Here is a 142,097-nt window from a genome sequence, read left to right on the forward strand (position 1 = left end):
TGAAGAGATCCAAGGTGTTTTGAGAAATGGGCTCCAAAAGACAGGATGCTCTTCAACAAAGGTCAAATAAACGGACAAACGGGCCCTGTGTCCATAGAAGGGACAGGATAGGTGAGAGATTGGCAGGCAGTGAGGGAGAGTCTGGTGACACAAGTATAAGGAGGGAAACATCCAGATGGGACCTCCCCTGGGGGTTTCTGTCCCCCTCTGAGTGAGATGGCTCCATTCTCACACTGCCTCTGACCGGATGGACAACCTTGAGTAGATTCCTCTGTCTCTCTGCCTCAGTTTCTTCTGCTGGGAGGTGAGACGAATGATACCTGCCCGGTGAGATTGTTACATTAATTTAGTGAGGTGGGACATGTGAGGTGCTTTGCACACGAAACAACAAATATTGCTTTTATTGGAACACACACAGATTTGAAAGGAGAACCTGCTTCTTAGTCTCCTTGAGTCAAGAGAATGAAATTTGGTACTGCCCAGGAATATTCTTTGAGATTGTATTGAATGCAGGCAGATGGCAAATGAATGTCAACTCAAGTTGATTTAAGAGTGTGTATATATATATATATATATATATATATATATAAGATAGGTAGATATAGATATAGACACACACACACACACCCCATGGGAAACTTTGCTTATATTTTTACATCTTACTTTTAACCAATTAAAACTATTCTAGATGAGAATAAACATTTTTTAATAAAAAAAGTTATGATAGTCTTTTCAAAGTCAATTAAAAGTCTCCTTCAGAGTCTGATAAAGCATGCTAACTTTCATGAGTTGTTCAATAATATATTAGCAAATTTTTTTTTCAGAATTTCATTTAAAATAATTCAAAAGCTTAGTTGTCTAATTTCAATGTTTATGTAATTAACTCAGTGTATTAATTGACTACCTGCTATATGTCCAACTTTCTGTTTAGATCTTGGATAATAGCTTAATCAAAGAAGAGGCTATTTAACTCATTGATTTTATACTCAGTGACAGACATATTAATAACAGGAATTCACACATTTCTGTGATCTATTAATAAAAATGCATATTCTGTCTAAAATGAAAGAATGTAAACAGACGGCAATCTCTCCATGTCTCTCTTTTTTTAAAAAAAAAATTATATATTTATTTTTGGCTGTGCTGGGTCTTCACTGCTGCTTGGGCTTTTCTCTATTGTGGAGAGCCGGGCCTGTTCTTTAGTTGCAGTGAGCGAGCTTCTCATTGCAGTGCCTTCTCTTGCTGCAGAGCTCAAGCTCTAGAACATGGGTATGCGGGTTTATTTACCCTGAGGCATGAGGGATTTTCCTGGACCAGGGATCAAATCCATGTCCCCTGCATTGGCAGGCAGATTTTCAACCACTGGACTCCAGGGAAGTCTTCTCCGTGTCTCCCTTGCCCTTAGTCTTCTCTTTCCTTCTCTGAACAATCTGAGGGGGCTGGCTAGACATTGCGGAAGTGGAACCCCCAAGTTCTTGCTTTATTTTCTTGCTCAGCCAGCATCCTGAATGACAATGGAAGTGTGCTGCCACCTGCTGGTCATTGCTGCACATAGCGTCCCAACAGGGACACAAGAATTAAAAAGCCTCTATCCACTGAGACTCCTGCAGTTGGAACACCTCCTCATTTCCTAAGTGCCTAGAACCTGGAACAAACAGTTAGCTGAACCCTTCTCAGATTCTCCACTAGAGCCCAGAGAACTTCTGACACACTCAGTAGGGGTGGGTGGGACGTAGGCGCCAGGAACAGTTCTCCTTGGCTGGGCAGGATTTCCTGTTGCTCAGAGTGAAGGAACCTTGACCTCTCTCCTCCCCTCTCACACTGGCTCTATGTGAGCCTCCTGAACTCAGACTCCAGGGAGTCCCTGGCTCCTTGGTCATAACTGAAGCCCTAATAGGAAGCATCCAGGGGATAGTGGCTTCAAATAAGCCCAGTCTCCACCCTCTGGCTTAACTGAGAGGCAGAGAAGCGAGGGGGGCCTGGGAGAAGGGGGTAGTAAGGGCTGGCCACCGTCCTGGGGTGACTCTGAGCACTCGTTCTTTCTAAGCCTCGGCTGTTGGCTCGCAAGCATCAAGCTCTGTAAAATTATAGGGCTTTGGGGAAGTGGCAATGGGGCCAAGAGGAAGTGAGCAAGGTGGTTTTGTGCAGCTCCGCAGGCAGCGGTGGAGTCAGTGAGAGCAGGCCCCGGGCAGAAGCCGCCACCTTCTGCCGCCTGACATCCTGTGTCAGCGCCACCTGTACTAGCCCTGCAGCTCCAGAGCGCTGTCTCTGGTGCCTCCTAACACTGCACTTTGTGGTTAATGCAGGCTGGTTGCTGGGGTTTCCCAGGCTTTTCTGAGAAGCTGCAGAGGATCCGATGAATCATCTCTGGCCAGGCTCTTAGGATTTTAAGCAGAACTCCAGCATCGTGGCTGACATAAGTCCAGCTGCATCAGCCCAAGGTGGCGCCAGGGCAGGCTTTGGGACACTCGAGCCCTTTCCTAGAAGTCTGTTGCTGTTTCCCCCATTCAGGCTCATGGCTCCTCCCAGAGTCTTCTCTCCTCCAGAGTTTTCAGGTTTCTTTCAGTAGATCTGAAACAGACATGGGCCTTCTTTTAGATGGGAAAACGACCTGAGCCATGTTTCATTTATAATTTATCTTATTATTAAATTTTTTGTGTATGGGACCTCAGTCCAACAAAAGGTTTTCTTCCTGGAACAGAGCTCCCCTGGGAACCCAGGCTGTTCTAGCGGTCTCTGCTTCCTCCATCTCTTTCTCACTCAGATTTGGTGCTTGGCCTATGTTACTCTTGTTCTGTGTTTTGGTGATCTTGGTCGCCACTTTCTTTTCCAGACGTGAGTGTAGACCCTCTAGTTGACAATATGGCAACGGTAAATCCAGGGACAGCTTATACTTGTGAAAGCTTGTTCACTTGCTTATTGATTTACTGAAGCCAGGAGCCTGGGTTTGCCACCAGCTCTGCCACTTTCTAGCTCAGTATCCTGGGGCAAGTTACTTCACACTTCTGAGCCTCAACGGTAATGACAGCATATATTTCATCAGATAACACTGCAAGAGATTAGGTGTATAAAAACATCAACACACACACACACGCACACACACATCAACATAGCAGCTGTAGAATAGAAAGTGCTTCACAGGTCCTAGCTGGCTTCCTGGTGTTCTATACCTAGTGCCGAGTTTATTATGCCCCTGGTTCACTGAGGTGCTTTCCTATCCATTTGTCAGTATCCTGAGCACCTAGTAGTTGCCAGGCGCTGTGGTACGTGGTTGAAAGAAATGAAAAGAGGAGATTCCTGCCCTCCAAGAGCTCACAGGGATTGTATAGACCCAGCCATGGGAGGAGGGGTGGTGTCTGCAAAGTTTTCTTCAAAGTTCTGTTTGAGAAGAGGCTGGAAGGAGAGGGGCTTGTTTTCTGGGTAGATGCAAGGGAGAAGGGTCTTCCTGGACAGAAAGAGCAGTGCGCGGGGCAGAGGAAGTGAAAGAGCACGCCCCGAGCCCCCAAGGCACTTAGGTTTCCCCGGGAACCAGGCAACAGGAGGCTGAAGGGGCTGGGAGAGCCCGCAGCAGAGTCTGGACGCCATTATGAGCAGTCTGCGCTTGATCCCGAGGGCAACACGGAGGCTGTGGAGGGACTCGAATCTGGGGCTGGGTTAGGCAGCTCAGCGGTGATGAGGCCGGTTCCCTGACTAAGAATGGCTGTGGGCAGGGGTGGGGAATGCGGGAAGGTGACCATTCCTCCTGGTTTCTCTGTCCTCTCCCTGGCTGCTCTTTGATATTTAATCTAGAATGAAAAGGACACTCAGTGCCCCTTCCTGGGGGGCTAAGTCACTGTGAAAGCCTTTCGGCACCACCCCTCAGCTCAGCCCCCCTGAGCAGAGATGAGCTCTATCTACTCAGAAAATACAAAGGAAGGGCTTCTGTTATTCACAGAGAGGGAATTCCCCAGATCTGTGCAGAGGGTTCAAGGAACAGTTCCTAAGGGGTGAGGTGGCCGAGTTGGTGGCTGCAAGTTTGTTCCCTGCTTCCCCTTTTTCCTGGGGGTTATTCTCCTACAGGCCACCCTGTCCCCACCACACTGCCCTTGCAACTGGTCCTTGGGCAAACCCTCCTGTCCTTGGTTTCTCAAACCCAGAAGGACTCAGCTGGGTCTTAAAGGAGAGGAAATGGGCTGGAACCTGAAAACACACACCAGTCCGGGTTTCCAGCTGTCACATCCATCCCTCAGGGCTCAGCCCACTTCTCTTGTGATGGACCCGTGGTTCAGGGACTTTCTCTGGCCTCTACTACCTTTCCCTACCACAGCTTCTGGCCCACAACCATACAAGGGCCACAACCTTTTTCTTTCTAAATGCAGAAGCTGGCCACTCTCTGACCAGTCGCAAGATGGAGCAGAGTTCTGTGCTCCGCTCTGCCATGAGCCAATTCCCTCTGTCCTTGGTCACCCTAGGTAACCCCAGGGGTTACCAAGTCCTCCAGGAAAAGTACTCCTTAGCTATCCCATCACCACAACCAGTTAGCGTCTCATACCTTCCCCAGAGGGTCTTTCTCTTATATAAGGTTATTTGGTGCTACTGGGTGGCCAAGGGCCAAGAGCCGGGGTTTCTTTTATTGCAGTGAGTTACCAAGATGCAGCAGACTTCCCACATGGCTCAGTGGTAAAGAATCCACCTGCTAAGGCAGGAGACACAGGAGACGCGGGTTCGATCCCTAGAGAAGGAAAAGGCAACCTACTCCAGTATTCTTGCCTGGTGGGCAAAGAGTCAGACACCACTGAGTGACTAAACAACAACAAACCAAGATTCAACAACTGCTTTATAGTGGACTTACAGAAAGGCTTGTTTTGGGAGCATGCAGCCTCCTAGAAATCGCTGTCTATGACTTCCTTCTGAGCACAGAGATAGAGAGAGCAGCCGCAGTAGAGACATTCACCATGTTGGAGGTTAGGGCTTCCTTGATAGCTCAGTTGGTAAAGAATCCGCCTGCAAGGCAGGAGACCCCAGTTCGATTCCTGGGTCGGTAAGATCCACTGGAGAAGGGATAGGCTACCCACTGCAATATCCTTGGGCTTCCCTGGTGGCTCAGGTGGTAAAGATTCTGCCTGCAATGCAGGAGAGCTGGGTTCGATCCCCAGGATGGGAAGATCCCCTGGAGAAGGGAAAGGCTACCCACCCCAGTACTGTGGCCTGGAGAATTCCTTGGACTGTATAGTCCATGGGGTGGCAAAGAATCAGACGCGACCGAGTGGCTTACTTACTTACTTACTTATGTTGGAGGCTGGCGACACCGTTCGCATTCCCAAAGTGCAGGGGTGGAGGCACAGCTAATGCTGGAAAATGCTGGGGTGACAGAAATGCAGTTGAAGAGGGCTGCCCCTTATTACCTGGGGTGTCTGCTCAGGGATATGTGGCAAGTCTAGCAGGAATGAGCAAGGCATGCCAGACAGACTTGGTAGGGTATCAATGGATGATACAGAAACAGAACAACTTAAGAAGACCCTGGCAGGCCCCATGCCGAGGCATCTCGCCCGTGCCCCAGTGAGAGGTGTTTGTTAGTAAACACCAGAACAGCATTCCTGTGATGGTCGAATTTTATTTGTGGCTCTCCATAGATTGGTGCTTAAAGGTAAATGTTATAAAATCCTTCAGTCCACAGTGTGGACTTAGGTTCAACTGTTCCTTTTGCTGGCTCTCTAAATAACCCTTTTGGGCAGCATGGAGAAATCCCTGAACCAGTAAGTGTTAGTTGCTCAGTCATGTCTGACTCTTTGTGACCCCGGGTACTGGAGCCCGCCAGGCTCCTCTGTGCATGGAATTCTCAAGGCAAGAATACTGGAGTGGGTTGCCATTTCTTTCTCCAGGGGATCTTCCCAACCCAGGGATCAAACCCAGGTCTCCCGTATTGCAGGAAGATTCTTTACAGTTTGAGCCATCAGGGTGGACTCCAAATCACAATTGCATTTCAAGTGTCTGATTCCCAGGAGTTGAAACCAGGTGAGCAACTTCAGCTTTCGTGTTTGGCATATCAGCCCAAATTACTAAGACAGTGCACAACATAGGTACAGAGAATTCATAGCTATTTCTGCAGGGTGGGGGCAGGGCTTGGGGCAGGAGGTCCGCCATGTAATTATGTGCACATGCCGCTCTTTCCCTCTTTCTGCGTCGCTGGTCATCCCTGTTGTCCTTCAAATAGATTTGATACAGGCTGGTTGCTAGAGTGAGCGAGCCCACAGTGTGGGCTGAAAAGGGGAGTTGAGGGTCAGCAGATGTGATGTTTTAGGGGCTTATGGGAGGTGCTGAAGTTTTGTTCATCTGAACAGAGAATCTTAGTTTGTCCCTTTGGCAAAAGATCTTCAATACAAAGGCTTGCCATGTATTGCCATGTTCAGCCATGCCCAACAGGGTCAACTCATGTGACTGAATTCTCCGTATTAACTGTTATACACTGTCTTAGTCAGTTGGGTTGATATGCCAAATACTAAAGTCTAAGGGACTTAGAAACAAGATAAATTTATTTCTCACAGTTCTGGAGGGCTCTTAAGTCCTAGGTCAGCATGTCGGTAGAACCTGTGTCTGATGAGAGCCTTCTTCCTGGTGCATAGATGGTGGAAGGGGCAAGAGACCTCTGTGGGGTATCTGTCATAAGGACCCTAATCCTATTAATGAAACCTCTGCCCTCATGACCTAATAACCTCCCAAAGCCTCCCCCTCCAAATGCCTTGACTTTGAAGGTCAGAATTCAACCTGTGAGTTTGGGGTGACACAGTCAGTCAGTCTATGGCATGTACTCAGATGGAGTAAATTCTGTCTAAGTTTAAGAACCTGCCACCAGAGATCAAATTGCCAACATCTGTTGGATCATAGAAAAAGTAAGAGAATTCCAGGAAAACATCTGCTTCATTGACTATGCTAAAGCCTTTGACTATGTGGATCACAACAAACTGCAAAAATTCTTAAAGAGATGGGAATACCAGACCACCTTACCTGTCTCCTGAGAAACCTGTATGCAGGTCAAGAAGTAGCAATTAGAACCAGACATGGAACAACAGACTGGTTCAAAATTGGGAAAGGAGTACATCTGGCTGTATATTGTAACCCTGACTAACTTCTATGCAGAGTACATCATGCAAATGTGGGGCTGGATGAATCACAAGCCGGAATCAAGATTGCCAGGAGAAATATCAATAACCTCAGATATGCAGATGACACTGCCTTAATGGCAGAAAGTGAAGAGAAACTAAAGAGCCTCTTGATGAAAGCGAAAGAGAAGAGTGAAAAAGTTGGCTCAAAGCTCAACACTCAGAAAACTAAGATCATGGCATCCAGTCCCATTACTTCATGGCAAATAGATAGGAAAAAATGGCAACAATGACAGATTTTATTTTCTTGGGCTCCAAAATCATTGTGGATGGTGACTGCAACCACGAAATTAAAAGGCATTTGCTCCTTGGAAGAAAAATTATGACAAACCTAGATATTAAAAAGCAGAGAAATCACTTTGCCTATAAAGGTCCATCTAGTCGAACCCATGGTTTTTCCAGTAGTCATGTACAGATGTGAGTGTTGGACCATAAACAAGGCTGAGCACCAAAAAATTGATGATTTGAACTGTGGTGTTGGAGAAGACTCTTGAGAGTCCCTTGGACAGCAAGGAGATCAAACAGGTCAATCCTAAAGGAAATCAACCTTGAATATTCACTGGAAGTATTGATGCTGAAGCTGAAGCTCCAGTACTTTGATCACCTGATGTGAAGAGCTGACTCACTGGAAAAGATCCTGATTCTGGGAAAGATTGAGGGCAGGAGGAGGAGAAGGGGACGACCAAAGATGAGATGGTTGGATGGCATCATTGACTCAGTGGACATGAGTTTGAGCAAACTCTGGGAGATAGAGAAGGACAGGAAAGACTGGTGTGTTGCAGTCCATGGGATTGCAAAGAGTCGGATACAACGTAGTGACTGAACAACAACAAAACCAGAGTCTACTTCTTTTCTTCTGTGTTTTTTTTTTAGCCTCTGCTAAGTCAGCAGAAAGCCAGAATATTATTACATAGTCAGTGCTCCCAGTTCCTTTTCCACCCAGTGTGACATTCTTATCTAGTCCCTGAGTAAATAAACGCTGAGGATTCTTCATGCTGCAAACATCCTTCCACCCCTACTTTCCATCTTCTTGCTGAGTGTTCCTAGCTCTGTGCTTCCTCTTGGCCCATCTCACTTCCTGAAACACCACTAAAGAGCGTTGCTTATCTCGATGGAGTGTGGGTAGCCCTCCAGGGGCAGGGGAACTAAGAGCAGCTGCACTTTCACATTCTATCACAGAGAACTGTCCTCCCCAGACTTCTGCAAGCTTGGAGATGTGTCGCCTGTGTCAGGGCTGGAAATGATGGCCGTGTGATGAAATCTCTCTAAGGAGGCAGGGTGCCACCAGAGAAGAGAAGGAATGGGTGAGTTGTGAGTTCTGGACTGTGGCTGCTACACCTGGACCTCTGGCAGGATGTGTGGCAAGAGCTAGGTGGACTGGCCCACACAGATCTTGTTGGGACACTACTCACCTGGGAGTTTCGTCTTGGAAAACGAGATGCCTGTCAACAGTACTGCCGTGTCCTTGGCCAGCGTCACCTACATCTCTGTGGAGATTCTCATCGGGCTCTGCGCCATAGTGGGCAATGTTCTGGTCATCTGGGTGGTCAAACTGAACCCCAGCCTACAGACCACCACCTTCTATTTCATTGTCTCCCTAGCTCTGGCTGACATTGCTGTTGGGGTGCTGGTTATGCCTTTGGCCATTGTCATCAGCCTGGGTGTCACAATCCACTTTTATAGCTGCCTTCTCATGACCTGCTTGCTGATGATCTTCACCCACGCATCCATCATGTCCTTGCTAGCCATTGCCGTGGACCGATACCTGCGGGTCAAGCTCACAGTCAGGTAACTTGCCTAAAGAGGAGTGGTGTCAGTGGTGATATAAGTGTCTGGGAAATGGAGCTACAAGTCCAGATCCAAGACTTTAAGTGGAAACAAATCCAAATTGGCCTCTGAGCTTGAAAGTGGTTCTTTTCACCATTTGATGTGTGAAGGGTTTAGCAATGATAAGCAGAGACTTGGGAACAAGGAATGAGGAATCCTCCAGTCCCCCCTACCCCACTGATAGGGAGTACCTGCTCCATATCCCCTGGGGCAGAGGCTAAAGATGATAAAAACTTGATCCATCTTTAATTAGTGAAAAATGCTCTTGATTATTAGAAATGATAGAAACATGCTGGATGATAAGCTGAGAGAAAAAAAGAGATACACTGATGGTTCTGTCATTTACAAATGTAGGCTATTTTAAAGTTATTGTAATTTTGCTTCCTCTTCCATGATGCGAAGGGGACCAAAAAAGTTCTCCATTGCAGAAAGTAGTAACAACTTTTCGTGTGACCATGTGAACAGAACAGAGTGCCAAATGACTAATTCCCCAGGTGTCCTGAATCACACTGCTCCCTTGTTGCTCCTCTCTTCTCTTGGGGAAAGAGCATGGTGAGGGAGCTATAGACGACTTCGGATACAAACAAGCATTAGTTCAAATCTCAGATCTTGAGGTCTGATCTTGGGCAAGTTATTTAACTTTCTGTGTCTTAGTTCTTCAGCATGGTGTTGCAATGCTCTGAACTCAGACTGTCCTCCATTCAATTTTAGTTCCATCACTTTAAGCTTCTACAAGTTGCTTGTCTGCTTCATTTTTTTTGCCCATAGAATGGGGATCATAATTGCACCTTCCTGGTAAGGTCAAGTGAGTTAATAAATGTAAAGCTCTTTGAAAAATGTCAACAAAGAGTCTGTGCTCAGTAAATCGTAGCTGTCACTACTCTCATCTGCAGCATTACCGACAATGAAATGGAGATTGTCATAAGAATATCCCGGGTTTGTCATGAGATTTCATTGAGAGAAAGTCTACTGAGTACATAGCCAGTACTTAATAAAATCCACTTTCTTCTTGTAGTCTGTGTAGAATGTTATCAGGATGAATAGTTTAAGGAGAAATGGTGACTTCTGATTGGGTGAGTCTTTTAAGGTCCTGGAAGAACTTCAACACAACTTTTGCAGCTCCATAGACTCTAACTCCGGAGAAGGCAATGGCACCCCACTCCAGTACTCTTGCCTGGAAAATCCCATGGACGGAGGAGCCTGGCAGGCTGCAGTCCATGGGGTCGCTAAGAGTTGGACACGACTGAGCAACTTCACTTTCACTTTTTACTTTCCTGCATTGGAGAAGGAAATAGCAACCCACTCCAATGTTCTTGCCTGGAGAATCCCAGGGACGGGGGAGCCTGGTGGGCTGCCGTCTATGGGGTTGCACAGAGTTGGACATGACTGAAGTGACGCTGCAGCAGCAGCAGCAGACTCTAATTCAAACATCAAGTGTTTGAAAAACATAGAGAAGCAGGGACAGACACAGGTAGAGGGGAAGTGTGGGAGAGGCAGAGTCTGAATGATGGATGTCAGCATGACAGCCAAAAAAAATAGTGCTGAACGCAGCAGGAAAACATGCTTTGAGCAGATTACTTCTTCTCAGGTAGGTGATCCTAGGAGACTTCAAGAACTCTTACCTCCCAGGAATTGAAGAATTCTTGGGCTGGAAATGGCGCTGTGAGAGGGACATGCAAACCCCAATTGCCGGCAACATATTGTTGCTGTTCTTTAGTCACTAAGTCGTGTCTGACTCTTTTGCAACCCTATAGGTTATAGCCCACCAGGCTTCTCTGTCCATGGGATTCCCCAGGCAAGAATACTGGAATGGGTTGCTATTTCCTCCTCCAGGGGATCTTCCCAACCCAGGGATCGAACCTGCATTTCCTACATGGCAGGTGAATTCTTTACCACTGAGCCAGTAGGGAAGCCCTTGGCAACATACTCCTGATGTATTGTAGATTGTACTTCTTTAGAAAAGTGCCCAGAAAACTTTGCTGGATTTTTCTCTTCTCATCTTGTCTTCATATCCAGTAGAGTTTAGTTGAAACCATAGAATCCCAACAGTCCAGCTCCATCTCCCCCCACCCGTTAGCAATTTCTGCTGTGAACTCACTGACTCTCTTCCATGCAAACAGATACAGGAGAGTCACCACGCAAAGAAGAATATGGTTGGCTCTGGGCCTTTGCTGGCTGGTGTCATTCCTGGTGGGATTGACCCCCATGTTTGGCTGGAACATGAAACTGAGCTCAGCAGACAAAAATCTTACCTTCCTACCCTGCCAATTCCGTTCGGTCATGAGGATGGATTACATGGTCTACTTCAGTTTCTTCACGTGGATTCTCATTCCCCTGGTTGTCATGTGTGCCATCTACTTCGATATCTTCTATGTCATCCGGAACCGACTCAGTCAGAACTTTTCTGGCTCCAAAGAGACAGGTGCATTCTATGGACGGGAGTTCAAGACAGCCAAGTCTCTGTCACTGGTTCTTTTCTTGTTTGCTTTGTCCTGGCTGCCTTTGTCCATCATCAACTGTATCATCTACTTTAACGGTGAAGTGCCACAAATTGTGCTGTACTTGGGCATCCTGCTCTCCCACGCCAACTCCATGATGAACCCTATCGTCTATGCTTATAAAATAAAGAAGTTCAAGGAAACCTATCTCTTGATCCTCAAAGCCTGTGTGATCTGCCAGCCCTCTAAGTCCATGGACCCAAGCATTGAGCAGACTTCTGAGTAGCTATCCACGAAAGATGGCTGTCCATCTCATTGACCTTCAGATTCGGCATCAACACTTGAGGGCCTTTCTACCTGGGATGTCTCCCGCTCATGTCTTTGATTCCTCCTACTGATGCGGAAAGCATTTGGCTGGTTGCCTCTATGTCCTTCCCAATGTCTTCTTTCTCTAATTCATTTTTTTCTTTTTTTCATGTCCTTCTTTTCTGGGTATCTGACTTGAGGACAGTGCTCCATTGTTACTGCTACGTGTCTTCTCCTCTAACAGAAGTTATGGAATCTGAAGGATCCTTCATTGACTTACTGACAAAAGGGGACTGATCGGGCTTGATATGTACATGATGGTGACTCAGTTCCGCTTCACTGTGGAACTAAGCAGAGAACCCTGCTCTCAGCAGTTGCCTGGAAGATGATGGAATGCAAGGACTGAATTACGTTTAAGGGGAACTTAACTTTCTGGATTCAGCTGTAAATGTATGGAATGAATAAAACATGATAACTAACTTTTTTATAACTCTCTGCTGAGGGTCAGGGTCACTTGGGGCTGGAAAACCCAGCTGGCTGCTCCTGGCACTCAGCCTGCTTGCTATGTGATGCCATGTGACACCTTCTCCTATAAATTCTGTGTAAATTCTGAGACCCTCACCCCTGGCCCCAGCACACTCTGCACCTTTTTCCTGGACTGATCAGAGTATTTGTCAGCTTTCTGAACCATTCATCAAGGGTTAGAGAAGAAATAATTCTCTCTTAGACATGAGTCTTAAATTATTTCCTCTGGTATTTTATTTTAATAGGAATAGTGGGAGAGGGGCAAAAAGAGACACCAGACAGCTATTAATATTATTTGTTGAGCATGTTGTATATACTTTCCTAGTGGCTCAGACAGTAAAGAGTCTGCTTGCAAAGTGGGAGACTCGGGTTCGATTCCTGGGTCAGGAAGATCCCCTGGAGAAGGAAATAGCAACCCACTCCAGTATTCTTGCCTGGAAAACCCCATGGACAGAGGAACCTGGTGGGCTACAGCCTAAGGGGTCACAAAAAGTCGGACACAACTAAGCGACTAACATTTTCACTTGCTATGTACTGTTTTACATGTGTTCTCTCTTTTGGTCCTGATAGTCTTTGAGGTCCCATCCTCACTACCATCTCTATTTTGCAGAAGAAAAAACTGAGGTACAGAGAGTTTAAGTAACTTGTCCACAATCACATAATTAATCAGTATGAGCACCAGGATTTCAAGGCAGCCCTGCTTTATGGGAGAACCCAACATTCTTGCTACCTATCCTTAGACATGCAGCGGGACTTGCAACTTCTACAAAGCCCAAACTCTTAAGTTCACCTTATGTACAATTATCAGAATCGCGAGTACAAGCTATGGTTTGTATACTTGAGTACTGCTGGGTTTTTTTATTTTTTTTTTGTTTGTTTGTTTTTGCCTTAGTTGCTGTTTCCTGTTGACACACCAGACAGGAATAGAATGCTAGTCATGTCATTTGGGCATTGTGTGTGGCCCTGGAATTTGGAGGTGGCATCTCTGATTAGGCAGTCTAAATTTGCATCTGTGGATGCTCAGTCCCAAGTCAATACAGTACGTATGTTAACGTGATGAGAACAGCAAGCTGGGGATTTCAGTTAAACCACATCAGAGAGGATACGTGTACTGAAAATGTGCTTCTTATTAATTCTCAACTAGTCCTGAGAGATTATCCTGACCCTAATCTTAGGCCAGAGCCTGATAACCATATTTATCTTGTTAACATTTCACTTCAGGGAAATGTTCTTGCGTCTCCTTTTGTCAGCCCAGGCAGAATCAGCACTATCTGGGATGTTTAAAGTTTGCATGTTCTTTTCTACTAATGCCAAACCCACTTGGTCACCCCACCCACCCACTTCCTGGTACCATTCACACTCCTGCATTAGAGGAAGAAGACTGGAATGCCCACCCCCATTCCTGAGGGTCCCTGGATATATAGAAGGGGACTTTGTTCCCGACAAGCTCCCCATCAAATGTTTTGGGGGATCTTTTTTGTTTCAAAAAAGCAAGTCTCTGCTACCTCCAATTTTTTCTTAATGGTATCCCTTTGTTTGATTTCAGCCTTTTCCCCCTGAATTAATTTTTATGGTTTAGTGAAGATGTTCCTCCAGGATGAGGCCCTGGGTTTACTCGGGGGTGATGGGTATTCCTGGCACACTGGTCTGCCAACAACTCACCTGAGTCTCACTCAATTTGAGACTTGAGGGACATGCTAGTTAGATCTCAGCCTCTAACCCAGTTGCTGTAGCAACATTGACCTGTGCCTTTTTTGGAAGACTTAAAGGAACTGTTTCTCTCAAAATAAGGCAGCAGTCTGTCCTGAGTCATTTGGTGTCATCAGACAAGCTGCAGCTCCTGAGTTTCAGAAAAACTTTTATTTCCCTTTTTCCTCCTCCCCTCCTTCTCTCTCTTTTCCTTTCTGATATTCACTGCTTAGCAAACCCACTGAAGCCTTGTAGGAAGTCATATCTTGGGAGTCAGTGAGAATCTCTTGAGCTCAGGGGCTCTCCCAGCTCAGAAGAAGCCTTTCAGTGAAGTATCTTTAGGCGTGAACTCAAAAAGGATGAAGCAAGACTCACTGGTGAGGAGTTGGCCTAGAGGTAGTGAGAACCACCCTGGTTTCAGGTTTAAAGATTAGCGCCACAGAAGTTTCCCTGTGTCTGTCTCCTGGCTCCTCCCTTCAGCTGCTGCTAAGTCGCTTCAGTCGTGTCCGACTCTGTGTGACCCCATAGATGGCAGCCTACCAGGCTCCCCCGTCCCTGAGATTTCTCCAGGCAAGAACACTGGAGTGGGTTGCCATTTCCTTCTCCAATGCATGAAAGTAAAAAGTCAAAGTGAAGTCGCTCAGTCGTGTCCGACTCTTCGAGACCCCATGGACTGCAGCCTACCAGGCTCCTCCGTCCATGGGATTTTCTAGGCAAGAGTACTGGAGTGGGGTGCCATATTGTCAAAGGTGGCTGTTGGGCTTTCATTTTAAAGGAATAAGGTAAAGAGACCACCCAGACAAAATCAAGGTTTTCCTCCTCCTCCTCTTCCACACAGATTCACTGGACCAAAGGTAGATGTTGAGTAGCTGGCTTATTTACCCGATTTTTTTCTCTTTATTAACAATAGAAAATAGTGAAGGCCAACAAAATGAGAACAAATGAAGGCTACTTATTCTGAGCTTTCTAGAGAGAAGGAGTCAGCCACTAAGATTTAGTCACTAAGCCGTGTCTGACTCTTTGTGACCCCATAAACAAGAATACTAGAGTGGGTAGCTATTCCCTTTTCCAGGGAATCTTCCCAATCCAGGGATTGAATCCAGGTCCCCTGTGTTGCAGGCAGATCCCTTAGCCTCTGAGCCACCAGGAAACTACTGCCCGTTGCTCTCTGACAGAGTCTCAAAGGCAGGAGAAGAGTGGGATGGTTTTATGGTGGAAGAAAGAAGGCTTCAGATGCACCCTGACTGGAGACCATTGGTCTGGGGAGACTGCAGTGGGCTGACTAAAAGTGGGGCATCCTGCATGGTGAGTTAGGGCTGGTCTTTAGTTGGAAGCAGGACAAAAATTAGGGATGGTGTCAGTTATTCATCTAGCCCTGGCCATGCGGAGCCAATTGTTACAGGGATTATTGTTTGGCTTTCTGGATTGTTACTAGAAATAATGGTCTGACTTCCGATCCGTCTGGTTTATATCAGGCTGGCTTCCTGGGCCAGTTACTATAGATAAGGGGCTGGTTTCCTGGGCTGGTTGTGGGCCAGACTTCTATTTTTATATATGGTTTGGCCATGGTCCATTTGTACCTTCTGTTTCTTAGAACTAGATGCACATTTTCTACAGCAACTCTGCCCTTAGTTACTATAATGGGTAAGATGGAAATGAGAAAAGTCGGGTTGCATCGGGTTGCATCTTGCCCCGGCCACTCGGTGGGCGTGGCGTATGTAAAGTCTCTGTAATCTCTGAAGTGCTCTACAGTTTTGCAGTCTTGTTACTACTGGGGAAGCACAATCAAGAGATGGACAGCAGTTTTTTCTTTCAGATTTAGCATTAGCTCATGGTGGCTATAGAAGCTGTATGAATTTAAACTTAGCCTTATTTAAACTAAGCCTCAATTTTTCTTATTTTTAAAGTGAGACTAGTAATATCTGTGTCAATGTTTTGCTTGTCTTCTTGCTTCTTACTTTTTATTATGAAAAATTCCAAACACGCAACAGTGGAGAGACTATAATAACAAAGGCTCATATAACTATTATCTTGCTTTAATAATGATCAGCTCACAGCCAACCTTGTTTCATTAATGGCCCCTCCCCTGGTTATTTTGAAATTTTGGACATCAGATTATTTCATCTGTAAGCATTTTGGTTTGTATTTTTAAAAAGTATTTTTAAAATGTAGCTTATTCTTATTACCTGTTTACTTTCTTATTTACATATCAAATAGAGTGAAAATTAACTCTCCCCCTAAGAGGGAGCAATAGAACTAATTATACCAAATAATAGAATGCTAATAGATGCATCTGTTTATTCTCTGCACTCTGAGCCTGGCATTTGCTTTAGAATGTTACTTTTTCATGTCTTAGGTATTTTCCTGATACTGTGCACAATCTTTGGTTAGCACTTTCTTTGGTTTCACGGTACAAGCTCTGAGCAATTCTGAATGTTTTACATGTGGGTTTTCTCAGAGATAAGGGCCTACTTAAAAAAAAAAAAAAAAAAAACCCACAATATCAATTACTGATTGTGATTTAATGAAATACCCCCAAACTTAGAGGCTTAAAATGATAATTCTTTATTATCTCTTGTGGTTTTGATGGGTCAGGAATTCAGGAGCATCTTGGTTGGGCAGGTCATGCTTGAGGTCTCTCACAAAGTTGCTGGGTCTGCATTCATCTGGAGGTTCGATGGTGCTGGAGGATTTACTTTCAAGGTGGGTCGTCCATGTCTAGCAAGCTGGTTCCTCTCCTCATGGCCTTTCCACAGTTCCACTTGAAAGTCCCCACAACGTGGCAGCTGACTTCTGAAAGAAAGAAAGAAAGCAGTACAACCTCTGAGATGGAAGTTGCACATCTTTTATGATCTAGCCTTGGAAGCCGTATGCCATCACTTCTGCCGTATTTTATTGATCACCTGGGCCAGCCCTGATTCAAGTCTAGGGAATTACACAGTGGCACGTATATCAGGAGCCATCTTAGAGGCTGGCTATGACAATGTCATTATCACATCTGGAAAAAGAGTAACAGTGTTTCCTTTTCTTTTATTCTCACTTAAAAAAAAATTCTTTCTTAATTGGAGGAAAATTGCTTTACAGTGTTGTGTTGGTTTCTGCCATACAGCAGTGAAAATCAGCCATAATTATACATCTATCACCTTCCTCTTGAGCTGCGTGTCCCTCTCCCCATCCCACCTCTCTAGGTCACCACAGAGTACAGGCTGGCCCCGTGTTATCCAGCTATCTATTTTACACACGGTAGTGAGCATATGTCGGTGCTACCTTCTCCATTTGTCCCACTCTTTCCTTCCCCCAGTGTCCACAACAATGATTTCTTAATATCATCATCTATCTAGTCACTGTCCACATTTTCTCAATTGTTTGCTTCTGCCAGGATCCAAAATCCAGAATTTTCTCCTATTACTAAGTTCCATATATTACTATTTGTTAGTATGTTTCTCTTGCATGTGTGCTCAGTTGCTTCAGTCATGTCTGACTCTTTGCTATCCTATGGACTGTAGCCCACTAGGCTCCTCTGTTCATGGGATTCTCCAGGCAAGAACACTGGAGTGGGCTGCTGTGCCCTCCTCCAGGGAGTATGCCTCTCAAGCCCCTTTGAATCTACAGAGTGCTGCTTCATTTTGTCCCCCTGGCAGTTTAATTGTTGACCTCACAAAGGTTTCTTGAAGAATAAATGAGGCAATATAAGCAAAACCCCTCCCTTGATGCAGGCCTGCTGCTGGCCCAGTGCTGACTTGGTGTGAATAGAGAAAGGCTCTCCTTGCTCAGGAGCGGACATTATTGAAAACCTGGACAATCACCACGTCCAACCCTTGAGGAGAAGTGCTAGCTCTGGGTGTGATACATAAGCATTCAGCTTAAATTCACCTGAGCGTGGTTCCATAATTCCAACTTTAAAAATCAGTAGCCAGACCATATGGGTCCCATCACGGGAAGCATCTATCGCACGGACAGCCTTGATGTGTCCCAAGAAGGCTTTCAGGATGTCTGTAGGTGCAGCCTGGCTATTGATGCCCCAGAACCCACACTTTCACCTGCTCACATGCTCCGGCCACCAGCATGTCTGCTTCAGGCTCTACCCTCTAGCCACTCTCCCTGGATGAGGCTGAAGTGTTCTCCTGGAAGGCAGGATAGTTATGAATCTCCTTATTGGTCTTCCTCTCAGCTAAATAGGAATTGGGCCTCCAAGAGTGGTGAACAAGAGGCCTGACCTTGGATGGTGCCTGGACCACTGTGCAGGACAGTGCACAGTTGCACAGACGAAGGCGTGCCGGGGATGGTTTGGATTCAGGAGTGTGCCTGGTGTGCCAGAGCAGACGTATCCAGGAGCGAGAGCTCTTCTGTGTTTTGGGCTTTACCAGGAAGCCCAGAATTTTATCATTTTACTCTGTAAGTTTATGTCTGCAAATGGCTTCCCTCTGCTGAAGAGCCCTTGTGCAGTGCACAACGGGGATACCTGTACGTAGCAGCACTTCTTGGATTAACTGGTTGGTCCTTCTTTTTCCTGGTCTCTCCAAACAGGATAAAAGCATCTTCAACTCAAAGATATCTGTTTCCTTTAAACAGATCCAGGATTCCTAAGGCCCCTGGGTCCATCTGGTCATCCCAGTTGAAGATTCACTTCTTTCCAGTCATGAGGCTCTTCATTCTGCTCTCTTTGACTGTCTTTTCAGGTAAGAGATGGGGAAGGATCATCTCCAGGCCTCCAAACTTCCCAGAGGCTGTGCATCCTAACCCTAAACTTAGTGCTTTTCCTTTCCTACCTGGAGTTCCTGCTTATTAATAAGTGCAAGCCACCAAAGGAGCCGGATGAGAAAATAAAAGGTGGTGAAATAATAAATCTTGTCCAAATTAGTCCTTGTTCTTCAATCCGATAAAAGGGTTGTGGGGAATTTGAAACCCTCAGCTAAAATGAAGGCCCTGTATTCTCAGTGTAAGTTCCCCTTCCCTCTCCCCTTCTTCCTTTAAAAACATTTGTGCTGATATATGAGGACAGGACTTCCCTCTTTCTGCACATACCTGCCCCCAAAGATGAGAAGGTCAGAGGACCAGGCTGACCCCAGCTCTGCCCTCCTCCAGCCTTGTGATCTCTGAATTTACTGCACCTCTCTCTGGGTCAGCATCGAGGCTGGTGAACTGATTATCACATGATCTTTCTCACGGGGTCCATATGAGAACAAAATATCATAGCCTGTCAAGTGACATCAAGACACGAGTCTGCTTTGTGGGCTGGTAACACCCGCTGCAGGCTACTCTGGAGGCAGCACTGAGGGGCCCCATTGCACATCTGGAAGGCTAAGGGAGGGCTGGGCTCTCTCAGCCATCTCATCTCCTTGGTCAAACACTTCCCCAGCCACCGTCAAGCTGGATGAGGCCTGCATGACTTCCTTTTTATGCAACATCTTGAGATGACAGAGGTGCCCACACCGGTCTAGCACAGAGGAAACATGAAGTTCTTAGCCCCTGAGGATAGAGCAGAACCGGACGCCTCTGTCTTCAGTCCTGTACAGCCGGCAGAAGCCTCAAAACTGCCTTACTTTTTCTTTTTCTAAATTAAAAAAAAATTTTTTATTGAAGTATAGTTGATCTGGGGCCCCCCTGGTGGCTCAGCAGTAAAGAATCTGCATGCAATTCAGGAGCTGCAGGTTCCATCCCTGGGTTGGGAAGATCGCCTGGAAGAGGGCATGGCAACCCACTCCAGTATTCTTGCCTGGAGAATCCCATGGACAGAGAAGCCTGGCAGGCTACAGTCCATGGGGTTGCAAAGAGCTGGACACAACTGAGCAACTAAGTGAACACACACACACACATATATATATTTTTCAGATCCTTTTTCATTATAGGTTATTACAAGATACTGAATATAATTCCTTGTACCATGCAATAGGTCTTTGTTGTTTAGCTGTTTATATATAGTAGTGTGTATCTGTTAGTTCCAAACTCCTAATTTTCTTCTCCCCCTGTCCTTTCCCCTTTGGTAACTGTAGTGTTTCCTATGTCTGTGGGTTTGTTTCTGTCTCAAACCTCCTTACTTTCCTTTCAAGGGTGCCAAGGTGAAGCGGGGCAGGGAGTGGGAGCTAGGGGCAGAGAATCTACTAACAGTAGGCCTCAGGCTCTTCCACCCTCCCTGCAAACCACAGGAGAGGCCTCCTGAAGTCTTTCAGAGGGGCATAGGTATTCTCCCTGCTCTTAGAGCAGGGAAAATCCTTCTCCAGGCTTGCTGTGTTAGTCTGCTAGGCCTCCTGTAACAAACTCAGACTGTGTGGCTGCAACAACAGACGTTTGTTTCCTTACGGTGGTGGAGGCTGGAAGTCCAAGATCAAGCTGTCAGCAGGTTTGCTTCCTCCTGAGATCTCTCTCCTTGGCCTGAAGGGGACCCCCTTCTCACTGTGCTCATAGTCATCCCTCTGTTGTCTGTGTCCTGATCTCCTTTTCTATTAGGACACCAGTCAGATTGGACTGGGGCCTATTCTAATGACCCTACTTTAACTTCATTACCTCTTTAAAGGTTCTAAGTCCAAATACAGTCACATTCTAAAGTCCCGAGTGGGGCTTCCATGGTGGCTCAGTGGTCAAGAATCCACCCGTGAATGCAGGAGACATGGGTTCAATCCCCCATCTGGGAAGGTCCCAAACGCTGTGAAGCAATGAAGCCCGTGGGCCACAGCTATTGAGCCTGTGCTCTAGAGCCTGGGAGCTGAAACTACTGAAGCCTGCGTGCCCTAGAGCCCGTGCTCCACGACAAGAGAAGCCGCCACAGTGAGAAGCCCGAGTACCGCAGCTAGAGAGTAGTCCCCGCTCCCTGCAGCTAGAGAAAGTCCACGTGCCACAGTGAAGACCCAGCACAGCCAAAAATAAATAAATAAGATTATTTTTAAAAAGCACTGGGTGGTTACCACTTCAACACATAAATTTTAGGGGAACACTGTTCAACCTCTAATAGCTGGTTGCCAACCCCAAAACAGGCAAAAATCTGCCTCCAATGCTTTCATTAATTTTCCTCCAGGGTACAGGGGCTGAGATGTGTTTAAAAGAACGATGGTGTTTGTCCGTGTGTTTTCACAGATGCCATGGTCATGGACGAGAAGGTCAAGGAAAGCTTTGTGCTGGACACAGCTTCCGCCATCTGCAACTACGACACCCACTATAAGGACCACCCCAAGTACTGGTGTCGAGGCTATTTCCGGGACTACTGCAACATCATCGCCTTCACACCCAACAGCACCGACCGCGTGGCCCTGAGGGACACAGGAAACCAACTCATTGTCACTGTGTCCTGCCTGACCAAGGAGGATACGGGCTGGTACTGGTGTGGCATCCAGCGTGACTTTGCCAGAGATGACATGGACTTTACAGAGCTGGTTGTGACCGATGACAGAAGAGCCATCACCAACAATTTCTGGTCTGGGCAAGGTAAGGAAGCTATGTGGGTCTAGCTGGGGGTGACCCATGGCGGTGGGTGGCAGCTGCTGAGGTAAATACTCATTGTGCGCCAACTCTGTTCTCTGGGTTAACCTGGTCCCTCCCTCCCTCCAGAGTTGGGTGGCTGCTGATGCTGCTGCTGATTAACTGGGAATTTGGGGGAAGGGAAGGGTGCCTGGGCCCCAGCGTGCTCTTAAGGACCTCTCTCCCCTCACAGCCATCTGATTTGGGCGGCTCACCAGTGTGAGAGCTTTGCCTTGTGGACTAGAATCTTGAATATTCGCTTCTTGAGAGGTGGCTGAGGCTGTAAAAAGTGGTCTAGGCACCTGGCCGGGCTTCCCAGGTGGCACTAGTGGTAAAGAACCTGCCTGCCGATGCAGGAGGCATAACAACCGCAGGCTCGATCCCTGGGTCTGGAAGATCCCCTGGAGAAGGGAATGGAACCCACTCCAGTATTCTTGCCTGGAGGATCCCATGGACAGAGGAGCCTGGTAGGCTATAGTCCATAGGGTCACAGAGAGTTGGACATGACTGAAGCGACTTTGCAAGCACACAGGCACCCGGGCAAGCACCCTCAAAAATTGTGCACTTAAATAATTTTATAATATACAGAGAAATATTGTCCAAGAGGTCAATGGTTTCTTTTAAGGGGTACACTTTTCTCCTGAAGGCAGCTGGAAGGGCATGGGTGGAGCAGCCTGGAGGGGCAAGTCTGTCTAAGCTAGTATGTTGCTCCTTTGGGCCAGGCAGAAGGGATAGGGGCTCCATTTGTTCCCCAAAGTCCTTCTGTCCAATGTTGAAAACCTCCCTTTACACCAGAAAACCTCTCTCAGGCGCATTACTCTACCTTTTTTTATTTCCTTTCCTCCCTCCCCGCCCCCGCCCCCCTGTGGCTTCTCCTTATTTCCATTTCTAGAAGGGATGTCTTGGGCTCCCTGGTGGCTCAGTGAATAAGAATCTGCCTGCCAATGCAGGAGACACGGGTTCAATCCCTGGTCTAGGAAGATCCCACAAACCGTGGATCTGGAATTGCAGCTACTTAAGCTCACGAGCCCTGAAACCAGTGCTCTGCAACAACAGAAGCCACTGCCATGAGAGGCCCATGCACCTCAAATAAGAGTAGCCCCCGCTTGCCGCAATTAGAGAAAAGCCCTCACAGCAGTGAAGACCCAGCACAGCCAAAAATAAATAAATAAATAAAAATTAGAAGGGAGATCTTTTTCTAGCTTCATCAGAGGACAATGCCAGTAGGAAAACATAGCAAAGGGCATAAGGGAGGCTTGGGGAAGCCTCCTCCTGATACTGGAGAGCCCTGCTCACATTTGACCAGCTGGTAATTTCTTCAGCACACATCTTACCGAAAATGTGACATCCTTCACACCTACCGTGTTTCTACTTTGTGTGGTTCTGCTTTTATTAAATAAATTATTTATTAATATTTATTTAATTAATAATTTATTATTAAATTAATTATTTAATTATTAGATGTTATTATTAAATGTGTAGTCTGTCCTGAGTTTTAGACTCAGGATGAGAGAAGTCCCACCTAAATGAGCTCTTCAGTTTAAATGAAACACACACACACCCCATCCCCAGATCTTCTCATAGGGGCAAGGCGGGTGACCATGGTGGCCTTCTCTTGCTGGGTTTTGATAGGTGTCAGAAACACAATGTGGCAATTACGTTACCTACTGGTCAGCTCCTTAAGGACAGGACTGGCACTCTGGTGCCTCTGACAGTCCCCTCTCACAGCTGTCAGCCTCTCTAACCAAGGGCCATATTTAGTCAACATAGAACCTTTGTGCAAATCTGGAAAAGGTGCCCTTCCTCCCAGTGCATGGAACTCAATGGCAGGGTATATAGTTTGGCAAACTCTATGGGCTGGGTTTCAGCCCTTGGCTTGTTCCATCCGCCTTCTGCGGGCTTTCCTGATAGCTCAGTTGGTAAAGAATCTGCCCGCAATGCAAGAGACCCCGGTTTGATTCCTGGGTCAGAAAGATCCTCTGGAGGAGGGATAGGCTACCCACTGGGCTTCCCTGGTGGCTCAGCTGTAAAAGAATCCACCTGCAATGTGGGAGACTTGCGTTCGATCCCTGGGTTGGGAAGATCTCCTGGAAAAGGGAACAGCTACCCACTCCAGTATTCTGGCCTGGAGAATTCCATGGACTGTATAGTCCACGAGGTTGCAAAGAGTCGGACATGACTGAGTGCCTTTCACTCACTCCGCCCTGTGCAGGTGAACGTGACCCAGTACTCCCCCAGGGCACTCACTCTCTGGAGACTGAGAGAAGGGTAGGCAGAGGTGCAGAGATGCAGAAGGCAAAGGAAGGGCCTGAGCTTGGGCCTTATTTGACTCTCAACAAATCCTTTCTGACACAGACCTGTCGGGCAATAAGAACAGAAGCTGCAGGGCTTCCAAGGTTGTCCACAAGGCAGATCACTCCAGGTGAGCAACTTTAGGGGACAAGTGGGCTTTGGGTGGGCAGTAACAATGCAACACGGCCCTGGGTTTGCACCCTCTACTTTCCAGCTGTGTATCGTTTCTCCTCTTGAGCTATCCGTCTTCAGTGTGACTGTTTGCTTTCTTTCAAAAGAATACAGTTTAGGGCTCTTGGTCGCAAGCAGCAAAAATGCCCTCTGGCTACTTTGATTAAAGCGGAGATTTCATCATAAGGAGAAAGCAGTGTCTGAAGAAATGCAGGGGCAGAGATCTGGCCACGCTCAGAAATGGGGAGCATCATCAGGATTTATCTCTGTCTTCAATCTGCTTCACTTTTGCGTGTTTGCTTCTTCTCTCTCCCCACTGCCCTCTTATATTTCTTTTTTTTTTTTTTTTTCCCTGCCCTGGGAGAAGATAGTCCACTTGTAGCTGCTGAGTTTCTTTTCCCCCTGTTCCCCCAGCCTAAGACCGCATCCTCACACTCCCATGTTAGTCTCCGAGGAGGGGGCTGGGCCTGGCTTGGTGTCAGATAGCCAACCCAGGTCCAGTCATGCGTGATCATGTGTGATCTGGAGGAGATGGGTGCTCTAAAAGAATCTGGTTTCTAGGGGCTGCTGGAACTGAATGGGAGCACGGTCTGGGAGAGGGGATAGGTCCCAGGAAAGGGGATCCTGAGCAGAGAACCTAAACGTGGTTTCTTCCAAGAGCTATGGATACTGTCTGTGATTCCTTCCAGGATGTCCATTCTCATCATTTGCATACTGATCACGGGCTTAGGGATCATCTCCATATTCAGCCGTTTGTCCCGAAGGAGGAGAAACCAAAGAAACAGAAGGGGTAGGTAGAAGTTTGGGGCAGGGGCGGTGGAAATTGGGGAAAATGAAAGGGGTCAAGGAACAGTTCTCATATGGGTGAATGTGACCCTCCTCCTATTGCCCGGACCCCCGGATTCCCACACAGCCTGTCCACGGGCTGAGGGCAGTTCTGTTTCATGGTCACAAAGGCACCCTGAGAGGTGGCCGAGAGCACTGTGGAGGCATGTGCAGACCAGGGAGGAGGGGGGACTAAGCCACTGGGGAGCTTCTGCAGCACCTGGGCAAGCAGGCGTAGAGAGGTCTCCCTGAGAAGGGCTGGGAGTGGTTGGCAGTGGAAAAGGACAAGCCCAAGGGCCTCAGGCCTGGCCTCGCACCAAGGGAGGGGTGGCCCTTAAGCTTTGTGCCTCCTTCTTCCCTTGGGCGATTGCAGGTAAAGGCCTAACGAGAAACCAGAAAACCAGCCAAGCTTCTGCGAGCCCCACGCCGCTGGTAAGTTCCCTCCTCGATTCTTCTGTCCTGGGTTCCGTACCCACTGCTCCCTGACCTGTAGGGCTCCCTGTTCCTAAACACAGGAACTGTGTTCAGAAGAGGGTGTGTAGATATGCCCATCTTTCCTGTGGGGCCGCTTCAGAGAAGCCAGAATCCCCAAGGCCACCATGTGGGGAATCGGCTAACTTCTCAAGTGGATGCAGGGTAGAGACAGCATCAGACCCAAGCGCCACTAGTTGGCTAATAGGTTTTTGTTTGTTTTTATGCTCAGAAGCCAAAGAAATACCTTGGGTGATGGAGAGACTGTGGGCATAACTATAAAACAGACTCCACTCTCCTCTGGGTATGGAAATGTAGAAAACAGCATTTTAGAGAATGAGAGAACACGAACAAACCAGAAACATCTGTTAATGAAACACAAGGGTCTACAGACAGATGAATCTGAAACCCAAAGCTTGGTGATAATTTGGCTCCGGGGCCAGAGCAGGAGCTCTAAGAACTCAAAGCAGTGGCTTCCATGGCATTGCTGGCTTTTTGCCATCTAAGAGCTGTGGAGGTGTGGGATATAGACAAAGCAACATCTTGCTTGGTTTTGCCCAAGATCACACCCTTTGGGGGGCTTCCCAGGGGTCTTAGTAAAGAATCCGCCTGCAATGCAGGAGACCTGGGTTTTAATCCCTGGGTTGGGAAGATCCCCTGGAGAAGGAAATGGCTACCCACTTCAGTATTCTTCCTGGAGAATCCCATGGGCGGAGGAGCCTGGTGGGCTACAGTCCAGTTCAGTTCAGTTGCTCTGTCGTGTATTGCGACCCCGTGGACCGCAGCACACCAGGCCTCCCTGTCCATCACCAACTCCCAGAATTTACTCAAACTCATGTCCATTGAGTCGGTGATGCCATCCAACCATCTCATCCTCTGTCATCCCCTTCTCCTCCCACCTTCAATCTTTCCCAGCATCAGGATCTTTTCCAATGAGTCAGTTCTTCACATCAGGTGGCCAAAGTATTGGTGTTGGGCTACAGTCCATGGGGTCAAAAAGAGTTGGACATAATCGAGTGACTAAGCACACACACACTCCCTTTGGGACACAATTGGAGTCTAGGTTTTTGCAAAACCCATTTTCACTTCTTTAAGGCATGACCTAGAGCAACTTATTACTTGTCTATTTACTTCTGTATAAGTTGAGGACCCCGTACTCACCAGGATTTTTTATTCATTCACTCATTCATTCATTCTATAAACAATGACCATACCAGATTCTGAAATACACAGCTGAATCAAAGAAATAGCATTTGTCTTCATGGAGCTTATAATGTAGAGTGGGAGGCAGGCAAAGCGTCTCAGACACACGCTCACACACACACACGTGAAACTGTCAACTCTAAGTACTCTAAAGGAGAGATGCATGGTGCTATGTAAGTTGAAGCAACGGAACCCAGCCCTCATTCTTATCTAGCAGGGCATTGTGCAATCTGGTTTAGCCACGGCCAGCTTTCTCACGCTCAGGCAACGGGAACGTGCAGCCTGAGTCAGGGTCCCTTCTGGGCTCTGAAGGAGTCAGCTGCATTCGTGTCACCAGAGCTCGGTGAGAGCTGAACGCAGGCCCCGTGCACCAAGCTTTGCTGCTAACTAGCTGATGACCTTTCAATCATGACATCTGATTTTCACTCTGAAAACAACCTTTGGTGTTGGGCCCCTGTGAAGCCCCTATGACAGAGTTTGCCATTTTTGCTGCAGAAACACCCAGCAGAGGTAGGCAATAAATCTCAATTCAATTCTCCTTTTCTATTTCCAACAAAGTAGACAATTTGAAGTCCCTTCCACGTGTCCTGACTCCAAAGGCGATGGCTCATACTGAACAGATGGGGCTGCAGATTTCTTTTATTAAGTTCATAAATAAAATGATGCTACAATAGAATCACCATGACAACTGGCCCACAAGTTGCGGACTGATTCTGATCTCAGGTGTTCTGGAGGCCGCTTTAACCTCGCCAATGATCATTTGCAGATAGGTAAGAACAGAGGCAGTCAAGGGGTTGTGCTCGGCCACTCCTGAGCAATGCCACAGTCAGATAACATTTCAAGATCTTAGTTCTCACGCAACCAGCTAGTCAAAAGTGAAGAAGAGGGCCAGATCTCGATTAGGGGGCCAGGAGATCACTTCTGCTGTATTCCTTAGCCAATAAATCTCTGACCCAGTGTTGAATGAACTCCAAGGTATGACTAACTTCTCTCAGGATACCACTGGGAAAGTATTTGCAGAAAAGTTTAAAGCATAATATTCCAGTTTACTTCTGAATTAGTATTCCATGCTGTTCTACCCAAAGAAAGGGAGAGAGGCTACATCAGAGGTTCTCAGAGTCTCTTGACTCAAAGATTTGGAAACTGCCACCCGTTTGGGGAAGTGTATGGGAAACTGCCACCAGACTGAATGGACACTGCTTCTTATCAGTAAGAAACCAAAGTGTGATAAGTTAAGAGACATATTCATTCACATCAGGAAACAAATTGAGACGAGGGCATCAGCAGCTGTGGGTGCAAGTGAGGTGGTGCTGTCACGAATGCCAGGATACCTACACTCTTAGCTTCCACCTGCACGTCTACACCTCTCTCCCCCTAGAGTGTGTCTCCTGCATTTCAGACCCTGGAATCTCCCCACTGCTTCTGCTGCCCTCATAAAAACCCTGCTCTTCCAGTCCCTCCTGAGAGGGTTTTGGCCAGTCTCCATGCTCAGGACACTCAATGGCATCTGGTCTGGGCAGGCCTGGGACAGGGTTCTATATATACCTGCACGTTTAGGTCCAGGCTCTCACAGTCTTTTAAGAACACAGTTCCTTCAGCCCTAAGCCCTCTCTGCATAGGTAGGGAACCCAAAGCTACTCAACAAGCAGGCTGATGGGAAGAGCAGGGAGGGGGACCCCATTCCTGCCATCCTCTGTATGCCCACTCAGCCGGTCCCTTCCCTCCCCAGTCCCAGATCAAACAACATCAAAAGTGCTGTGTTTTCCCTCAGCCACTAAACAATCCTAATCCTTCTCCTGTGGCCATGTGTTGAATTTGTACAAAGAAGCCACTAGTCCACCGGTTTTGCAAACAGCAATCCATTCTTGGGACTTTCCTCGTGGCTCAGATGGTAAAGAGTCTGTCTACAATGCGGGAGACCTGGGTTCGATCCCTGGGTCGGGAAGACTCCCTGTAGAAGGAAATGGCAACCCACTCCAGTACTCTTGCCTAGAAAATCCCATGGACGGAGGAGCCTGGTGCAAGCTACTGTCCATGGGGTCGCAAAGAGTCGGACACGACTGAGTGACTTCACTTTCACTCTCATTTTAATCCATCCTTGGCTGGGTGGGTTAGGATATCCTACTACATAAGTCAAGAGAGCAGACATCAATTTTCCACGACAGATGAAGACATCCATAGACATCTTGGAAGATGCACACTTACCTATCTGGAAAACTATTTCCTTTGGGAATCCTATACCAAAGACTTGCTGAATCTGTGGTCCATTATTTATTCATTTTGTCTTTCAGCAAGGCTAGTTGTGTGCCACTTTTCATGATAGGGAGACAAAAAAATCAAGACTTTGAAAATGCAGGGTTGTGCTGTTAAAATTAGGAAGTTTCAATAAAACAGGGAAGAGGAATTAACCTGATGTTTCATGTATTGGGTGGCCATAGGACGATGGTTATACATCTTCTTGCAAGCTGTTCATAAGGTACTGGCTCTAAACTGGAAAGCTGATATGGCTTCTAACTTCAGAGTTGGTAGAATTGTTTGAAGTCTGCTCGTCGCACAGAGTCGGACACGACTGAAGCGACTTAGCAGAAGCAGAAGCAGCAGCAGCAGCAGCAGCAGCAGAGTTTCAGCTAAAACTGAGTCCTCCTCTACCAACACATCCCACAGCCAGCACGGGGGAGGGCATTCCTGGCGCTCTGCTGCCCTCGTGCGGCCGACCGCGCTGTGGCACTGCCATTTCGTCCCAAGACTACTTCCCCAAACCGGGTCTCCACAGAGGGAGCCCTTCCTTTATCAACTCTCACTTCCTCTGTATTCCCCTCAAAATCCAGCTGTCAAGAGCAGCTGCTCCATCTCAGAGCGAACATACTCTCTCGAATAGATCATCTAACTTGACCTTTCTAGTTTCTCTGCCACTGTATGGGCTCTGGGACAGCTTGCGGTGGAGGCCAGATGCAAGGAATTTGAAGTCAGAGGACTTAAATTTTGTTCTGCCGCTTACTAGCTGGGAGACACTGGGTAAATTATCTCATCTCTTTGAACCTTAATTTTCTTACCTTGATTCTCAAAAATATTACTTAATGTATTTTTAAGAGAGATTTGTAAAAAAAAGCTTTCCTCCCCGTGGACTGAGCTCCGTTGGTGGGCACTCCTTAGTGAGGGACGCCCTGGCAGAGGTGGAGTGATTTGTCTAATGAGTGAGTCTGGGGGTAGGAACCAGAAGTGACTGCGCTGCCCTTCCCCTTCCTTTTTTTAATTCCTTGGGTGCAGATTTCAAGAGCACACGGTGTCTTTCGCAACCCTAAGGGCAGCTGAGCTGCCGTTTGGGGTGTGGGGAGGGGCAGGGACTTGCCTTAGTGCACGAAATTCAGGGTTCTGCAGCTATGGGTTTATGCTTATATTTTCCTATGTTTGTAATAAAGATGCTGCTTTGATTTCTATCTGCCGAGTCCTCTTATTTCTCACTTGGTCTAGAATTCAGGTGGGGAATGGGAACACTAGGTATCAGGCTCGTTGAAAATCCTCAACAAGGTAAATTAAGGACTTCAAAAGTTATAAAAAAAAAAAAAAAAAAAAGGTTTTTAAAGGAAATCATACTTCCTCCCATCTCTGCCCCTCAGTCCCTCAGTTATCAGAGGGACTCCCCTGAAAATAGCAATTACTAAAACCATTAATGATGTTTCTTCCAGAGAGAGACTAAACATATGTAAATACAGGTATGAATTCAGTATTCGTGTGTGACTGTGAGCTCAGGCAAGTTGTTTGACCTTCTTGTGCCTCCATTTCTGTACCAAAAATGAGAATAATAACTGCTGCAACCTCCTGGTGTTTTGTGGGGGTTCCATGAACACATGCCAAGCACTCAGAATAGTGTTTAGAGTAACAAGCCTCAATTTAGTTTTAGTCTATTTGATGAATGGTGCAATTCAAATGACATAGGTGACTTCCACATGTTTAAGTAGGACACATTCTTTGAAATAGAATTTAATATGTTAGCTGTTGCCAAAATGCCTTTCGTAGTAGTTGTATCAACTCACTCTCCCACCAGTAGTATATGTGTGTTTTAGTTCCCCACAATCTTGTCCAGTTTGTTAGCAAACTTTTTGAATTTTGCAGATCTTACTGATGGAACTTATTATCTAATTATAGTTCTAATTATGATTTATCTTAAAGAGTAAAGTTGAGTATCTCTTCGTATGTTTGAAGTCATTTATATTTCCTTTTCTGCTAATAGCCTAACCTTATCCATTCTTTTACTTTTCTATTGAGCTGTTGATTTTTTTCCTTATTGATTTATAGGAACTTATATTTGTTGAGAAAATCAGCCCTTTGTCTATGAGATGCTCTGCAAGTATTTTTCCAGCTTGCCATTTGTCTTTTGAACGGTACTTTGTAAGTCAGGTTAACCAGTCCTTTCTGTTTTATTGACCATGCGTCATGTATTCAGAGGCATACTTCACTGTGTTGTTTTCCAAAGTTCTCCCATATTTACTTCTAGTACTTTTATGATTTTTTTAGTAAAATTTTTGACATATCTGGAATTTTGAAAAAAGGAGTAAGATACAGATCTGATCTTATTTTCACCTTCATGACTACCTAATTTTCTCAACACCATTTATGAATAATTTTCCCCAAATGATTTGATATACCAACTTCATCATACTCTAAATTTCCTCTTGTGGGATTTTTGGTCTATTTCTGGTCTTTATATTTTATCCCTTTATTTTTTCACTCATAAACCATTAACATGTTTTAATTAGCCATTCTTAATAAAACAGTACTCTCAGCTGTTCAGGTCAGCCTTCCCATCTTTTATTTGCTTACTTTTATGAATGATCTTTCTTGTTTATGGCTTACAAAGGAAATTTAGAATCATCTTACCTAGTAAAAAGTAATCTTATTGATATTTTTACTAGGACCACCTATGGGGTTATCCATTGGAATTTGGCAGGGGAGAGGGCTAACATTTAGATCAATTTTTAGTTCCCCTATACTGTTGTTATGCATATCTCTTATGCTATAGCAAGGAGATGGACATCCTCATTTGAATAGTGCTTTATCCAACAGGGACCTTATTTTGTGTAGTGCTCTGGGATGTACAGAGTTCTTAACGATATCTCATTGATTTTTACACTAGGAGATGTGTTATTAGTTCTGTTTTCAAGATGAGGAAATTGAAGCTTCAGAAGTTTAGCATACTTGCCCCAATGACTGAAGGACGTTAGTGGTAGAGTTTGCGACTTGGACCCCAATCGATCCTGAGTTCTGAGTACCACCACTTTCATTCGGCTTTTCTGGCTGTGGATGAGCTCTGCACCTCTAGAGGAGATGGGGAAAGACACAGCAATGATGGAGAAGGAGTCAGCGTTGCAGAGTTTGCTTTTATTTGTAATCCAACCTGGATTGTTCGTTTGGTTGACTCTTCCCAAGTAGATCAATGATGCCAAGGGAACACTCTTGGTGCTGTGAGCTCTGTATCACACTTTTCAGAAGGTGACAGGGGAGGTAGGCTCAGCTCTCAACAGTCTAACAGGCTGTTGGTCCAAGTGGGAGGGCCATAGATCTTTTCTCAGGTCAGGAAAAGATTAACCCTTGGTCTTTAAACTGGTGACTAGCATTGTCCGAGCACACCCAGACAGCTCCAGCTGTGGTTTCTTCTGGCCGTAGTCCAAAATTTGTTAAAATGGAAAGTGATGGATGAAGATGGAGGTGAGACAAAAGGAACTGGACTCAAGCCTCACTGGAGAGGCAAGGTGAGTTTGTCACTTTAACCTGAGCATAGACAACAGGATCCAAGTGTACAGCATTCTGTACACTCTTGGTCAGGTGATTGCTGTTTTCTTCGGGGGCTTTGAAAATCATGCTGGCATAGGTAAGTACCTCCTCTGAGGATGAAAGCTGCAGAGGAGGAAGGAAGAGGAGGAATGAGTCAGTTCGATTTGGAGGAAGGTGTCTCTTATTAGCAAGTGACATTTAAAAGCAACTTGAAAGCTTGGGTGAGAGAAGACCCAAAGAAATCAGAAGACCCTTCAAAGAATCAGGTGCCCAGTGGCATCAGGCCTCCATATCCAGGAAACAGAGTGGCTGTCTTACCTTGGCTGGATGATCTGAAGGAGGATCCAGGGTCTGTGGACTGGAATGACCTGCTGCAAGTGCCAGGAAGAAGAGGAACAAGTCTCACCCATGGGGCCTGGAGGAATTAGAAGCTTCTTTCTTTAATCTTGGGTGAAGGGACAGGGTAGGGGGGGAGGTGCTGGAGGTGGGAAGGGTGGAGGATGAAGAGGGCCGGGAGAGAAGTGAAGGGGTTCAAGTCCTTGATCTGTGGATAGCATGGGCTCTGTCTGATTTACTCCCCTCAAAGCTATTCTCTATTACTGTTCTCGATGGCAGAGAAAGAAGGGCTGTCTCAGCTCTTGGAGACTTACATTTTCTGCAGCTCTTTATGATGAGGAAGACAAAGGCCATCAGCAGCAGTGTCAGTATAACCCCAGCAAAAAAGGCTAAGACCAAATGTTCTTTGCTGTTGTGGAGAAGAAAGGGAACATGACCCAAGGGACTTTTTGAAGGCCTTACGACAAGAGGGTGACCCTTTCCACCTAGGGGTAAACCTCTGGAATAGCTTTCACACTGGTTAGTCATCTTGCAATCTCCACCCCCGGTTTTCAACTTTTGGCTTTCAGGTTCTAGATCCATTTGAGGTGTCAGTAAAAGCTGTGGGCTCTGTTCCCCCTTAAAAATGTTCATAGGACTGCACATAGCAAATTTTATAAGTTTAGGGGCTTCATGAGTCTCTTGAGGCATGGGGGACCCTAGATTAAGAGCCACACTCTGAAGGTAAAATACTGATTTACTACTACTGCTGTTTCTTGTCCCTGCTCCCCAGACCTCCCTCTCCAAGTCCATAAGGCAAAGTGGTCAACTCAGAATCAAATGCCATGTGGTATGAGATGAAATGGGAGGCATTTCTTGCTTACCTGGGGTGGCCAGAGAGGCAAGGTGCGGAGGTCACTGCCAAGGCTGTGCTGGGGTGGGTGCCTGGTCCCTCTGTGAAAGAATACAAAGGGGATTACTGCATCGGCCACATCTTCTCCAGCCCAAGGGTCCCCACGTGCTCCCCCTTATCCAAGCAACCAGTGGAGTTTAACCATGGGGGCTACAGCTCTGTAAGAGAAGGGAACATTGTTTCTTAGAGCCTGTATTTTTTAACATGAAAACTAGATCAGGAGCTTAAACAATAATCAGATACACAAGTGAAAGGAGAGCCTAGTGTTTCTGCAGTTCCCATATGTCCCTGTAATAACATTTCAGGGCTCTCTCTCAAAGATTTTAATGAGACCTAGAGACATATGCTCCCTGGGACTTAAGCAGAGAATCTCAAGGCCAGGGGTTAAAGACCAAAAGTGATACCTAGAACTAGCATTTCCTGAAGTCCTAGGGCATATGACCTTAGAAATCGCTGCCTTTTTTTGGTTCATTTGTTTTTTAGGGCAGCTATTAACAGTGACTAGGGGAAGGAAATGGCAACCCACTCCAGTGTTCTTGCCTGGAGAATCCCAGGGATGGGGGAGCCTGGTGGGCTGCCGTCTATGGGGTCACATAGAGTCGGACATGACTGAAGCGACTTAGCAGCAGCAGCTGCAGCAGCAGCCAAAGGCAGCCTTGGTGAAGGAACTTTTCTGGTGGCTCAATGCTAAAGAATTTTACTGCCAAAGCAGGAGACACTGCTTCAGTCCCTAGGTCAGGAAGATTCCCCTGGAGGAAGAAATGGCACCCCACTCCAGAATTCTTGCCTGGAGAATCCCATGGACAGAGGAGCCTGGCGGGCTACAGTCCATGGGGTTGCAAAGAGTCAGACATTACTGAATGACTGAGCATGCTCACACTCAAGGGAAGTGAGCCAGGCTCTCAAACTACCAAGACAGTCTAATGTTGAGCACAGAGACTCCCTTTACTCATATTTGGAGGATCAGATAGTTCTCCCTGGTTCCCATTTCCACTCTTCTTGGCATTAGAGCCTGCATCTGATTCTTCCAACTTCAGAAATACCATCCCCTGACAACCCTTCAGCACAGTGTCCGTGATTCCAGTCCATCTGAACTCAGCATCGAGGCAAGTAATGGGTTCTGTTGCAGACTTACTATCGTTTGGTTCAGGTTTGGACATTTGAGTTCCCATGTTGCCTTCCCCTGAGAATTAAAAAAAAAGGTAGGTCTTAGAAAGCTTGGAAAAGAGAGGAGGCAGAGGGGCCAATTCTGAGATTGTGATCTTAATCAAAGAGGCAAATGGTCGGAGGGTGTTCTTGTGAGGTCAGTGATCCCAAACTTCACAGTGTGAGGACAGCAGTTCAGCAGGCAGGCCTCAGCTCTGTAGGTCCATACATTTGATCTCATCAGGGCATCAAGAATTGACTGAATGTTCCAGAACAGACTCATACCAACCAGCTCATAGGAGACTAGTGTATGAACTAGAATAACATAAGAAACATGTTTGTATAGCTAGTGCATTTCATCAAAATGTATGAGAAAGCCAATTAAAACCATAATTTTTATTGATAAACATCAAATTGAAGCATGAAAGAAGCAGAATCAATGATTTTGAGTGTCATGTAGGTCTGATGCATTGGCTTCGGTCTTCCCTAGCAGTGCTGGGCAAACTAACTTGCTCTTGGAGGTCCTGCATCAGACGCTTCTATTTTGTTCATATATTATCTTTTCAAGCGTGACAACGTCTTTATATAAGCTATGGTTCTTTCATGTTAAACTTTCTGTATTTCCCCTCTTTTATTTATTTGTACAAAAAAGTATAGAGTACCTAAAAGCAGAAAAGTAAAATCACTCAAACTTCCACTATCCATTGTTAATATTTTAGTGTATTTCCTTTTTGTTGTACTTCCATGCATCTTTTAAAAGCTAGTTGAGATACTTCTTCATATCTCTTTTTCTTTTCTAACTAAGTGTTTCATCATAAACATTTTCCTATTTCACGGAAAATTTCTATAAGCCTCTGAGTGGTGATAGGTCTTTCTGTTGTAACTATGTACTATAGCTTGCTTTTCTAGTTTCCTGCCTGTTGATAAAAATTATTTCTACTTTAAACAAAATAAAATAACAAACAATTTTAGGAGGCCACAATTTTACTACATACTTAGACAAACCCATGAGAAGGATTTTTAATTCTGCTATAACTACTGTATTTTAAGGTTATTTATTTAGATAATAAATGACATCAATTATTTGTACTTAATTATTCAGCTGTCAAAAGTAAATTAATTTCTGAGTCCTTGGATATAGGGAAAGACTGGGAGAAGGACACCTCATTGCTATGTACCAGTTACAACAGCAAAATAATCAAATGCCTTACAATCAAACAAACTTTTAAAGATCATGTAATCTAGGATAACAAGAAAGATGCCATAGGGAAATTTGGTGAGAATTCTGAGCCATAGGGATAGAAAGACCATCATCCATAGCAGAATCCATAGGGGTAACAAATTTTCCAGCACTTTTTGCTCCTTTTCTAATTTAAAAGTCAGTTACCAAGAAGGAGGGGATGTATGTGTACATATTGCCGATTCACCATGTTGTACAGCAGATACCATCACAATATTGTAAAGCAATTATATTCCAATAAAAAATAAAAGGCAACATAATTAAACATAATGAAAATAAACAAAAAGTCAACAGTATTCTTTGTAGAGTACTGTAAAATTTATGTAGTGTTTTTTAAATATTGAAATATGTGTTTGCATAGTATGAATTTATCCTATGAATTTGTACTAGACCGTATAACTGGGGAGGATCATAGGTTTCCATAAAATCTTAACCTTCCCACGACTGGTTCTGAATTTACAACCACCCCAAAGAAATGTTAGCACAGTCACCTAAAACAAAAGCTGGGTCCCCCCATCCTGAAAGACAAAGCTTCACACGTTGCCACAGGGAAATAGTTAATGAATCCACGCTAGTTATGAATCCATGCTGAAAAAAACAGGAAGCATATACCCTTTGAAAACAACACTCCAAACATTTGACAGAAACATAAATTAAAATAGAAACAGTACTCTATATACATACTTTTTCACGTTTTGTCCAGCATTGGAGAATCTTACTGATTACCATAAAATCCACCAACTAAATGCAGCCATTCACGTACAACATTTCCCCGACCAGATAAGGTTAAAAAAAGTAACTGAAACCAGTAAAAATTAGATTAACATTTTGTTTTGGTGATTATTTCATCTATATTAAAAGATGGGGTAAATGCGTTTACCTTTTAAGACAAAGTCCAGTTGTAAGATGTCATTGTCTAAGACGGAGCTTTTCACTTGCTGCTTCTGTTATCATTCCTATTTCTCAGAATGATGAAACAGTGATTACTGCCACTGCTACCATCAAGCTGTGTGTCGCAAAGATCTTGTCTATACTCAAGGGCCAACTTCCTGTTTGTGGCAAACTGTATTTTTTTTCATTCCACAAGCAGAGAATTTTATATCTTTTGACACATGAATGCCAGAGCATTGGGGGGATAAGACAAGTTTATTTCTAATTAAGTATTAATTGAATATGGAACTACCACGTCAGATGTTGTGGGGATCACAGTGGTGTGACATTACAATTGTCATCAAGCATGTCATAATCTCGTTTATTCCAGCCAAGGAAGTAAGGTTGATAGAGAAAAATGAAAAGCAAATGGTGTGAAGTGCAGACTAGACAGATTTTTAAGTGTTTTGAAACCATGGAAATCGCCAGCTTCCCCAGTGGCTTAGTGACAAAGAATCTGCCAGCCAAAACAGGAGACATGGGTTCAATCCTTGGGTTGGGAAAATCCCACATGCTGCGTGGCAACTAAGCTTGTGGATCGCAACTCCTGAGCCTGCACTCTAGAGCCTGGGAACTGCAACTACTGAGCCCAGGTGCTACAACTACTGAAGCTCACACAGACTAGAGCCTCACGCTCTGTAACAAGAGAAGCCACCACAATGAGAAGTACACACACCACAAGGAAGTGTAGCCCCTGCTCAACACAACTGTGTGCAACAGTGAAAATCCAGTACAGGCCAAAATAAATAAATAAGTAAAATTTATGTATTTATTTATATGGCATGGAGATTGCTTCAAAGGGAAGGTGGATCATTTACTTGTAAACATTTACCCATAAAATAATAAGTATACACATTAAATAGACACAATGGGCCATGTGCTCTGGGTGTTTTAGAGAGAAGGCAGGAAAGCTCATGAGGCCTACTGTCTAACTGAGAAGAGTAACAATAGAAAAGGAAATAACAGATTGATTATGGATTGTGTTCAGGGACATGAGGGAAACAAACAGAGTGCCATGCTGGGGAGTCAGTGATGGGAGGATGTCTTTGGATAAAATGGATGACCCAGGAATTCCTGTCCAAGGAGTGATATTTACCCTGAGAACCAGAGGATGGGAACAAGCTGGTTGGGCAGAGAGCCTGGGGAAGACAGTTCCAGGAGAGGGCTGAGTAACTCGCAGGCGTGGGAGAAGGGAAGAGCTGGCAGGGCAGGCGGGATCAGGCAAGGCTGCGAGCAGGGAGATCTGGAACATGATTGGGAGAGAAGAAATGGACGGTGTGAGGAAGTTCCCAACCCAAGGACTGCTTGCTGGGCTTTGAGTGATGAATTTCTGGGCCATCAGCAAGGTTTAAGAGAGAGGAGAGACAGAAAATAGTTGTGTAGATAGACTTGAGATATACTGTGGAGGTCTTTAAATCCAAGCAAAAAGTATATTTTAAGTATTAATAAAGAATAACTAAAGATTTTGGAATTCTTGTGTGAATTCCAAACATGACCTATAAGGAAGATTGTATCACATTAAATAAACTGTGGGTAAAGAAAGAGACAAGGAAATAAGCTGTGTCAGACATACAGGATGGAGTGGGACTCAAGAGAAAAGGCTCAGGTCACACAATAAGGAGGGGAAGTGGGTGTCAAGAAAAGCATCATAGAGATGATGTTTGAGTTGCTTCTTGAAAGATGAATCACATTTTCTAGGCAGACAGAGGAAGGAAGCGTATTCCAGGCAGAGGGAACATGTGAGCAAAGACATGCTTTGTCATGTTTGTGATGTTCCGCAAAATGCAAGTATTTCATCATTGCTGATGTTACAGAGATTGAGAGTGGGTGGAATCTTTTTCCAGTGGGGGAATGTTAAAAGAAAGACTGTAGAGGAAGCACAAGGCCCCATGATAGAGGGTCTTAAACAGATTTTCCTTGGAGACAATGGAGAGACTGCTGAAGGATGAAACATGATCACATTCTGGTTTGGGCAATAGAGTGTAGGAGGGACTTGTGCGGGCCAGACAGGGGGCAGGGAGTCCTTTAGTATGGCAGAGTTCCAGGTGAGAAACAAGGATGATCTAATCGGAGACACTGGCCTTGGGGAAGAGGAGGCAGGGCAGAAAGGTGATGAATCTAATCTTTTTCTAGTTGTGAGAGAAAGGTAAGGGGGAGAGAGCTCAAGATAACTTCCAGGTTTCTGTCTTGAATCACCAATTAATGGTGAGAATATAGAAGGTGAGTGTAGGACTGGACATATACAATGAGCTTACCTTTGAACACATTGAGCTAGGGTGCTTGTGGATTGTACTACTGAGCCATGTCAAGAGGGTAGTTGGATGCACAGGTCAGGGGCTCACAAAAGATCCAGAGCTGTGTGGTAGAGAGTGCTAGTTCTCACCCCAAACCAGATCTCTCCTGGCACAGACCCTCTTATGGTTTAGTAGTACCATGTGATAAGCTCTGGTCACGCAATAAGGAGGGGAAGTGGGTGTCAAGAAAAGCATCATAGAGGAGATGATGTTTGAGTTACTTCTTGGAAGATGAATCACATTTTCTAGGCAGACAGAGGAAAGAAGTGTATTCCAGGCAGAGGGACCATGTGAGCAAAGACATGCTTTATCATGTTTGTGATGTTCAGCGAAATGCAAGTATTTCACTTGCATTTGGACCAATGAAACTGCAACGCAATTGCAATTGCAATGGACTGATGAAAGTGACGTAGTTCCCTTTTAGTTGAAGCGTTTAATTACTGAAGGAAGACCTCCTCTGATCCCTTCCCCTTCAGGGTGATCACAGAGATTTTGTGATGAGAAGATAAGGTTGAAAGCTCTAAAGTGGATCACCGAGTCACTATAAGGAGGATAGTTTCTCCGGTGGGTCACCTGGACCTAGAGTGGATTCTGTGTGAGCAAGAAGTAAACTTTTCCACATTACACTACTGAGATTTTGGGGCAGTTTCTTACCTCAGTTGACTTATCCTGGCTAATACAACTTGGGATATAGATTAGGAAGCCATCAGCATACACGTGACAGTAGAAGCCATGGGGGTGGATAAGATTATCCAGGAACAGTTTGTAGAATGAGAATAAAACATTCCAAGAACTCTGAGGAACACCACCACTTAAGAGGGAGTCAGAAAAAGTGGAGGGGCTTCCTTAGTGACTTGCTGGTAAAGAGTCTACCTGCCAATGCAGGAGACACAGGTTCAGTCCCTGATTTGGGAGGATCCCACGTGCTGTGGAGCAACTAAGCCCGTATGCCACTACTATTAAGTCTGTGCACTAGAGCCCACGTGCTGCAACTGCTGAAGCCCACACTCGCGAGCGCCCCTGCTCCACAACAGAAGCCACCGAAATGAGAAACCCGAGCACAACTAGAGAGTAGCCCCCACTCCCTGAAACTAGAGAAAAGCCAGCACAGCAACAAAGACCCAGCATAGCCAAAAATGTAAAAGTAAATTAACAAAAAAAATCTTTTAAGAAAAAAAAACCTGGAGTCAGTTACGGAAATTGAGAGGACACAGTGACAGCAGTAATAGCAAATGTAGGGACCAGGGAGGAAAAGAAGGAAAAGCTGTGAGCACCGAAGAATTGATGCTTTTGAACTGTGGTGTTGGAGGAGACCCTTGAGAGTCCCTTGGACTGCAAGGAGATCCAACCAGTCCATCTAAAGGATATCAGTACTGAATATTCACTGGAAGGACTGACGCTAAAACTCCAATACTTTGGCCACCTAATGCTAAGAACTGACTCATTTAAAAAGACCTTGATGCTGGGAATGACTGAAGGCAGAAGGGAACGACAGAGGATGAGATAGTTGTATGGCATCACCGACTCTATTGATACGAGTTTCAGTAAGCTCCTGGAGTTGGTGATGGACAGGGAGGCCTGGCGTGCTACAGTCCATGGGGTTGCAAAGAGTCGGACACGACTGAGACTGAACTCAACTGAAGAGTGCCAGATGCTGCAGAGAGAGAGGTTGATTAAGATGAGGACTGGAAAGAGTTGATCGGATTTAGAAATGAAGAGATCCTGATCTCTTTGCTAAAGCAGCTTGGGGTATGACAGTGGTGGAGAGTAAGACTTCAGTGAGTTAAAGAGTAAATGGAAATCCCTAGAAGTACAGCAGATTAGATCTTTAAAGAGATCCTCTTGTTAAAGAACACCAACAAAGGCTGGATAAAACATTTGAAACACCATAGTTTAAGGTGGTGCTAGTGATAAAAAGGGCTCCCCTGGTAGCTCAGCTGGTAAAGAACCCACCTGCCAATACAGGAGACATAAGAGACATGGATTCAATCTCTGGGTTGGGAAGATGCTCTGGAGGAGGGCATGACAACCCACCCAAGTATTCTTGCCTGGAGAATCTCATAGACATAGGAAGCTGGCAGGCTACAGTCCAGAAGGTTGCACAATATTGAAGTGACTTAAAGCACACAATTTAAAAATGCATGACTGATAAGTAAAATAGATAGCCAGTGGGAATTTACTGTGTGACACAGGGAGCTCAATCCAGTGCTCTGTGACAATCTAGAGGGGTGGGAAGGGGTGGAACATGGTAGTGAGGTTCAAGAAGGAAGGAACTTACGTATACATGTGGCTGATTCATGTTGACATATGGCAGAAACCAGTACAATATTATAAAGCAGTTATCCTCCAATTAAAAAATATATATATATATTTTTAAATGCATGGCTGAACTAGATGTTGGAAATCCTCAAAAATCAGAGAGTTGAGACCTGGAGCTGCTGTTTATAGGAAGAGCCAACTTTTGGTGACCTGAAGATTGGGTCTACAGGCCTTGTATGAGGTCAGGAAACCTAAAGCCTGCATCAAGGTAGGAAATTGGATCAGGCCCCCTGAAAGGGAACTCACAGTGAGTGAATCAGAAAAAAGCAAACCAGATTGAAGTGGTAGGGATCCTTAATCTATCAGTTTTCTATTGCAGTATAACAAATATCACAAATATAGAAGCTTAAAACAGTACACATTTCTTCCTTCAGTTTCTGTGGGTTAGAGGCTGCTGTGGTTCAATTGCTCAGTCATGTCTGACTCTTTGTGACCAGATGGATTGCAGCACACCAGGCTTCCCTGTCCTTCACCATCTCCCAGAGTTTGCTCAAACTCATGTCCATTGAGTCAGTGATGCCATCCAACCATCTTATCCTCTGTTGTCCCCTTCTTCTCCTGCCTTCAATCTTTTCCAGCATCAGGGTCTTTTCCAATGAGCTGGATTTTTGCATCGGGTGGCCAAAATATTGGAGCTTCAGTTTTAGCATCAGCCCTTCCAGTGAACATTCAGGATTGATTTTCTTTAGGATTGATTGGTTTGATCTCCTTGCAGTCCAAGGGACTCTTGTTCATCTTGTTCCTCTACCTCCTGCATTTCCTGGAAACTAGAATTTACATCTTAAGTCTTGATAGACTCGGGTGAAATATTTCTGGATAGATTATACCACAAGTGATATTGTCTACTTCATATTTCAGCAAATCAGGAAACTTATCTGGTTATCCCACCAGAGTGATACTAAGAATAACCAGTGAACTAGGTCACTGGCCACTTGATTAGAAAGATCTTGATTTGTATTATCATTGATTATAAATTATTCTTATGGTCATTATAAAACTTACAACAAAAGAATCTAACATTTCCCTTTTTTCACTGACATGCAATCTTTTGCTAACACAAACATATTTCAAATCAATTTGACCTTTTCATATCAAATATTTAAAAAATAATTGGTTTTCCAATGTTTAATTTGAGGTTACACAACCAATTACCACACAACCAATTTGTATGTACTAAACCACAACCATCACAAAGAAATAAAAAAAAATTAACTGGAGGATAAGTGCTTTACAATATTGTGTTGGTTTCTGCCGTACAACATGAATCAGCTGTAAGTATACATATACCCCCGTCTCTGGAACTACCCTCCTGACCCCTCCCCACCCCCCTTCTATGTTGTCACTGAGCACTGGCCTGAGCTCCCTGTTATACAGCAACTTCCCATTATACACATGGTGGTGGTGGTGTAGTCGCTAAGTTGTGTTTGACTCTTGCGACCCCATGGGACTGTAGCCTGCCAGGCTCCTCCGGCCATGGGATTCTCTAGGCAAGAGTACTGGAGTGGGTTGCCATTTCCTTCTCCAGGGGATCTTCCCGACCCAGGAATCGAACTTGGGTCTCCTGCATTGCAGGCAGATTCTTTACTGACTGAGCTATGCACAGTGTATATATAAACTGATATTCAGAAGGTAGAGATTTGGTACTATACTTTGGAGTTTTGCCTCTAAAATCCCTGCTCAGCTTATTACCTCCATCTCACTCCTGACTGGCTTCACTTTGGGTTGTGACACCCCAGTCCTTGCACATAGATAAACAAACTCTTCTAGCACATTCTTGTCCAAAAGGAGCAGCATGTGCTCTACAGCTGGCCACTATAATAATGTCCAGGTGGCAGAACATCGTGTTGCTTACCCACAGCATGTTGCAGTGCTGTGTGAATACAGGATGTCACTGCCTGGTTCTGGAAACTATGGGGCACACTGTCAGTCTCTACTCGGATCCAGTGGCCTTCTAAGGAGTCCCAGGTGAAGCTCTTTTGTCTGAAGTGACTGGCTTGAGGGCTGACTGCCTCATGCCTGGCTGCCTTTGCAGGTGCCAAGCAGGAACTACTTTGTGGCTTATCCACGTTGCTGCTGATCTGTTGATCCAGCAGTATTAGCAGGCAGGGCTCTAACTTCCCAACTTCTCTCCTTGGGTCATCCTTAAGCTTCTCTAACCTTTGAACCAGGATTAGGAAGGGCCTCGGGTTTTGCAGGACCATCATACCATGAAGATCAGAGGTAATAAAAATGGACAAGGGTTTCAGTCTGTGCTTGTAGTTTCCACTTGTTCCTACCCTCTCCCACTTCACATCTATCTTCCCTTCTTAAATGCCCGCTCCATGCATGTCAAGCTCCTTCATTAGAAACAAAGATTAAGAGCTTACAGAGACTGCTTAACCAGCTCCCACGAGAGCATAAAGTCAAATCTCTTAAATATAAACACATGTCCTAGTAGCTGTGCTTCTGACTGATAGTTATACACAAGTAAAGCGATGAGGCTATTTAGACTACCTGAAATGGGACGCTCAAAACATTTTGTACTAAAATCTGTACCGTATCATATATTCTGCCTGTCCAGCAGATTAATACCTTGCGGTAGGAACTTTTTATCTCTGTGTGACCATTGTAGGATAGTGCTTAGCAATTTTTCGTTTAATGAATAATTTGGAATACCTACTGACCCTAGTAAACTCTCCTTTACGCAACATCTTAATAATGATGTCAATCTGATTTCTATAGAAGATGAATATATTAGTCAATACTGACCTAAATGATTGTTTTATCCATTTGTTCACAAGTAAATCCTTATAAAAGTATGAGAATTAAATGCAGACAAAGCTATGGAAAGGCAGAATTTTCTATCTGTTGGATTCTTGAGAGTAATTTTATGACACATTTGAGCCCATAGTATTTTCTACAGAAATACTACTAAAGCAAAAATAAAGTCAATGATATATGATTTCCTTTAGCCATTTTAAGAATATTGAAAAGCTTTAGATTCCCCATAACCTAGCAGCAAGAAATAGCTTACCATTAATAATTATATAAATAAGATTATCAGTTCAGTGACATCTTTAATTTTTACCAATAAATGTTGAAATAGTATTTCAGAAAATTATGCATCTTGAAAAACTTTGTTTCAATTGTCACTTTATTGTTAAGATGGCTGAATTAATTACAAATTTAAACTATAACTTTGACAATTTTTAGCCAGGTACCAAATTTTATTCAAAGAAAATGCTTATTTAAAAGTGGTCACAGGACAACTCAAAATGTACAGCAAGATGAATTAGAGAAAGATCTTACTGGCCAACAGATTGTTTCAATTCTTTCATTGTATCAGACTCAAAACTTTTCATTTATAGGAAAGGTAAACTGTAACTTCAGTAGATAGCAATACAGAAAGATTTTATCACATTGACCGGTTTCCATTTAGTCAGTCAACTGTTTCTAGCTGTCTTAATAGGGATAGATGTGTTTACATAACTGGCTGAGCTTGAGCCTTCTTTGCGAGCAGCTTTAGATCTGCAATGCACTTGGCGATTGTTTCCTTCTCCTGTGATAAGGAAAGAGAAAGCTGGTTAGACCTTGTCTAATCACCTTGTCTAATAACAGTCATTCTAAAAGATACCTCCTATAAGATACTAAGGTTACTAAAGAATCTCAAGATGAATTACTGGCTTAAAGATCATCCTCTGTCGTCCCCTTCACCTCCTGCCTTCAATCTTTCCCAACATCAGGGTCTTTTCTAATGAATCAGGTCTTTGCATCAGGTGGCCAAAATACTGGGGCTTCAGCTTCAGTCCTTACAAGGAATAATCAGGACAGATTTCCTTTAGGATTGACTGGTTTGGTCTCTTTGCAGTCCAAGGGACTCTCGAGAGTTGGATTCTCCAACATCACAGTTCAAAATCATCAATTCTTTGGCGCTCAGCTTCTTTTATAGTCCAACTCTCACATCCATACATAACTACTGGAAAAACAATAGCTTTGACTATACGGACCTTTGTTGGCAAAGTAATGTCTTTGTTTTTTAATATGCTGTCTAGGTTTGTCATTGCTTTTCTTTCAAGGAGCAAACGTCTTTTAATTTCATGGCTATAGTCACCATCTGAGGTGATTTTGGAGCCCAGGAAAATAAAGTCTGTCACTGTTTTCATTGCTTCCCTGTCTATTTGCCATGAAGTGATGGGACCGGATGCCATGATCTTCGTTTTATGAATGTTGAGTTTTAAGCCAACTTTTTCACTCTCCTCTTTCACTTTCATCAAGAGGCTCTTTAGTTCCTTGTTTTCTGCCATAAGGGTGGTGTCATCTGTATATCTGAAGTTACTGATATTTCGCCCAGCAATCTTGATTCCAGCTTTACAAAGGGGATAATCAATTATTTAATAAAGCAAAACCAGGGAGTAGTTAAAGTGCCCTGGCTCATAGCTTTTATGAGTGAAACCTGTCTAGAGGTTGAAGCTAGATAATCCTGTAATCATGTGCCACTGATGTTATATTTTACAGCTAATAGTTGCTTGAAAAGGACCAACCTAACAAACATTAGTAATAAACAATGTTAAGAATAAAAATAATTCTTGTCTCTTTTGTACTTTCCAAATTTCTTAAATAAGTATATCACTTCTATATAAAAACATGTAATTTAAAAAACCAATTCATTAAATATTGATAGACCCTGTTTTTCTCTAGCCCTGCATGGTTATGCTGAAAGTGACCAGAAATGCCTAAGTATACTCTTTATTTGGGAAAGAAGAAATCAAGTGATAAACAAGTAAATAAAAATAAATAAATAGATGAAAATAGAAAACATTCTGTTAAAGTTCAATGAATTTAGCAGCTGAGGAGAGGAAATGGAATGGACATCACAGAATTAGAAAATGGAAGAGGCTCAGAAATAGACTTGCCCAGTTTTTGTTTCACAGAGAAGTATGTTGGTCAGATATGCAGATGACACCACCCTTATGGCAGAAAGTGAAGAAGAACTAAAAAGCCTCTTGATGAAAGTCAAAGAGGAGAATGAAAAAGTTGGCTTAAAGCTCAACATTCAGAAAACTAAGACCATGGCATTTGGTCCCATCACTTCATGGGAAATGGATGGGGAGACAGTGGAAACATTGGCTGACTTTATTTTTTTGGGCTCCAAAATCACTGCAGATGGTGACTGAAGCCATGAAATTAAAAGATGCTTGCTCCTTGGAAGAAAAGTTAAGACCAACCTATATAGCATATTGAAAAGCAGAGATATTACTTCGCCAACAAAGGTCCATCTAGTCAAGGCTATGGTTTTTCCAGTGCTCATGTATGGATGTTGAGAGTTGGACTGTGAAGAAAGCTGAGTGCCGAAAAATTGATGCTTTTGAACTGTGGTGCTGGAGAAGACTCTTGAGAGACCCCTGGACTGCAAGGAGATTCAACCAGTCCATCCTAAAGGAGATCAGTCCTGGGTGTTGATTGGAAGGCCTGATGCTAAAGCTGAAACTCCAGTACTTTGGCCATCTCACTGGAAAAGACTCTGATGCTGGGAGGGATTGGGGGCAGGAGGAGAAAGGGACGACAGAGGATGAGATGGCTGGATGGTATCACCGACTCGATGGATGTGAGTCTGAGTGAACTCCGGGAGTTGGTGACGGACAGGGAGGCCTGGCGTGCTGTGATTCATGGGGTCGCAAAGAGTCGGACATGACTGAGCGATTGAACTGAACTGATGTTGGTTAATGTTTCCCAGATGATGGAACCTGAACATAAGTGGGCCATAACAAGTGTTCTCAATGATCTTTCCACTATGAGTGAGAATTCTTTGGTAACCAAACTCTGAGGAAGGAGGAAACCTACCATGGCAGTTGTGCAGCACTTTCTAGGTTACCACTAACCAGAAAAACGAACCAGGGCTATCCCATTATTGCTAGGCTAAAGACTCCCTGCCAGCTATCCCTATACTATCAGAGTTATCAATACAACTCCAGAAGCTTTGAAACATCATGTACCTGCTGTGCAGAGATGCTCTGCACCACACGCTTCTCCACCCAGTTTATCATGTGCTCTTGTTCCTTCTGACGCATCATATTCTGCACAGAGATGTGATAGTCCAGGCGATTCTTTACCTCCCTGTATACTCTATGCAGCCGTTCCCGGTAAGTAACCTCCAAGGCCATAGCAATGTTATTCTGAAGCAAAATTAAGAAGTGATGAAAAATTGCTTGCACAAAGGATTACTTCCATTCTGAGGATTCTGCCTCTTAGAACAGCTACCACTTAACTGTATTTTATGCAAAGTTCATTTGTTTAATATGAACAGGTAATACATCTATCGGGTTAAAAGAAAATCTAACAGCATATAGTAAAAATATATTTAAAAGTATATACAGTAAAAAATTAAGCCCTCTCCAGCCCCCTCATAGGCTATCATCTTCCTATATTTCTTGTATTTTCTCCCAGAAATACTTAATAAACAAACATACATATTGTACACACATAAACATCACTTTTACTGGTTATGACATATAGACCCATCTCAGTTTTAAAACTTATATTGGATTCTACTATTTTTGTGTCTCACAACACATAATTTATTTAACTAAGCTCTATTAACAGATTAGGTTGCTTCTAATTCTTTCAACTACATATTGCAGTTTACATCTTTGCATTTATGTCTGAATATCTGCTGGGTTAAATAATAGCTAACATCTGTTGAGTATCTACTATCTTCTAAACACTGTGTCCATTCAATTAAATCTTAAAATCACACCATAGGATAGTTACTATATTCATTTTACAGTGAGGAAAACTGAGGCAGAAACCAAGGAATCTGTCTAACGTTACAGGGTCATTGAATTATGAAGCCAAGGCCTGAATATGAGGGGTCAGGCTACAAAACCCATGCTCTTAAAGATCCATTTTAAATTGTGATTAACATTGTCAAATTCTACAGAAAAGTTGTACTGCTCCATTCTTTCATCAGCAACACAAACAGCCTGATCAACAGTGTTTATAAAATCTTTACTTTCTGCTATTCTGATAGGCAGAAAAAAATGATCAATTTTAATTGTTGTTATATAAGGAGAAAATTTATATACTTAGAAGTCATTTACATTTACTTATATCTTTATAAATTGTTCATGTCCTATGCCTAGTTTTCTACTGGAATGTTGGTCTATCCTAAGGTAACTACCCTTTTGTATCACATGGAATGCAAGTGTCCTTTTATCTCTAACTTTGGTTTATGGTAATTTCTACATGCAAAATTTAAATTTTTAAAAATGAGATTAACTTAACAATTTTTCCTCCTATAGTTTCCTGGGTTTTTGAAAACTGAGGTATAATTGATATACAATATTATATTAATTTCAGGTACACAAACACAATGATTTGGTATTTGTATATATTGTGAAAGGATCACCAGAATGAGTTTAGTTAACATCCATCACTACCCAAGTTTCTGGATTTTGTTGTCTTATTGGAAACATCTTGTCTTTCCAAAGGTATTGTATTGTTTTTCATGTTGTCTTTTTCTTAAGGTTTCATTTCTAGTTTTTATACCTCTTATTTCTTTTTCTTCTCTAATATTAGCTACTGTATCCAGAATAATAATCAATAAAGCAACAGGGATATTGTCATTTTCTAGCCTGTAATGAGAATCTTTATACATCTCCCTGTTAAGTATAAAGGTTTGACATATTAAGCTCAAGTAGGCCCTATCTTCTTTCTCCTCAAATCTCAAATACTGCCTTGACTACTTTCCTGTTCAGCAAATGACCTAACTTCCTATTTCACTGAGAAAAAGGAAACAAAGAACTTCACAAACTTGTACCACTCTATCAGCTAATCTACCTCAACCCATACATACTTTGCCTTCCTTTAACTATGGAACTGCTGATGCTCCTGAAGCCAACCCTTCCACCTGCGTACGCCAAGCCCTCTAGCCCTACCGAAGGACACTGCTCTAGCAAATTCCTCCCTATGCATACCCCTTTCTTGCATCAAATTTTCTCTCTACTAATTTCTATCAGATCCTAACATGTAATTATACTTTCTATCGTTTAAAAAATCTTTTGGTTACTAAATCCTCTCCTCCGAGCTACTAATTTCTTTGCCCAACAATATTCTAACTCCTTCACAATTCTGACAGTGATTTACACCCAGACTCCAATTCTCCTCTTCCATTTTTTTCCTTTAATTTATTCCAACCACTTCACTAAAACAGCCCTTAACCAAGGTCTCCAACCTTCATACTGCTAAATCCGATGCCAAATTCTTAGGCCCTTTATTACTTGACCATTAAGCAGGGCAACTACAAATTAATCCTTGTTTCCACCAGTTATTTTCCTTCTTGTTCTGGTCTTACAGCTGTTAAGTGCCACTTGTAAGCTCATGATTTCCAAATTCTCCCCGGTGATTCCAGACTCTTGTATCTAATAACTCTTATTTGGCTAATTCACAGGCATTTCAAACCAACACACGCAAGACTGAAGGCTATTTACAACAAGGCCATCAGAGTGACTCTTTAAAACATCAGTGAGATCATATCACTCCTCTGCCTAAAAGATTCAATGACTTTCTCTCATCCTAAGTACAAGTCAAAGTTCTCACAGAAGCCTATGAGACTTCATATGATCCAGCCCTTGGCCACTCTCTGCCTTGCTTCCTCTTACCTTCATCCTCACCCATTCTACTTCAGCTACGTTGGCCTTCTTACTTTCCTTTGTCTATATCAAGTAAGCTTCCAGGGTTAGGGCCCTTGTGATTGTTCTTCCCTCTGTCTGCAATACTATTTCCTCAGACATCAGGTTCAAATATCACATCAGAAGCTTTTCTAAACTGCTGAACAAAACAGTTAACTCCCTCCTTCTAAAATTTCTTTTCCTTTAACATAAGTTCATTATTCTACAGGTACTTCACACAAGTTGACATTCATATCTGCTTATTATTATTTTTTTCTTTTCCTTCTCTCAACCCTTGGCTAAATAGGCACCAAGAAAGCAGACTTGGTTTTGTTCTCTGCTGTAATCCTAGCACCCTGCCTTGACCAGTGTCCACACTTAAAATATATCTATTAAGTATTTCATGAATAAATAAAAATTTTAATCACTATCATTTGATTCTTACAAAAAGCTACATGTTCAAAAGCCAGGTTTTGTGTGACATATTAGTTATGATGCAGGAAGAATTCTCCGGCTGTAACCTATGCATGAATAGATTTCTGAGGATTTCAAACATAATGTGCCAAGTATCTCTAGGGATCCTATTTTAAGACTTTCTTATAACATGCATGTTTGAAATGCATAGCATGTATTTTACCTACTGTATTTTACAGTGAATGTCATTTTTAAACTGGCTTTCTGTGTGGATTTAAAAATATGTTCTTTTATACTTTTTATTCTCTCTAGTTTTAGAGTAATAATTCTAATTATTTATCCACTTGAGGAGTCGTAGATATCTAAATAGCTTTAACAGTCAATCCCCACCCAAATACTCCTTTTTCCAAGTAAAATATGCTCAAACTATACAACCTTCATATGATTGTAAATTTTTGTTTTAAATATACACAAATGAGTAATTTCACTCCTCTGAGAAAGTTCTGAAACCTACCCTTTGAACATCAAAAAGGTAATGGCGCTTTTGAACCAGTGCCTGCTGTGACTTCTCCATATCAATAGCATCCTGGATTTGTTTGATGGACGCCTGTTTCACCTCTTCCAGTTGGGCAATTTTTTGCTGCAATTATGATATTTACAACAAAGATCAGTGAAGGTATCTAGGGTAATAAAAAGATTCACTTTATACTTCTTCACATGTGAAAACACCCACACACAAGAACTGCACAAATACTTAACAAGAGTTGCTCACAGTAGCTATGCAGTATCTTGCTGAAAGAACAAAACAACGGAAAAGCTGGAGAAAGTCTGGTAGTTTTAAAAAATTTATCTCAAATTAGTAATTAACATTTATATTGAAATCATTATAATTAGATTCATTTTTATATCCTTTGTTCCTATCACTTGATATCTTTGATGTTTCTAGTACTGTCTAAAACAGGAAATAAGATTTATGGGTCTTACCTCATTGAGTTTATCAGCAAATTCCCCAACAGAAGCACCATATTTTTTAACTATATAGACAAGGAACCCTATTGTTGATATGGCAGAGAAGGTCTCTGGAGTTATCACGTATATTTCTTTGGAGAGTAAATATAAGATAAGCCCAGTTCCAAGCACATAGGGTCCTAAAAGGAAGAAAAAGTTATTTTATGATAGATATGCTATAATTTTTTTTCCTATTTTATTCTTTTTTAAAACTTTTTATTTTGTATTGGGGTATAGGAAGAAGCACAAGCTGGAATCAAGATTGCTGGGAGAAATATCAATACCCTCAGATATGCAGATAACACCATCCTTATGGCAGAAAGTGAAGAGGAACTAAAAAGCCTCTTGATGAAAGTGAAAGGAGAGTGAAAAAGTTGGCTTAAACTTAGCTCAACATTCAGAAAACTAAGATCATGGCATCTGGTCCCATCACTTCATGGGAAATGGATGGGGAAACAGTGGAAACAGTGTCAGACTTTATTTTTTTGGGCTCCAAAATCACTGCAGATGGTGACTGAAGCCATGAAATTAAAAGACGCTTACTCCTTGGAAGAAAAGTTATGACCAACCTAGATAGCATATTGAAAAGCAGAGATATTACTTTGCCAACAAAGGTCCATCTAGTCAAGGCTATGGTTTTTCCAGTGGTCATGTATGGATGAGAGTTGGACTGTGAAGAAAACTGAGTGCCGAAGAATTGATGCTTTTGAACTGTGGTGCTGGAGAAGACTCTTGAGAGTCCCTTGGACTGCAAGGAGATCCAACCAGTCCATCCTAAAGGAGATCAGTCCTGGGTGTTCATTGGAAGGCCTGATGCTAAAGCTGAAACTCCAGTACTTTGGCCACCTCATGCGAAGAGTTGACTCACTGGAAAAGACTCTGATGCTGGGAGGGATTGGGGGCAGGAGGAGAAGGGGACGACAGAGGATGAGATGGCTGGATGGCATCACTGACTCAATGGACATGAGTTTGAGTGAACTCCAGGAGCTGGTGATAGACAGGGAGGCCTTGCGTGCTGCGATTCATGGGGTTGCAAAGAGTTGGACACGACTGAGAGACTGAACTGAACTGATTGTCAATTTACAACAGTGTAATAGTTTCAAGTGAACAGAGAAGGGAATAGGCCATATATATACATGTATCCAGTTAAGCAAAGTTAATAATGATTTTAAATAATCAGATTCAAAGATCAAAGCCTATATGAGAACCAGTAAGGTACAACTGAAAGGACGATAATCTGGACTTAGGGAAATCTGACTTTGCAATTTAGCAACGCTGGACAATACAGAAGATCTCTGAGCTTAGTTTCCTGAACTGTCAAGTGGGAATAGTACCTTCTTCACAGAATTGATGTAACTGAAAAACAATGTATATAGTGTCTAGTACAACTGCTTAACAAACGGGAAATAGTTTATAAAAATGTCAAGTTACTTTGAGAATAATTTGTGTAGCAAAATACACTATTTATTAAGTGGGGGACACTGGTCAGAATAAAATTTATCCACTCTTGCCGATTTACTCAATGTGAATCTGACACTGGTAATAAACAATTAAAACAAAAGAGACACAATTATAAAGCAACATATAAGTAAAAGACCTAAGTAACAGGACTTTCACTTCCTGTAGTACCTTATTATAAGGCTTCTATTATGGCCATCTTTTTCTTTAACCAGGTCATGAATTCTGAAAGGATACAAACCATCATGTACCTTTTAGGATTTTCCTCTGTGACTCACAAGATGCTATGCAGGATTTAAGACAGGTCTTTAGGGGAAGCAGTTTACAGTGTTTCTATGCAATACAAGTACCAAAGGATGTTAGGACATACTATAAGAATAAAAGGGTTACATTCTCAAATGTGTTTTACCCAGTTTCCCACACAAAGTTTACACAGTTCACTTAAAAAAAAACACCTGCCTTCAGTGTATACATTTTAAATGTGAATTTATTAAAAAAAAAAAAAGGCCTATCACATGTAGCATTTTTATCACCTATGGAGATCTGATGTTTCTCACAATTTTAATTATGGAAAAGCTATTTTAGGTCATTCCTTGGAGAGATTAAAAAAAAATCTTTGATATCCAGTGTTTCACAGTCATAGCTATATTTGGATACAGCAAGAGAAGCAGCGTGTATAATAAAAGTACACTAAACTGAACTGGAGGACCCATGTTTAAGTACTACTCAGTCACTAAAGAGAGAATAAACCTCAGCAAGTTGTCTTCTAGTTCTTCTGGGTAATAAAAATGTCTTCATAGAACTGTTTTACGGATTAAATAAAGTGAAAGCATATGGCGTTACAAAAATGAAAGATTTCAGGACAGTTTAGACCTTTTTAAAAGGAAAAAACTGGTAAGTCCGGTCCAGTTCTTTTTTCATAATCACACACACAATTATACATACAGTACATAGTCTCTATTGCCTTACCTGGCTTTTTTTATCCATAGTTCTTTCCATCTGAAATGTATATTTTATGGTTATTCTTTTTTTTTGGGGGGGGGCACTCCACATGGCTTGAGGGATCTTAGTTGTCCAATCAGGGATTGAAACTGGGCCCCTGCTGTGAAAGCACGAGTTCTAACCACCGGATTGCCAAAAATTCCCCAGTTACTCTTATTTCTTTATTGTCTATCCTACAAAAGAATGTTCCATGATGGCAGGTACTTTAGTTCACCACTGTATGCCTAGAACAGTGCCTAGGATAGGGCAGGCATTCAATAAATTTGGTGTATCAACAAATAGAGACAATGCTATAAAATCAAGTTAAAATCCCCAACAAAATTACTCCAAAGACAAGTTAAAGCAATCAAATCAATTGTTACACTGAATCACTCCCACACTCTACTTTTGAAAACAGCTGACTTGATTTTTCTGGTGTATGTGGAAAAGGTAAGAAGCCACTAAAATTCTAGATTAACATAAACCAGAGCATCCAAACATACTATCAAACACTGGGCAAATGCTCACCTGTTACACCAGTTTTAGGATAAAGGAACTGGAAGAATTCCTCAGGGATCAGCCCAAAACGAACTTTTCCTCCATGTTCAGGAAGAGGTGGTACAGGGGCAAGACTTGGCTGCCCTGTGTGAAAGATCCTCGTTGCCTGCAATACCCTATAGGTAGGAATTATACAAATTTAAAGCTTATTCTTTAAAGAGAACACAACATATGAACAATTGTAGAAAGAATGGATAGGGATGAGGATTAAGGTAGTTTCCCCCTGTCCTGATGGAGAGAGAACAAACCAAGAACAGGAAGGCCAGGGTCCAATAATTAGCTGTGACAAGGGGAAACAACTTACTTAAAGCTTTATGTAATCTTCTACCTAATACTAGAATTCCTCTGTTAAATCTCATAGATAATCTGTCTAGCACCTTACACATCTATTACCAGCACTAAAATATGTAAGAACACAGACTCTGCAGCCAGGCTATTTGGGTTCAAATTCTAATTTACACTTTTGTAATCTGTGATTTCTCTAAGTAAAGTAAAACAAAGAATATGACCTTAGAAGGTTGTTGTGAGGATTAACTGAGTTAAAAAAGTAAAGTATATTGAATGGTGCTCAGCGTATGTTGTTTTATGTAAATGGTTAGTTATTACATAGCTACCGTGTTGTGAGCTCCCTGATGGCAAGAACTTTGACCATTCTGAATATTCTGTGATGGGGTGCTAAACAACCACTAAGTGAAACAGGCTTTTGCAGTGTTGGATATCTCTATGTTCATCCTTTGAACTGCTACGTACATCCTTAAAACTTCTATTGATTAGTTCTAATTTTATTCATTTATTTTGTAAGATAACACCCATGTATCTGGGTTAAATAAACATCTCAGTTCCTTCACAAACCTGATTGTCCATTACAAGCAGCAATCTGATTTTGTTTAAAAAAATGAAGTATACAGAACTGAACATGATACTCTAAGTACAGCTTGACCAATCCATTCATTCTACAAACACATACTGAGAACTTGCTATTGCTATTATTGGGTTTTAACTACTGTACTGTTATCATGAATTTGCCAACTATTCCGGTCTTAAAGTAACTTAAGATTAACAGTTATAGCATACTGGTGTCTTATTAAGATTCTGATGAAATAATATCCTCCAGTCTTTTCATATCTGCTGTCAAGTTTAGTCTCTTTCAGATTATCAGTATGATTTTGTTCCTCACCTCCCCATTCTATCTCTTGACTCCTTGCAATGTAAGAGTTTATATTATTTCACTGACTATGGTTCATTGCTTGTCTTCCAAATATTATTGCTGCTTCCTAATGTATTATGAGCTACCATACTGACTTTTGGAATCCTAGAGTCATGCTCGAGATTCTTAGGAAAATCAGGGTTTCTCAACCTCAGCATTATCAACATTTTGGACAACTGACAATTCTTTGCGTGGAGAGCTGTTCTGTGCACTGTAATTAGCAGCATCCTTTATATGCCAGGTGCCAGTAGCATCCTTCCTCCTACCCAGTGCTGACAACCAAACACATCCCTAGACACTGTCACAAGTCCCCTGGAGAACAAAACTGCCCCCGGCTGAGTACAGATTTAAATCACAGCACTAAAGAACTTGCTTTATTGTGAATTTTACCTTTTATCATTAAAATATTCATCTTTTGTTTCATTTAAAAATAAATAATTTTTTTAAAAAAGAACTTGCTTTCAATTCAGTTCAGTTCAGTTGCTCAGTCATGTCCGACTCTTTGCGACCCCATGAACCACAAAACATCAGGTCTCCCTGTCCATCACCAGCTCCTGGAGTCTATCCAAACCCATGTCCATCGAGTCGGTTATGCCATCCAAACATCTCATCCTCTGTCGTCCCCTTCTCCTCCTGCTCTCAATCATTCCCAGCATCAGGGTCTTTTCAAATGAGTCAGCTCTTTGCATCAGATGGCCAGAGTACCGGAGCTTCAACTTCAACATTAGTCCTTCCATTGAACACCCAGGACTGATCTCTTTTAGGATGGACTGGTTGGATCTCCTTGCAGTCCAAGGGACTCTCAAGAGTCTTCTCCATCACCACAGTTCAAAAGCATCAATTCTTCGGTGCTCAGCTTTCTTTATAGTTCAACTCTCACATCCATACATGACCACTGGAAAAACCATAGCCTTGACTAGATGGACCTTTGTTGGCAAAGTAATGTCTCTGCTTTTTAATATGCTGTCTAGGTTAGTTATAACTTTTCTTCCAAGGAGTAAGCGTCTTTTAATTTCATGGCTGCAATCACCATCTGCAGTGATTTTGGAGCCCCAAAAAATAAAGTCTGACACTGTTTCCACAGTTTCCCCATCTATCTCCCATGAAGTGATGGGACCAGATGCCATGATCTTCGTTTTCTGAATGTTGAGCTTTAAGCCAACTTTTTCACTGTCCTCTTTCACTTTCATCAAGAGGCTCGTTAGTTCTTCTTCACTTTCTGCCATAAGGGTGGTGTCATCTGCATATCTGAGGTTATTGATATTTCTCCTGGCAATCTTGATTCCAGCTTGTGCTTCTTCCAGCCCAGCGTTTCTCATGATGTACTCTGCATAGAAGTTAAATAAGCAGGGTGACAATATACCACCTTGACGTACTCCTTTTCCTATTTGGAACCAGTCTGTTGTTCCATGTCCAGTTCTAACTGTTGCTTCCTGACCTGCATACAGGTTTCTCAAGAGGCAGGTCAGGTGGTCTGGTATGCCCATCTCTTTCAGAATTTTCCACAGTTTATTGTGATCCACACAGTCAAAGGCTTTAGTCAATAAAGCAGAAACAGATGTTTTTCTGGAACTCTCTTGCTTTTTTGATGATCCACCAATGTTGGCAATTTGATCTCTGGTTCCTCTGCCTTTTCTAAATCCAGCTTGAACATCTGGAAGTTCATGGTTCATGTATTGTTAAAGCCCGGCTTGGAGAATTTTGAGCATTACTTTACTAGCATGTGAGATGAGTGCAATTGTGTGGTAGTTTGAGTGTCTTTGGCATTGCCTTTCTTTGGGACTGGAATGAAAACTGACCTTTTCCAGTCCTGTGGCCACTGCTGAGTATTCCAAATTTGCTGGCATATTGAGTGCAGCACTTTCACAGCGTCATCTTTCAGGATTGGAAATAGCTCAACTGGAATTCCATCATCTCCAGTAGCTTTGTTCATAGTGATGCTTCCTAAGGCCCACTTGACTTCACAATAGTTGGACACAAATCCTCTCCCTAACTGGCTGCCTTAGTTCAAGCCCTCAGCTACTCTTGCCTAAGAAAGCTAACAATCAAAACCTGGTCTCTTGGCTTCTCTTCAAATACCCCTTCAACCCAGTCCCTCACTGCTGCTTTTAAAATTTTTAAAATACAAATGTGACTTTAAAACTCTCCAACAGGCTCTCTTCTGGCCATAGTAAACAAAGTACTTAATACAGTATACATGATTCAGCACCTGTTAAGTTTTATAGCCTCCTCTTCCTTCATTCTCCTACTTTCCAGCCATATGCAACTACTTACAGCTTTCCCACATGTTCAACCTGGTTTTAGAAAAGGAACAAAGATCAAACTGCCAACATCTGCTGGATCGTTGAAAAAGCAAGAGAGTTCCAGAAAAACATCTATTTCTGTTTTATTGACTATGCCAAAGCCTTTGACTGTGTGGATCACCACAAACTGTGGAAAATTTTGAAGGAGATGGGAATACCAGATCACCTGATCTGCCTCTTGAGAAATTTGTATGCAGGTCAGGAAGCAACAGTTAGAACTGGACATGGAACAACAGACTGGTTCCAAATAGGAAAAGGAGTAAGTCAAGGCTGTATATTGTCACCCTGCTTATTTAACTTCTATGCAGAGTACATTATTTGAAACACTGGGCTGGATAAAGCACAAGCTGGACTCAAGATTGCCAGGAGAAATACCAATAACCTCAGATATGCAGATGACACCACATTTATGGCAGAAAGTGAAGAAGAACTAACGAGCCTCTTGATGAAAGTGAAAGAGGAGAGTGAAAAAGTTGGCTTAAAGCTCAACATTCAGAAGGCTGAGATCATGACATCTGGTCCCATCACTTCACAGCAAATAGATGGGGAAACATTGGCTGACTTTATTTTTCTGGGCTCCAAAATCACGCAGATGGTGATTGTAGCCATGAAATTAAAAGATGCTTGCTCCTTGGAAGAAAAGTTATGATCAACCTAGACAGCATATTAAAAAGCAGAGACATTACTTTGCCAACAAAGGTCCATCTAGTCAAGGTTATGGTTTTTCCAGTGGTCATGTAGGGATGTGAGAGTTGGACTATAAAGAAAGCTGAGTGCCAAAGAATTGATGCTTTTAAACTGTGGTGTTGGAGAAGACTCTTGAGAGTCCCTTGGACTGCATGGAGATCCAACCACTCCATCCTAAAGGAAATCAGTCCTGAATATTCAATGGAAGGATTGATGTTGAAGCTGAAACTCCTATACTTTGGCCACCTGATGCAAAGAACTGACTCATTTAAAGACCATGATGCTGGGAAAGATTGAGGGCAGAAGGGAATGACAGAGAACAAGATGGTTGGATGGCACCACCGACTCGAGACATGAGTTTGAGTAAACTCTGGGAGTTGGTGATGGACAGGGAGTCCTGGCGTGCTGCAGTCCATGGCAAAGAGTCGGACATGACTGAGCAACTGAACTGAACTGACAGCTTTCTTTGGTGGCTCAGATGGTAATGAATCTGCCTGCAGTGCAGGAGACCTAGGTGTGATCCCTGGGTCAGGAAGGTCCCCTGAAGGAGGGAACAGCAACCGACTCCAGTATTCTTGCCTGGACAATCCCACGGACAGAGCCTGGTGTGCTACAGTCCATGGGGTTGCAGAGTCAGACACGAATGAAGAGACTTAACGTGCACAGTTTTCAAAATAAAAAAGACTGCCTGATGCTGCTTCTACTTGGTATGCCTTTCCCTTAAGGATTGCCAAGACCCACCAGCCTTTAGAATATCTCAAATATATCCTTTACAAAGGCTTCTCCAACTGTGGGCCAACATTTATTCATTCAACAAAACACTTACAGACTCTCTACTTATGTTAGGCACCAACAGTATAACAATAAGCAAAGTCTCAGCCTTAGACATTCTAGTGGGGGTTTGGAGTGTGAGAATGTATATACACACACACACACAATTTCAGACAACTGTAAATTCCATGTAAATTAGGAAGGGAAAGGGCTAAGGAGCAATGGGTCGTGGGGAGAGAGGCTTTTTTGGGAGAGATTAGGTGACATCTGAGCTAATGACCGGGAAAAGAGAGATCAGCAAGTATAAAGATCCTGAGGCAACAATAAGCTTGGCAGTTTTTGGAAGAATGGCAAGAACATCAGTATGGCTGAGAATGAGCTAAAAACAGAAGGTAAGAAGACAAATCAAGAGGTAGGATGGGGTCAACTCATGTTGAACCTTCTGGGTTATTTTAAGTTTGGATTTTATTTCAAGTGGGACAGGCAGCTCTGGAGGGTCTTGCAAGGGAAGGGTGGGGAAAGGACATAATCCCTGTGACTCCTGTGAGAATGGCCTGTAATGGGAAAAGAATATAAATTCAAGGAGACTAGATAGGAGACAACTGAAATAGCTTAGGTGAAATGTAATGGTGGTTCATACTCCAGTAGTAGTGGTAGTGAAAGAATGGTCAGGGTCTGGATATAAGAAGAAAGAAGTGCCTTATGAATGCATTAGAGAAATGTGAATGAGAAAAAAAGGATGTTCCTCACATCTTATACATGTATTTATTACCTATGCTACAAAGAGTTGTTTGTCTGTATGGAATCTTTCTTCTTTGAAATGTTGGAAGCAACCAATGAGTCTTACTTTATTTAACTACAGATAAACCTAAACCACCTTTTCAAGACACAGGACTGTTATCAAATCTTGCAAGATTTAGGATGAAGTCCGGAAGTAAAAAGAAATTACAAAGAAAACTGACACGTTTTATGACATAATATTAGTAACAGGTTCTAACATTAAGCACATAATAAGCACATATTATGTACCAAGCACTGTTTTTAGAGTTCCCAGGAACGTCCCTTAATTCTCATAATCCATAACGTACTATTATATCTATTTTGCCTATGGAGAAATTAAGGTCCCACAGCTTGTTAAGTAGAGGAGCCAAGTTTACTCTCAGCTTCGGAGTCCTCATTGTAAACTACTCCATAGCTATCTCCTCTGCTATGTGAAGGTAGGTACTTATCCATACTCATTTATTTATCTTTGGTTATGGAGGTGCAAGATAAATATTTGCTGAAACACTGAATAATTTCTCTGATATGACAGTAAAATTTGGAATCTGGGAGACAGATTAAAAACTACACGTTTCATTTTTTTATTTAACAAAACTTGCCCTTGGGTATGCAATCTAGTAACCCCGATACAGGCTGCGGCAGCTCTGTCTAGCTGAAGGTCACAAGGGAGAGGGGCGGGGCTTAGGAGACACCAAAAGCAGTTTCTAAACAGTTTAGTTAGAACACATTACTTTTTCTCTTAACCTCGACTATTAGATGATACAATGGTGTTTCAGGCAGTTACAGGATCACACGTAAACGAGACGTTAAGCGTTCCAATATAACCAAAACAAAGGTAATTACTGGCCTAAAGCTAAAGGCAGATTAACCCAGAAGTGAAATGAGGTGATAAAGCAAGAACCAAAGGAGATATTACATCCCTCACACTTACCCTGGACCGAGGAGGGCTGCGTTCTTCAGAGAGGGGGCTACAAAATTACAAAGCGTAGGTTAGCAAGGTCACGATGAAATCTGGTTTGTCTCTTCCTCGGCCCCAAGTCTCACTGCGCTTTTCTTCACGCCCTTTCCTCCCACCCGCTCCAAGCAACCACAGACGCCTCGTTTTACGATCACTCTGCTATCCAGGACCAGGGTGTGTACCTCTCACCTGCTGCGGCAGCGGCAGAAAGTACCACCCGGGACAGCATTGTCAGGTAGCGTTCACACAGCAATCTTCCCGCCCCAGTGACCCCGACAGAAGAATCTGTCAGGGACAGAAGCAAGATGGACGCTCAGAAGTCTCGCGAGAAGAGAACTTCGTGCCCTTTCCGTCAACTTCCGGTCTTTTCTCCCCCCTCGCGATAAGAAGCAGAGAGCCGGTTGCGGGAGGGTGCTGGCGGGAAAGCCGGCTGGGCTCTTAGAAGCAGATCTCGCGAGATGTAGGGAGGCTATAGCTTGTCTAGAGGGGCGGAGGCCCGAGAGGAACCACGTGGGGACTCCTGGAGCTGAATCTCAGGCGGGCATCCAATTTGGGTCTAGATTGAAGTTGGAACCGTGGAGATGCGGAAGGAAACACCGCCTCCCCTAGTGCCCCCGGCAGCCCGGGAGTGGAACCTTCCCCCTAATGCTCCCGCCTGTATGGAGCGGCAATTGGAGGCTGCGCGGTACCGGTCTGGTGAGCCTGGGTCCTAGGCCGGGGAGTTTCCTTACCCCGCCCCGAAGTGCCCCTTCCCGGGAATAAACCTTCCAGCCCGCATCTCGATTCCCCGCTTGCCAACCTGACCCCTGCTTCGCTTCGCTGAGCTCACCCCAACCGTGCCCCGCGTTCCCGGGCTCGGGTCCAGATCCAGTTAGCGGGCTGCTGGGCTGTTACCAGGGAAACGAGCCTCTCCACTCCTCATGCCGACATCTGGTATCTCCTTTAGATGGGGCGCTCCTGCTCGGGGCTTCTAGCCTGAGTGGCCGCTGCTGGGCTGGCTCTCTCTGGCTTTTCAAGGACCCTTGTGCCGCCCCCAACGAAGGTTTCTGCTCTGCTGGAGTCCAGACGGAGGCCGGAGTGGCTGACCTCACTTGGGTAGGGGACCGAGGTATCCTAGTGGCTTCTGATTCAGGTGAGTCACTTGCTCCTCAGCTGTACAGGTGGAATGGAGGCTTGGGGTATAGGTCGGGCTGGGCTCAACTTTTAATGTCCCATACTCGGTGGAGGAATTCCAGATGAGCTGCTTCAGATCCTAAAAGATGATGTAGTTAAAGTGCTGCACTCAATATGCTGGCAAATTTGGAAAACTCAGCAGTGGCCACAGGACTGAAAAGGTCAATTTTCATTCCAGTCCCAAAGAAGGGCAATGCCAAAGAATGTTCAGATTCACACGATTGCACTCATTTCACATGCTGGCAAGGTAATGCTCAAAATCCTTCAAGCTAGGCTTCAACAGTATGTGAACTGAGAACTTCCAGACGTTCAAGCTGGATCTAGAAAAGACAGAGGAACCAGAGATCAAATTGTCAACATCTGCTGGATCATAGAAAAAGCTAGAGAATTTCAGAAGAACATCTACTGCTTCATTGACTATGCTAATGCCTTTGACTATGTGGATCACAGTAAACTGTGGAAAATTCTAAAGAGACGGGAATACCAGACCATTTTACCTGATAAACCTGTATACAGATCAAGAAGCGACAGTTAGAACTGGATGTGGAAAATTAGAACTGGACAGGTTCCAAATTGGGAAAGGAGTATGTCAAGGCTGTTTATTGTTACCCTGCTTATTTAACTTATATGCAGAGTACATCATGGGAAATACCAGGCTGGTTGAAGCACAAACTGGAATCAGGATTGCCAGGAGAGATATCAATAACCTCAGATACACAGATGACACCACTCTTATGGCAGAAAGTGAAGAGTAACTAAAGAGCCTCTTGATGAAGGTGAAAGAGGAGAGTAAAAAAGCTGGCTTAAAATTCAACATTCAGAAAACGAAGATCATGGCATCCGGTCCCATCACTTCATGGCAAATAGATGGGGAAACAGTGAAAACAGTGGCAGACTTTATTTTCTTGGGCTCCAAAATCACTGTGGATGGTGCCTGCAGCCATGAAATTAAAAGACGCTTGCTCCTTGGAAGAAAAGCTACAATAAACCTAGACAGAGTATTAAAAAGCAGAGATATCACTTTGCCCACAAAGGTCCAATATAGTCAAAACGACGTTTTTTTCTAGTCATGTGTGGATGTGAGGGTTGAACCGTAAAGCAGGCTGAGCACCAAAGAATTAATCTTTAGTAACTGCAGTGCTGGAGAAGACTTTTGAGAGATCAAACCAGTTAATGCAAAAGGAAATCAACCCTGAATATTCTTTGGAAGTGCTAATGCTGAAGCTGAAGCTCCAGTACATTGGCCAACTGATGCAAAGAGCCAACTCATTGGAAAAGACCCAGATGCTGGGAAAAACTGAAGGCAGGAGGAAAAGGGGACAACAGAAGATTAGATGGTTGGATGGCATCACTTACTCATCAATGGACATGAGTTTGAACAAACTCAAGGAGTTAGTGAAGGACAGGGAAGCCTGGTATGCTGTAGCCCTTGGGGTCACAGAGAGTTCGATGTGACTTAGAGACTGAACGGTAGCAACAACATACTTCGTGCTTGGGGGAGCTTGAAGGTTTTGGTCCCAAAGGAGAATAACTGTGTGGGTAGGATATACCTGTCCCAAGATTCTAAATTGGTGGACATTTTAGCAAAATTCATAACAAAATTAAGACATGAATGAAACTGTTTTTCTCTGTATCCACCCAAGATCAAGAATGATGTTGATCTTAAAGATGATGCTGAAACCAATCTATGCTCTTTCCATCTCTTCCCAGTTTCTTACATGTCTTTATTCTGCTTTCTTTGTTTTGAATGTCAGACTTAGTGGACAAACCAGTGGAGGGTTTCATGTTTTAAAAAAAAAGAATAGAGGTGTTGGCAGGTATTGCATGGAAGGATAAAGGTGGGACAATTAATGTCCAAATAACTGGGACTATTTAATCATACTAAACTGTCTGCTATCCATATCATTATGGAGATGTCATCCTTGTCTTTCGAGAACTTAGCATCCTAGAAGTGAAATGCTGTCTTGATGTAACCCCAGCTTGTTTCCTTCACCGTCTTCCCCACCCTCAATAGGTGCTGTTGAATTGTGGGAGCTGGATGAGAATGAGACGCTTATTGTCAGCAAGTTCTGCAAGTATGAGCATGATGACATCGTGTCTACAGTCAGTGTCCTGAGCTCTGGCACACATGCTGTCAGTGGTAGCAAAGACTTCTGGTGGGTCCCCGCTCTCATTGCTCCTGTTTCTGGGCCTTCTTTGGGTGTCTTAGATGTCACATTAGCCTCATTAAGTAATGTTTTGGGCTCATTATAAGAACCCAGTGACTAATTACGGCATACCTATAAGGTTTCTTGGACTTCCCTGGTGGCTCAGATGGTAAAGCATCTTGTTTACAATGCGGGAGACCTGGGTTCAATCCCTGGGTCGGGAAGATCCTCTGGAGAAGGAAATGACACCCCACTCCAGTACTCTTGCCTGGAAAATCCCATGGACGGAGGAGTGTGGTGGGCTACAGTCCATGGGGTCTCAAAGAGTCGGACATGACTGAGCAACTTCACTTTCACTTTCATAAGGTTTCTTACAAGGTTTTCTTAGAGATTTTGCAGTCCATTGTAAAAGTAGACTGTACCAGAAGTCCAGTAGATGACAAAGATGTAGGAATATACATTTGAATACATGTTTTTATATATATAGTGTAGGTCAAATTAAGTCTCTGTTTCCTTTGCTTCTTAGCATCAAGGTTTGGGACCTTGCTCAGCAGATGGTTCTGAATTCATACCGAGGTGAGTGCATCTTCTTTCCTTTTTAGTTCCTGTTGTAGCTATTTTGTAGCTATTTTGTTTTTATTCTCTCCTTTGTGCTCTTTGAGCTTTCCTTGGATGCAGGGACACCAATTCTTTGCTCTCCTGCCTGGTAGTTTTCTTCCAAAACTATGGTCAAGTCCCAGTGTTGACTCTAGCTCTTAATCTCCCTATATCTTTTTAATTGACAGGCTCATCACCTTCTTGATCACCTGAGGCTCAAACTCCCAGTCCTCTTCCACTCCTCCTTTTTCCATCTATCAGTTGGTCCCCAAGTTCTTTGGAATTTTTTTCCGTTTGGTCAGTGACCTTCCTTTTCATTTCTTATGCTCCCATTTACATTCAGTCTTTAGCTCACCTAGACCGTGGCACTCATTTCATCTCTTGACCCATCATCTTTGGTCTTTCATTGGTTTCTTGTGGCTTGCAGGTTAATACCTCAGGTTCACGTCATGGCATTCAAGCCTTTTTACTGTCATTCCTCCTTCAAGCATATCGTGCTATCTAAACAGTACATCTCAGGCATTCTTCAAGTATAAACTCTGATACTCATGAATCTTGAACTTTTTGATTATTCCCCTCCATAAAAATCTCATTTTTAGAAGATGAGAGCCATCATTTTCTATTAACTTTCCCCTTTTTGCTCACTTTCATTAACAGCACTAGCAGTTAACTTTGTTTGGGGAGCCATTCTTCATGAAGATACCAGATCTTAATGAAGATAACGTATGGGGCATTAATGTATGTGTGACTGAAAGACGTAGATATAGGTGATAACTGGTTCCCTCACTGCCTATCTCTGCCAATTCTAACTGCAAAGTGTATGATTCAGATATGTGCAAAGCAAAACCACAGACTAACACGTCTCCTGGAGTTTCAGATAGTTAGACAATAATGTTAAAATGCCAGTGTTCAAAGTCTACTATATTAGCCTTTTGTTTCCTAGACATATGATATGTTTTTCTGGCTAATGCTAAATAAACACTTGCCCCTTTCAGCCTTTTTCATTAGTTCTTTTTTTTTTTTTTTTTTTTAATTTAAATTTAAAAAAATTGAAGTATAGTTGGTTTACAGTGTTGTGACAGTTCTTTGTGTTTATTCGTATTCCCCCCACTGATTTCAAATTCCCTAAAGGCAGAGGCCTCACGTAGTTTTTCATCTTTCATCCTCCACCATGGTGCTGCCCCAAAGCTTTCTTTCAAGTGAGCAGTATGTTCTTGTTCATAATGTTGGCTTTCCGTGGATTCTATGGAAGGTGGCTTGAACCCACCTTTCTATCTCAAGGCAGAGCCACATCTATCTTAGAGTATGGTTAAATCACTTTGGAGAAGGTGGTTTCCACAGCCTGTAATTAACATTTAGAGTGACCTTTAACATTTTTAGCGTGCAGCCCTAAAAGAATTGTGAAAAACTGTACCCTTTCACATGTTTTTAAATTAGTACCTAAATACTTGTGTTCGTGGTGTGGCCAAGAAAGGTCAGCCTCCTTCACAGAATTTTACCCAGATGCTCTTTCTTTTGTTCTTTGGCTCTTACAAAAACCCTCTTTTGTTTTATGTAGGTTTTTATGCTCTGAACATCACACCATGGTAAAGTTTGGGGTGGAGGAGAGGTGTGTGTTTCTTTTACACATGGGAGAAGGATGACTGTGAGAGTAGAGGTCTGCAGTGCTGGCAGACCACAGGCAGCTTCTTAGTTTGGTGTGGAGAGAAAACACTGGAGAAATGCCCTTAAAACTCCCGAGTGTCCAGGACTCCCTTGGAAGTCTTTGTATGCTACCTGGAGGCATGTGTGCTTGTGCTGTTTAGGCTGTCTTTATTGTAAATCCCTCCACCGATCGGAATCAGCCTTTATCATTCATGTCTTTCAGTTCCGTTCCGTTCAGTCGCTCAGTCATGTCCGACGCTATGACCCCATGATAGTCAGGCTCCCCTGTCTATCATGAACTCCTGGAGCTTACTCAAACTCGTGTCTGTAGCCGTTCATTTTCCTGCAAGTCTACTGAGGTTTTATAATGCTATCAACATTTCCTCTTAGGTTTTGTCTCATCCAGACTCTCACGGAATTTGTTCATTTGCGTCATAAGACTAGCTAGGACTAGTTCTTACAGCCTCCCTCCTACCCCTTCATAGTATCTGGGCTTCGTGATAAGATTGCTTTCATTTCCTCTGTCATACTTCTTGTTCCCTCTCCTCTACAGCTCACTCTGGGCAGGTCACCTGTGTTGCTGCCTCTCCCCACAAGGATTCTGTGTTTCTTTCATGCGGTGAGGTAAGATATAGCTGCTTTTCCCCACCCTTGACCACACCCAAACCCTTTAGTGCTAAGTCTAGCACGGACGGCTTCTGGCCAGCAGCTGTTTTTGGATTGTGAAGCCCTTTTTCTATTCCTTCTTCTAGGACAATAGAATTTTACTGTGGGATACCCGCTGTCCAAAGCCAGCATCACAGATGGGTGAGTCTGAGAGCTGGTGGTGGGATGATGGTACTAGGAACCCATCTGGAAGAGACTTTCCTTGGCCAGAGTCAAAGGCAAAGCTACCAGATGTCCAGTCACTGACATGAATGATCTAATTGCTTTCTTTCCCACTGAGGTTCATGTTGTGCAGTGGGTCCCAAGAGGAGGGGCTAATTCCTGAGGGTGGGGGTAATTGATATTTCCTGGATGGGCAAATAAAGGGGCCAGAGTTTTCAACTTCATGCTTTATGTTGAAACTTGCCTGTGACTCAGGTCTGGAAAGATCAGGAGGCTGATAGGTTGTGAGGATCAAGAGTGAGGATGGGACTGCCTTAGCAGAACTTGGGAAACTGAATAAAGGTGCTCCTGGGATTTAGAGTGACTTCGCCACCGAAGCTTCTTCTCAAAGCTGAGGTCAGAGTTTTGTTCCAGACCCTTCTTCTCTCCTTCACAGGCTGCAGTGCCTCTGGCTACCTTCCTACCTCCCTGACTTGGCATCCTCAGCAGAGTGAAGTCTTTGTCTTTGGTAAGGCAGCATGTCCAACTGTGTGTTGACTCTGGGAAGGGGAGAATAAGCAAGAAAGCTTACTCCATAGTACATGAGGCTCTGGCTGCTCAGTCTGTCAGCACACTTGAGCACTCAGTGAATTATGCTAATGGGGGTGTGCGAAAGTAGGATGATCCAAAACTAGTTTTAGTTTAGCTTTAAAGAACACGATAATTTTTATTCTAGAAGATTTGATTCCTGATTGTTTGGTGTGGCTCTTATATTCATGGCTAGAAGTCAGTGGGCCACAAAGCAGGAGGATTGTTACATAGGGAATCCTATTGCATAGTAGGCAATAGTTGTGCTAACTTGGTGATCTGGCTGTGTATACTGTGATGTAGTTTGTGGTTAACACAACAGTTATCTCATCCAATAGTTTTAATTTCCACAACCCTCAAATGACTAATTATTCCTACTTTACCAAGGAGGAAATGAATGCTCAGAACAGTTAACTTTTTCAAGATTGAAGAACCAGCATTCAAATATAGATCTGGCTGAGTTCAAAGCCCATTCTCTTAACCCCCTTGACATACTCCCTCTTCTTCCTTCAGGTGATGAGAATGGGACTGTCTCCCTTGTGGACACCAAGAGTGCAGGCTGTGCCCTCAGCTCTGTTGTGCACTCGCAGTGTGTCACTGGGCTGGTGTTCTCCCCACACAGGTACTACTCTTTTTCATCAAGGGCCTGGGAGATAGGAAAGGGAAGAGTGCGGGAGAATACTTGTGTTGGCATAGCATTAGCTGATTGGGTGGTTCCTTAAAACAGACACTGTTTTAGCTAAAGACCTTAATTAGTAAAAGATCTCTTAAGACTGTAGTCCGTTTTTTGGGTTGTATGATCTCTGACTGCAAATGGCTAAAACATGGTCTTGTTCCTGCTCAACACCCCAAATGACTTATACTATGGGCTTCTTGGGCTGTGTGGTTGGAAAGCCTGTGTTTCTGGGTTATTGCTGAAGCTACAGGGAGGGACCAGATGGGATGGTTAGTTGCAGGGATGGCTCTCTGCCCTAGCTTTGCTCCATTTTCCTCATCTTCCCTTGGAACTTGTACTGTAGACTTGAGTGGTAGTCAGGCTTTAAACCAAAGTGGGGATCAAGCTACCTTCTCTGGTCACTTTAGAGAGGGGTTTGGGGACTGCCCAGTCAAATTTTGTCCTGATACTTATGGACTGATCTTTCGCAACCTTCTCCTTCTCTCCTAGTGCTCCCTTCCTGGCCTCTGTCAGTGAGGACTGCTCACTTGCTGTGCTGGACTCAGGCCTTTCCGAGGTGTAAGTGTGACACGGACCCTATGATCAGGAGTCATGGAGGGACCAGCAGATGGCTGGGTCTTTTTACCCTTTGGAAAAGCACGTTGTCTCTTTTCAGGGAGACTTGGTGATGGAAGCAGGCTAGCTGTTGACTGTCTCCCTGTTCCAGGGACTGACTCCCAAGCTCTGTGCCTGGTAGAGGAATGTGGTGTTAGGTGGGATTCCTGAGCCTGGCATTCCAGTGATCTCTCAGAAAGGAACACTGTGTGCTTTTTGCACAAAGTACCACGTGTAGGAATGCAGCCTGCTATAGGATAAATGACCCCAGACCCAAGATCTGAGGGTACTGCCTTCTTTGCCACAAGATGCTGTCTGACCCTGACTCACATCATACCCTTGCTCTAGCTGTCATTTCTTCTATGAAAATAGGATTGGATTGGATGATGGAGTCTTCTTTGTGTGGCTACACTGCTAGCCTGATGACTAGGTCATATATGGTGAAGTGGAGTGTCTTTCCGTTTTTTTTTCTTCTGTCTCTTACCAAGCCCCCACTTTTCTTTGTTCTCTTGTAGGTTTAGAAGCCGAGCCCACAGAGACTTTGTGAGAGATGCTACTTGGTCTCCACTCAATCACTCCCTTCTTACCACAGTGGGCTGGGACCATCAGGTCATCCACCATATCCTGCCCACAGAACCTCTCCCAGAGCCTGGACCTAAGAGTGCTGCCGAGTAGATTGGATTTCAGACAAGAAGTGAATCCCCTATGAGTATCCACGCCCTTTGCCCCTGCCCTCTCAATTTATGAGACAACAGAGGAGCCTTATGCAGTATGTTGGTACACGACATCTGTGCAGTTAAAAGGCGCTGTGTCTCAGCCTGGGGGAGGCTGGATCCTGGGGTCCTGTAGTCAGGGAAGAAAAATTCCCTTGAACATGGATGTGTGTGTGTGTCTGAGTGTGTGTGTAGATACGTAGTCTTTGTAGGTGGGGGGAGGGAGAAAAATATCCATCCTGTGTCTTTCCCAGAGCCCAATCCTCCCCATGCCCTAAAAATTAGCAAGGAATTTTTATGCTTCCCACTGTAGCTGTGCATTAGGAATTGGCCATGTCTGAGGTACGGGATGTGGGCATTCCTGGATTCTTGGAAACTGCTCATAGAGATAGGAGCAACTTTATTTTTTTATAGAGCTTAATTCAGCTTTATCATGAGCAGTACTTCCATTTACATCCAGTCCAGCCCACTTTAAGGAAGAGCCAGGACACTCACTGCAGTTTTATGCATCTCCTTGTTATTAAACCGAGCCAGAAGTCCAGTTTCTGGCTGAATGAGAAGTTTGGCTGGTACCTATGTAATGGCCCCTCACTACCGCCACCCCTGTGGAGTTGTGTTGATGAGGATGGATGTATTTCTGTCATAGATGCCATAGAAGAGGTTCAGGATGGAGAGCTTAAAAACATTTCAGTTAAAAACTGACATAGACCTACATAGGAATGTTTGCCGCCTTCCCACCTGAAAACAGCCTGGGCCCTGACCTCTTTTGCCTCTGGGTCCCTATCTCTGGACATAGGAAACCTGATGCTATTTTGGGGGACTCTGAAGAGTTTAAATACAGCATCAGAGAGAGAAGTACCGGTCAGTGAAATAAAAAGTTGATTCATCGTTGGCTTGTCTTTTGAAGCATGTGTGTTATGTGCAGTTAGACATGTCACTTACGTGAGTCATCAAGGTATCTATCTTAGAGCCTGTTACTTTTTCGTGTGCTTCCCCAGCCCCCCAGAGTAGCTAGTTGAAACTTAAGGTAAATATTTGTTTACTGGATTGATGGCTGCTGCCACTTAAAAGTTATGGATCAATTACTGATTGTATTGAAACTAAATTAAATCAATTATGTACTTTTGTGCTTTGCAAGTTTTGTTTAGCTAAAATCTCATGAAACTGGGGTAGTTTCATGGGCGAAGTATTTGTAAGTAAAGCTGCTGTGTTTCACCCTTGCTAAGCGTGAGCTCTGGTCTCACAATTACCCTCAAGTAAAAACATGGGACTTTGTTATTAGATGGTCTACCTATTGGGTTTGGGGAGAGGTGAGAATGAAGCCTTCACTGTTCTTCCGTGTGACTTTAGAGAGGTAATAGGGTGTGTTGATAGAAACTCTTTAAGTTCTTCCTGGAGATAAAAGCTTAAAATTTGTTATCTCTTAGAGAGAATGAGGTAGGTAGGAATTAAATTTGCATAGGCCTGTTCCTCATGGACTTCAAATAGTGGAGAGAAAACTCAGTGAAAGAGATAATCCAGGGAAATGAATGTATTGTGTCAAGATGGTTAAAATGACACCAAAGGAGAAAGCCTAGAGTTTGAAGAACCACTTTACTTCATGTAAAAAATATTAGGATTCAGATAAACCTGTGCTGATGAGAATAATTCCATCCACGATCATCACCAAGACATTTGCAAATGTAATCAAAGTCATGTTAGAAATGATCATCACAGTTTTGGTTGACTGTGTCTACTATGGTGAGAAAAAAGATTGTTCAAGATAGAAGGTGACCTCAGAATAATCAGAAATGTACTATCACATGTGGGGTTATTCACTAGTCTTTTACTTGAGAATAGTTTCAGTAGCAGGAGCACAGGTTTGCTGATAACAGGTGGAAATAGGCTCATTTTGTTTTGTGTAAAACCATACAAGCATCTATTTTGTGTTTAATTTCACTGGTTCACATGTCTGAACACCTGCAGTAAATCTGTCTCCGTTTTCATTGTCCTCACTCAAGTCCACTAACCTGGCTGACCGTATACCACTGCTGATTTCTAGTGCTCAGAACAACAGACACAGGTTAGTTCAAGTACTGTTTCAGGTAGCTCCAGACATCAGGTTCATTCTCCAGGATCTGTCCTGCCCCACAAGACAGTGGGAGGCTTGTCTTTAATTATTTGCTCTGTAGGCATTACCTGCTGGTTCACAGTCTCACTGAGGCAGCAGAATCACCCAGGCTCTGACTGGGCTTCCAGTCATATGTCCTCTGGACAGTGTGGTAGGGCACAAGATTGGGAGAGCGAGAGTGGGAAGGTGTATATAGTTATTTTCCACTCACTCAGTTACAGAGGGCTTCAAAACTTCCTTGCCACATCTAGGCCTAAAAATGGGTTCTGAGTTTTTAAAAGGCAGATTTGTGGCATTTGGACAGCATAAACAGTATTTCTGTGGTTGCTTGACTTGCATCTACAAACTAAAAGAATAGGAAAAGAAAAAGAAAAGCTCATTCCAAACTCTTATGTAAGCATTTCTTTCAGTAAGATATACACCAAATATTTGTACTCAGTCTAGGGAAGTTTTAGGGCATCTAAGGAGAGCCAACATAGTGTGAAAAGCTGAAAGAATTCACATCAAATTGCTGTTTATACATCTGGGTCACACTGAACTTTAGAACCACTTGTGCAGGGAACTGATTTTGTTCCCCAAAAGGGTAAGGAAGCTCTAATCTGATTTTTGAGGTGAGTAAAGTTTCTGACGAGCATCAGCAGTCTATATAGTTTGATTTTCGAAGAGTAAGCAGACCAGTTTTGAACCCCAACGTTTCCTTACTGAGTTCTCTATCACATAGCTGCGGAATTTTTCATCTTCATTATGTGGTTATAGGACTTGTACTATCCAGAGAGTGAAGGAGGTGCAAAGATAAGGACAGGTAATGTTAACTCATTTTAAGTTACAGAGGCATTTAAGGTACAATTGGTGATCCTAAAATCTGTATCATCTGGAGTAAGGTTTACTGTAGTCCTCAACGTATTCTGAAAACTCTGCTTGTCTTGTAAATGATGTTCTGCTGCTTCAGTATATAATAGATCATCAAAATTTGAAAGGTCAGTAATAAAGGGCTTCACCTCCAAACATCCTTTTAACTTTCTGGTGCGAGCTCAGCTGGCACTGCTGGGTGAGAGTTCCTTCAGTGAATGTAGACGTATCATTATCACTGTAATGTTGGGTATCAGATGCTGGTATGCTTCACTTTGGGATGAACCACACATTATCTGCATTAAGAGCTTCAGTTTCAAGGTAAAATTTTCCATTCCAATAGTAACCCTTATTTGGGATCTTAGGTGAAAGGAGTGAAGCTTGTTAGAATCAGAAAACGTGCTTTACGTGTACAAGCTAAATCTGCTTTAAGCTCTGCAGATTTTTAACAAGCAACTGTGTCTCTCAGAAGCCCTCTGATTAGGTCAGAAACTGCCTGATGTTTAGTCCCCTGACCATTATCTAATGTCAGTTGCTTGGCAGAGTTTGCATTAATGCCACCCTTGACTTTGGCATCTAGAGACGCAATCTCTTGTGCCCAGTGCCAACCCTGGGCCCCTGTTTCAGACTCCACTTGGCAAGATAAATGTGTGCCTTTTTGTTTTCTCTCAGTTTTTTAAACTAAGTATATAATTCATTGGCATTAAGTTCATTTATGTTGTGCAACCACCATCCCTCATCCCAAATTAAAACTTTGTATCCATTAAACAACTCTTCTCCCAGACCTTGGCAACCACGCTTCTTTCCTGTCCATGAATTTGACTGTTCTAGGTACTTCATATAAGTGGAATTACACAGTGTTTTTCCTATGTGTCTTATCATTTGATTTGCTAAGGTGTTGCCTTGCTCCTCAAAATGTCCGTGGACCAAGTTTCTGTTGGCATCATCAGAAACTTGTTAGAAGGACCAAACATTCAGACCACCGAAATCAGAATTTATATTTTCACAACTTCCCCAGTGACTCCTGCATGTTAAAGTTGGAGAAGGACCAACTTTGATTATGATCCACTGAGAATTTTAGATGGTCAGGAACCAGGCAGGGAAGTCACCAGCGATACATGAGAGAACAGTTTGGTGTGTCAAGCTTTTGGGCATTGTGATGCGTGATAGTGAGCAAGACAGACATGGTCAGCCCAGCCTCCAGCAGCTAAGTCTAGAGAGAAAGAGACATGATGGAATTAGTGTTTTAGTGTTAGCCAAAAAAAAAAAAAAAAAAATGAAGACTGCTGGAAAACAGAGATTGTAGCCAGTCATGAAGAAGTAAATCTTCCCAGATGAAGTGACATTTGGATTGAGTCCTAAAGGTTGAATGTGGAGTTGCTGTTGCTTGGGGCTGGGGAAGAGTTCCGGATATGTGAGTCTTGCTGTGGAAGGAGCTTGGAGTTCCCTAGAGAAGGAGGTATTGCAACTAGGGTTAAATGGAGGTGGAGGGTGCAGGATAAAAGATGAGGCTAGTTGCCACTGGATGGTGGGTGCTGTGAGCCATGCTGAGGATCTCAAAGCAGTAACACGGTGGAAGTGCTTTTGAAATGGATTCGATTGCTGTGCTTTGTGGAGGGGAGACTATGGAAGCTTAAAGGTGACGAGGTTTTTATGTATTTTTTTCCTCTGATCTCAGCCACTAGGGTGTAGGCAGCTGAACTAGACTTGGCCATTTGGCTATTCCCATCTGGGACTTAAATCTGGAGGCAGAGCTGCAAAGATTTAAAGAATGGTTATCTGACAATGACGAGGACAGCTCAGTAGCAGCAGCATCAAAGCCAGCAGTAGAATTCCTAACCAGACTTCCCATGGCAGGACTCTGGCAATGTTTGTGTGTGTGTTTTTTTTTTTAAGTTGAAGGATAATTGCTTTACAGAATTTTGTTGTTTTCTGCCAAATTGTTGTTGTTGTTTTTAATAAATATTCTTTCTTGGATCCTGACTATGTTTTAAGATGGATTCTTGATATTGAGCCGTATGAACTTTTTATAAATTTTGGAAATTAACTCCATATTCATTTGCAAATATTTTCTCTCCTTCAGTAGGTTTTTGTTTCATTTTGTTGATTTCCTTTGTTGTGCAAAAGCTTTTGATTAGGTCCTATTTATTTTTGCTTTTATTTCTTTTGCCTTAAGAGACAGATCTAAAAAAATATTGCCATTTATGTCAAAGAGTATTCTGTCTATTTCTCTTCTAGGAGTTCTGTGGTCTCAGGTCTCACATTTAGGTCTTTAATCCATTTTGAAGTTATGTTTGTATATTGTGTTTGAGAAAGTTCTAATTTCATTCTTTTACATGTAGCTGTCCAGTTTTCTCAGCACCATTTATTAAAGTGACTATCTTTTCTCCATTGTATATTCTTGACTCCTTTGTTGTAGATTGACAAAGTGTGTGCATTTATTTCTGGGCTGTCTATCCTGTTGCATTGATCTATGTGTCTATGTTTGTGCCAGAACTATACTACTTTGATTAATGTAGCTTTGTAGTATGGTCTGACGTCATGGAGTATGATACCTCCAGCCTAGTTATTTTTTCTCAAGATTGCTTTGGCAACTTGGGTCATTTGTGGTTACTTGTTCTTAGTTCTGTGAAAAATGTCATTGGTATTTTGATAGATATTGCATTACTTCTTTAGATTCCCTTCGGTAATGTGGACGTCTTAATATATTAATTCTTCTAGTCCAAGAACATGGGGTATCTTTCCATTTCTTTGTGTTGTTTTCAGATTCCTTCATCAGTGTTCTATAGTTTTCAGAATATATGTCTTTCACGTCCCTGGTTAAGTTTATTCCTAGTTATTAATACTTAATTATTTTTGATGTGATTGTAAATGGAATTGTTTCTCCTTAATTTTTCTTTACTTTGATAATTTTCATTATTACAAACAAAGAACCCAATTAAAAGTGGGCAGAAGACCTGAAAAGGCATTTTTACATAAAGATACTTATGTCACGCGAGTGTATGTTCCTCGGTTCTTTGTCTCGTCACAACACAGATTTGGAGTGACGGACATTAAAGTGCCCTTGGCGTGTCACAACTCTCAGGTCTTGGATAGACCGTGTTATAGCTCTCAGGTCTCTAATGGACCATGTTATAGCTCTTAGACAAATCAGTGTTACAGCTCAGTGTTACAGCTCTATTTTATTTAGAAGATAGCAGGAAAATCCATCTTTGAGGCATGAGGGCACGTCAATCCAAAGACACGAGGAGAAGAGCACCCCAGCGCGCGGGAGATAGAGAGAGCGCGCTAGCTTTGGCTCCTCTATTTATATGTTTATCTCTCCCTGGGCCTGTCCTATGTAAATTGGGCCAGCCAGGAGTGTTTTTTGTTTTACCTGAGGTCCTCACTCCGGTCCTCGGACCTTCTTTTGTTCTATTTTCACGGGGTTTTCCCTTCCTTGTCTTTTAGCCACTGCCATTTTGGACTCCTTTTCCCTGTTCTACCTACCTAACATTTAGATGGCCAACAGGCACATGAAAAACAGCTCAACATCACTAATTATCAGAGAAATGCAAATAAAAACCACAATGAGATGCCACCTCACTCCTGTCAGAATGGTTATCCCCAAAAAGTCTACAAATAACAAATGTTGGTGAGGATATGGAAGAAAGGAAATCTTGGTACAGTGTTGGTGGGATTGTGAATTGATGTAGCTGTTATGGAAGATAGTATGCAAGTTTCTCAAAAAACTAAAAATAGAACTACAATAGGATCCAGGAATTCCACTCCTGGGTATGTATCCAAAGAAAACAAAAGCACTAATTTGAAAAGAATCTTGCACCTTAATGATCATAGTAGCATTATTTACAATAGCCAAAGTATGGAAACAATCTAAATGTCCATCAACAAGTGAATTTGTCCATGGAATTTCCCAGGCAAGAATACTGGAGTGAGTTGCTGTTTCCTTCTCCACAGGATCTTCCTGATCCAGGGATTGAACTCTCGTCTCCTGCAATGCATGCAGATTCTTTATAGTCTGAGCTATCAGAAAAACCCGAATAGATAAAGAAACTGTGATATATTTACATACAATGGAATTTTACTCAGTCATAAAATGAAATTCTGTCATTTACAACAATGTGATGGACCTAGAGAGAATAGTGATTGGTGAAATGTTAGATGGATAAAAACAAATACTCTTTTGTTATCACTTACAGGTGTAATCTAAAAAATAAAACATGAATATCAAAACAGACAGACTTGCAGATATAAAGAACAAACTGGTGGCTACATGGAGAGGAGGAAGAGGGAGGGGCAAGATAGGGGTATGGGATTAACAGACACAAAATACTATGTATAAAATCAATAATCAACAGGGACATATTAGCACAGGGACATAGAGCCATTCTTTTGTAATAACTTTAAATGGACTTTAACCTGTAAAAATACTGAACCACTGAAACTAATATTATAAATCAGCTATATCTTAAAAAAAAAAAAAAAAAGACTGGTTGTACAACATGCCCATTGATTCCAACAGGCTTCCCTCTGAATTCCTGTTTGCAATGATTTAGCCAGAGTTGCTGTCTGTTGTTTGCAACTCCACCGCCCCGTGACAACTACTGTCTTGGTCAGTGGGGAACAACTGGCCCACATGAAGAACAGCTTGTGCATTTTCTGTGAGGTTGGAAGTGAAGTAGCTGTTGTCAAGAGTTATGGAGTTGTTCTGCGAGCTCATCACTGTCATCAGGAATAACAGCCTCTCTTTGTTGGTTTCTGTGAAGGGTATTTTTTTTCTCGTTCCGATTGTGCTCTGCTGATTCCACCTCCCCTTCCCCAAGAGTCGTTCTGGTCCCCTTCCATTCTTGTGTGCTGTCAGAGAGGCTGCTTATTACTGTGGACTTTACTAATAGTGTAGCAGGTGCATTTGGCTGTCTAACATCTATTTTCCCTCCTTCCATCTTTACTAACAGAACTTTGATCTTGTCCAGACGCAGGTGGCCCTGTCCTATAGCGAAGAAACACATTAGAGAAGAATTTGGGTCTTGGATGATGCTGCTGAACAACTGAATTAAGCAGTGCTGATTAATCCACCTCTTCTGGGTTTCTGTTAACGTGAGTTAATAAGTTTTCATTTTGTTTGAATGCATCTAGTAAAGTTTTTGTTGCACCTAACAAATGTAAATAGTGAATGTTGCATTGTATTTTTGAGTATGTGTGTGCACGCTCAGTCACTTCACTTGTGTCTGACTCTTTACGACCCTGTGGACTGTAGCCCACCAGGCCTCTCTGTCTATGGGATTTTCCAGGCAAGAATACTGGAGTGGGTTGCCATTTCCTTCTCGAGAGGATCTTCCTGACCTAAGGATCAAACCCGTGTCTCCTGTGTCTCTTGCATTTCAGGCAGATTCTTTACTACTGAGCTCTGGGGAAGCTCCATATTTTTGTGTATGTGTCCTTTAAACACTCTATTTAAAGTAAGAATTTTAATAATCTCAATACTCTGAAAGATAGTTATTATTTTAATGTTATAGAAAAAACAGGCTCATAAATAATAAGCAACATGATCAAAGTTATATGGTATATCAGGTGGTATCCTAAGGAAAACAGATGTACATTCAAATTAAGGTAATTTGAGGAGGGTTTATTTACAAAGAGACTAATTACAGAGTTTTGGGAGTGGTGTAGGGGAGCCACAGGCTTCCCAAGTGGCACAGTGGTAAAGAACCTGCCTGCCAATGTAGAGGACGCAGGAGACATGGGTTCGATTCCTGAGTTGAAAAGATCCCCTGGAGCAGGGCGTGGCAACCCACTCCAATATTCTTATCTGGGAAATTACACGAACAGAGGAGCCTGGCTGGTTACAGTCCATGGGGTCGCAAAGAGTCGGTCACGACTAAGACTGAACTTGCACGCACACACATAGGGGAACCACAGAGCTAGTGTAGGAAGCCAGGGCTAGAACAGTGGAGCTGTTCCAGGAAGAGGTTATCTGACGCTGGAAGAAGAGAGAGTCACATAGAGCAGTCTTCCTCGAGAGGAGCAGTGACCCTCGATGGAGGGATATAGTCACCTTGATGGGACTTTACAGGGAAAGATCAGGGAGTAAACACCCTGACCTCACTCTCCTCCTCACTCTACCCCCCAGTCAAGTAGAGCCTACTGAGCTAATCGGATGTAGTCCAAAGAGACTGACTTCCAGGGTCGGAGAGCAAGGTGGAGAGGGATGGGGGGGTAGAGGGATGATCGGGAAATACCTTACGTTCCACCCTATTTGCCCCTAGTGTCCTTTCTTGTCTGAGATGCAGGTAAAATTTCATGTCCTCAACACAGGAGATGCCCGAAGTTCCCTCAACTATTTATCATCATGGGACAGTGTTCATTTGTCCATACTTTCACCTTAAACCTAAAGCCGTCATTAGTGTCCTCAGATAAAGTAGCCGGAGGGAAATGGGGAGATAAAAACAAGTAATGTAAAATATACCTGTTACAACCCCTGCTTCTGTAACAATGCCAGTTACCTCTTTCTAAGCCAGAGTATGCTCCTTGGCTCCTTGGCTGTGCCTTTTCTTAGTTCATTCATTCCAAAGGCAGACCACTTCATTGTTGGTTCTGGGGCTACAAAGTTAAATTGACCATGTATCCTCACTAAAAGAGCTCACTTTGCAACAGATGAAACTGTTGTTTAAATATAAGGTAATAAGGGCTGCTGCTGCTGCTGCTAAGTCACTTCAATTGTGTCCGACTCTGTGCGACTCCATAGACGGCAGCCCACCAGGCTCCCCCGTCCCTGGGATTCTCCAGGCAAGAACACTGGAGTGAGTTGCCATTTCCTTCTCCAATGCATGAAAGTGAAAAGTGAAAGTGAAGTCTCTCAGTCGTGTCTGATGCTTCGCAGCCCCATGGACTGCAGCCTACCAGGCTCCTCCATCCATGGGATTTTCCAGGCAAGAGTATTGGAGTGGGGTGCCATTGCCTTCTCTGAATAAGGGATTAGTAGATACCTAATCTCTGGTTTGTAATGGAATTAAAAGAATAAGAACAGGAACAGGAATGAAAGCAATTGTACTTTAACCAGGATGTTTCATCCTTGTGATTATTAATTATCAATATTGGATAATTCTTTGCTGTGGGGGTCTGTCTTGTGCATTGTAGGATGACTAGCTGCATCCCTGGCTTTACCCACCTGGTCCTGGTAGCACTCCTGCCTCCACTGTGACAACCAAAAATTGTCTCCAGACATTGCCATATGTCCTATGGGGACCAAATTATTGCCCAGTTGAGAACACTGGCTTAAAAGGCAAAGAAAGAGGCTATTGCATGGATGTGTAGAAACATGGATGTACTCCAAATAATGGTCATTTTGTTTTGTTTTTTCTTTGTTGTTATTAATAAACCTGCAGTGAACATACTTTCTTTGTCTACTTGGGGGCAGATATATGTATATGGCAAATTTCTAGAAATGAAGTTGCTGGGCTATAGGATGTGTTTCGAATTATGGTGTTCTCAAAATGACTTCTAAGGAGATTGAATAGGTTTTACCTTTACTACTTTATTAAAATATTCCTTTTTGAATTGCTTCAATTTTTACACTTAAACAATATCTATGAAATCATGGGACTTTGGGATAGTAAACATTTTCTAGTAGACATTAAAATAAATACATAAATATTAAACTAAAAAATCCCAATGCACAACCAAAAATCTTTTATATAAATTATTGGGAAACAATGCTCTAGTTCATCTCCTTCATTTTAGAGATGTGGTAAAGCTCTTTCAAGTTTACACTGACCTGTAGTCAACACTCTTTGTGTTCTTATATTATTCAACCAGTTGCTTTTGTTTAAGTCATATTTCTCTAATTCTTCCACATAAGAATCATGAAAAATGTTGCCAAATGCTTTGTTAAACCCAAAGCCCTTCACATCTGTGATCTTGCCCTCATCTAGTGGAGTGCTGAAGAATATGGGAGGGGCTGTTTACTGTTGAATTTCTTCAGCAGGTCAACTAAAAGACATTTGTACGTGTCTTTTCTCATTTCATGAGAACAGGCTAAGCATTGGGAAGGAGTGTTTTCTAAGTATCTGGGTGGGTGTGTAAAAATACAAAGCAGTGGTTGTCTTTTGACAGCAAGAACTCAAGGAGGAGGATCGGGAGTGACCGGAGCGACATGGCACACTGGTTTTCAACACAGCCCAGCATTTCACTGTTCATCATCTGCTACACACAGAGCTTTAGCTGCCCACTCTTTGGCACAGTCACCCCTGAATGAAGCAAGGGTCACTCCTGGGTGTCCATTGTTATATCTTGCCATTCTTCTCAGCATCATCAGTCACTTTTGAGGATATGGGACAGGTAGGTCTGGGATCCAGTCTTGCCCACTGCAGCAGAACAGGCTCCCAGAATACTGGCCCAGGTACAGATGAAGGAGCTTCAGCTGGCAGGCAGATTCGGCTTCATGGTGGGCAGGATTAACAGCCAGCCCCCCTGGCAGGAGTCTGGGTGGAAGAGCACAAACCTCATGGGAAATCTCAGTGATGTAGAATCTGGGTGGCAGGAGGTAGGTTGAGAGGAGGCTCAGAAGCAGAAAGAGGCAAACATTCACATCAGGGAGGTCTTAAAGGCCAGCAGTAAGGCCCCAGGAGCCTGGCAAGAGTGAGTCAGGATCCAGGCCCTAGAAACCAACTGTGGTGCCTGCAGTTTATAAACCAGGAAGAAAAACCCAAGGGGAGACCTAGAAATAAGATTTAGGGTACAAGGGCTAGGAATTAGGAAACAGTAGCTTGGTCACTAGAGTTAGGAGCTACATCAGGGGTAATCCAACCAATCGTGAAGGCTGTTGCTCTACCTGATCCAGTATTGCATTCAGGAGGCTTAATTATCTCCTGATTCAGGTTAATATGAGATCGAGGTTTGGAGTTCAGCATTGAACATGCAGGGGGGACCTAACAATACTGTGAGCAGGAACCTGATTGCAAGGTTGTTTTGAAGCAAAACTTGTATGTCTCCCATTGCACTTTTCCAAGAGAAACAAGAGAGAAAACACAGGCTCTGGGAGAGGTGATCCATGTAGTTACTAGACTGGAAGCTTCTTGATCAGAAACTGTCTTGATCAGCATGTACCTAGGGTGTCTATCAGGACCTGGCCTCTTCTCAACAAATATTGATTGAATACATAAAGGCAGGCAAAGAGGGATGAAAAAATGGAGACACAGCTTCTGTTGGGTGGAATATTCCCTCAGGCTTTCCCAAGTTTCAGTGAAATATCCTCACCCTAAACATTCTACACCACTTACTGTTTTTATTCCATGATACCAAGCAACCTTTACACATGGACATCACCAAACAATTAATATTGAAATCAAGTTGATTATATTTTTTTAACCAAAGGTGGATAAGCTGTATATTGTCAGCAAAAACAAGACCTGGAGCTGACTGTAGCTCAGATCATCAGCTTCTCATAGCAAAATTCAGGCTTAAACTAAAGAAAACAGGGAAAACTGCTAGGCCAGCCAGATACAACTTAAATCAAATCCCCTATTAGTATGCAGTGGAGGTAATAAATAGATTCAATGGATTATATCTGGTAGACAGAGTCACTGAACTATGGATGGAAGTCCATAATATTGTGGCAATACAAAGGAGGTGGCAAACAAAACCATCACAAAGAAAAAGAAAAGCAAGAAGGAAAAGTGGTTATCTTAGGAGGCCTTACAAATAGCTTAAAAAAGAAGAGAAGCAAAAAGTGAGGGAGAAAGGGAAAAGTATATTCAGCTAAACACAGATTTCCAAAGAACAGCACAGAGAGACAAGAAGGCCTTCTTCGGTGAACAGTGGATAAAACTAGAAGAAAACAACAGAAGGGGAAAGACTAGAGATCTCTTCAGGAAAATTGGAGCTATCAAGGGAACATTTTGTCCAAAGATGAGTACAATAAAGGACATAAACAGTAGAGACCTAGGATGCTGAAGAGATCAAGAAGAGATGGGGCCAATACACAAAAGAACTGTACAAAAAAAGATCCAAATGAACTGGATTGCTACGATGGTGTGGTCAGCCACCCAGAGCCAAATATTTGAGACAACAAAGTCAAGTGGGCCTTAGGAAGCGCTGCTGTTAATAAAGCTGGTGGATGTGATGGAATTCCACTAGAACTATTCACAGTCCTAAAGGATGATGTCATTAAGGTGTTGCATTCAATATGTCAGCAAATCTGGAAGACCTAGCTGTGGCCACAGGATTGAAAAAGGTCAAGCCTCATCCCAGTTCCCAGGAAAGGTAATACTAAAGAATGTGCTAACCATCGGACAGTTGTACTCATCTGCCATGCTAGTAAGGTCATGATTAAAATCCTTCATGCTAGGCTTTAGCCTTATGCGAACCAAGAACTTCTAGATGTCCAAACTGGATTTAGAAAAGGAAAGAGGAACCAGAGATCAAATTGCCAACATGTGTTGGATCACAGAGAAAGCTAGGAAATTCCAGAAAAACATCTATCTCTGTTTCAAAGCCAAAGTCTTTGTGTGGATCATAATAAACTGTGGAAAGCTCTTAAAGACATGGGAATACCAGACCATCTTACCTGTCTCCTGAGAAACCTGTATGCATGTCAAGAAGCAACAGTCAGAACCCTGTACGGAAAAACTGATTGGTTCAAGATTGAGAAAGGAGCACAACAGAGCTGTCTGTTGTCACTGTGTTTGTTTAATCTATACACTGAGCACATCATGAGAAATGCCAGGCTGGATGAGTTACAAGCTGGAATCAAGATAGGTGGGACAAACATCAATAACCTCAAATGTGTGGATAATGCCACTCTAATGGCAGAAAGCAAAGAGGAACTGAAGAGCCTCTTGATGAGGGTAAAGGAGGAGAGTGAAAGAGCCAGCTTAAAACTAAATATTAATAAAAACTAAGATCATAACATCTGGCCCTATTCAGTTCAGTTCAGTCACTCAGTCGTGTCCGACTCTTTGTGACCCCGTGGACCACAGTACGCCAGGCCTCCCTGTCCATCACCAGCTCCCGGAGTTTACCCAAACTCATGTCCATTGAGTCGGTGATGCCATCCAACCATCTCATCCTCTGACATCCCCTTCTCCTCCTGCCTTCAATCTTTCCCAGCAGTAGGGTCTTTTCAAATGAGTCCACTCTTCGCGTGAGGTGGCCAAAGTATTGGAGTTTCAGCTTCAATATCAGTCCTTCCAATGAACACCCAGGACTGAGCTCCTTTAGGATGGACTGGTTGGATCTCCTTGCAGTCCAAGGGACTCTCAAGAGTCTTCTCCAACACCACAGTTCAAAAGCATCAATTCTTCAGCACCCATCTTTCTTTATAGTCCAACTCTCACATCCTACATGACTGCTGGAAAAACCATAGCATTGGCTAGATGGACCTTTGTTAGAAAAGTAATGTCTTTGCTTTTTAATATGCTATCTAGGTTGGTCATAACTTTCCTTCCAAGAAGTAATCATCTTTTAATTTCATGGCTGCAATCACCATCTGCAGTGATTTTTGAGCCCCCCAAAATAAAATCAGCCACTGTTTCCGCATCTATTTGCCATGAAGTGATGGGACTGGATGCTGTGATCTTAGTTTTCTGAATGTTGAATTTTAAGCCAACTTTTTCACTCTCCTGTTTCACTTTCATCAAGAGGCTCTTTAGTTCTTCTTCACTTTCTGCCATAAGGGTGGTGTCATCTGCATATCTGAGGTTATTGATGTTATTCCAGGCAATCTTGATTCCAGCTTGTGCTCCCTCCAGCCCAGTGCTTCTCATGATGTACTCTGCATATAAGTTAAATAAGCAGGGTGACAATATACAGCCTTGATGTACTCCTTTTCCTATTTGGAACTAGCCTGTTGTTCCATGTCCAGATCTAACTGTTGCTTCCTGACCTGCATACAGATTTCTGAAGAGGCAGGTCAGGTGATCTGGTATTCCCATCTCTTGAAGAATTTTCCACAGTTTATTGTGATCCACATAGTCAAAGGCTTTGCCATAGTCAATAAAGCAGAAATAGATGTATTTCTGGCCCCATTACTTCATGGCAAATAGAGGGGGGAAAGCTGGAAGCAGTGACAGATCAAACCAGTCAATCCTAAAGGATTGAATATTCATTGGAAGGACTGATGCTGAAGCTTCAGCTTTAATACTTTGGCCACCTGATGAGAAGAACTGACTCATTAGAAAAGACCCTGATGCTGGAAAATATTGAAGGCAGGAGAAGGGGATGACAGAGCCTGAGATGGTTGGATGGCATCACCAACTTGATGGACATGAGTTTGTGCACGCTCCATGAGTTAGTGAAGGACAGGGAAGCCTGGTGTTCTGCAGTCCATGGAGTCGCAAAGAGTTGGATATGACTGAGCAACTGAAGTGACCTGAGTGACAGATTACCTCTTCTTGGGCTCTAAAATCCCTGCAGAAGGTGACTGCAGCTATGAAATCAGAAGACATTTGGTTCTTGGCAGGAAAGGAAAGCTATGACAAACCTAGACAGTGTTTTGAAAAGCAGAGGCATTACTCTGCCAACAAAGGTCCATATAGTCAAGGCAGTGATCTTCCCAGTGGTCATGTGCCATTTTGAGAGCTGGAGCACCAAAAAATGGAGGCCTTTGCACTGTGGTGCTGGAGAAGACTCCTGAGAGTTCCTAGGACGTGAACATGAACTCGGGCCACTTCAGGAGATGGTGAGGGACAGGGAGGACTGGCACGCTGCAGTCCATGGGATCGCAAAGAGTCAGACGTGACTGGGCAGTTGAACAGCAACCAAGCAACCTGCTGATACAAATTAAACTTCCCTGGTCTTCATACTGGAAAGGAAGTGAATTCAACCACTAGCCATTGTTACTTTGCAGTGTTTTATTTATTGACATCTAGTTAATCCCTCAGTGGCATGTGATTAGGTGAGCAGTAGTCTGAGTCTCTGAGAGGATAAACATAGTGGATACACTGAGAACATCCAATATTTGGTCCTTGTGATTGAGTTCAGACACTGAAATATGGGACCTACTCATGGTTAGAACCTTTTTAGCAGAAAAGTAAACTGGTGGATCATGAAATCATTGGTTTATATACCTATTTTATTTATCCTTAATATTTTTAAAAGATTGGCTCTTAGGTGTCCAGAATTGCATTCCGTTTACTCCTTAGGTTCATGACCCCTCTCATGACAGTGTCATCATCGGCTCATATACTGGCTCATACAAAACTCAGATTTGTGTCTTCTCTTTAGAAATTGAAGAATCCTCCAATTGGTTCTGTTTCACTGCAAGGCAAAAGTTAGTGGCTGTTCATGCTAATCTCTGATGTTTCCCAACGGAGAGGCTTCATGTTAGCTGAAGTGTGTTACTAGACTTGGACTATTTTTCTTCGAATCCACTGGAGAGTGAACTATTGTGTCCACTTCACTGATTTACATTACCTGCCTGTCAGCATTTGAGTTTGAGAACCCTGCTCTGGGGGCAAACTCTTGTGCCATCTCTAATAACTGCTGCCGTTCACTGAGTCCTCATATATGCAAAGCACTGAAGTCACAGTTCTTCATACAGTTTTATCTCTTTAAATCGTATAAAACCCTATGAGGTGAGATCAGGTGTTACCTCCATTTTACAAGTGTGGAAACTAAAGCTCAAAGAGCTGACTAACTGCTCAAGATGCTAGAACTTAACGCTTTTTGACAGTGGGATTCAAACTTTGACCTGGCAGAGTCCATAGCTGAGACTTTTTAACATTACACTATGCAACCCTCCAAATCACTAATCTCGTAACAGTAGGATTCCTGCTGCCCTTCAGTGTTTCTTCCTCGTACTCAGTCCATGTGGGGCTGAATTACAGGAAGAGGGGCTGAGCGCTGCCCTGCCCTCACCAGGGCTGGTGGTGGACACCCCGTCTATGCCAGTGTCAGAGGGAGTTGTCCCTTTGTTGGATCTGAGAACTATGGCTCTGCTGGGCGGGACAACAGGAGATGCTGGGGTCACTGTGACTCTGGGCAGCTGCCTATTAATCACTGGTTTTGTGTGTGTGTGGCTGGGCTGTCTCAGCGCTGTCCCACGGTTGTACCTGGGGAATCTCATATAAAGGGGCTCCAGCCCTAGGCCTGCAGCTGTCAGACCACAGAGATGGGGAAGCTGCTGCTGTGTGTTGGTGAGTGTGGTGGGTCCCAGCCCCTCAATGTCTCTTAGATCAGGAGGTGCTGGGCTTCATAAGCTTGTTGTCTCACTGGTACCCAAGGAGCATCCTGGGACTTGGGGGCCTGGATTAGGTAGAGGTGGATAGGACACAGTGAAAGGAGAAGTGATCAGAACAGTGGGTCTCAACCTTTCTCACCTTTGACCAATTAATCAGAATCTCTGAGGGAGGAACCAGGATATCACTACTTTTAAATTAGCATCCAGGGTTGAGAACTTCCCTGATGGCCCAGACAGTAAAAAATCTGCCTGTAATGCAGGAGACTTGAAGTCAATCCCTGAATGAGAAAGATCCCCTGAAGAAGGGAATGGCTACCCACTCGAGTATTCTTACCTGAAGAATTCCATGGGCAGAGGACCTGGTGGGCTACAGTCCATGGGGTCACAAAGATTTGGACACGACTGAGTGACTAACACTTTCAGGGTAGAGAACCACAGGTCTGAACCTTGCTGGGACTTTCAGTGTCATGGTTGTCCCTATGCAAAGCCTGTGTGTCTACACGTAGAGTATATTGGAGTGGAAAGGAGCTTAGATAGATCTGGCTTCACCCACTCAGTGTAGAGAAGAGGGAGGGGTGTGTGTATCTGCATTTGTGGGAGCTGGAGGGTGAGCTGGGGTGTGTCACTCTGGGTGTACCCGTGAATCTGCGTGTGTTTCTTCCTTTGTCTCCTGCAGGGCTGCTCCTTGTGCTGAAACACCATGATGGTGAGGAAACTGGTCCTCTCCAGAGCCAGGGAGAGTGTCCACTGAGAACTGCTCCAAGTCCAGTGTCCTCTGTGCCCACCCTGGCTCTGCGTTGGGGATCATTGACCCAGTGCAGCTCAGCAGCAAATTCTCAGTCACTGTTGGGTCTTCTCTGCCAGGATCCATACTCTTGGATCCATTCTGACCAGGGTTTCATGTTGCGTTCTTTCCCCGGGGGATGCCAACAGTGGGGGATGGACCTCCCCACAGTGTAGCTTTGGGGGGATGTGTTTGGTGGGGGTTACAGTGGACTGGCCTCTAGAGAAGTGTCCATGCCGCTGTGGATGCTGAGCTCCATCCCCACTTGGTTTCTACCAATAATGCCTGCTGTCCCCTGCCAGGTGCTGCCCACAAGCTGGTGTGTTATTTCACCAACTGGGCATTCAGTCGGCCCGGCCCTGCCTCGATCCTGCCTCGGGATCTGGACCCGTTTCTCTGCACCCACCTGGTATTTGCCTTTGCCTCGATGAGCAACAATCAGATTGTTCCTAAGGATCCCCAGGATGAGAAAATCCTCTACCCAGAGTTCAACAAGCTCAAGGAGAGGTGTGTTCACTGTGTCTGTGGGGCTGTATTTTATAGGTAAAGAGGAGTAAGTCTTTTCTTCTGTCAGTCGTCACCTTTCCTCTGATCCTTGGGTCCCTCCTTCTGTCAAGGGCTCTCTGTAGTGTCCCTGCTCTGGGAGTTCCCCGTTGATCAGCACTTTGAGCTCGTCCTGCCTCCCTGCCCTTGTGGCTGCTGTGCCCCTGCCTAGGATATGCTCCTCTCTCTTCTCTGCCTTGCACCCCAACTCACCCTTCAAGCCCGGTGCTCAGGATTCCATTTTCAAATGCTTTGGAGAGAGCTGCATCTCACAAAAGCTTCACAAGTGCTAGTGTTTCATTATCATTTGTCACCTGCAAATGAACCCCAAGGGAAGGGCTGGTGTCTATGGTCTTTGTACACCAGTGGCTGGGTCAGCGCCCAGCAGAGAGCTGGTGCTCAGTGTTCTCTCCCCAGGACTCTGTCGCTGTGTGCTTGGTTGTAGAACAGTGGAGAAAATCCATGTCACTAGAGCACAGCCTCTGGAGAGGAGAGCAGGGAGCTTGTCCGTCTGTTCACTGCTGTGTTTCAAGCACCTAAAGCAGTTAGAAAGTGAAAGTGAAGTCGCTCAGTTGTGTCTGACTCTTTGCGACCCCATGGACTGAGGCCTGTCAGGTTCCTCTGTCCATGGGATTTTCCCAGCAAGAATACCGGAATGGGTTGCCATTTCCTTCATCAGGGGATCTTCCCGACCCAGGAATCGAACCTGGGTCTCCCACACTGCAGGCAGACTGTTTACCATTTGAGCTACCAGAGAGGCCCAAAGCAGTCAGAGGCCCGTATTAATTGTTCAATAAACGTTTGTTGACCAAGAAAGTGAGTGAAGAGAAAATTTAGGCTGCTTTTTCTTTTCCTTTTTCTGGGAATGTCATGGGAGTGGGGCGTTTGGGGGGCTTAGACAGCCTGGGATCCTGGGTGTGATGATGTATATGTGGACTGGTTGCTGTCTCTTTTATCCTTCTTCCCCATCTTGGGCTCCACTCCTTTCTCCCTTAGGTTACTCCACCTGCTGCCCCCTTTCCCTCCCCCTCCTCCCATTCCCACTACTTCCCACTGTTCCCCAAATGACTGAATGAGAACCCACTCACTGACGCTGTCCCCCCTCACAGGAACAGAGGGCTGAAAACGCTGCTGTCCATCGGGGGGTGGAACTTTGGCACCGTGAGGTGAGTCTGTGCTATTAGGTCTTCTCTCTGGGGTTGGGGTATGGTGATGGGGGTGGGGAGCAGGCCAGCTTTACTCATTATCTCATGATTGATAGGGGAAAGGATTAAAGTGGCTGTTTGCGTTCCAAATTTGTAGGAAAAAAACCATGAGTGAGAGCTTAGGGAACTTACCATATTTCACCCAGGTGTCCCTGTGAGATGACCAGCTGGGGTGATGATCAGGTAATGGAACCAGGCATGCCTAAGTCTGAATCTGGTTAATCATTGCATGTAGGACTAGCTCCAAATTACTTAAAGTTCGGTTTTACTATACTAAAGATTTTCCAATAGGGTCTTCATTATGGAAGAGAAAATACTACAAAAAATAGAAAACAGTCAAACAGCAAGTGAATAGAAGAGCAGAGACTCTTGAACCCCTGGTCAGAGCCTGGCCCTCTGCCACCTTATGGGCCCATTAGCTCAGATATCTTTATGGAAATACTTGCCCTTGGCTTATTTTCCCTCCCCTTTATCTATTTAGGCAGAGGGTCAGTGCTTGGGCAGGAGTAACCAGGTTTTCAAAGGCAGAGCTGTTCTGAACCACTGTCTCCACCCCGGGCTGAGTGTTGTTTCCATCTGGCAGGGGCAGGGGTGGTTTGTAAATCCTCCCTGGAGCGTGAAGTCCAGGACTTGGTAGAGCTTTAAGAGGGTTTGAGAGTTTCAAAGCTCTGCCTTCCTTTCTGCAGTCACATATGAACCAAAGAGGAGAGTGGTTGGGGGGAGCACGGTTATGCAGAAAGCACTCCTGGCCTCGGCCCTGGTCCCCCTGCAGGTTCACCACGATGCTGTCCACGTTTTCCAACCGGGAAAGGTTCGTCAATTCAGTGATCGCCCTCCTGAGGACACATGGCTTTGATGGTCTGGACCTCTTCTTCTTGTACCCTGGACTCAGAGGCAGCCCTGCGCGTGACCGCTGGACCTTTGTCTTCTTACTTGAAGTAAGGTTGGCTTGGCAGATCCTGAATCCAGAAGTGATTCTGTTTTGACCATGTCTGGGCCCCGGGCACAGGAGGAGCCTAAGACCAGGGGTGGACAGGAAAGTGGTGTGGACAGAGGCTGCTGAGCAGGGGCCCTGTGGAGGCCTTTCCCTCCATCACCACTGGTCTGGCCCCAGCCCTCCAGCCTGAGTGACACTTTCTCCATGCATCTACTGGACTCCCTCAGGCAGGCTGTCTGAACTCTGCTCCTGGGCCTGCAGCCAGCCCTCTGCTCAGCGACTTACCACCCTGGCTCACGTCCCCCTTTCTTGGGAACCTGTGGGCAGGGCCTGTGTCTGACTCTTCTGGCTCCAGGGGCTCTGTTATTGCGGAAGATTGTTTCCTGGATGACTCTTGCTTTCCCCAACTCGACTCTGCTTTGTCCATTTCTCTCATCTGCCTCTCTCTTCCCAGGAGCTCCTGCAGGCCTTCAAGAATGAGGCCCAGCTCACCATGCGTCCAAGGCTGCTGCTGTCTGCTGCCGTCTCTGGGGACCCCCATGTCGTCCAGAAAGCGTATGAAGCACGCCTTTTGGGCAGGTGAGTGGGTCCTCTTTTGTTGAGGGGAGGGCATTGGAGGGAAGGAGGCATCTTGGGCTCAGAACCCAGAGGTGCCCAGCACTGTCCTGGAGCTTCGATTTCCTGCCTTGCTGTGAGAACACCTGTGGGAGGTGGGCCTAGCAGGAGGGTAGGTGGGAACAAGGATTATTCCCTAAAGCCCAGGCTTTCCTGAGGAGATCAGAGGGAAGTGATGGAGCATCAGGCCACACCACAGCATCCTCTTGGGTAGAGATCTGCATTACCCATAGCTGGGCCTCAAGGAGTGAATCCAGGGGCCTGGCCTCTGTTTTCCTGGAGTCCCCTGTGGATGTACACCAAGTGCCAGATGGCTGGCATCAGAGACATTTGTGAATTACCAACTACTGCCTCTGAAACAAAAACAGGAATGCCAAGTCAGGGCCTGTTTTCAGAGCAGAGATCTTTATGCCAAAATCACAAAATCAGTCAAGGAACTCTCATGCGTGCTAAGTCGCTTCAGTCGTGTCCATCTCTTTGCAACCCTATGGACTATATAGCCTTCCAGGCTCCTCTGTCCATAGGATTCTCCAGACAATAATACTGGAGTGGGTTGCCATACTCTCCTCCAGGGGATCTTCCTGACCCAGGGATCGAACCCATGTCTTTTATGTCTCATGCACTGGCAGGCAGTTTCTTTACCACTGACACCACTTGGGAAGCCCCAAGAAAGCACATAACTTTCTGGAAATGCCAGTTCTATACTAATTTTCTCAAAGCTCAAGAATCAGGTATTTACAGATAAGAAATCTGAGTTAGATGCAGAACACAAGAGGTGAAGCAGGGTGTTTCTGAATGTGATTTTATTTAGGGAGCATGGTTTCAATGGAGAGCAGTTAGGCAGGAAAGGTGGACCCCAGTGGAGTGAATTGCCTCGTGTTGGTCGTAGAGCCATGTGGGATTGAGGGAGTTCATCTTCACCAAGCTGGGTCACCTTAGACAAATTAGGTAACTGTCTGAGTTTTAACTTCTTTATTTTATGTGTTTATTTGTGGCTGCACTGGGTCTTTGTTGCTGTGTGCAGGCTTTTCTCTAGTTGTGGTGACTGGGGCTACACCTTAATTTCAGTGCACAGGCTTCTCATTGTAGTGGGTGTCTCTTGTTGCAAAACACAGGCCCTAGGTGCTTGGGCTTCAGTAGTTGTGGCGCATGGGCTTGTGGCACGTGGAATCTTCCCAGACCAGGGATTGAATCCATGTCTCCTGCATTGGCAGGAAGATTCTTAACCACTTGACCACCAGGGAAGTCCTTCAATTTCTTCATTTTAAAATAGAGACAATTGTGGTACTTAGGGGATTGGCTAAATTAAAATTAAATTAGATGATCCATGCTAACCTCCACACTGTGCCCTGATAAAGCTCAACTGCACCTCGCCATCTGGAAAGCTTTCTGGAAGAGGTGGGTTCCAGTGGCTCCTGGAATGGTAGAAAGATGGATGCACTTTTATTCTGTCTGATTACACGTGTTATTTACACAGACCTCTGCTGCACTTGTATCAGCCAGGACGCCTTTGTTTCCTGGTCTGACCCCTTGCATACTGTCCGGAGGGCATAGGTCCTGACACACTGCTGTCCCTCACTGGCTGTGTGTTCTAGGGCAGCCTCTCACATGCAGGGCACAGCTTGGGCAGTCCCCGTGGGCAGAGACGGCAGTGGTGTTGGGTGGCCGACATTCAGCTAGTTAGCTAGTTGGTGCTCTGAAAGTCTAGCTAGCATGATCTTCATACCTCCTCTTGCCCCTTACAGACTCCTGGATTTCATCAGTGTCTTGTCTTATGACTTACATGGAAGCTGGGAAAAGGTCACAGGACACAATAGCCCTCTGTTCTCTCTGCCTGGAGACCCCAAATCTTCGGTAAGAAAAGGAAAGCTGTCAGGCAGCCCAGACATGCACCCCTGAGCCAGGCCAGTGGCTCTTGGTAACAAGGAGGGGTTGTGTTCTTCCTCCCTGCAGGCATATGCCATGAATTACTGGCGACAGCTTGGGGTCCCCCCTGAGAAGCTCCTCATGGGGCTCCCCACCTATGGACGTACTTTTCACCTCCTCAAAGCCTCTCAGAATGAGCTGAGGGCAGAAGCTGTGGGACCAGCATCTCCAGGGAAGTACACCAAACAAGCTGGCTTCTTGGCTTATTATGAGGTGACGGGAACGGGAACCTCTGTCTGTGAGTTAGGGCTCCCCCACCCGAGCCCAGGGCCAAATCAGGGACAAGGGACCAAGGCAAGACTGAGGGTTAGACATAGGACAAGGAGGTGGTTTGCTGTGGTAAGGGACATCCAGTCTCTGGGATGCTCCCTTTTCTTTTGGGAAAGTTATTTGAGTCCTTTGTAAGAGGTGAGGGACTGGGTGAAGTCTGAATGGAGGGGGACAGATATTTCACTCCTTAGAAGATTCTTAAATAATATTTAAGTCAATCCTGAATTACTATATGGCCTAAATAAACATAATTAATATTTGCAAGATATATATATTTTTTTTTTCCCCAAAAGTTCAAATATTTTCAAAAGTAAAAGAATAGTATAACTTCCTCTCATTCCCTGATTTCCAAATGTCCTTCACCCAGCTTCAGTCATTAACCACTCTTGGCCAGTCTTGTTTTTTCTCAATATTGTTTCTTCTCCCTGATTCCTTCCTTCTCACTAGTAGATTATTCTGAAATGATTCAAAGACATCCCCCATGACAGATTCTTTCTCCTCTACCTCAATTCCACCCCCTAATCTCAACAAAGCTTGCTCTAGTGGAGGAAAGAGCCATGGACCCAGGGCAATGTGAAACACGAGGGAAGATAGTAAGAGGCATGGATTGCATGGCCGTAGGATCTAGATTAGGTGAATTCTGTGCAGAGCTGTGATGGACAGTCGGAATCCTGATGGGTGGGAAGGACCTTCTCGGCAGAGGACAGCAGACGCCAGAGGGCGAGCTGTATCTTGGCTTGTGGTGGTAGCGGAGATGCTGGTGTCTCTCCAGTTTCTGCTGTCCTGGCTCCTGAAGGTGTTTCCCTGCTAATCCAGTGAAGCATAGTTATGAGTGATGAGGGAGTGTTCTTGAAGGACATTACGTGAAAGAGATTTTGATAAACTTTTAATGACCACCCCCACCCCCAAAGGAAAAACTTTCACACCTTAACTTTGACAGCCCAAGTTGAACATGTCTACAGCTTTGTAGCATATGGTCTCCAGCTCAGGGCTGGGTACCCAAACCACACTCAATGCTTTCTTGATTATAATAACCTAGTTTTCCCTGCATTCTAGGCCTTTACAGTTATTATAGATTCTAAAGTTAGTTCGATAACTGCCTAGATGGGGCAGTTTATGTTGGTTTTAGTGAACAGAGGAGATACTTATTCATAAAAAGTCTTTGAGAAAGGAACAGGTTTGGTCAAAGGACAGTTTGTTCCTGTAGTAGTTTGGTATTGATTTTACCTAACCCTGGTTTGTTTTCTTAAGGCTACCCCCCACTCCTTAGTGTTCTTTTTGTGTATATCACAGATGTGATGGAAGGAATGTGCAGTAGTAGGGATTTTTTGGAATAGACAGGAGGTCCTTTGTGAGTGGCTTCCACACCCCCTGTTTGGTCTGCCTTCCTGTCACCCCCTGGTGAGGGATTCCTGGGTTCTTTTTCCTTGCTGTTGCTTCGCTCCATGGCACTTCACAGAACTACCCTGGTGATCTTCCTGGCAGATTTGCTGCTTTGTCCGGAGAGCGAAGAAGCGCTGGATTAATGATCAGTATGTCCCATATGCCTTCAAGGGGAAGGAGTGGGTTGGCTATGATGATGCCATCAGCTTCGGTTACAAGGTGAGACCTTGGTCCTTTCTTGCTCCAGCACAGTTTTCCTCTGGCTTCCGTGAGGCCCTTGTCTGTACTGTGTGTGTGTGTGTGTGTGTGTGTGTGTGTGTGTGTGTGTATATGGGTGTGTGTGTACTGCATGGAGAATGAAGGTGAGAATGACTATCTTAGATGAGTTTTAGGCATACCAGATCTAACTGGAGCTTCCTAATCAAACCTGCCCCAATCATCTTATTTTAAAAAGGAGAATTTATGGAGATACTTGAATGCTGATGAAGGTGTTTGGCCTTCATCCTGTATGCATTTTCAGGCAAAATCAGGTTTCTGAGCCAGGTATTTGATTTGTGAGTTTGAAATCTTTAGACTTTAGTAATTGTGACCACCACTGCACCCTGTATCAACAGTGGTCTATGATGTTGAACCTGGCAAGTTTTTTTTTTTTTTTTTAAATAGTGAATTAAAACAGAAAAGACATGTTCCAGTGTTTCCCTAACCTGCCTCTGCTTGGAATCACCTAGATTAGATGTAGATTTAATAGATGTAGAAATTCTTAGTTCCAACCCTGAATATTCATCAGGTCCTAGAAATAACCTGGAAACTGTTTGCAGTGTATCCCCTTGTGATCCTACTGTAATCTGTGTGGCACTGCAGGTGTGCATGTGTGAGATGATAAGGGTCTGGACTAGGGAGTTTGGGAGGAGAGGCCATTGATGAGTGAGCAGTTGTCAGAAGTCTGTCACTGCCTGGATGTCGGGGCTTATAAGTAGAGGGATGTCACAGTGTCTCCTCTCATAAGTGATGTGGAAGTGACTGGTGTTGGTTGTTCTTTGGGGAACATTTGCGGTAGAAAGCAGAGATAATATGGCAGTTATCATGAAGAGACACTATGACTTCCTCTAATCCTGGGTGAGACCTGCTGTGGGGAGAGAGGTAGAGAGCATGACTTTCAGCTTCTAGGATCTAACTCTGTGGGTTTGGAAACAGAAGACACAAAAAAGGTCAGTGACTCTGGAATTATCCAGTTGGGTGGAATTAAATATATGATCCATAGGACACAGGAGAGGGTGGTGGACCCCATTGCTGGGGAAAGCCGGAAGCCAGCAGTGCAGGGTGGCCTTGCTTTGAGGGGCGGTTACAGAGCCTTACCAAGCTAGAGGTGGGTGTGAGCCCAGTGTGAGCATAATTAAGAGCTCTCATCACAGAATCTCAGCTGAAAGAAACGTAGCAGGTAATCACTGGGAGGCAGTAATCCCTGGATCTCTCAGTGTTCCAGCACTGTCCAGGCATTCTGAGTAAAGCAAACAGACCAGCTATAATTAAACAGAAAGTTTCCCCTCCCCTCTCCCCCAGAGTCCTCTCCTTACCTGCATGGATTGTAAAATCTCCTTCCCGGAGAGGCCTTATTTATTGTCCAGAGCCAAGCTCTCGGTCTCTCTAGAGGGGAAAAGGGCAAGATGTGCCTGCTTCCTGTGTCAGCTTGAGAGCCATAACTGGGATTCTTCTCCTGTGGGGCAGACTCTGCTGCACGTGCAGGTGAATGTCTGGTTGCCTTCACATCACTCTTTGGATAATTGGGGAATGGAGAGCAAACTCCAGGTGCTAATCTGACTTTTTACTGTGAGTAGAAATGGTCACTTTTTTGATCAGGAGATCTGGGGTGTGTGTGTGTATGTACATATAAAACAGGTTAATTTAGCCTATGCATGCATGCTAAGTTGCTTCAGTCATGTCTGATTCTTTGTGAACCTATGAACTGTAGCCTGCCAGACTCCTCCCAGAATCCATGGGATTCTCCAGGTGAGAATACTGGAATGGGTTGCCATTTCCTCCTCCAGGGGATCTTCCCGACCCAGGGATCAAACCCAAGTCTCTTACATCTCCTGCATTGGCAGGAGGGGTCTTTACCACTAGTGGCACTTTGGAAGCCCAGTTTAGCTTAGAAGTAGGATAAAATCTCAGAATCGTCACAGTTTCAACTTAATAATTAAGCTTTGCTGTCTTTGCATTTGGGGAAATTAAACCTCAGAAAGGAGCCAACCGATTTGACCAAGTATTACCAAGTCATGCAGATGTTTGCATATGAGTCTGCCTTTTCCGCTAGCACAGAGAGTGCTGGCAAAGTAATAATAAAACCTGGTTTGGGGTCTAAACTCTGCCTTTTAGTTATATCTGTGATTTAAAAACTCCTGGACAAAAGACTGTGTTACTTATCTGTGAAAAGAATATGATACTATCTGTTCTATTCCTCCTTTATAGCATCATTTTGGCATGAGGTATGTTGAGGTGATTTTTTAAAAATATAAAGCAATATCTACTGTTTATGATGATAATGGTAATTAGCAGTTTGGGAAGTCAGACAGTACTTAACATTTATGAACATTTACTATGTGCAAAGTATTGCTCCAAATATTTAACATGTGGGAATTAAAAAAATTTTTTTTTCAAGTTGTGGGAAAATATACATAACATAAAATTCACCATTTTACTTACTTTTTGTTACAGTTCCATAGCATTAAGTACATTGACGCTGTTGTGTAACTATCACACTTATCCCTCTCCAGAACTTTCTTGTCTTCCCAAATAGAAACTCCACACACATTGAATAGCTCCTCACTCTTCCCTCACACACCTCCTCTTAATCTCCACTTTACCTTCCGTCTGTATGAATCTGACTACTCTAAGAGCCTCTATGAGTGGAATCTTAGTATTTGTTCTTTTGTAACTGGCTTATTTCACTTAGCATGATGTCTTCCACTTCCATCCATGTTGTAACATGTGCATGTAGGAATTCTTTGGATCCTAAAAATGTTGGAAGTATTATTATACATTTTTTTTTTTTTTACACAGGAGGCAACTAAGACACATAAAGTTTATGTAACTTTTTTTCAAGATGCCATAGCTAATAAGCAATAGAGGCTAGATTCAAAGACAGGCTATGTGGCTAACCATCCTGCTATACTGCCTTCTGAGAGTCCATCTGATTTTGCCATTGTACTCAGTCTGGAGGATGGTTAGAACAGCAGGTTGACTGACCACTCCTTTTTTTCAGGCATTTTTCATAAAGAGAGAGCATTTTGGGGGGGCCATGGTGTGGACATTGGACCTGGATGACTTCAGGGGCTATTTCTGCGGCACTGGCCCTTTCCCCCTTGTCCATACGTTGAATAATCTCCTGGTGAATGATGGTGAGTAGCTATGACTTGGAAGCTGGGGTTGGCAGTTGCACAAGCAGCCGCTGAATGGGTCCCTTCTATAAGATCTAAAGGCTTTGTTGTGGCAGAACGACAGTGAAGGAAGAGAATAAGCTTTGATGGCCAGGCCAGTCTGCTTTCTAATCTTGGTTTGGATGCATGCTCCATTTGATCTCTCTGAGCTTTGTTTTCCCATCTACAAAATGGGAATAATCCTTATACTCATGTCAGTATTATACAAACTAAATGAGATGTGAAATGAAAGCATGCTGGCTCACGGTGAACACTCAATACATATCAGTTTGTTTCTGTATTTCTTTTCCTTGCTTTCATGCAACAAACACCAGAAAAAGAAATTAAGTTTCTTTTTGATATTTCTTTGATAGTAGAGACTTCCCGGGCAGTTCGGAGATGGAACCTAACATGCTAGAGCTGCAGCATCCTTGGAGACAGTCTATAACCCTCATTTTGTGGCTCAGAAAGATAATGCAGCTAGTCAGAAGTGGAAATGAGACTCCAACTTAATTCTTTACAACATGCTTTCTAGGGCAACCTCCTTGCCCTCAGCCTGGACTTTGTGCTTCCCAAAAAGGGGACACAAAAGGATTCTTCCTGTGGATTCCACAGGTTAGGAATAGGCTTCGGGGTAAGGTCTTGCTCAAGGTGCAAAGGTCAAAGCAAGGGCTTAAGCTTAGAGAACTGGCAGACTTCTGCTTGGGGTCCCTCAACAGAAATGTGGCAAACCCCACTGAGTGTCCATGGGTGCCTGGGATCATGTTGACATATTGAAGTAGGGGAGCCAGGCTTCTGTGTGCGGAGACTTTATCTGTATCCACAAGTGAATGTGTTCGTAAATCCTCCTATTCTGGCTTGGGAGCTGGTACTTGATCCCTGGAGCAGCTCTAGTTCTGCCAGTGACAGGATGGAAAGGAAGAGGTAGGAGTCTCACACTTTTCTGTTGATTTCTTCTAGAGTTCAGCTCAACTCCTTCACCAAAATTTTGGTTCTCAACTGCTGTGAATTCTTCAAGAATTGGCCCTGAAATGCCAACTATGACCAGGGATTTGACCACTGGTTTGGGCATTTTGCCCCCAGGAGGAGAGGCTGTGGCCACTGAGACTCATAGAAAGTCTGAAACTATGACCATAACCCCCAAAGGTGAGATTGCAACCCCTACAAGGACCCCTCTATCCTTTGGAAGGCACACTGCTGCTCCAGAAGGAAAGACTGAGAGCCCTGGAGAGAAGCCCCTCACCACTGTGGGCCATCTGGCGGTGAGCCCTGGAGGGATAGCTGTGGGTCCCGTGCACCTTCAGACTGGACAGAAGGTCACGCCCCCAGGAAGGAAGGCTGGAGTCCCTGAGAAGGTGACCACCCCCTCCGGAAAGATGACAGTCACCCCTGATGGGAGGGCTGAGACTCTGGAGAGGAGACTTTGACCTCTGAGGGGGACCCTGACCCCCTGGTGGGTTACTTTGGTCTTGAGACAGAAGCTGAAAAGTGGATGCTGCTCTCTGGCCCCAGGATACACTCCTCCTGCTTTTGACAACCCCTTTGTTCCCACTGATGGACTTATTTTTTGGACGACTTGATAACCCTTCCAATGAGTCCTCTCTGTTAACAAACTTGGAAAACTCTGCTGTGAATAAAGGATCCCAAGTCTGTTCTTGGCAGAAGCTGGGGGAAGCCCTTATCTTTTCTTCTTGGTTCCCTGACAGAAGCTGCCTGTGCCCAGCCATTCATGCATCATTCTTGGGGCAAACAGGCCCCAGGTCATAATGAGTTAATCTCTTCTCTCTTGAATAAACTGAAAGCATAAGAAGCCAACTGAGTTCTCTGAAGTTCTTTTCTTGAACTGACCCATGGTTGTGAATTGTCAGTTTCTTTCTTTCAAGGTTATTTTCCCCTCCTGTAATTTTTGGAAGGAGGGAATTTGTGTTTGTCCCACCCTGATATTTTCCAGTGTTGATTATGTGCTTCAGTCTCTGCAGTGAATACTGCTGACTTCACTGATGATCAGAGCCAAAATCTCCTCTAGAGTTTTCCCTATTGCTGAAGGGTGCTGAGAAAAGGAGGAGGGAGTTGTATCTTCCCGTTATATTCCCTACTTTGGAAGTCTTAGTTATCTCTGATAAAACACCTTCACCTATTCTCTGCACAAGAAGTAGTGGAGGGGGGACTTCCCTTGTGGTCCAGTGGTTAAGGGTCTGCCTTCCAGTGCAGGAGACATAGGTTTGATCCCTGGTTGGGAAACTAAGATCCCACATGCAAGGCCAAAGAAAAGAAAAGAGGTGGTGGAGGGAAAGACGCAATCAGTATATTTTAAGTTGCCTGCATACTCCTCCTGGGTCTCCTCCACAAACCCCAGTTCCTGTACTCCACACTCTTATCCACCTATGGAGTATTTTTCTGGAAATGATTGACCCTCATAAGTCAGTATAGACACAGGATCAATTTCTTGCCCTTCCCTTCTGGGAAACAATGATGCTAGTGAGTGTCAGATCTGCCATCGGTGTTATCTTTTATTTTGGAAGTGCACCAGTGCACCTCCTAGACTTTAAAGGTCTCATGAAAATATGTCCACACATGTATGGACACATGGCCCTAGGACCACATTGCCACAGCATATATCACAAATCAGTTAAGCTGTGAAACAAACCAACTGCAAAACTTAGTATCTTACAAAGCAGCTATTATATTTATTTAGCTCATAATTCTAGAGGTTAGTAATTTAGGCTGTGTTTAGGTGTGTGTGTTTTTTTTTTAAGAATTCATTTTTTTAAAAAATTGAAGAGCTGGGTGGTTTGTATGTTCTGAATTGGTCTTAGCTGGTCCTGGTTGGAATGGCTCAGGCATCTACAGTTAGCTAGTGGGTTGGGGTGGGCTAGGCTGGTTTATCATGGCCTCAGCTAGGCTGACTGAGGTCTCTTTTTACGAGACCTCCCATTCTTCATCTGGCTAGTTTATAAGATTGTGGTCTCATTGTTACTAGAAAGCAACAGAGAAAGCTCCAACAGGCAATTAATTTTTAACTCTCTTCATGAAGCGTATTTACTATTGTTCCATTGGCCAAAGCAAGTCAAATGCCCAAGCCCAGAGGTAGAATGGTAGGAAATTATCCAAGTGGATACATGGAGGCATAAATAAATTGGAGGATATTACTGCAATAACAAATTCAATATTACTTTGTTTAAGAAAAGCTAAAACATACAAAATTAGGTGTTTGTGTTTGTGTGTATGTGTGGGCGTGCATGCATGCGTGTGCTTTGATAGGGCAGTTGGATGAAAGGGTTCCATGTTTGCAGTAAGGTCTGATGGAATAGAGATGGATTACATTCCATTCTGGACACTGAATTGTCAGAGTTTTTCTCCTACTTGTTGTATAAACCCTACCCTCATCTCCTTAAAGGTTAGGGATTATATATTTAATTGGAGATTCTTACAGTAGAAAAGAGATAGAGGTGAAGATTTTCCCACTAGCTCCTATATGGACAACAAAAATTTCTGATGAATCTTTGTGATTTTTTTCTGTCCCCTTTTCTGCATGTGCCTTATTCAAAGAAAATGTGCCTGGAAGTTTATACTTATCTATGTGTTTAAAAGAATTCTAACTTATAAGCTTCCTGGTACTTATCTTTTAGCTATAAATTGGTTGGGACTTCCAGCTTCATCATCTGTCTCACAACACAGATCAGTGGACAGTCAAGGCTTACCTGTACCGGTTACAGGTAAAAGGGCAGAGGAGAGTTCAGGCTTGAAGTTACATGTTCTATTGTGAATTTATTCTGAAAGTGAACTCACTCTGACATGAAACCTGAGAAATACTGGTTTTATCTGACGTAGCTATTAGGATTTTTATACTTATGAAATACATAATAGTAAGGACAGGTATTGGGGGTAAATAGCTGTCTTTGCCATACATTGGCCCTTTGGGCCATTCACATATCTGTGCAAACCCTTCTTTTATGTTTAGAAACCACATATTATCTTTCTGGAAAATGTCTCCAAAGTCCTTTCCGTTACTGCATCCACCTCAAAGGGTTTTGGGGTGGTACACGGTCCTTGGGGAATTGCATGGCAGGGATAGAAATTTATGAAAGAATCAAAATTTAAAGTAAGATGCTAATAATTATCAGACTGAGAAGTCAGAGCCTGAGGAAATAATGTTCATTTTCTGTTTTACTCCACTGTACCTGCCTTGGGGTGGTCAGTAGAGTTGGATCTCTCTCTCTCTTTTACACACACAGACATACACACACACACACTCACACACACTCAGTCTCTGCTTGCTTTTATTTGCTTTAATTTTGCAAATAGTCTTCTTCATCTGATCAAGTCAATTGCTGATGCAATTCTCAAAACAATATCTTCCCAGTGTAAAGAATACGTCTTTCATATGATAACTCCATGTCAATCTCAAGAAACACTCTGGTGGCCTCATGAGGGTCAGGTGCCAATCCTGGTATCAGACACTGTTTCTGGGGAATGAGGCTCCAAAACTAGGTCTAAGTAATGTGCCCACACTGAAACCAGAAGTGGGGGAGGGAACACACACTGTGCCTCTCTAGAAGGAAATGGAAGTAAGAGAAGTGTGAATTCCTAAGAAAGGCTTCCGGAGCTGACAAAATCTAATATAACTCATGGTATTATCGTGCAGGCTTGTTGAACTACCGTGTGCAAAGCACCTGGTATTTTGCACTCTCTGACTTAACAGCTGGAGGTATGGATTTATTTTTTGACATTTCTTGAGGATAGAGGCTAAGTTAACAGTGAGAAGGAATACTTAGAATGTTGGAGCTGAACTTAGACCCCCATCTCTAAAGTCTTTTATTTAAAAAAATATTTATTTGGCCATGTCGGGTCTCAGTTACGGCAGGCGGAATCTTTAGCTGTGGCATGTGAACTTGGTTGTGGGGTGTGGGATCCAGTTCTCTGACCAAGGATTTAACCTGGGCCCCCTGCATCAGGAGCAGGAAATCTTAGCCACTGGACTACCAGGGAAGTAGCCCTGTCTCTAGCGTCGATGGAGCATGCTGTCCTCCAGAGTATCGTGCTGCCCCATGCCTTCCCTGGATCTGGCTCAGTGCCTAGCACAACATGGACCATGAGAAGAGCTTTCTTTGGGATGCAGCAAGCAGCAATTCAAATTCAGTAAGTTTGGCTCCTGAATTTAGAGCAGGTCTTCAAGTTGGGGAAATTTTACTCCAAAAATTAGCTGGGAGTTTATTGGAAATGTCTGCAGGTGACATACTCATGTCCCTAGTCTTAACTACCATCAATTGGGGACCTCCTTTGTGGGAATAAGGGACTATTTTCTGTTGATTTTTTTGATGCTCACCCTTAATTTTTCACTGCAGTATAGCTTCGACCTACTTCTAATTTTTTCATTAATGTCTTTAGAAAGAAAACTAGAATCTCTGGAGAGTGAAGATTGTGACTTTGGAGAAGGGATTGTATTGATCTCTGCATGTAGGATGATACAATACATCAAAAGAGGGCAGAATAACAGTGAGTTCTAAAGTTATAGCCTTTCCAGACCTTACTTCCCCCTGCCCAGTATCCGTGGTTTGTAAGTACTTCATTAACTTAAATACTTATAATTGCACCCTACTAATTGTACATGATTATGAATTAACAACTGAAGAGTTATGTTGTACACGAAGTCCTAGAGTCAGTCTTGAAATGTCCACTCCGAATGGGCTAAATTTCATGATTTCATGATCGTACAGTCAGTTCATTGCTGGCAAAATAAAAGCCTCACCCTTGCATCTTCCTCACACATCTCAGTTTGCAAGCCCTCAAAAATGACACCATATAATAACCAAAGGACTCAGTGGTAACAAATACTTAGATAAGCAATACATCAAAGCCTCCAATGCCTAATTGCAAGCTTTCCCCTAATGATTCCCTAAAGGTCAGGGAGCCCTAGAACCCAACACCTCCCTCTAATTCCTTGTCTTCTTTGCACTTTTCCAGATGGGTGCTGTCACTCAGACTGGATAAACCTGAGCTAAGAAATGGAGGAATTTTTCAGTTCTTGAATGATGCTTCATAAGAATTATAGCACCTGCTGAATATGCCCCACCTGACTCCTCAAACTCTTCCTACTTATTGTGACAAGAACAACTGGCCATGCCCATGGTCTTTTTAGACACTGTGATCAGTTCCCACAGGGATGTGGCTCATCATACAAACTTACTTAAGTCTGAAAGATCTGCAGTTGTCAAGGAGCAATGTTAGTGCTTGTCTCCTAGCAGACCCATTGCCATGAAGAGAAGGTGATGTGCAACTTTTGCCTAACAGGGAACAGAAGCTTGTGTAACGTTCCCCTCTGTGGTGGAAAATTCTGAGTGATTTTTCTGAGTGGAAGCCACTGTGCTATGGGCAGTAGGTGGTATGTCAGGAATCAAGTCCCTACAAGACTTTAACGCCAGTGAGAGACAAGTCAATCATTCAAATGATTATCTGAGAGAACTCAAGAGATCGCACTGTGCTTTGCAGACATTGTTTTACTTGTGTGAGAAAGCAGACAGCTTAGATACTAATATCATTCAGCAAAGATTTTTGAAGTGCAGTAATAGAGCCTGGACAGGGAGGCCTGGCGTGCTGCGATTCATGGGGTCGCAAAGAGTCGGACATGACTGAGCGACCGAACTGACTGAACTGAATAGAGCCTGGAGTGTGTGGGTTGACAAGAAGCCAGAGACATAGATGTGTCGTGGGAGAAGTCTTAGGAACTGCTGGCAAGCAGAAAGTTTGTCTGTCTAACGTGGGTAGGAAGAGGGCAGCGTGCAGGCTAACAGGGGCATGACTGATAACCAGATACCAATTGTATCTACCTAGGAAAGTGACCTGTGGATGCTATGTACTTTGCTCACTTTCTAATTTGAATTTTGAAGTCACATAAAAGCTTCCTTTCAAGATTTCTAAAAATTTTTCTTAGTTAGAAATATTGCCACTAGGTGGCAGCAGCATCAGTTCAGTTCAGTTCAGTCGCTCAGTCGTGTCCGACTCTTTGTGACCCCATGAATTGCAGCACGCCAGGCCTCCATGTCCATCACCAAATCCCGGAGTTCACCTCACGTCCATCGAGTCAGTGATGCCATCCAGCCATCTCATCCTCCGTCGTCCCCTTCTCTTCCTGCCCCCAATCCCTCCCAGCTTCAGAGTCTTTTCCAATGAGGCAACTCTTCACATGAGGTGGTCAAAGTACTGGAGTTTCAGCTTTAGCATCATTTCTTCCAAAGAACACCCAGGACTGATCTCCTTTAGAATGGACTGGTTGGATCTCCTTGCAGTCCATGATTGCATTTTATTTTTTTTTTTAATGGAGGCAAGAAGAAAACTAGGAGAGTATGGGAAAAGAATTAGATGATTAAATCAAATATAAATATCTTTGTTATTATCATTCAAGTTGATGCTTACATGCACACTGAAGCAAAGAGACTGCACACAGAGGCCCTATGAAAGGAAGTCATAGTTAGATAAAAGTTGAGTTCAGACAAACCAGACTTGAAATCCTCAGTTCAGTTCAGTCTCTCAGTCATGTCTGACTCTTTGCGACCCTATGGACTGCAGCACGCCAGGCTTCCCTGTCCATCACTAACTCCCAGAGCCTACTCAAACTCATGTCCAGCACGTCAGTGATGCCATCCAATCATTTCATCCTTTGTCGTCCCCTTCTCCTCCCGCCTTCAATCTTTTCCAGCATCAGGGTCTTTTCCAATGAGTCGGTTCTTTGCATCATGTGGCCAAAGTATTGGAGTTTCAGCTTCAGCATCAGTCTTCCAATGAATATTCAGGACTGATTTCCTTTAGGATTGACTGGTTGGATCTCCTTGCAGTCCAAGGGACTCTCAAGAGTTCTCCAGCATCACAGTTCAAAAGCATCAATTCTTTGGTGCTCAGCTTTCTTTATAGTCCAACTCTCACATCCATACATGACTACTGGAAAAACCATAGCTTTGACTAGACGGACCTTTGTTGGTTGAAATCCTAGCTTTGCCTTTTATTGACTATATGATCATGGGGAAACTAAATTAACCTCAAAATTTGTTACAATGGTTAGAGGAAATATGTGCTTGGTATAAAGTTAATGTTCAGTGAGAGTTATTACTATAAGTATAACTTCTATAGCTCTTGAGTTTTCCTTTAAGAATTTATTTCTATAAAGAAATATTAAATCATACAAGTGAAATTGGAAACTTCTTTGGGTTTATGCATAGGTAAAGACCTTTAGGGTAGAAGCATGACAAAGTTCCAGCAACTTCCCTCTGCCAACTGCAACTTCACTAGAGAATCATTCTAGTAACTGGCCTCTTTCACTAAAAGGCTACAATCTAAAAAACTATAGGGACTTTATAGGGACTTCCTTGGTGGTCTGGTGTTTAAGAATCTGCCTCTTAATGTAGGGGACGAGGGTTTCATCCTTGTTTGGGGAACTAAGATCCCACATGCTTCAGAGCAACTAAACCCATATGCTACAACTAGAGAGAAGCCTGCTCGCTGCAACAAAAATCCTGCATGTTACAACTAAGACCTGACACAGCCAAATAGATAAATTAAGAAGAAAATAAATAAAAATACATTTAAAAAATAAAAACAAAAAAGTATGCATAAGTGACATATAGAAGGTATTACATGTATTATACTCTAGATTAATAAAACTTTAATGTCCTCTTCCCATGTGCAGAATAAAGTCAGTACTGTTTCACGTGGCATAAAGGCATTTAAAAAAAAATGATATTTCAAACTCAGAAACAAGGTATGTGAAGACAAAAAAAAATGTTTGTAGCAAAAATGCATGGTGAATAATGTATATATTTACATTTTCCAGTTATAATACACTTGATATATTATTGTTTGGTCAATTCAGGTCAAGAAGCAACAGTTAGAACTGGACATGGAAAAACAGACTGGTTCCAAATCAGGAAAGGAGTATGTCAAGACTGTATATTGTCACCCTGCTTATTTAACTTATATGCAGAGTACATCATGCAAAATTCCAGGCTGGATGAAGCACAAGCTGGAATCAAGATTTCCAGGAAAAATATCAATAACCTCAGATATGCAGATGACACCACCCTTATAGCAGAAAGCGAAGAAGAATTAAAGAGCTTCATGATGAAAGTGAAAGAGGAGAGTGAAAAAGTTGGCTTAAAGCTCAACATTTAGAAAACTAAGATCATGGCATCTAGTCCCATCACTTCATGGTAAATAGATGGGGAAACAATGGAAACAGTGAGATACTTTATTTTTTTGGGCTCCAAAATCACTGCAGATGGTGACAACAGCCATGAAATTAAAAGACGCTTGCTCCTTGGAAGAAAAGCTATGACCAACCTAGACAGCATATTAAAAAGCAGAGACATTACTTTGCCAACAAAGGCCCATCTAGTCAAAGCTATGGTTTTTCCAGCAGTCATTATGGATGTGAGAGTTGGACTATAAAGAAAGATGAGCACCAAAGAATTGATGCTTTTGAACTGTGGTGTTGGAGAAGACTCTTGAGAGTCCCTTGGACTGCAAAGAGATCCAACCAGTCAATCCTATAGGAAATCAGTCCTGAATATTCATTGGAAGGACTGATTTTGAAGCTGAAACTCCAATACTTTGGCCACCTGATTCGAAGAACCGACTCATTGGAAAAGACCATGATGCTAGGAAAGACTGAAGGTGTAAGAAGGGGACGACAGAGGATGAGATGGTTGGATGGCATCACCGACGTGCTGAACATGAGTTTGAGTAGGCTCTGAGAGTTGGTGATGGACAGGGAAGCCTGGCGTGCTGTGGTCCATGGTGTCACAAAGAGTTGGACACAACTGAGTGACTGAACTGAACTGAATTGAGTCAATTCATTAAAATTTCACATACTTTTAAAAAAGTAAATAACTTTGGACTAGAAATCAACTATAATTTAAAATAACAATAGAAAAGATAGATGAAACTAAAAACTGATTCTTTGAAAAGATAAGGAAAATGGTTAAACCTTTAGCTTGGCTCATCAAGAAAAGAATGGAGAAGCCCCAAACCAATAGAAACAGAAATGAAAAAGATGTTACAACCAACACCACAGAAATACAAAGGCTCCTAAAAGACGACCATGAACAATTATATGCCAATACAATGGACAACCTGGAAGAAATGGACAAATTTTTAGAAAAGTGCAATCTCCCAAGACTGAACTGGAAATAAACAGAAACTATGAATAAATCAATTAACAGTAATGAAATTGAATCCATAAGAAAAAACACCCAACAAAAAAAGCCCAGGACCAGTTGGCTTCATAGGTGACTCTACCAAATATTTAGAGAAGAGTTAATGCCTATCCTGTTCAAACTATTTCAAAAAATTGAGAGCAAAGAATGCTTCCAAACTCATTCTATGAGGCTAGTGTTACACTGATACCAAAGCCAGACAAAGATACTATAAAAAAAGAAAATTACAGGTCAATATCACTGATGAACACAAACACAAAAATTCTCAACAAAGTACTAGTAAACCAAATCCAGTAATACTTTAAAAGGATCAGATACCATGATCAAGAAGGATTTATCCCAAGGATATAAGGATTTTTCATTATCTGCAAACCAATCAATGTGATACATCATATTAACAAATTGAAGAATAAAAAATCATATGATCATCTCAAAAGATATAGAAAAAGCTTTTGACAAAATTCAACATACATTTTTTGATAAAGACTCTCCAGAGAGTAGGCATAGAGGGATGACCTCAATGTAATAAAGGCCATCTATGAAAAACCCATAGCTAATATCATATTCAATAGTGAAAACTGAAAGCATTTCCTCTAAGATCAGGAACAAGATAAGAATGCCCTCTCTCGCCAGTTTTATTCAACATACTTTTGGAAGCCCTCTAGGCACAGCAGTCAGAGAAGAAAAAGAAAAGTAATCCAAAGTGGAAAAGCAGAAGTAAAACTGTCACTGTTTGCAGATGGCCTGATACTGCACATAGAAAATCCTTAAGATGCTACCAGAAAACTGCTAGAGCTCATCAATGAACTTGGTTAAGTTGCAGATACAAAATTAACACCCCAAAATCTGTTGCATTTCTATACATTAACAATGAAAGATCAGAAAGAAAAATTAAGCAAGAAATCTTATTTACCATTTCAATAAAAAGAATAAAACACCTAGGAATAAATTTACCTAAGGAGACTAAAGACATGTATTCTGAAAAATAGAAGATGCTGATGAAGAAATCGAAGATTACACAGATACAAAGATATACCATGTTCTTGGATTGGAAGAATCAGTATTGTTAAAATGACCATAACATCCAAGGCTGTTAGGGGAAGCACACTGATTGAAACCGCCCACCCTGGCCAGGCACCATAGTAACCATTTGCATGAGTTGTTTTATGACAGGTGATCCTGATAAGGAATAGGAAACTAATAAGCCACCACCAACTGGAAGAGTTTGGGAAAGGTCAAAAGGAGACACCGCCTGTCCGTCCACTTCCCAAAATCCCTCTTGCTAGCATCCATCTTGGCTGAGCAATGCATGCGCCACCAGGAAAGACTCTGAATTAGAATGATTGGCCAAAGACCACCAGGAAACTAATTCCATCACCATAAAACCCAAGACTGTGAGCCACGCGGCGGAGCAGTTCTCCTGGGTTCCCTTACCCTACTGCTCTCCACCCAGGTGCCCTTTCCCAATAAAATCTCTTGCTTTGTCAGCACACGTGTCTCCTAGGACAATTCATTTCCGAGTGTTGGACAAGAGCCCAGTTTTGGGCCCTGTAAGGGGGTCCGCCTTCCTGCAACAAGGCTATCTAAGGATTCAATGCATTCACTATGAAAATACCAATGGTGTTTTTCTCAAAACTAGAACAAATAATTTAAAAATTTGTATGGAAACACAAAAGACCCCAAATAGTCAAAGTGATCTTGAGAAAAAAGAACAGAGCTGGAAGAATCGGACTCCCTGACTTCAGACTATCTACAAAGCTACAGTAATCAAAACAGGATGGTTCTGGCACAAAAATAGACACATAGATCTATGGAACAGGACAGAGCCCAGAAATAAACCCATTCACCTATGGTCAGTTAACCTATGACAAAGGAGGCAAGACTATGCAGTGGAGAAAAGACAATTTCTTTAATATATGGTGCTGGGGAAAACTGGATAGTTTCATGTAAAAGAATGAAATTAGAACTTTTCTAATACCATATATAAAAATAAACTAAAAATGGATCGAAGACTTAAATGTAAGACTGGATACTATACTATACTGAATACTAGAAGAAAACATAGAAAAACAGAACACTCTTTGACACAAATCATAGAAATAGTTTCTGGATCTGTCTCCTAAATAAAGGAAATAAAAAACAAAGATAAGCAAGTGGGAACTAGTTACACTTAAAAGCTTTTGCACAACAAAGTAAACCATTGACAAAACGGAAAGACAACCTACTGAATGGGAGAAAATATTTGCAAATGATGGACAGATAAGGGATTAATATCCAAACTATTCAAACAGCTCATACAACTCAACATAAAAAAAAAATTTAAAAAATGGACAGAAGAACTAAATAGACATTTTTTCAAAGAGTAAATGCAGATAGCCAACAGGCACAGGAAAAGATGCTCGACATTGCTAATCATCAGGGAAATGCAAACCAAGATCTCAATGAAATATTACTGAACATCTCTCAGAATGGCTACCATCAAAAAGAACCCAAATAACAAATGTAGGCAAGAAGATATGGAGAAAAGGGACCCGTTATACACTGTTGAGGAGAATGTAAATTTGCATAGCCACTCTGGAAAACAGAATGGAGATTTCTCAAAAAACTAAAATAGAACTACCATATGACCCATCAATTCCACTCCTGGGTATTTATCTGGAAAAAACCCCACTAATTTGAAAAGAATTATAAACATGTATCCCAATGTTCATAGCAGCATTTACAATTGCCTAGATATGAAAACAATCTAAATGTCCATCAACAGATTAATGGATAAAGAAGATGTGCTATATATATGTATGTATACACGCAACACATACAGAAACCCACACAGTGGAATACTACTCAGCCATAAAAAAGAATAAAATGTTGCCATCTATAGCAATATAGATGGGTGTGGAGGTAAGTAAGATATCACTTATATGTGGAATCTAAAAGAATAAAATATAATAATATAACAAAAGTGAAGCAGATTCACAGTTTTAGAGAACAAACCAGTGGTTACCAGTTGGGGGTGAGGGGCAGTTTAGGGGTGGGAGAGTAGAGATACAAACTATTGGCTTGAGGATGTATTTGTATAACATGGGAAATACAGCCAGTATTTTGCAATAACTGTAAGTGGAAAGTAACCTTTAAAAATTGTATAAACAATTTAAAAATATTTTAAAAATTTAAAAAGTAAAGAATTATGGAGAGCAATCAATTAAATACTTTTAAACTACACTCAAAATATGAAAAAGATATGAATTATAAAAATACTTTACAAAGGCTATAGGTTATACAATCATGCTGGTCTATAAAGAAAATTAACATAGTCGATCCAATTGTACATAAAAATATGTAGAATATGTAGAAAAAATACCCTTAGAATTCTGAAAATAAGTATTTTAGCTGTCCTCCAGATAGTCATTTATTAACAGCTGAGGCAATAACATAATGCTTTAAATGAATATGCATCAACATGCCTTACAATCATGCTTATACTGGTATCAAGTACTGTAGTCTAGTAGTTCCACTCATGGTACTCTGGTGTGGTGTAATCAGAGGCATACCATAAATAATTTGATAGGATAATAGTTAAAATACTGAAGGTACTACTTTAATATAATTATAGACTGGAGACTATTCCTATTTTACCTTTATAGTCCTTTTCATTTCAAAAATGGGTTCTTGAGTAGAAAATAATTTTCTGAGCTACAATTAGCATGATGAGAATCGTGCAGATCCAGTGCAGGTCCTTTAGATGTGTCTTGGCTGGTGAGGAACCATATTAGGAATTGCCCTTCTTGGCTACATTCATTCATCCTAATGTTCTTTGAACTCCTCGCACAACTTCATTCTTCTTTGCTATTGCTCAAGCTTTTCTTCTGCCTCCAATGGCGTTTGCACTTCCCTTACTTCTTCGTCTAGCTTCCTGTAAAATTGTTACTCAAATGTTACCTCTTCTGTGAAGCCTTTTAATCCTACCAAGATTTATCACTTCCTCTCTGCTTGTTTTATGAATACTGTTATTTTCATTCTCATTCATTCAACATCCATTTGAATGCCTGGAGTGATAACATTCAAGCCACATAGCTTCATGATTTGAATGTGTGTCAGTCATTCCAGCAGGAATGTGGATGTTTACATACAATGACAGTTTCTTAATTATCTTTGTACTTCCAGAGCTCAGTGAGAAGTGACAAGAGTAGGCATTTAGTAAATTCGTGAACTAAAAAGATAAAGAGCATGTTGTGTCATGGACTATTAGAATCTTATATGGAAGGCTATAGATGAGACTGATCAAGGGAAGAGGAAGGAAAAGGAGCAGAAGTAGAGAGTAGGCTGTAAATCTCAAAAAAGCACGTCACTTGTAGCCAAAGAGCAAACTGTTCCATTGTTCCAACTGAAGTTGGCAGCAGCCATTTCCCAGTGGACGAGAGTACCAGGATCCTTTGTTCACCATGCATTTTATTTATTTTTTTTAAGTTAATTTTTTAAATTTTATTTTTTAATTTTACAATATTGTATTGGTTTTGGATTCCCTCAGCAAAGCCATTAGTTGCTTTTTAAGTTGGCTACAAAGTGGATATTAAAGTCCTTGATACTTGCCAGAGGGAAAAACAAACAGGATCCATGAATGTGCAGGGGCACAGGTTGGTACAAAGATAGGAAAGCCCACGTGCCCAGAAATGAAAAGAACAAGGTAAATCAGGGCATAAGAGAGAGACCCAACCTCTTTCTGTGCATCCCAACCCTTGGGTCTGCCACTGTGTTCTGTGTGCTGGTAGACAGTGGAAATCAGCGCCATGAAGATCCTGGTCTTGGTCTTGGTTTGTCTACAGTTCTCAGAGGGCATGGTAAGGTGTGTATTGGGATTTCGTTTCATCATGAATTTGTGTGAATGAGCATGACAATCTAGGGAACAGCAAAGGACTTCTCCCACAAGTCTCTTGGAAAAGCAGTCAGATTGTTCCTTGATATCATAAACTGGTGTTGGGCCACTGCTGTGGGTCAAGACTTAAATGAATGGTATGTGTGTGTGTGTGTGTGTGTGTGTGTGTGTGTGTGTGTGAGAGAGAGAAAGAGAGAGAGAGAGACAGAGAGATTGTGTGTTGGGTGTTTTGTTGCTTAAGAAGAAAGGATGCATGATCCCTGCCTCAGCTTACAGGAGGGACTGGGGAGAAACAGACATTTCTTCTCTGGAAACAATTTTTAAGTACAAAACCAAATATATGGTGTAGTGTATTTCCATGCTGGAAATGCTTGAGTGACTGTGGTGGTCAGAAATTGCTCTGGGAGCACTTCCTAAAAGAGGCTTTTTGGGTAGAGTACTGAAGAAGTTTGGAGGACCTAGGTTAGGTGCTTGAAGGGACTGCTGTGATGGGATGTGTGAAGCTCATTCGTTTGGTTTACCCTATGTTCTGCAAAATCATCCTGAGGAAAGGCAAGTCTATCTGAGAGGCAAAGGAGGAGTAGGGTATACTGGAGAAATTCCTAAAGAACCTCCCAAATGTTGGTCCGGTTGCTAAGTATCATTTTGGTATTACAAGCCCTTACTTGCTTACAAGCCCTCCACAAACTACCTGGATGTAAGTGAAGTGGGATGTGGTGTTCATGACCCTCAGCTAATAACCATTGTTAAATACTTATTTGTGCCTCTTGTTAACTTTGATTTTGTACTAGTTATTGAACCTAAGTTTCACATTCCTGTGGAAAGTATCTGAAAGTTACAAGTTGGTGCTAATAGTATGGGCTTCTCAGGTGGCTCAGTGGTAAAGAATCTGCCTGCCAGTGCGGGAACTGCAGGAGACACAGGTTTGATCCCTGGGTCAGGAAGAGCCCCTAGAAAATGAAATGGCAACCCACTCCAATATTCTTGCCTGGAAAATCCCATGGACAGAGGAGCTGATGGGCTACAGTCCATGGGGTCTCAAAGAGTCAGAAGCAATTGAGCTCACACGCAGGGCTGCTAATAGTATAGTAGCTCCTTTTCTTTCTTTCTTTCCTCTCTTCTTTCTTCCTCCTTTCCTCCCTCCTTTTCTCTTATTACTGGCTCATCTCTCTACAGCCTTGTCTATGTAGTAAAGTGATTCATAGTGGGAGTGTTCAAGTCAGTTGAGAGACTGAAAGAACATCCTAACAATGAGCTGCAGGGAAAGAAGGAAAACACATGCAAGTCCACCAGCCAAAATATCCAGTGGCTCCACACACTGTATAGAATCTCCCTTTTCTGAAAAGATTCACAGGAACCTAGAGCAATTGTTTGAATGTTCTTGAGGTTACAATATCGGCATAGGCATCTTAACGTGCATAGAGTCTCAGAGCTGGAAGTTACTTTAATGGATCTCCTATTTCAAATCCCACATTTTACAGATAGAGGCGCTAGAGGCAGGTAAATGACACAATGGACCCCAATTCACCTAGAACTAAAACTATCTCTTAATAAAATTCTTTTCTCTTAATAAAATTCTTTTCTCTCCATGCTACCTTTCACTCTAGACTCTCTAGCTCCCTTTGCAAGTATGTGACTAGGAAGGAGGAGAATGGTGGTGGAAGTACCTAACACTGGAAGAGAAGGGGAGACTAGTGTGTATGTGTGAATGTAGGCGTGTGTCTGTAAAGCTGGACAGTGGATAGACACTGGGAAAAGAGAAAAAAGTGATTCTTCTCCTTCTTTGGGTAGTCTGATATTACAAACCAGAAAACACTTTTGGAAGAGGATATTGTCTTTCCAGACCAGGTCTTAGCTGGTCAAAGGTTTGCAATTAGGGATAAAAAAGTGGAATACTGAGAACATTTGACTCCAGGAGGAAAGGAGAATTGGAGGCAGAAGCCTCTTATTCCCCAAGGAAATCATTTGGGCAAAATGTGACTTCAAGTGGGCCAACTTCTTCCCCATCCTTTGGACAAGGCTTGGCTACTTATGAGGGTGACAAACCTTTCTTTGCAGTCTTTCTACTTTGGGGAGATCAGCACTGGGACACCACCCCAAAATTTCTGGTCCTCTTTGACACAGGCTCCTCCAGGCTGTGGGTGCTGTCCACCTACTGCCAGACCGAGGCCTGCTGTGAGTACACCAGCATCACTACCACCCCTGAGTGGGAGGGGCAGCGTCCAAATTGAGCACAGGCTTATACTGCTAAGTCCAGAGTTCTGGCTGCATAAACATTATCTCTTCCTGCTAAAGTTGGGAACATCTGGATGTCTTGCCTTTGGTCTACGTTTCAGAAGTGCTGACAGTTCTGGGGAGAGACTGCAGACACAGACTGAGGCTTCCATTCCTTTCTACTTTGTTCTTTCCCTCAGCTCTCTCCCATGGGCTGGAATTCCTGGCATTTTTGAAGAGATCCATCCCTCAGGGATGGTGGGCTGGAGAGAATTGTGGCAATGTATGTTATCCAAGGGGACAGGCTTTGCTGTGGCCAACATAGTGTGTCTACAGCACAAAATTGCTGAGGCTGAGGCCCTATCACATCCGTGGTCTGATGACCCCAGGTTGTCAAGGGTAAGTTGTCTCCAAGTATTTTGGGAATTAATGATTGACACTAGTATTTCATCTTCCTATAGCCACTCACAATAGGTTCAACCCCAGCCAGTCCTCCACCTTCAGTCTCAATGGACTAACCTATACGCTGTCCTATGGGAGTAGAAGCCTGAGTATGGTCCTGGGATATGACACTGTGACTGTGAGTGATATTCTCATAGTTGTGGAGGCTCTGTGGTTTGCCTCCTAGTTTCTAGAGCCTCAAGCTTCCAGAAAAATCCATAATTACCAATTTAGTACAACCTCCCCAGAAGCTAAGAGTTGGAAAGGATGTCAAAGGCCATGTAATTCAATCTTCCTCCCAAGACAGGCTTCCACAGCAGTCCTGACTGCAGAAAGCTCTTTATGCGATGCTAAGGTTGCTGTGTCTTGTGACTTTGTTTCCTAGTCTTAACTCTGCCCCCTGGAACCACCTAGAATAAATCCTCTCTCTCCTCCACACCCTTTCACTATGGATATTTGATGACTTGTCCTTTCACTATTTTCTTATTTCCTCATTCTCAAAGTTCTCTGTTGTTCTTGCACATGGATTGCTGAGCATAAAACCAGTTTTATGGTTTTATAAATAGAAAAATAAATAGAAGAATAGAAAAAAAAACTATTCTTTCACTGTAAATGGATGTGGAAACTATAACTCCAGAAAATGATTGCCTCTGCTTCCCCAACACCTAGCTATTTTTTTCTGGGATACACATGGTTGAGTGACACTGTTGCCCTTTCCCCTTCCACCCTTGCCCTCATGTTTGAGCTCAGCATGAAAAAAGCCAACTTCCTCTCCTGGGAGGGGTTCTACATCCCAGACCCTGGGTACCTAAGTCTGGAAGAATTTACCCACCTGAACTGTGAAGCTCTCTGTCTGCTCACTCCAGGTTCAGAACATTGTCACTGATAACCATGAATTTGGCCTGAGAATGAGCCCAGTGACCCTTTCTACTGTTCAAACTTTGATGGGATTATGGAAATGGCCTACCCCAGCTTGGCGGTCGGAGGCACCCAAGCAGTCATGCAGCACATGCTGCAGCAGGACAAGCTGACCCAACCCTTCTTCAGCTTCTACTTCTCTTGGTAAGAACCCTTGTCCAGGGAAGGACCCATCAAATGAGGCTCTGTGGGGGCTTTGGACAACTCAACATCAGACAGAGCCTAGGTAAAAAAAGTTACCTGATACAATGAGTATAATGTGCTATATACAACCTCACACATATTTCTGAAAATTTGTAATTACATTTTGGGGGGAATTTTATTTTAAATGCACTGGAAGAATTTTTAACAATGGCCATACTAGCCATATGATGACTCTCTTCTTAAAAATGGACAATGCTCCTTCAACATTTGTTCAGTAAATCCAGAGATTGCTGTGTTAGATTTGCACAGCTGTAGAGTGATTGAATAAGCTCCATGAGCATTTACTATAAAGAGAACAGAAGTGAAGTGATAACTATAATAACACCTCCGGCTTTATATTGAGTGCAGCACTTTCACAGCATCATCTTTCAGGATTTGAAATAGCTCAACTGGAATTCCATCACCTCTACTAGCAGTCCATCCTAAAGGAGCTCAGTCCTGGGTGTTCATTGGAAAGACTGATGCTGAAGCTGAAACTCCAATACTTTGGCCACCTCATGCAAAGAGTTGACCCATTGGAAAAGACCCTGATGCTGGGATGGATACGGGGCAGGAGGAGAAGGGGACGACAGAGGATGAGATGGCTGGATTTCATCACCGACTTGATGCACAAGAGTCGGACACAACTGAGCGACTGAACTGAACTGGCTTTATAAAATATTCTTGTAGCAATAACTTCAAATGACATCTGAAAAATCATATTAGCTCCATTTTGCCAGTGAAGAAATGGAGGCTTAAACATGTTGTGAATGTTAAACAAGTTCAGTCTCTGGTAGGCATGAAGCCAAGACTCTAGCTCAAAAGTCTTGATCAGAAATCCAGTACCTTTCATCTGGACTCAAACTTCATGGCAAGCTTTATTTCCTGATCCTTTATTCCTAAACACATGGTCCTCAGGGTATCTGATCCAAATGGCTTACTCTGATGACTGGCAGGCCAAGATAGTAAACACAGGAGACCTAGAACCTCTTCAGATTATCTAGTTACCTAATTGACCCTGATAGGAGCATCTCCATCATGGCCAGCTTGGGGTCTCTGTCAGGCCCCATCCCAGGCACTCTCAGTGGGGTTTCTTCTTATCCTCTCCCTGTCCGGGGAAGGCCTCTCTGGGATATGCTTATAGTCTGTTTTCAGGTGCCTGTCTTCTCCTTTATGATGCAGTCTGTGTTTCCAAGTCTCTGACGTTTTGGGTGTTTCTCTGAGAATTCTCTCGATTGTACCTTGAGCAAGGTGGAGTCTAAGGAGCAGCTGAGAGGACAGCACACCCTTGTTCTGCAGTTCCTCTGTGTCTGAAGGAGAGTGGAAAGAGGGGAGGAGAGAAAGAGGAACTGCTTGACCCATCTGTGCTGCAGGACTCATGCACTTGGCCTTTCTCCCCAGACAGCTGACTTATCAGTATGGTGGAGAGCTTATCCTGGGAGACGAGGACACTCAGCTCTATTCTGGTGAGATCGTCAGAACACTCAGCTCTATTCTGGTGAGATCGTCAGAACCCCTGTTACTTGGGAGCTGTACTGGCAGATTGTCATCCAGGAGTAAGTAGAATGGACAGTTTCTAGGGATTATGGGCACTCCCATAGTCCCCCAGCATGACAGTGTTGCCTGTTCCTCTCAAGACATGAATTTCTTAAAGAATCACCAAACCCCTGGCTGAGGTCATCCTGGAGCCCAGTAGATGCTTGCGTCTAGCTCTTGACTGAACCTTTAGAACTGGCCACTGAGCTTTGCCATGCCAGCAGGTTGGTCATTCCTAGGCCCTGTGAATTCACAGCTTTGTTCTTAAAACTTCATTATACCATCAGCATAATCTCTACCCACTTCCATCATCAGTAAGAGTAATGCTGTCACTTTTTCTTGGGGATGGTCTTGATCACCGCCTCTTGTACAATGTCACGAACCTCCGTCCATAGTTCTTCAGGCACTCTGTCAATCAGATCTAATTCCTTGAATCAGTTTTGTCACTTCTACTGTATAATGTAAGGGATTTGATTTGGTCGTACCTGAATGGTTTAGTGGTTTTCCCTACTTTCTTCAATTTAAGTCTGAATTTTGCAATAAGGAGTTCATGATCTGAGCCACAGTCAGCTCCCAGTCTTGTTTTGCTGACTCTATAGAGCTTCTCCAGTCTGATTTTGGTATTGACCATTTGGCTTTTGAACTGTGGCATTGGAGAAGACTCTTGAGAGTTTCTTGGACTGCAAGGAGATCCAACCAGTCCATCCTAAAGGAAATCAGTCCTGAATATTCATTGGAAGGACTGATGCTGAAGCTGAAACTCCAATACTTTGGCCACCTGATGTGAAGAACTGACTTTTTGGAAAAGACTCTGATGCTGGGAAAGATTGAAGGCAGGAGGAGAAGGGGACAACAGAAGATGAGGTGGTTGTATGGAATCACCGACTCGATGGACATGAGTTTGAATAAGCTCTGGGAGTTGGACAGGGAAGCCTGGTGTGCTGTGGTCAATGGGGTTGCAAAGAGTCAGACATGACTGAGTGACTGAACCAAACTGAACTGAATGCGGTTACTGGTGTTTTCCACATTCCAGATATGCTAAATATTTTACTATACTATTGCATATAAGAATATACAACACTATAAGGATATCAGCATCATATTGCATTCTATAGATAAAAAGAAATCAAGGCTGGGAGGTTAGTAAGTTAACCAGTCACACATTTCAAGAATTTTAAAATTTGAGCACAAGCTTATCAGATCTCCAATTCATGATTGTGAATCTGTTACTTCTACACTTAAAGCCGCCAAGTATTTTCCATCACATGCAAGTTTAAAGACAAAATGCCTTGGCCTGGTACTCAAGACCATACAAAACCTAGGCCTTACCTATCAATACAGCCTTCCCACTACTTCCTGATCTGAAGCATAGATGTCATCCTTGCACCTTGTCATAACTTTCTGGCTTCTTTTGTTTGTATCACCTGGTGTACCCCTCTTCTCCTCTGTGCTTATTTGAACTTTAGGCAAACTTCAGAGCCTGGATTAATTCCTATCTCCTCCAAAACCTCTCCTGGAGGCCCAGTCTATGGTGATCTCTCTTTGAATCCCTCTCCTGGAGGCCCAGTCTATGGTGATCTCTCTTTGAATCCAATAGTATTTACTTGTGCTCGTATCGCAGGTTGTATGTCCTAATCGCTGGGTAAGCACTGGAAAAACCTGGCACAAGGAGATTAAAGAAGACATGCACAGTTTTTGCTTTCCAAGGACTGGAGAGGTCACCAGTCCAAGACTGAGGCTATTATTCCAGTAATTACAAAGGCCCAGTAGCATCACGTGGGCAGATGTGTCATAGAGTGGCCCTGCTTCCTGGAAGATGCAGAATGTTAGAGCTCCTGAAATGGTGAGTGATAAGAGGAGGACAAGGCTCATGTTTGCAGAAGAGGCACCTGACTTTTTCTTTGTATTGGTGTCTCTGTCAGGTTTGCAATTGTGACTAGGCCACTGGTTGTTGTTCCGAAGGCTGCCAGGCCACTGTGGATACAGGGACTTTCCTGCTGGCTGCTCCCCATCAGTTTATGACCTCCTTCCTGCAGGCAATGGGAGCCCAGGATAATGAGGATGGTGATGTGAATAACTAGAAACCAATGGTTTCTCTGCACATCCAGGTAGCCTCAGGACAGGAGCCCGACAGCATGAGTTCATGAGAGGGAGGAGGAAGCATTGCAGGGGACCCAAACCCCTGGCAGGACAGAACCGGTGGAAACAAATCTTGAACCTCCAATGCAAAAAAGGGAAAGGGGAGGGAGTAATACTAACTCCATCCAGACTGTGAGGTTGCGCTGAGTGGTTGTCAGGAGGTGCTGCTTGTCCACTGTAGGTTCTAGGGGCACATTTCAGCTCAGTCTGGCTGCTGTCATTTGCATGAAATAGAGTCAGGGCACAATGTACTTCTCCATTCCACTTGGTTTTCTTCCTTCACTAAGAATGTACCTTTGGGCTTTACTCTAAATAGCCTTCTGTCCCCATGTCTGCTCCCCTTGGTGCCCATATCTGGTTTGCTTTTCCTTGCATGCAAATATCTGTGTGTGTGTGTGTGTGTGTGTGTGTGTGTGTGTGTGAGAGAGAGAGAGAGAGAGAGAGAGATGAATACATGCACTGGTGCATACACACTTGGACATGAGAGGGTGTGACTGTACTTGTACAAATGTGTGCCCATGCCTTTTCTCTGTGATTTGAGGTTAGAATTTGGTCCTGGAAAAGCCTAACTCCTTATGACCATATCTGTACTCCCAAAATCTAAGAGCTGAGATGTGTTTAAGGGAGGAGTCAAGAAGCCAGAGGGTTGGTCTGTGTTGCGCATGGGAGTCAGGCCTGGTCTTCCAGTTTCTGCAACAGTCTCTGCTAGACGATGGGGAAGAGAATCCCACAGGAAAAGGGGGCCTTGGGCCCTTTTGTGGGCCCACAGCCCCAGGCGTTCTGCAGCGTTGTCTCTTCTCTCTCAGTTTGTGGTAAGCTATGACTCTGTGGAGAGCCTGCCTACCATCACCTTCACCATCGGCAGGCCCCAGCTCCCACTGCCACCCTCCGCCTATGTCTTCAATGTACATATTCACCCCAGGGTTCCTGCATGTGTGCCCGGATGGGCCCAGAGGCTGTTCTGTGTCCCAGCTCGCATCTGGGCACCTATGGGCGATTCCCAGGGGCAGGACTGAGGGTGAACAAGAAGTCAGGGACCCCCAGGTGTCATGGGACATGGAGTGGGGGACATTTCCATGGGGCAAGGCCTCTGCAATGCCCCTGGTGATGGCCTGTCCACTGTCTCTTCAGAACGATGACTACTGCACGCTGGGGATTGAGGCCACTTACCTGTCCTCCTCCAGCAGGGAGCCCCTGTGGATTCTGGGTGATGTCTTCCTCAAGGAGTTTTACTGTCTTTGACATGGCCCACAACTAGGTGGGCTTTGCCCTCTCCACCTAGAGGAGTGTGAGGCAGCCATCTCCACTCTCCCTGAGGACTCTGCGGTTGCCCTGATGCCTCTGGGGTGAGGGCAACGTTTCAAACAATCCTGATTCCTTCAGCTCACAAGAACCTTTCTTCGTGAAACTAATAAACTCAAAAATCTTCAAACATCTTTGAGGTTCCTTCCAATAAACAACTTAGTATTTAATTCTAATTTGAAAGTTAGCAACAGCTGTTGGGGGATCTGTTAATTGATGGACGAGAACATGCATATAGCATGGGTGTCAAGGACACGGTGGTTTCTGCAGGAGGGTCCCTGGTTAGAGGTTTTCACGACTCCTAGCACTCTCTTCTCCATCACTATTTTCTCTCCATTCTTAAAAAAGAAAGTGAACCAGAGCAATTGATGACTCAAGAATTTTTAAGTAAACAGAAACCTAAGATAGCTTTTTAAACAGGGGCTCTGATGGCCAAATATGACCAGAAAACAGTTTTTGTGTGTGTTTGTTATTGAGAAGAGCAGTACAGTTTTAGTGAATCTGAATACTCTCTGACTTTTTTGCCTTTATACCCTACATGCATTCTCAGGCTGCCTAACAGATTCACGTTACCTGCCTGGGCCCGAAAGTGTTTGAGTTTAACACCCCAATCTTATTTTACAGTGGAAAGAACTGAGGCATCGAATGACAATTACGTAGTTAGTGTTAAAATCAGATCCAGACATACTTATCATATTGCTATGTAATGAAGCTGGTTGTGTGCAAGTTACCGGGGCATGTAAATATAGGTGAGGCTTGGCTCTGGCCCTCTAGGAATTTTCAATCAAGTGGAGTGTATTGCTTGTTTTCTTTTTTTAAAAAATTTTAATTTTTTATTTAAAAATTTTTAAGTTGTTTATTTTTTTCTTCCAGTTTTATTGAGATATGATTGACATACAGCATTGTCTAAGATTAAGGGCTTCCCTGGTGGCTCAGATGGTAAAGAATATGCCTACAATGCAAGAGACCTGGATTCGATCCCTGGGTCAGGAAGATCCCCTTGAGAAGGGAATGGCACCCCACTCCAGTATTCTTGCTTGGAGAATTTCATGGACAGAAGGAGTCTGATGAGCTACAGTCCACAGGGTCGTGAAGAGGTGGATACAACCTAGCAACTAACACTTTCATAATGATTTGACTTACATACATCACGAAATGATTATCACAATAAGTTTAGTGAACATCCAGTCATCTCATATAGATACAAAAGAAAAATAAAAAAAAATTTTTTCCTTGTGATGAGAACTCTTAGGATTTATTTCCTTAACAACTTTCATATACAGTTGTTTAGTTGCTCAGTCATGTCCAACTCTTTGCAACACAACTATAGAACATAAAGCAGTGTTAATCATATTTATCATGTTGTACATTACATCCCTAGTACTTACTTACAACTAAAAGTGTATCTTTTGACCACCTTCATCCAATTCCCCCATCCCTCCACACTTTGTCTCTGGTAACCACAAATCTGGCCTCTTTTCCTGATGAGTTTTTTGGTCTGTTCATTTGTTTTTGAAGTATAATGGACCTACAACACTGCATCAGTTCCTGGTACACAACATAGTGGTTTGATGTGACTGGCTGATGGGCAGGGAGGCTGCCAGCTCTAGTAGACTTGAGTAAGGATTCCCAAGGGTCACTTTCCAGTACTAGAGTTCTCATGCTGGAAGGAGTTCCCCTGATGGCTACTGCCAGTGTCTGTGTCCACAGGGAATGTCCCAGTTCCCTCCTGCCTCTACAAGAGGTCTCCAAGATCAGCAAGTGAGTCAGACTGGAATCCCTTCAAATTATTGCCTCTGCACTGGGTCTCAGAATGGGTGAGATTTTGCATGTGTCTTTTAGGAGTAGAGTCTCTGCTTCCTACAGCCCTTTGGTTCTCCTGTAGGCAAGTCCCACTCACCTTTAAAGTCAGACATTCTTGTCATCCTAGTTACAGGATCCCCAGGCTGGGGAGCTCAATGTGGAGCTTGAATACCTCACTTTTGGGGGAGAATTTCTGCATTTGTGATGATCTTCCTGTTTGTGGGCCACTTACCTGGGTGTGTGAGTCTAGACTATACCACATCTCTGTTTTTCCTACCCATCTCATTGTGATTCCTTCTTTATATTGTTAAATGTGGGAAATCTTTTCAACTAGTTTTCAGGTCATTCTCATCAATAGTTACTCTGTAAATAACTGTAATTTTGGTGTGTCCATAGGATGAGGTGAGCTGAGGGTCTTCCTACTCTGCCATCTTGGCCACTCTCCTTGATAGGACATTTTACTTTTGGGGCACTTTTTCTGTTTGAAGTAAGCTCACTAGCTGAATTTGCATTATCTCATTATCAGTGATCATCTGGAGGGGTTCTTCTCATGCAGAAATGCTGCCTCCAGGAAATTAAAAACCGTTATTGCTCTGGGACCTCAAAACTACTTCAACCAATGTAATTAGGACATATCTGGAAAGGAAGATGTAAAGTATTATCAATCCAGATATATGTAAGTTGTTGATGGTGGATGTAGGTATGTATTTTGCTAGGGGCTTCCCTGGTAGCTCAGCTGGTAAAGAATCTTCCTGCAATGCAGAAGACCCTGGTTTGATTCCTGGGTTGGGAAGATCCCCTGGAGAAGGGATAGGAACTCCAGTATTCTCGCCTGGAGAGTGTTATGGACAGAGGAGTCTGGCAGGCTACATAACACATAATGCATTGATTTTATTGAACTGAGTTGTGTCTACCTTATTTCTTTTCTGTTGCATTTCTCTGATGAAAGAGTCTTTGTGTCAAAGGGAAGGGAGCTGCACGTTAGCCCCAGTTCACCTCCATCCTCATCCCCTGGCCTGTCAGCCACTGTCCCTGCCTCAGTTTCTCCTTTATTCATGCTCTGGCCTCTGGGATCAACTACATAGAACAAAGATCTTGAGTTAGAGATGTAATTTCTGGGAATTTCTCAATACCTAGATACAACCAGATGCAAGCTATCATAAGTCACCTGAAATTCATCAGCAAGCACAAACCTGCTGGGACAACATAGGATAGTTCTGGTAAAGCCAGAGCTAGAGAATTCTATTTGCTTCTGGATTCTAGAAAATAACACCCAACAGAAACTGCCCCACAGGTTAAGCTCTGTTCTGCCTTGACTATCGCTGTGGGACGTGGACTCGATTTACTAATATGAGACTATTCCTTCATATTTCACTAGCACCCCTTTGTCTCCACCATGCTAAATAAGATCTTGACTAACCAATTATCATATTTTCTGCTATAGAGAATTAGAGGAGTGAAAGGAGAGAGAGAATTTGTCTAGAGAAGTAGGAAGATAGAGGAAAATATTTAGTCGAAAGAGCTGACAGAGAATGTGGAAGTGAAAATGGTGGTAATTGTGGAAGGTGGAGGAGAAGATAGAGATCTGGAATCTGTTGGGGAAAATGTTGCAGAGCAACATCTCTGAAGGGGGATGTATGATGGAGATTTTGAGAAATGATTATGCTTACAAATTCTAATTTTTATCAATCTTCAAGTGATATAAGATTGGAATCCTCTTTAATTATCATTGGCAGCTGTAATGTGCTTTTAAAACTGAATTCATGCAGACAGTGGCCATATGGGACCCTAGCCGATAGTTTGAATATATTTGTTAGTAGGAATTGATCAGGTAGGAAAAGTTAAAGGCATCTCATGCAGCAAAAAAAAAAAAAAAAAGCAAAGAACAGTCCAGAGACTCAGAAGAGTTTGTGCCATTGTAGACCAGCAAGGAATCTGAACTGACTGCAACACCCAGTACCTGGAAATGATGGCAGGGAACAAGGCTGCCAGGTGGATTGGATCAGATGAGCCTTGATAAAGTTTGGAGTTTATTATCCAATCAATGGGAACCACCGTGGGTTTAGAGGAAGAGAGAGACATGATCAGATCTTTGTTTTAGGTGGAGAGGCCTGCTGGCAGAGCCCCATCTGCTCCACAGCTTGTCGGGATTCCCTGGGTTTCTACTCCTGTGGGAGACACAGCTCCAGATAGCTGCATATGCTTCACTCCTGGTAGAGCTTCCGCTCTAGGACCCTGGCCACTTTCCTAGCCAGGAGAGACCATGACTGAGAACCCGAAACAGAAGTGAAGGACCCCAAACCTAGAATTTACAGCCAACCCGAAACAGGGAGCACTCACATCCCTCTATCTTAGTTCCACTCTGACTCACCTTTTTACTACCCCAAAGTCACAGGAACCACAAAAAGAACTCCCCACAGTTCTGGTGGAATATTTTGACAAGGCCTCCTTCCCTTTTCCTGTCGTGGTCAAAGACATGGCAAAGGGATTTTTATCTTGAGAAGATTTGACGTGTAATGAGTTCTCTGAACTTGGCCACAGCATGTGAGAGGTCTGACAACACCTACCCAAGTGGGCTGCCCAAGGCCCTGGGGAATGTGGCAAGCATGGAGCTGGATGCAGGCCCTGCAGCTGGATTCCGGTACAATGCCCTGTGCAGCTCTTCTCCTGCCATGGAAATAACGAGGTCCTTCTCAGCTCAGCATTTCAAGGGCTTAGAGGTGTGTCCTAGCGAGTCAGGCATTCTCTGAATTCATCTAACCCCAAACACTACGTATGTAGTTTCCAATCCAAATCTCACTGTCTCTTTCTGCAATATCCCACTTAATAGAATGACTTTTACAATGATTCTACTCCTTCATCCATCACCTTTCTTACCACTCATAACTTTCCCAGTGCCACACTTTGTAATGAAGAACTAACACTGTCCTCAGTGCTCAGCTCTGAAACCTGGCACCACCCTACTCCTAAAGAGCCTTGGAAGTCTGTGGTCCATGAGCACCTGCGGATGCTGAACATCACCCATGGGAGTTCATACAAGAAGCTCTGGGGCATCCTGGGCCTCAGCAAGAATACGGAGCTGTTCAGATGTTGCCCTCGCTGAACATGCAGCCAAGTTAAGGCAAGACCAGATAAACTGGACCCTGGCTTGAGGTAATTATTGAGAGGTGAGAATCCAGTCCATTGGAGCCTTGATGGCTGCAACAGGTAGATGGGCCAATGGTTTAATTAACATGCATTTATTTGATTCTGACTGTACATTAATTAGGTGGGGCTTCCCAAGTGGCACAATGGTAAAGAATCTGCCTGGCAATGTGGAGGTGCAAAACATGCAGATTCGATCCCTGGGTCAGGAAAATCCCCTGGAGAAGGAAATGGCAGCCCACTCCAGTACTCTTCCCTGGAGAATTCCATGGAAAGAGAAGTCTGGCAGGCTACTGTCCATGGGATCACAAAGAGTCAGACATAACTGAGCAACTGAGCACGCATGCACACACATATATTAGGTAATGTCACTTCAATTATCCCATCTAATACTTACAACAAAAATTTAAAGTAGGTTTTACTCTTCCCACTTGTCAGGAAGCAAATTGAGGTTAGGAGTCATGTGACAAGGTATTCAAGGATCTTGAAGCTGGAAGGAGAAGAGCTTATCTTCAAGCACAACAGTGTCTGCTCAGAGCCCATGCTGCTCCTACTCACCACTCACTAGGTGGTGGGGACCCAGCTCCAGGGCCCCCTCCTCTCCAGGGTGGCTTTGGCACAGCAGTGAAGAGGAAGACCTGTGCAGCACTCACCACAGGACTTACTAGGAGCTGACTCTTCATCGTTAGGTACGCAGCAGTGGAACAGGTCTGTAGCTTCACAGGGAAGCCCTCAGCTGAGTCATGGCTTTGTTTCTTGCCTTGTTACAGGTCTGGCTGTGTTACAGCAGTTGCAGCTTGCTAAGCATCATGAGGAATCCTTTGAAAATCTAAGACAGCCAGAGTCTCCACCTCCTATAGCACAGTCAAAATTGTTACAAGAAAGAGGGAAAAAGAGAAAGGAAGGTATGAGGGAAGGAAGGCAGAAAGGTGAAAAGAAAGGAAATGTGAAAGAGAGCTTCTTTAACCTCACCTCCCGTACCACTGTATCCACATTCCTTTGGAGTAGAAATGAGAATGAGCTTGCTAAGGATAATGACAACCCTTACCAAAGTAAAGAAGACAGCACTTGAATGTATTAGTTTAGAGAGGATCAGTCATTAATTCCATAGAAATTAGAAATCTTTGGTGGGAAATGGTCCACTTTTATCCTATACCTGCTCTGACTCCACTCCCAGGTCCTTGAGAGGGAAGTTTAGCTTTTAGCCTTACCTAAGCAATCTAAGCCTTTCTGATGCCCTCCTCACATCCCTAGTGTACACAGCTCATCTATGTCTTCACCACTATGGTGTTTGGATTCAGGGCAGGCCACCCTGAAATATACCTTCAAGGGATAATGGACTATTTTTAAATAAAATGACTTAAGAAATGGCTCATGTGAGAAGAACACTTGGATTCCCCTTCCTGTCTCCCAGGAGGCAGGAAATAAATCTTGCACGTGAAAGGTGTGCCCCCCACCCCCCATATCTGGAGGTAGAAGGTCACCTTTGTCCCCAGAGACAGGGAACTCAGGGCCAAGAAGTTTGTAGAAACAAACCATGTTACCTCTTCATTACTCTGCTACCCCAAGTGCCAGCCCCTTTGTTTTGTTAAATCTTTACAAATAATTGTTTCTTTATCTAAAAATGATATATAAATTTTCTGCTATGCTCAATTCTGAGGTCCAATCTTTATGAAATTTCCAAGTTTATGGATTAATTTTTTTCCTTCTGTTAATCTGCATTGTGTCAATTTAATTATTAGGTCAGCCAAAAGAATTCATAAGAAATGCTGGACTGAATGAAGCACAAGCTGGAATCAAGATTGCTGGGAGAAATATCAACATCTGATACGTAGATGACACCACACTTATGGCAGAAAGTGAAGAAGAACTAAAGGCCCTCTTGATGAAAGTGAAAGTGGAGAGTGAAAAAGCTGGCTTAAAACTCAACATTCAGAAAGCTAAGATTCATGGCATCTGACCCCATCACTTCATGGCAAATAGATGGGGAAACAATGGAAACAGTGAGATTTTATTTTTTGGGGCTCCAAAATCACTGCAGATGGTGATTGCAGCCATGAAATTAAAAGATGCTTGCTCCTTGGAAGAAAAGTTATGGTCAACCTAGACAGCATATTAAAAAGTAGAGACATTTCTTTGCCAATAAAGGTCTGTCTAGTCAAAGCTATGGTTTTTCCAGTAGTCATGTATGGATGTGAGAGTTGGACTACAAAGAAAGCTGAGCACTGAAGAATTGATGCTTTTGAGCTGTGGTGTTGGAGAAGACTCTTGAAAGTCCCTTGGACAGCAAGGAGATCCAACCAGACCTTCCTAAAGGAAATCAGTCCTGAATATTCATTGGAAGGACTGATGTTGAAGCTGAAACTCCAGTACTTTGGCCACCTGATGTTAAGATCTAAGTCATTTGAAAAGACCCTGATGCTGGGAAAGATTGAAGGCAGGAGGAGAAGGAGACCACAGAGGATGAGATGGTTGGATGGCATGTAATCTGTGGGGTTTAATTATTTATTTATTTTTCCTCCTGTTTATTTTGCCCTCTGAGATTCCAAGGCTCACCACAGACCTGCTGGAGAGAGTGTTTCCTGGTGTTTGGAAATTTCTCTTTTTTAAGACTCCCTTCTGAGGACAGATCTCCATCCCTACCTCTTTTGTCTCTCTTTTTATCTTTTATATTTTGTCCTACCTCTTTTTGAAGACAATGGGCTGCCTTTCTGGGTGCCTGATGTCCTCTGCCAGCATTCAGAAGTTCTGTGGAATTTGCTCGGCGTTGAAATGTTATTTCGATGAATTTGTGGGGGAGAAAGTGGTCTCCCCAAACTATTCCTCCACTATCTTAGGACCACCTCTCGAGATGGTTGGTTGGCATCACTGACTCAGTGAACATGCGTTTGAGCAAGCTCCAGGAGTTGGTGATGGACAGGGAAGCCTGGTGTGCTGCAGTTTATGGGGTCTCAAAGAGTTGGACACGACTGAGTGACTGAACTGAACTGAACTGAACCTCCCCAAGAATGGTCAAAATCATGATGGTGCCCTACATGATGATGTCATCTACTCTGGGTTTCAGGCCCTCAAGCAGCAGTCAGTACACTATCCTAGTATATCTGAGAAAGTCATGGACACATGCTCTGGATGGACTTGAAGCTCAAAGCTAGTTTGGGGAGGCCATCTCCCCACTCAGGCCTAAAGTACATGGATGACTGGATGACTCTGGAGGAGAGAGGAATGAAAGTGAAAAGGCACCCTGACACAAATCAAAATGACTTCTCTTTCCTCAGCAGTGAGTTTACTTGTCACAGTGACTATCTTCATTGCTCTAATCTTTTTTTTCCCTTTCCTTACCTTTATTTCTGTGAAAATTAATACAGGGAAATCTCATTTAAAATGGAATTGAGATGCTAGAAGGGGAAGCTCTCACATAGCATCATCAAGGTCAGTAACAGGAAGGACAGTCCATTACAGACCCCGACAGGAAGGATCATCATCAGGAAACAATAGTCAATTACAGGGTTCACCATGAAAGATATACTTGTATCTCCTACAGGAAACCAACTCCCTAAGCTACTAGGCCTATGACAAACCATCATCACCCCAAATTCTCGCTTTCCTCCTTTCATTCAAAAACAACCCCTCCCAACTTCCTCCTTTTTACTCTATAAAATAATGTTCCTTTCCCTTGTTTGCTGGATTTTCTTTGGCTTTTGCCAGTTACGGTAAAGAATCTGCCTACCAATGCAGAAGACCCAGGTTTGATCCTTGGGTCAGGAAGATCCCCTGGAGAAGGGAATGGCAACCCACTCTGGTCACATGTAGCATATGACCTACATATAGTATATGCTAAAGTTTATTTGTTGTGCTTCCGTTTATTTCCTTGGCTTCCCTGGTGGCTCAGATGTTAAAGAATCTGCCTGCAATGCAAGAGACCTGGTTTCAGTCCCTAGGTTGGGAAGATCCTCTGGAGAAGGGAATGGCAACCCACTCGAGTATTCTTAACTGGAGAATTTCATGGACAGAGAAGCCTGGTGGGCTACAATCCATGGGGTCGCAAAGAGTCAGACACAACTGAGTGACTAACACTTTCTTTCACTTTCTATTTATTTCAAGAAGTATTTATTGAGTCTGTCAGTCAGTTCAGTCAGTTCAGTTGCTCAGTCGTGTCTGACTCTTTGCGACCCCATGAATTGCAGCACGCCAGGCCTCCCTGTCCATCACCAACTCCCAGAGTTTACTCATGTCCATCGAGTCGGTGATGCCAGCCAGCCATCTCATCCTCTGTCATCCCCTTCTCCTCCTGCCCCCAATCCCTCCCAGCATCAGAGTCTTTTCCAATGAGTCCACTCTTTGCATGAGGTGGCCAAAGTACTGGAGTTTCAGCTTTAGCATCATTCCTTCCAAAGAACACCCAGGACTGATCTCCTTCAGAATGGACTGGTTGGATCTCCTTGCAGTCCAAGGGACTCTCAAGAGTCTTCTCCAACACCCCAGTTCAAAAGCATCAATTCTTCGGCGCTCAGCCTTCTTCACAGTCCAACTCTCACATCCATACATGACCGCTGGAAAAACCATAGCCTTGACTAGATGGACCTTTGTTGGCAATTATGTGCTAAATCATCATGGTAGGTACTAAGGATAAGATGCTAGATAGTCAAGGAAGAAGGGACTGTTGTTAATACAAGTTTGTGTGCCTCATGCACAGTGAGGCCAAACAAACTGAAACTTCAGAGTTTGGAGCAGAGGAACATTTATTGCAGGAGGCATGCAATAAGCATGCAAGAACAGGGTGGCTCAAACCCAAAAAGGCCCCTAGCTCTCTGAGGGTTCAGGCAAAGCCAGGTGAGGGAGGTGGGGTCCCAGTGTATGTGATCAGCTTGTGCACAATTCTCTGTTTGGCTGATGGTGAGGTAGCAGGGTGGTGTTACAAAGGTTAACATTATCGGTCCTTAGGCTCCAGGAGGCCTGAGGCTACAGGCTTATGGTCACAAGTAGTTAACATCTTCCTTTTGTTGGAGAGTTTTTTTTTTCTTTTTTTTTTTTAATGGGCTTCCCTTGTGGCTCAGCTGGTAAAGAATTGCCTGCAGGACACCTGGGTTAGATCCCTGGGTTGGGAAGATCCCCTAGAGAAGGGAAAGGCTACCCACTCCAGTATTTTGGCCTGGAGAATTCCGTGGACTATATGGTCCATGGGGTCACAAAGAGTTGGACAGGACGGAGTGACTTTCACTTTCACTGGGGTTTTTTACATTTGCAAAACGACTCAGGAAATGTGCATCAGATACTGTTATCTAGGTACTTCAGAGAGGAGCTAAAGCAGAGGATAGGGAGGAGGGCCTGTCCCAGGAAGGCCCCATAGAGTTCTGATCAGTTACAATTCCGTTTTCTTTGATAATCCTCAATCTTGAGGAGAACAAGTTTTGAACAAGAAAAGGAATAAAGATTCAGTACCGGGTGTGGTGGGGGGGAGGTGGGAGGGGGGTTCAGGATGGGGAACACGTGTACACCCGTGGCGGATTCCTGATGATGTATGGCAAAACCAATACAATATTGTAAAGTAATTAGCCCCCAATTAAAATAAATAAATTTAAATTAAAAAAAAAAGATTCAGATGAGGTTAATCATAAACTTGACAGGAGAAGCCACAGGGTCCTGATTGGTTACACTATAAGACAAGAGATCTTAACACAATGTCTCCTACCATCTCAACTAGAACAAAGAAAATAAATATTGCCAATCTGGGGAATTCATGAAGGATATTCAACATTGTTGGGATACCCCAGACAGACAGACAGAGATTTGCTCTGTCATGTCTGACTCTTTGAGACCCCACAGACTGTAGCCCACCAGGCTCCTCTGTTCATGGAATTCCCCAGGCAAGAATACTGGAGTGAGTTGCTATTCCCTTCTCCAGGGAATCTTCCCAACACAGGGATTGAACCTGGGTGGCAGGCAGATTCTTTATCATCTGAGCCACCAGGGAAGCCCCAAGGATACTAGATATTTTTTAATTAGCATAGAGCTGGAGCCTTTCAAGGCACTGTAGGAGAGAAAAGATGAAAGAAAGAGTCTTAAGAAGCTTTTCGTCTAATGGAGAAACAAACAAGTACATATCCACCTGAAAACTGCAATGATGAAATATGAAAACTGCACCATGATGGAATATGCACAATATCATAAAAAGTGATGATAAAGCGATGGTAAATTCTGCTTGGGTGAAGGACTTAAGGGTAGGTAACATTTGACAAGGGCAGCGAATGATAAGTAGAAGTTTGTCAGAGTCCGAGAATGGGAAAGGCCCTGTATTATAAGAGAAGGGAACTCCATGAGCAAAGGCATGGAAGTGTGAGAGTATAAAGGAGTGTTTGAGTGAACTCTGAATAGTCAAGTAGCTATAAAACCACATCCTAAAGAGAGGAAAAGAGAAAGGGCGGAGGGTGGTGAATGAAGATAAATGTTTGTGATGACTTATGTCATTTTCTTTCCCTGTTTCTATATTATGATGCCCTTCCTGAAGGGATCGCAGAATTAATGAGAAGACATGGAGTGTGACTGGTAAGTGGCTTCAAGAAGACCCTGAAATAACTAAGGGCTTGTTCATCTGCCAACACCAAAAGGCTGGTCTAGCTATATTGACTGCCTTAAAGTCTCTATGGGAGGATTTTTATGATATCAGACCACCAGGAGCCAATGCTGGAGATGGAGGTGGATTACTAAGGACAGGGTTACATGGGCTGGTGCTGCTTCCTCTGATATTTCTTGGAGCTTGGGCCAGTGTCACTCAGGATCATGCCTTTTCCAAGTTTACCTCCATGGTAACCAAGGCTGGCAATTGCATGGTATTCACTGACCGACTGATCACATATATCTGGCTGTATGTTTGATGGCATTGACCTTGACTTTGAGTACCTGGGGCCCTAGGGCAGGGGAAAATATTCCAGACACTTTGGTGTCAAGCCTTAGCTCACTTACATCCACACATACATGTACACACACACACACACACCTGGTAAACACATACATTTCAGTCTACACAGGATATTTTCTTCCCACAAAATATGGCTATATTTTTATATAAACATAATTTTATTTTACATAAACATTTATATATTTATATTTAGTTATTTTTATTTATATAAATTTATATATCAGATCATATCAGATCAGTCATTCAGTCGTGTCCGACTTTTTGTGACCCCATGAATCGCAGCACGCCAGGCCTCCCTGTCCATCACCAACTCCCGGAGTTCACCCAGACTCACGTCCATCGAGTCAGTGATGCCATCCAGCCATCTCATCCTCTGTCGTCCCCTTCTCCTCTTGCCCCCAATCCCTCCCAGCATCAGAGTCAACTTTTCCAATGAGTCAACTCTTCGCATGAGGTGGCCAAAGTACTGGAGTTTCAGCTTTAGCATCATCCCTTCCAAAGAAATCCCAGGGCTGATCTCCTTCAGAATGGACTGATTGGATCTCCTTGCAGTCCAAGGGACTCTCAAGAGTCTTCTCCAACACCACAGTTCAAAAGCATCAATTCTTTGGCGCTCAGCCTTCTTCACAGTCCAACTCTCACATCCATACATGACCACAGGAAAAACCATAGCCTTGACTAGACGAACCTTTGTGGGCAAAGTAATGTCTCTGCTTTTGAATATGCTATCTAGGTTGATCATAACTTTCCTTCCAAGGAGTAAGCATCTTTTAATTTCATGGCTGAAGTCACCATCTGCAGTGATTTTGGAGCCCAGAAAAATAAAGTCTGACACTGTTTCCACTGTTTCCCCATCTATTTCCCATGCAGTGATGGGACCGGATGCCATGATCTTCGTTTTCTGAATGTTGAGCTTTAAGCCAACTTTTTCACTCTCCTCTTTCACTTTCATTAAGAGGCTTTTTAGTTCCTTTTTACTTTCTGCCATAAGGGTGGCATCTGCATATCTGAGGTTATTGATATTTCTCCCAGCAATCTTGATTCCAGCTTGTGTTTCTTCCAGTCCAGCATTTCTCATGATGTACTCTGCATATAGGTTAAGTAAACAGGGTGACAATATACAGCCTTGAAGTACTCCTTTTCCTAATTGGAACCAGTCTGTTGCTCCATGTCCAGTTCTAACTGTTGCTTCCTGACCTGCATACAAATTTCTCAAGAAGCAGATCAGGTGGTCTGGTATTCCCATCTCTTTCAGAATTTTCCACAGTTTATTGTGATCTGCACAGTCAAAGGCTTTGGCACAGTCAATAAAGCATAAGTAGATGTTTTTCTGGAACTCTCTTGCTTTTTCCATGATCCAGTAGATGTTGGCAATTTGATCTCTGGTGCCTCTGCCTTTTCTAAATCCAACTTGAACATCAGGAAGTTCACGGTTCACATATTGCTGAAGCCTGGCTTGGAGAATTTTGAGCATTACTTTACTAGCGTGTGAGATGAGTGCAATTGTGCGGTAGTTTGAGCATTCTTTGGCATTGCCTTTCTTTGAGATTGGAATGAAAACTGACCTTTTCCATAAATATAAATTTTCATATACTTAAAATCTGGATCACATATGAGTCATGTATTTTCCCTAAATTACCATAATCACCAATACTATCCTATCTATTCCAACAAAAAATATTAGCAGATTTTTAAGCTGAGTCCCAAGCCACAGGCCATCCCTGTCTACCGATCTTGGGACCCATGTCTGCAGGCAAAGGAACTGTTGTTTTGGATTATGAAATGGCCAGAACTGGAGTGTGAGTCAGGCAGCAATACCCAAAGGCCTGAATAGCATGTCTCATTCCAAGGCGAAACTTAAACCTAAGAGACCCATGGAGCTATAGTCAAACTAATTAACAAAGTCTTAACATAAACTCAACATAGTACATCTTCATGGAGTTTTTGGAGTTCCCCTCCACTTTCTCTTCCTCAAGGCTCTTGCCTGGAAGCTACTACTGTATGCTAAACACTTTTGCCTCCTCCTTAGGGCCTAGAGAGTGTTCCACCTATTCTAAGTGGCGTGAGGTTCTCCAGTGGGCTTGCAAAAATGCACTTGACCCACCTACTATATCAATCCAGGGAGAGGAAGGCTTGTCACCCCCACTGAAGGCATGCCACTAGTGAACAGAAAATGAAAGTTAGAGAAAGTTCTATTTCATCTATCTATATCCAGATTTCTAGGATTCGGTGGATCATCACTGAAAAACAAAAGAAAAAACTCAGTGCCAGATAATTCCTTGGGTCCCTAAGAAATGTCTCAGTTGCAGCATAGCCATGGCCATGGCCTCAGTCTCCCCATTATGGCGATGACAGCTTCAGCTGCTGTTTGCCCATCCTGTGCCTCTTCCCTCCTAGGCTCCTGGGCTTCATCATGTGCTGACCTACAATATACTTAGAGGTTGGCACACCAGTAAAGGACACAACAGCCACCTGCACCAGGGTCCCACTGATCATGGAGAGTTTGTTTACTTCAACACTGTGAGGTAGGAACCATTGGTTAGGCCTGGGAAGCAGAAATGGGGAGGAAAGTGGAGAGAAACTGGCTTTGAGCCTTAAGTTGAATGTTTCTCCAGGAACTTGCCATAAAAATATCAGTGAGATGATGGGGTTCCTGATGAGAAGCTCATCATGGGGTTCCCCACATATGGACAGACCAAGCACCTCACTTCTTCAGATGTGTCTGTGGCAGCACCCACCTTAGAACAGGGTCTATTTGGACCCACAACCAGGAGGCTGACTTCAGGTCTACCATGAGGTAACTCCCTTCAGGAGAGGCTGCAGTGGAAATTCTGGTCAGTTGGGGAATGGGGTTAGATAATCTTTGGGTTCTTTTTAGTTATAAGATAACTCTTGTGTCATTGCCCATGTTTCCCTCTATCTCGCCAAGTGGAGATAGAAACATTCCCCAGGAAGGGATAAATCATCTTGGGAATTGAAGAAGTCTTGCTCTAATATGTATAACATAGTTTGACTTATATGAGAGGTGAAGTGAAGTGAAGTGAAGTCACTCAGTCATGTCCGACTCTTTGTGACCCCGTGGACTGTAGACTACCAGACTCCTTCGTCCATGGGATTTTTCAGGCAAGCGTACTGGAGTGGGCTGCCATTTCCTTCTCCAGGGGATCTTCCCAACCCAGGGATCGAACCTGAGTCTCTCACACTGCAAACAGATGCTTTATCATCTGAGCCACCAAGGAAGCCCTTTTAATAGTAAGAGTTTAAATCCAAGTAAAAACACAAAGTTTTTAAATCGCTGCTTCTTTATTTTTAGAATAAAACAGCTTTCATGGAAATAGCAACTCTTTTGTAAGCTCAATGTAATACTCAAGCTACTTCTGTTTAATAACTATGTCTAAGACAACTTACAGGGCACTGGTATATGTCAGGCAGTGTGCTGGACACTAGCAATATAATTAGGTAAGGCAGTTTCTGCTCTCATGGAGCTCATAGCCCAAGTGTAGGAAGCAAACTCCCTGGTGGCTCAGTGGGAAAGAGTTCACCTGCCAAAGCAGGAGACTTGGGTTCAATCCCTGGGTGGGGAAGATCGCTTGCAGAAGGAAATGGCAACCTACTCTAGTATTCTTGCCTGGGAAATCCCATGGACAGAGGATCCTGGTGGACTACAGTCCACGGGGTCACAAAAGAGTTGAACATGATTTAGTTGCTAAACAACAACAGGAAGCAAAAACACAAAGGACATGGATCACATGCCTTCATAGATCACAGCCCTGTCATGGCAAAGGGGCTTGCAAAACTCAATGAAGCTATGAGCCATGCTGTGCAGGGCCACCCATGATGGATGCGTCATTGTGGAGAGTTCTGAAAAAATGCAATTCACTGGAGGAGGGAATGGCAAACCACTTGAGTCAGGAGAACATCAGACACAGTATGAAAAGTCAAAAAGATATGACACCAGAAGATGAGGCCCCCAGGTTGGAAGGCATCCAATATACTACCAGGGAAGAGTGGGGGCAATTACTAACAGCTCCAGAAAGAATGAAGCAGCTGCGCCAAAGCAGAAATGAAGCTCAGTTGTGAATGTGTCTGAATGTGTCTGGTGGTGAAAGTAAAGCTCGATGCTATAAAAAACAGTATTGCATAGGAACCTGGAATGTTACGTCCATGAATCAAAATAAATTAGACATGGTCAAGCAGGAGATGGCAAGAGTGAACATCAATGCCAGGGTCCAGCCCCGGTGGATCCAGGGAATTCAAAGTGGGGACAGCGTCAGCAAGGATCAGGAAACAACTGCTTAATTAAACGTTAATTAAGGATATAAAGAGTAATAGAATAAGGATAGCTCAGTGAGGAAATTCAGTGGAGAAAAGAGGCTGAATAATTCAGCCAGAAGGTGAGAGAAAGAATGACTTGGGGAGACCAAGTTTTGGTGAACAAGGCCCGCACTTTATTTTCCAAAGTAGTTTTTATACCTTAAATTATGCATAGGGGATAATGGGGGAAGGGGTAGAGTCATGCAGTGAGCTAGGCTTTCTTCCTGCAAACTTATCATATGCAAAAGTTTAGGTGATTTACATCATCTTCTGGCCAGGAGGCCTGTTAACATTTTAAGAAACTTATTTTTCTCTAAAGGTGATTATTCCAAAGTCAGGCGCCAGCCTCCAAAAAAGCATTGGACAAAGCTGCATTCCTATAGGGCAAAGGTGAGGTGGGCTCAATCAAGAAAAGAATTAACTAAAGGGTCCAAGGTTACAAACATTGAGGCTACTACTTACATTTCTATACACCCATTATATCAATCAATACACTGCCAAGGACACAGTAGGTAAGGGATATGGAGACTTAGCAGCAAACATTGGCCCAACAAGTGAAAAACCCTTCACCAATACAATTTCTAATCAATCTTTTAACTACTCAAAGGAATCTGTGTTTAGACAGTTTAGAACATCTCCTGCCTCTCACAGTTGGGAGGCTCTGAACAATCACATGTGGCCGGAAAAACCTATTCAGGCAGGCTAGAAGATTTCCAAAGGAGTTTGTAGGTTGAAACACTGTCACACCCAGGAACTTTATTAACTGGAGCTATAAGTTAACTCTTTTTTCAGAGAGAGGTAGTGGGGGACAGCCCCCCCGCCCCGCCCCGCCCCGTAAAGTCAGAGGTGTAGGTGAGAGCACAAAGCAGAAAGTAGGCAGACTCTGGTTTTGGGGGTAGATGCTCGAGAATTTCCAGGGGGACTCCTGAGGCTCGATCCTGCCTTTGCGTATGCCGACCCTCCTTCCTCATGACCTTTGCCACAGGCGGAGTTCCTCATGCTGGCTCCTGGCAGTGATAGACTTCCAGTTGAGCTATTCCAGATCCTGAAAGATTATGCTGTGAAAGTGCTGCACTCAATATGCAATATGCCAGGAGATGGCTCCTGGCACATCAACATTTTAGGAATCAGTGAACTAAAATGAACAAGAATGGGCAAATTTAATTCAGTTGAATTATATTTGAATTATATCTACTACTGAGGGCAGGAATCACTTAGAAGAAATGAAGCCCTTATAGTCAACAGAAGAGTCTGAAACACAGTACTTGGATGCAGTCTCAAAAATGACATGATGGTCTCATTTCATTTCCACGGTAAACCATTCAACATCACAGTAATCCAACTCTATGCCCCAACCACTGATGCCAAAGAAGCTGAAGTTGAATGGTTCTATGAAATTGAAGACCTACAAACCTTCTAGAACTAACACCAAAAAAATGATGTTCTTTTCATCACAGGGGACTGGAATGCAAAAGTAGAAAGTCAAGAGATACCTGGAGTAACAGGCAAATTTGGCCTTAGAGTACAAAATGAAGGAGGGCAAAGGCTAACAGAGTTTTGCCAAGAGAACACATTGGTTATAGCAAACACATATTTCCAAGAACACAAGAAACAATTCCACACATGGACGTCACCAGATAGTCAATACCAGAATCAAATTGATTATATTCTTTGCAGTCAAAGATGGAGAAGCTCTATACAGTGGGCCAAAACTAGACCTGGAGCTGACTGTGGCTCATATCATCAGCTCCATATTGCAAAATTCAGGCTTAAATTGAAGAAAGTAGAGAAAACCACGAGACCATTCACGTATGACCTAAATCAAATTCCCTATGATTATACAGTGGAGGTAACAAATAGATTCAAGCGATTAGATCTTGTAGACAGAGTGTCTGAAGAACTATGGAAAGAGGTTTGTGACATTGTACAGGAGTCAATGACCAAAATCATCCCAAAGAAAAAGATATGCAAGAAGACAAAGTGGTTGTCTGAGGAGACTTTTAACTTAGCTGAGGAGAGAAGAGATGCAAAAAGCAAGGGAGAAAGGGAAAGATATACCCAACTGATTGCAGAGTTCCAGAGAAGAGCAAGGAGAGATAAGAATTTCTTCTTAAATGAACAATGCAAAGAAATAGAACAAAGCAATAGAATGGGGAAGACTAGAGATCTCTTCTGGAGAAGGAAATGGCAACACACTTCAGTGTTCTTGCCTGGAGAATCCCAGGGATGGCAGAGCCTGGTGGGCTGCCATCTATGGGGTTGCACAGAGTCAGACACGACTGAAGCGACTTAGCAGCGATCTCTTCAAGAAAATTGGAGATGTCATGGGAATATTTCATGTAAGAACAGGCACAATATAGGATAGAAACAGTAAGGACCTAACAAAAGCAGAAGAGATTAAAAAGAGGTGGCAAGAATACACAAAAGAACCATACAAAAGAGGTCTTAATGACCCAGATAAGCACTATGGTGTGGTCACTCACCTAGAGCCAGACATCCTGGAGTGTGAAGTCAAGTGGGCCTTAGGAAGCATTACTACAAACAAAACCAGAGGAAGTGATGGAATTTCAGCTAAGCTATTTTAAATCCTAAAAGATGATGCTGTTAAAGTGTTTCATTCAGTATGTTAGCAAATTTGGAAAACTCAGCAGTGGCCACAGGATTGGAAAAGGTCAGTTTTCATTCCAATCCCAAAGAAAGGCAATGCCAAAGAATGTTCAAACTACCACACAATTGCACTCATCTCACATGCTAGCAAGGTAAGGTTCAGAATCCTTCAAGCTAGGATTCTGAAGTATGTGAACCAAGAACTTCCAGATGTACAAACTGGATTTAGAAAAAGCAGAGGAACCGGAGAACTTCCAGATGTACAAACTGGATTTAGAAAAAGCAGAGGAACCGGAGAGCAAATTGCCAATGTCCATTGGATCAGAGAGAAAGCAAGGAATTCCAGAACAACATCTACTTCTGCTTCATTGACTGCACTAAAGCCTTTGACTGTGTGGATCACAACCAACTGTGGAAAATTCTTCAAGAGATGGGAATACCAGACCACCTTACCTGCCTTCTGAGAAACCTGTATACAGGTCAAGAAGCAACAGTTAGAACCAGACATGAAACAATGGACTGACTCAAAATTGGGAAAGGAGTACATCAAGGCTGTATATTGTCACCTGCTTATTTAACTTATATGCAGAGTACATAATGCAAAATGGCAGGCTGAATGAATCCCAAGCTGGAATCAAGATTGCCAGGAGAAATGTTAACAACCTCAGATATGCAAATGATATCATTCTAATGGCAAAAAATGAAGAGGAATTAAAGAGCATCTTGATGAAGGTAAAAGAGAATGTGGCTTAAAACTCAGCATTCAAAACACTAAGATCATGGCATCTGGTCCTATGACTTCATGGCAGATAGATGGGGAAAAAGTGGAAGCAGTGACATGTTATTTTCTTGGGCTCCAAAATCACTGCAGGCAGTCACTGCAGCCAAGAAATTAAAAGACACTTGCTTTTTGGAAGGAAAGCTATGACAAACCTGTGCTTAGTCGCTTAGTCATGTCCAACTCTTTGTGACCCCATAGACTGCAGCCTGCCAGGCTCCTCTATCCATGGGGATTCTCCAAGAATACTGGAGTGGGTTTCCATGCCCTCCTCCATGGAATCTTCCTGACCCAGGGATTGAACCCAGTTCTCCTGCATTGCAGGCAGATTCTTTTACCATCTGAGCCACAAGGGAAGCCCATGACCAACCTAGTCAGTATATTAAAAAGCAAAGACATCACTTTTAAAATAATGTCCATATGGTCAAAGCTATGGTTTTTCCAGTAGTCATGTATGGATGTGAGAGTTGGACCATGAAGAAGGCTGAGCCCCAAAGAATTGATGCTTTTGAACTGTGGTGCTGGAGAAGATTCTGG

At 43.4% G+C, this 142,097-nt stretch overlaps 5 protein-coding genes and 1 pseudogene across 16 annotated transcripts; 4 read left to right on the forward strand and 2 right to left on the reverse strand.

The window, feature by feature from the left end:
• The first annotated feature begins 8,094 nt into the window (after positions 1–8,094).
• On the forward strand, positions 8,095–27,020 carry LOC113889470 (adenosine receptor A3). Of its 8 annotated transcripts, none has more exons than XM_027536181.1 (7): positions 8,095–8,443; positions 8,741–8,927; positions 18,497–18,603; positions 20,996–21,343; positions 23,732–23,798; positions 24,529–24,629; positions 25,038–25,759. In XM_027536181.1, exons 1-7 carry the CDS (start codon positions 8,440–8,442, stop codon positions 25,148–25,150), a joined length of 927 nt encoding a protein of 308 aa, XP_027391982.1. In that variant the 5' UTR covers positions 8,095–8,439; the 3' UTR covers positions 25,151–25,759. The 8 variants fall into 8 exon arrangements, 7 of the variants coding, with proteins under 7 accessions (XP_027391982.1, XP_027391984.1, XP_027391980.1 ...); XM_027536179.1 differs by adding an exon at positions 26,897–27,020 and having other exon boundaries at positions 8,099–8,927; positions 25,038–25,096; XM_027536178.1 differs by adding an exon at positions 26,900–27,014 and having other exon boundaries at positions 8,099–8,927; positions 25,038–25,096.
• A 4,676-nt stretch (positions 27,021–31,696) lies between these two features.
• On the reverse strand, positions 31,697–37,118 carry C3H1orf162 (chromosome 3 C1orf162 homolog). 2 transcript variants are annotated; one of them, XM_027536185.1, is made up of 6 exons: positions 36,605–37,118; positions 34,474–34,521; positions 33,310–33,379; positions 32,761–32,855; positions 32,429–32,525; positions 31,697–32,233 (listed from the first exon to the last, which is right to left on the reverse strand). In XM_027536185.1, the coding sequence occupies exons 2-6, from the start codon at positions 34,508–34,510 to the stop codon at positions 32,194–32,196; spliced, it is 339 nt and encodes a 112-aa protein (XP_027391986.1). In that variant the 5' UTR covers positions 34,511–34,521; positions 36,605–37,118; the 3' UTR covers positions 31,697–32,193. The 2 variants fall into 2 exon arrangements, with proteins under 2 accessions (XP_027391986.1, XP_027391985.1); XM_027536184.1 differs by having other exon boundaries at positions 32,429–32,481; positions 36,605–37,110.
• Positions 37,119–44,382: 7,264 nt separating this feature from the next.
• On the reverse strand, positions 44,383–61,366 carry ATP5PB (ATP synthase peripheral stalk-membrane subunit b). Its single transcript, XM_027536196.1, has 7 exons — positions 61,227–61,366; positions 61,011–61,047; positions 54,302–54,447; positions 51,311–51,474; positions 50,841–50,966; positions 47,240–47,419; positions 44,383–44,805 (listed from the first exon to the last, which is right to left on the reverse strand). Exons 1-7 carry the CDS (start codon positions 61,264–61,266, stop codon positions 44,728–44,730), a joined length of 771 nt encoding a protein of 256 aa, XP_027391997.1. The 5' UTR covers positions 61,267–61,366; the 3' UTR covers positions 44,383–44,727.
• A 9-nt stretch (positions 61,367–61,375) lies between these two features.
• WDR77 (WD repeat domain 77) lies at positions 61,376–71,102 on the forward strand. The gene is made up of 10 exons (XM_027536194.1): positions 61,376–61,733; positions 61,984–62,169; positions 64,225–64,366; positions 64,884–64,933; positions 67,152–67,222; positions 67,351–67,405; positions 67,863–67,934; positions 68,507–68,615; positions 69,159–69,227; positions 69,779–71,102. The coding sequence occupies exons 1-10, from the start codon at positions 61,619–61,621 to the stop codon at positions 69,936–69,938; spliced, it is 1,029 nt and encodes a 342-aa protein (XP_027391995.1). The 5' UTR covers positions 61,376–61,618; the 3' UTR covers positions 69,939–71,102.
• A 6,129-nt stretch (positions 71,103–77,231) lies between these two features.
• Positions 77,232–100,002, forward strand: LOC113889473 (oviduct-specific glycoprotein). Of its 4 annotated transcripts, none has more exons than XM_027536189.1 (11): positions 77,232–78,032; positions 87,788–87,817; positions 88,198–88,402; positions 89,548–89,604; positions 90,416–90,581; positions 91,035–91,159; positions 92,941–93,049; positions 93,149–93,334; positions 94,877–94,993; positions 98,034–98,169; positions 99,148–100,002. In XM_027536189.1, the coding sequence occupies exons 3-11, from the start codon at positions 88,323–88,325 to the stop codon at positions 99,612–99,614; spliced, it is 1,443 nt and encodes a 480-aa protein (XP_027391990.1). In that variant the 5' UTR covers positions 77,232–78,032; positions 87,788–87,817; positions 88,198–88,322; the 3' UTR covers positions 99,615–100,002. The 4 variants fall into 4 exon arrangements, with proteins under 4 accessions (XP_027391990.1, XP_027391989.1, XP_027391991.1 ...); XM_027536187.1 differs by lacking the exon at positions 77,232–78,032 and adding an exon at positions 85,428–87,067; XM_027536188.1 differs by having other exon boundaries at positions 87,788–88,402.
• Positions 100,003–113,179: 13,177 nt separating this feature from the next.
• Positions 113,180–121,978, forward strand: LOC113889476 (annotated as a pseudogene).
• The last annotated feature ends 20,119 nt before the right edge of the window (positions 121,979–142,097 follow it).

Source organism: Bos indicus x Bos taurus, chromosome 3, assembly GCF_003369695.1.
Source record: "Bos indicus x Bos taurus breed Angus x Brahman F1 hybrid chromosome 3, Bos_hybrid_MaternalHap_v2.0, whole genome shotgun sequence".
In the NCBI taxonomy this organism is placed as follows: Eukaryota; Metazoa; Chordata; class Mammalia; order Artiodactyla; family Bovidae; genus Bos; species Bos indicus x Bos taurus.

Bases quoted from the DNA above. Each gene is read 5' to 3' on its own strand.
- ATP5PB (XM_027536196.1), bottom strand. From the start codon at position 61,266: ATGCTGTCCCGGGTGGTACTTTCTGCCGCTGCCGCAGCAG. The intron at 54,448-61,010 runs GTAAGTGTGAGG...TCCTACCTATAG, and splicing joins GCAGCCCTCCTCGGTCCAGG to GGTATTGCAGGCAACGAGGA. The intron at 47,420-50,840 runs GTAGGTTTCAGA...ATTTTGCTTCAG, and splicing joins ACCTTTTTGATGTTCAAAGG to AATAACATTGCTATGGCCTT.
- LOC113889473 (XM_027536187.1), top strand. From the start codon at position 87,043: ATGGGGAAGCTGCTGCTGTGTGTTG. The intron at 87,068-87,787 runs GTGAGTGTGGTG...TGTCTCCTGCAG, and splicing joins GAAGCTGCTGCTGTGTGTTG to GGCTGCTCCTTGTGCTGAAA. The intron at 89,605-90,415 runs GTGAGTCTGTGC...GTCCCCCTGCAG, and splicing joins TGGAACTTTGGCACCGTGAG to GTTCACCACGATGCTGTCCA.
- LOC113889470 (XM_027536183.1), top strand. From the start codon at position 8,578: ATGCCTGTCAACAGTACTGCCGTGTCCTTGGCCAGCGTCACCTACATC. The intron at 8,928-18,496 runs GTAACTTGCCTA...TCCTTTAAACAG, and splicing joins CGGGTCAAGCTCACAGTCAG to ATCCAGGATTCCTAAGGCCC. The intron at 23,799-24,528 runs GTGAGCAACTTT...GATTCCTTCCAG, and splicing joins CACAAGGCAGATCACTCCAG to GATGTCCATTCTCATCATTT.
- WDR77 (XM_027536194.1), top strand. From the start codon at position 61,619: ATGCGGAAGGAAACACCGCCTCCCCTAGTGCCCCCGGCAGCCCGGGAG. The intron at 62,170-64,224 runs GTGAGTCACTTG...CACCCTCAATAG, and splicing joins CCTAGTGGCTTCTGATTCAG to GTGCTGTTGAATTGTGGGAG. The intron at 67,223-67,350 runs GTAAGATATAGC...TCCTTCTTCTAG, and splicing joins TGTTTCTTTCATGCGGTGAG to GACAATAGAATTTTACTGTG.
- C3H1orf162 (XM_027536184.1), bottom strand. From the start codon at position 34,510: ATGGGAACTCAAATGTCCAAACCTGAACCAAACGATA. The intron at 32,482-32,760 runs GTAAGTCTCCAA...TGGCACTTGCAG, and splicing joins CATAAAGAGCTGCAGAAAAT to CAGGTCATTCCAGTCCACAG. The intron at 32,234-32,428 runs GTAAGACAGCCA...CCTCCTCTGCAG, and splicing joins CTTCAGATCATCCAGCCAAG to CTTTCATCCTCAGAGGAGGT.